The 144,179-nt window shown below is 39.4% G+C and overlaps 4 protein-coding genes across 6 annotated transcripts; 2 read left to right on the top strand and 2 right to left on the bottom strand.

Moving 5' to 3' along the window:
* Window positions 1–17,090: 17,090 nt before the first annotated feature.
* On the top strand, window positions 17,091–21,363 carry CFAP161 (cilia and flagella associated protein 161). The gene is made up of 7 exons (XM_062501629.1): window positions 17,091–17,153; window positions 17,280–17,369; window positions 17,535–17,788; window positions 18,423–18,507; window positions 19,357–19,515; window positions 20,169–20,242; window positions 21,186–21,363. Exons 1-7 carry the CDS (start codon window positions 17,091–17,093, stop codon window positions 21,361–21,363), a joined length of 903 nt encoding a protein of 300 aa, XP_062357613.1.
* Window positions 21,364–44,102: 22,739 nt separating this feature from the next.
* Window positions 44,103–75,494, top strand: IL16 (interleukin 16). 3 transcript variants are annotated; one of them, XM_062501201.1, is made up of 21 exons: window positions 44,103–44,152; window positions 48,254–48,659; window positions 56,236–56,372; window positions 57,030–57,132; window positions 58,671–58,764; window positions 59,220–59,356; window positions 62,123–62,233; window positions 62,613–62,727; window positions 62,932–63,005; window positions 63,099–63,312; window positions 64,424–64,541; window positions 65,688–65,820; window positions 66,577–66,664; window positions 67,411–67,886; window positions 69,428–69,566; window positions 70,806–71,892; window positions 72,439–72,622; window positions 72,829–72,930; window positions 73,605–73,857; window positions 74,777–74,902; window positions 75,143–75,494. In XM_062501201.1, the coding sequence occupies exons 1-21, from the start codon at window positions 44,103–44,105 to the stop codon at window positions 75,334–75,336; spliced, it is 4,341 nt and encodes a 1,446-aa protein (XP_062357185.1). In that variant the 3' UTR covers window positions 75,337–75,494. The 3 variants fall into 3 exon arrangements, with proteins under 3 accessions (XP_062357185.1, XP_062357183.1, XP_062357182.1); XM_062501199.1 differs by having other exon boundaries at window positions 57,030–57,156; window positions 69,425–69,566; XM_062501198.1 differs by having other exon boundaries at window positions 57,030–57,156; window positions 63,096–63,312; window positions 69,425–69,566.
* Window positions 75,495–78,778: 3,284 nt separating this feature from the next.
* STARD5 (StAR related lipid transfer domain containing 5) lies at window positions 78,779–82,473 on the bottom strand. The gene is made up of 6 exons (XM_062501547.1): window positions 82,384–82,473; window positions 82,232–82,281; window positions 82,006–82,138; window positions 80,527–80,644; window positions 79,451–79,544; window positions 78,779–78,926 (listed from the first exon to the last, which is right to left on the bottom strand). The coding sequence occupies exons 1-6, from the start codon at window positions 82,471–82,473 to the stop codon at window positions 78,779–78,781; spliced, it is 633 nt and encodes a 210-aa protein (XP_062357531.1).
* A 1,072-nt stretch (window positions 82,474–83,545) lies between these two features.
* On the bottom strand, window positions 83,546–104,541 carry TMC3 (transmembrane channel like 3). The gene is made up of 22 exons (XM_062501417.1): window positions 104,432–104,541; window positions 102,839–102,982; window positions 101,463–101,538; window positions 98,849–98,930; window positions 98,369–98,475; window positions 96,989–97,087; window positions 96,754–96,896; window positions 95,317–95,464; window positions 93,990–94,033; window positions 93,686–93,833; window positions 92,807–92,916; window positions 92,578–92,656; window positions 91,849–92,082; window positions 90,181–90,309; window positions 89,441–89,508; window positions 89,052–89,180; window positions 88,113–88,223; window positions 87,692–87,817; window positions 86,204–86,282; window positions 85,964–86,006; window positions 85,071–85,365; window positions 83,546–84,386 (listed from the first exon to the last, which is right to left on the bottom strand). The coding sequence occupies exons 1-22, from the start codon at window positions 104,539–104,541 to the stop codon at window positions 83,546–83,548; spliced, it is 3,345 nt and encodes a 1,114-aa protein (XP_062357401.1).
* Window positions 104,542–144,179: the final 39,638 nt, after the last annotated feature.

Below are 144,179 nucleotides of genomic sequence, written 5' to 3'. Positions count from 1 at the left end.
AGGATGTTTTGCCCGTTTTAGCAGAGGTGGGGCTCATTTCCTTAACAGACACAGAACAGAGCTGCAGTCTGCTCTGTATCCTGCTTGACAGAGCATGCTCAGATCCTTAGGTATTCATAAAATGTAAAAGTAGCTTCTCCCTCACTCTACTAAATAGTGAGCTCACATAAAAGGATCGGGATGTCCCCTCACATTCAATATTTACATTTTCTTACTTGTATATTTCAGAAACATTCATGGTCAAGTTCAAATCAGTGCTTGTCCCAGTTAATCCTTGCTGTCAGACTTGGTTTAAATGCAGCATTCTCAGTATTCCATTTTGGTCATTAGGGCATGAGAACAATATAGGAAACTGAATGCACTGTCCCTGCCTTGAATTTGTTCAGTAACTCCTCACAATTACCAGCAACACATGAGGTTGTTGACATGAGCAAACCTAAGTCCTGACTGCAGTCAGAGGAAAGCCAAAATTTATTTAGTACCAAAACTTGCTGTGGGTTACAAGCTCAATGGTGGATATTAGTGCATTCATATAAGTGATTTACCTCAAATAACAGCTGCTAGCTGCAAAACCACAGCATATAAGAGCACTAGCATTTTTGTAAATGAGTTCTTGTCTCCTTCATCGTAAAATTAACCCAAGGCTGAATCAAATAAAGAAGTTTTTTAAATAACTTAAAACTTAAAGCATGTTGTATCTGATTGAAGGAATGGTTTTAGAACACTCAGAATTCTCTGCCAAGCATTCAGAAACTATAGCCACAACACTTCTGTAAATCACTGCCAGGTCAGAGGATTATAATTATAATTTACTATGATTATTCCTCTCATGCCACATTACACTGGTAATTGCAACTACAATTGCAGTTAGTGCACCCATTTGTACTGTCTTATCTTGTAAACACCACATTCTTAGAAATGTTTCAGATGTTGTGAGGTATTCATATAGTTCCATACTAAATCAGACACACTTGAACAAGTATCCTGAGCCTGTTACATGGAACTGGGTAGGTGCTGGATGGCCCCCATAGCTGCATTACATGTAATGGTGCTGGAGTTAATTATGTCTGCAACAGCAGCCTTAACTCTGGATTCCTCACCCTTAGCCAAGTTATATCTAGAACATGGAAAATGTTGTATGCTTCTGTTTGTTTAATAGAAGTATGATCCACATACCTCACCCTTATAAACAAGGAGAAAAGAGTTGGGTGCATGAGTCTTTCACTTTTAACAATGACACGCCACTAGAGAAGGCAGCAGATACCAAATAAAGCAATTCCTTGCACCCTGTCCCAAATCTGAGTCATAGCCCTTGGGACCTCAAGACTTCTGAATAGTATTTCCTTTGCCTGTTGTCTTTAGCTTATTAGCACACCCATCTGACTGAAGGAGACTGCTACTGATTGTATACCACCTCCAACAGTAATTCAGGGTGGGTCCTGGGGGGAAGGATGTTTGAAGTGCCTTGGAACAGAAACCCTGCAACCAAAACTTTAAGTAGTACTGTTCCCCAGGGTTTAAACTCACTGAACTGCATGTCAGTGCTTGAGAATGCAGCGCACCTGCTGAACAAAGAGGACACCCAAATAGGAAAAATTTGTAGAAAATCAGAAAAATATCTCCTACCCTCCAGGAAAAGTTGTATTCTCTGAATTGATGTTCACGTCCTTCAGCGTAGCCCTGGAAAGTTCTATTTACAAAAGGTGGCATGTTTTGTGTTTCGGCCAGGGTCACTGCACATATTAATATTACACTTTTATTTCCATTATTTTCTATTTCTGCATCTTACAGTCCCACAATTCTCTACAGCACAGCTTGGCTGCCATACTTTGCAAGATTTCATGGACAGTGAAAACTACATGCTTATTATAAAATACTTCAGTGCTTCTGGTTCATGTTGGAATTATCAAGACTACTCATATTAGCTCCACAGGAGGCTTCTATGCTACTGTCCAAAAAACATCTGACTTATTGCAAATGCACTCGGTGTCTGTTCTGAAAATGTAACATAAACATATCTGGAATCTCCGAACTACACAGTGTCTCTGCCTAAACTACTGAACATCGAGAAATCCTGGACAAACTTAGAAATGGCTCCATTTCTTAGAATTCCTCCAACAAATTTCCAGATGGAAAGAGAAGACATGCATAAGGAAATCAGACCAATCATACCTTAATTCAGAGATGCCTTTGCTTTCCCTTGTCAAGAAGGATGTGGGCACACAGCCTCCTTTTTTCTATTCCAGTCTTCTGATCCTTCAGCGCAGAAGTTAGTGCTTCAAAGGTATCATGTGACACACAAAAATACCATTTAGTTGAAAGGATCTTGCCTAATTAACTCGACATGTATTTAAAAAGAATGTTTGCTATAAATTGGACAAACAAGAAGCAAACAAGGCCTTGCCTTCAACAATGAAGTATTTTCCAGTTACCTGAATAAACGCTTCTATTTACATCTCAGATAAATCAAAGCTGTATCTCATGGTGTAGTTTCACAGGAATCTGAGAAAAACAAAAAACCAAAAAGGGTAAGATTCTGTTTCCATTCTCTTTTATGCCATTCCTCCCTTCTTTGCTGTGGTCCCACCCTTGCTACTTGCCCAAACCATGGCACTAATCACCTATTTTCACGAATCCTTTCAGTTTATTAACTCAAGAAAATCATGCCCTTTTCCTGCAGGGTGAGCAGGTTAAAAGTGGATCCTTTCAAGGGCTAGATAACAGAGAAAGTGCTGGGTGTGTTAGCTGGGAGCAAAGGAACAAGATTATCCTTTCAGCAGTGGTAAACTACTAGATCAGCTCACCTTGCCTCATGAAACCACAGGCTTAGAGGTTTACCTCAACACCTGGAACCACACAGATAATCCACTTAACCCGGCATCTTTGCAGGGACCCTGGGGAAAGAATGGGCTCAGCCAACAGGATGTGCTGCTCTCTGGACCCAGAGAACTCACCAGCAATCCAGAGCTCCTTGTTCTGCCACTGAAGGAGAAGAACTACTTCTTTGTAGCACCTATTGTCCAGAGCTCCAGCTACAGCTGCATTTACATCACAAACATCAGTGGGGACTGCTCTTTTGGTAGATATATAAAGGGAAAAGAAAGAGAAAGAGAGAAGGAACTGAATGACAAACCAAGTACATTTACTATGCTTTGCTTGCTTTCTTTTTTGTTCACACACTTTCCCAGACCAGAGGTTAATTCCTTTGCATGCTAACAAAAATTGGTTTAATTGTTCAAGGTATTTTGGTTTTTTTATTTTTAACATGGACTCACATTTGCTGAGGTAAGTCCTTTCAGATGTCAGAATCTCATCTGTTTTAGTTAAATGGAAAGCAAAACTGTCTCACAAAACTTCGTTGAAATTAAAATATATGGAAATACAGGATTATCTTGCAGCAGAATTTAGGGGGAAAATCTGCTTTTGGCCACAGCCATGTAATATATTGGTACAAAGTAAGATCTAGTTTTATTATGAAATGTTGGAGCAAGTTTTAATTCCTCTAATGTCACTTCAGAAGTATCACAGTATAAACATGTGGTACGTGCAGAATAACATCATCTATAGACTAGTACACATTGCTGACTGCCTTATTTCTAAAGCTTATAATTTCTAAAATTATGTTCCATAATTAAACCAAACAATACTATAATATAAGAGCATTAGTTTAATGAAAACCAGTTATGTATCAGTCTTCAGCTGAACTTGCTCTTCACAGACTTCAGAAATAAAAGGATTAACTATTGCAAATCCTCCTGGTACTTTGCATTTAATCACAAGCAGTTTAAGATAATTTATTCCACATGTCTGATGCAACTGAAAAAAATTTGCAAATAAAGCTTGCTGATGGCTCCAGGAAGTAAGCTTTCATTCTGTTCTAATATTAGCAGCAGCCTGCACCAGTGCAACATGGAACACTCACTCCATACCCCCTGTGCTGTCAGCCATCATTTTATGCATGTACTAAACCACGAGTGTTTGACAGGGATGGGGCTGAGGAACATCTGCCACATGAGCACTGAAAGGCTATCGAGAACTGAAAAAGAAACTTTACTGATGTTTCAATCCAATGGTAGATAAGTGTCAGAATCAATTTGCTGCTTTTTTCATTATTGAAATAAGGTCTCAAAGTGAGAAAATACATTTAACTATGGCATATGTTTTCCTGTCTTGATATTGCACATCCCCATAGTGATGGTTTGTTTTTCCATTTTATTTAAATCTGCTAGATTCTTGAAAATCATAACATTCTTCTTATACCAAGATGCTGCTTTAGAGGAATTGCCTTCTAGGGTACTGTCACTGCTCACTGGCCAAAATACCCCTTGTATGGCAAGCAGGGGCTCACAGCTCCTGCTGGATTTCATGGCAGTGAGATCCTCTGGACTCACTGGTTAGCTCTATCCTGACTCTGGATGAGGCCAGGGCACCTGGCTTTCCCTCAATTTACAGTTCAGAATGAACCAGGAAATCTACTATTGGCACACACAACTTCTAATTTGGGAAAAGAAAATATTGTCTGGCAAGCTTGCAAGGCTGCTGACCCTGGGTTGCTGGAACAAGGCAAATCACTGCTGCTCTGTGCTGCATCCTGAGTGAATCAGTCTTTCTTTGGCTTGAACAAATCCATTGAAACTGGTCTGTGTGAAGAGGAATCTGTCTAAAAGATCCACCAGTTCTCTCATTGTTTTATATCCAGGTTTAGGTGTATAAATTTGCCATTTGATCTGATTTTTTCTGAGCTTTTTAACTCCCACATGAAAGCATAACATGGAAGCAGACTTTTTTTGGACCTTTAGCGTTCTGTTAGGCAAACTAGCACTGCCTAGGAAACAGTGGCATGAAAATGCTTGTCTAGAAGCTGCCTCCACAGCCTTCGGTCTTAGTTACAGAAAATAATACAGTAAAATAAGTATTTAGACTGCAGAGAAAGGCGCAGTTGGCATTTAGATTTAAAATTCATTTAGTTGACATACTAATGATGATTTTAATTTTTCCATATTTTGAAAAGAGTTTCAAGGCTGACTTCCCCTGACCCCCACCCCAAAACATTTGTTCTCTATCTTCCTAACCATAGCTCTTCCCTAAAGACTGTAAACCTAATTGTGAGAGGAGTAAAGGAATTGATTAATTTCCCAGTAGCACTATGTGTGTGTCATTAGGCAATAGTTTGGTTTCCTAGCTTGCTGTCTTGTTAAAACCACTTTCTGGCCTGCAGAGACCAGCAGAGCCAAGCAACAACAGCCATCTTGGCACAAAAAATACCACTGACCTTGAAATTCAGATTATTAATGCACTTCAAGCATTTATTGCAAAGCATTATTTCTTCTTATTATATAACGTCTTGCTACATAAGGTGATAGGATCCAAGCTAGAAAAATTCATAGAAATCCTGCATTATTACATGTCTTCAATCATTAATAAGTAAATCACTTTTTTATACTAATTTAGAAACACAAAGCAGGTTGAAAAGGCTAGAAGTGCTTGTGCCACTAGGTAACAAAACATCAATTTTGAAAAATTTAAAACATCGGGTCCCTTTTCTTATTACAAATATGGCAAGCAGAAGACCAGAGAATTAAGGTATAACAAACAGAACTTTGCTCAGGATACTGGTTTTGTAATCTGACAGATTACACACCCAGAAAATTTGGAAATCAGGTTTAAAATAATAACTATTTTCATTAGAAGTAAGGAAAAATAAAACCTGGTTGGTGTTGCATCTCTGTATGATTCATCAGTCTTTGAAAACAAGAAGCATTCTTACACATCTGATTTGGAATACTACAGTTTGTGGGTAGAAATAGAAGCTTCTGTGCCCCCTGCAATCAGATTAGGCAACATTTTATTTAAGTTTTAAAAATAAAAGCCCTGCTATTTTTGTCACCAGGGAAAGTTCTCAGACATGTAAATCACTAAAACTGCCCCACATGTTTCAGCAGAATTCATGCCATGTTTACAAGCAAGTATAAAACAAGGAAATCCTTCCCAGATACAAAGGCTCTTACTGCCTATTGTTTTCCCCAGATTTAAGCCCTGCTTCCTGTTGTATACCAGAGTTATTAATGTTAATCCACTACTGACGTGTCAGTTTTTATGGTCATTTTCAAGAGTTCAAATGGTAGCATGTTTATCATTTTAGCAATTCTTTGCTCTCAAGCAGCTCCTGTTTTCTCCAAAATCCAAAATATCAAACAGAAATTACATGAGCAAACACACAATTCTGTCATATGAATGATGATCTTTGAACACATTTCAGGAAAAAGTGTGTGCTGTTCTAAACAGCATTAAAAATAGCTTCTGTGCAGACATTGATTTCTGCCCAGTGGTATTTGTTCTGTCTGTGTAAATGAATCACCTTTACAGCATAAAATGTGAGGGAAAATGATGAGTAGGGGAATGAGTGATGTGCATGGGAATCTCAAGGATGACACAGTTCCATTGTGTCTTTGCAGTGTAAATCTTTCCAGCTGTAGGGTTACAAAACAGTTCTGTTCAGGATTTTAGAGCAGGTTTGGTGTGTCCTTCCCTGAATCTATGGTGGGGTGAGGATTCAGAAATCTTTCTGCTGGAGACTTTCTGCTGAAGAATTAACCCAGTTTGCAAAAACAAAAGCAGCCATTTCTTTTCAACTAGAAAGTATTTAAGCACAGCTTTGGAGTAATTCTCAGAATAAAAGGTAAAATAGATTTGAATAATTGTCAGTTTGTCAACATATGTTAGGTCTGCATTAGTAATTTGGGCACAATAGGAATGTATCAGTACATCCAAATAATTTATTCTCAGGCCTTTATGCTTACACAATGTACTTTTCTAGGGTTTCTCTTCAGACTAGATTTAGTCCTGCCCCCAGATTGTCTCCCACATGCACCGTTTTATATCAGCCAAAGGATCAGTCAGTGGTACAGACTCCAAGAATACTGAAGAGAGGCATTAAGCTGATGTCCTCAGTAAAAAAATTAGTCTAATTAGGGTGAAATAGTATTTTATTCACTAAGAAAATGGGCATCCATCCTAACTTCTTTTCAGACTAAGGCATGATGACACATTTAGCATTAATTACATTGTGGTGCCACAACACCTATTTGCAGGACTGACTGCCACTGAAAAAAATTTTCCTATTCCTACCTTCAGCAAATTTCTAGAAATAGTCAGTGTAACAAACATAACAAATCAATTTCCAAGGGTCAGAGTACTTTGGAATATCTACAGCTAAGAACAAAAAAAGCACCGAGGCATTATTTGCTGTTGACCACATTGAGAAAAATCATTCTGTCTCACTGCCTCCTTTTCCTTCCTGAAGTTCCAGCCTTGTACTCCATTGTATCCACAAGGTTGCTGGAATTATCATTTGCTTTGCCTGGCATTCATCATCTTTCATTCCCTCCTTGAATCTCTTTTACAGGTTTCAACTTCCACCTCCAAACTTCCCGTCTTTACCCTCCATGTCTACACAACATCACCTCCAGTGCCTGTTCTGCCTCTGGATCCTTGTGCTGCCCAGACAGCTGAGGCAAAAACTGCACCTCAGTACTTTTTAAAAAAAAAAATGTACCAATACATTATTCAGGATACTACTGTGGCAAAGCCTGAGGATTAGGACAACACAGAAATACATGAGAATAACTTGCTGCTGCAAAGAATGGTAAGGCCACCAAAAGATTCCATCTGCTACCAAGAAGCTGCTTCTAGTGACAAGCATGAAAACACCACAGATAAGTCTGGACAACAAGAATTACCATAAGGATGTTTTTAATTCCAGTGCTTTGAATTGCCTTTTTTCCTTTTTGCAATAATGACTGGCCATATAATGACTGCACATAAGCAATCTTACTCCATTTAAACAGAAAATATCTGGACAGCTCTGGACCTATCCATACTGCACTGAAATGCCCGTCTTAAATCATTCACTGATTATGAATTCTACTCGAAGAAAACTGTCCTTAAAATCTCTTTGTTTTTCTCAGAAGTTCATTTCTCTTTCCAAGCCTGCAAATAATCATAGTGCTGAAAATGGTAACACAGAAGAAGTTAATTTAAGTTATGATACCTGGCAAAAAAAATTGAAAATTTTACCAGCCTGTCTCAACAAACATTGTAGTAATTGCCAACAAAAATCAGTAAAGTGAATCTTTTCAAATGTCTTCCAGGGATATCAGTGTACCCATCACCCTGGTTTTGTCTAAGAGGTGAGGAACTCTGAAGCATGAACTGGAAGTTTTTACAGCTCTAAGGGCTGACATTATGATGTACAAATGACAATCCAGAATTGGTCCTCTATGCTGCCCAACCTCAGCTTGAAAACAGCACAGTCACAGAATCGTAGAATGGTTTGGGTTGGAATGGGACCCTGAAAGGCTTCTCTTTTCCAGGCTGAAAAATCCCAATTCTCTCAGCCTTTCCTCATAGGACATTCATCCTCTCCTGGATGAAAGATAAGAGAACACTCATTAGAGTTTGGTAGAGATGCATACTGGACCACAGAAATAGTGATAAGGATGATTTTCTAATTCAGTTATTTTCTAATTTCAGTTATTTGAAGTAAACACAGCTATGCACTTTAAGCAGATTATGATTGCATTTGTCTGCCATTAGAGTGAGAAGGATATCATAATGAAATACCTCCTTTAGTACTTCCTGAAAAAAAATCTAGTTCATTTTTTGTTACATTTGATAACCTTTGCTAGGATTAGCAGTTCACCAGCTGGGCACAGGCTAACAAAGGAATTAAATTAAATGAGTTCATCCCAGGATATGTGAAACAATGAAAACAGTGAACCTTAGTAGCAAATTAAGCATGCTAAGTTGGCATGCAAATAGAAACCTCTTACAGGAGCAGCAGAAGTTGTTAAAGCCACAATGCTGTCCTCCAGCTTTCCAAATTCAACTAGAATTGTGCAGGATTCATAATAGCACAAAAGATGTCATACAATAAAAATTAACAAGCACCAGATATTGCCAGGCTTCCATCATATTTTTCTGCTGTAGGAAATAGAATCAACCCTCATGATTTTAGAGACTGAAGCTCATTACTTTGATCAGCTTAGGCTATGAGTTTGCAATAGCCAGGGCTATTTCTAACAGTTCTGCAGGACTATTTCAACAGTTTTGCTGAACTTGGTTTGGCATTTCCCAGAAATAGACAGAGAGGAGAACCAGCCATTCTCAGCTGCAACCATTTCTTCTTTCATATACATGTTTATTCAGTTTGTTTGCTTTTTTTTTTTTTTTTTTTAATCCCTTGGCAAGACTTCACAAACATTTCTGGGGAAGAAAAACAAATTTTAAAATCATATTATAAGTCAATGCAGACTGTATAATAGAAAGAATTTTACTGAAAGTAGGAAAGCATTTAATCTTGTTCTGAATAAAACTAGCCAAACTTCACACAACCATGATGTGTACCTGCAACTTGGGAAAGGCCACATCTAATTTCCACAAATCGTTGTTTTTAGTCTCTTTCATACACCATAATATGGAAGATGTAACCAATAGAAGATGCTTGCTGCAGAAATAGTTATAAAAGCACACCCAAATAAGATATAGTTATAAAAATATGTAAGAAGCCATAGGATTTTCAATATAACTTTCAGAACAGATCAAGGCACTGCCCTTCAATTATACTGTGGTGTATATTTTACTCAAGATTTAACAAACAAGCACAAGAGAATAAGAGAGAAAGGTGGTTATAAAAAATAATGGATAAATTAACACATAATTTAACACATAACTTTCTGATACTCAGAAAGTACCTACAGGAATTCATTTCAGCAAAAAATACCTGTAACAGTTGCATGTCATCAGAAGAGCCTATGAATTCCCAAAGGACCAAAAAGCCCTGATAGATTCTGTGGACTTAAGGACTGGAAAAGAAAACCCCAGGATGAATGAAGAAAACAACTTGAGAGGTAGCAAAAGTAAACAGATTTTGAGAAGTGCAGGACCATGAAGGCTAAGAGAGCAGGAGGTGGAAAAAAATGTGTTCATTGTAAAGCTTCCTTTAGAATGTAGCTGTCTACAGCTTCCTCACAAAGGCCAGAGGAGGGGCAAGCACTGTTCTCTCTGGTGACAAGTGACAGGACCTGAGGGAACAGCGTGAGGCTGAGTCAGGGGAGGCTCAGGTTGAATACAAAGGAAAAGGTTGGGCAGCCCACCAGAGGGTGGCTGGGCACTGGAACAGCCTGCCCAGAGAAATGGTCACAGCACCGAGCCTGACAAAGCTCAAGACACCACCCTTGGGCACTTGGTGTGATTTAGGAGTGGTCCTGTGTGGAGCCAGGAGCTGGACTCAATGATACCAGTGGAATCCTTCCCACGCAGGATATTCTGATTTTATGATTCCTTCTCTGCCATGATGTCACTACTGCATTCCGTATCAACCAGAACCTGAAGGTCAGCTTTGATTCTTTGTGCTCTAAATTGGAAAGAATCAGGAGAATGCCACTTATTCCTCCATCCAGCCCCTCAGACAAACGTTTCTCTCTCCTTATGGCTCAGATCTAGCTGATCTAACCCAAGGGTTAATTCACCTTTCTCCTTTCTGAATTTATTCTCGGTTTTCCTAAGTCATATGATATGCAAGCGGCCTAAATTTCCACATGAAACTTCTTTGCTAATGTAACCAGTTTCCTGATGTTTCTTATTTTGCATTTTCACTAATATTTTGACATAAAAGCCTGCATTGTCACATTAATTGCACATTTGTATTCTGAAGCCTTGGAACTTGCATCCCTACATGACCATCTCCATTCAGCATTTTTTTTATCTCAAAGTTGACTCTACTGAATCATTTACATACCCTGTTACATCATGGGAAATCAAGCAAGTCTTCTGTAAGACACCATTGTTGTTTTAAGTTTTGCCAAAGACTGCTGCCAGGATCAACAGAGATTAAAAAGTTCTTTGTGGATTTAGTGATTGTTCTCCACAGAGAACTCTATTACAACATTAATTTTTTAAGAGAATGGTTTTTGATGCCAGAAGACTACATAAAATGGAGATATAAATGCAAATGCATTTCCTCTTTGATAATCATCTTATGCAAATATCAGTCTAGTTACATCAGTGGTGTGCCCGGGAACAAAAAGAAACTCTATTAGCTTTTCTCCTATTGAATAGAACCCATTAGTTTTTAAATCACTAATTTTTAGATTTCTCATTTGCTGCAGCTACTACTACTTAAGATTGCTCAAATGTATTTGGGGTTTCTCTTTCCATGTAAAAGCACTAGTTAAAAAAATAATTAATCTTGACATTTATTTGATATTCCTTGCTCCTCAGTAACTCCTATCAAGATGAAACAATTTTTTTTTTTCAGGGGGTAAGAACAAATCATATGGATTATGATGACTCCATGCATACTTTTGTGTATCTGCTTCCTCCCTCCAAGATTGATTCTCAAAAGTCTAAATAATGGCAATGTTTATAGTCTGGTGATCTTCATAATTAGTTCTGATATATTAATAAAAATATTTTCTGCTGTCAGAAGCAGGGAAAAGGGAAAGCTGGCTCTTTGAATACCTCAATCAACATCAATAACATATTTTAAACACATTTTATTTAACCTAGAGTTCCCTATATCTATGAGATGCCAGTGTCATTCCAAGCTGCTTCCAGGAGCTCCCCTGACTAAGAGGGGATCATAGACCCCCAGTGCTCTGTGTGATCCTAGAGACCTCAGAGGAGCAGCACAAAAATACTGTTCCTGAAGATAGACCAAATACTCTGCCTCCTTTGTAAAGAGCTCAGCCCTTTTTTATACACTAATCCATTTTACTTGCTTGGTTTTAGCAGGCCTTGGTTAAAACTCAGATTTAAAATGGCCTATTCTGTATAATTCCAGTCCACTGAAAAGTACATACAGGAGGACTCCTTCTAATACTTAAGTTATTTCAGCAAGAGAGCTATTTCTCTGCAGAAGAGGTGTTTATGGAATGAATGGTCTCACTTTTCAGTTTGGGCTAGCAAATATACTTTGTATATTCTACATTACAATAACCATTTTAACAATTTTCTTATTTATTGCATGATCTGTGCTCTGTCCATTTGTTCCATCCTCAGCGTGACATTGCAACACCATTGCTCTCCCACAGCTCAAAGAAAAGCCACCAACTAAGCAGTGCTAACTTACAAACCCATTGTGACATAGAAATTCTGAGCCTCAAATCAGAACAGTTGCCAGGGTCTTCAGACATATAAAATATTTTCTGTAGGCCGTGATGTCTGACATAAATATACTGCCAGAGTAGGGTCAGCCAATTCAAAACCATAAATAGCAGAATGGTGGCAGAAAATGTTAAAAACAATTACAATACACAAGTTCTTTCCCCCTTAGGACAAAAGATTCTCATCACGTTCCTTTTTGCTCTGCCAGAAATATTTAACTGATTCATGTTTTGTGGTATAAATATACAAATTACATAAATCAGTTTCTGTTCCTGTTTCTAGACAGTTCATTTTATGTAACACAGATTCATGTGAACCAAAGTATTCTGATCTCTATAATTTCCTTATATCTAAACTTTAACTACCACAAACAAGTTTCTAATGGGGGCCAGTGGGATACAGCTTCTAACAAACAAATTTAGGAAAGGTTTGAAGATAGACGGACCCGTATCACCAGTATTATTTGTGTACATCATTATTTTGCTTCAAGACTGGAGCATATATTTGCACCACGGAAAATGAAGGGAACAGACTGGTTTCTATCTTAACACTATCCTCACAGGGAAGTAAAATCCAAAAGGAGGAAAGTGACATCACAGGGCAATGATTGATCCAATAGGCAATTCACAATAAAGGAGAGGAATCATGCTGAAGGCAAGGCTAAAAAGGGAAGCAAAGACAACCCTGAGCACTATCTATAGATAGCCCTAAAGTGGGAACAAACAGAATGATCTGGGTCACAAGAGGCCATGCAGAAATCCTTCCAGTTTCAGGAGCAGTATGTTCACATTGGCAGGACTTCGTGCCTGAACAACGCACACAATGAAAGTCAGCTTAAGTCATGGAGTTCAGGGATTTTTTTTTCTCTGCGGACAATCATGCTATTTCTTTTTACATACAAAAATTGCTAACAAAAAGCAAATTTCAAAATCTCAAGCATGAGTATTCATGGAAACTAAAGTAAACAGATCAGTAACCACGAGAGACAGTGACCTGATTTCCACCCATTATAAATAGGACCACGCCTCAGGCACAGTGATTTTGTGTCAGTGCCTGTGGCTGATGACAGAACTCTGCAGTTCAGCACATGCAATGCACTCCACACCTTGGAAGTGGGTGAACACCACAAGTCTCTTCAAGTAGGTTCCTGGCAAGTAGTTCTTAAAAGAAGTCAGCTGAGACCTTTTCTTAGCCAGTGTCATGGCCACTCTCATTGCTCTGGTCAGATACCTTGGAGAAATACTCCACAGCTTGAAAAATAAGCATTTTTAAATTGCCTAAGGATACATAATGCACAGTGCTGTGGAGAGATAAATGTAAGAAGCAATAGAGCTTTGTTAATGGTGTTTCTGCTCCCACTAAACTATTTATTGCTGATGAAAGTATTTTAGCTTATTTAGAGTTAATACAGATCTCTGAAAAATACAGTGTTATTTCTTGGAAATGTACTTTAAAATGTCTATATTTTTTTCATAAATTACTGGTTTTGGAATGACAATATTTTTATGAGAGATACAGAACTCTAGTGAGAGTTTTTCAAGTCCATCTGCTGAATGAAATTCAGCCAGGCAGAGGAGAAAAATCTTCAAATAGCTGGCACAATCAGTCATGATGGAACAGCTCAATTTGAAGAGAAAATATTCATTATACAATTTCTCTAAAGGGAATTCTCTGTAAAAGTCTAAATTAGAAACTAGTAGAAAACACCATGGTGATGTGGATAACTCAATCCAAACTAACTGGCAAGTATTTGGTGGTCTTAGATACATTGCAAATTATTCCATTCCCCTTCCCTCCTTCTCCATCAGAATCTTTTGGTTATAAAACACCAAATGAACAATAATATCCATTTTGATGTCTTTAACCATATCCCATATAGGGTAAATTTCCACTCAGGTACCTGTATCAGCAAACTTAGAGCCAATATGGCACACAATAATCCTGCTCCTCTTTCTTGTAAAAGGTAGACTGGAAGATCTGTTTAATGGATTGCTATATTTCAGAAAATAATGTTCTCTGAACAGATTCACTGCTTGCCAGCAAAAAGCATTACAGGAAAACTCCACACTGAATTCACAGCCAAAATGGGAGGCATTCCCATAAGTGGCAAAACAACAATCCTTAAATCATATCACATAAACTACTTCATTCCTTTTGTTCTGTGAACACAGGAGTGTTTGGGACATAGGTTAGAATGAGAAACTGTAGTTATATTATTAACAAGTAGATTAATCATTTTAATAACTAGAAACCAAATAACAGCAAAGAAAACTGATTCATAGCATGTGTCAGAATAAAACTAGTGTAAAATAATAACGTGAAAGGAGACAGATTGTTCCAGAGAACATTTTACTCCTGTGCAGTATTATTTAGTCTGTATTGTTAATCAAATTTGGCATACTCACAGTTTTCAAAAGGAAAATGAAAACGGGGAAAAAAACCCTAGACATACTCCCAAGGCAGAAAAGGCAGGTATTAAAAACATTCTCATCCAACATGCATGTGATTTGATGACTTTTTTTTTAGTGTTTTTTTTTCCTGCCACTTTCTCTGAAGATCACATTCATATTTCACGGATTTAATATATGTTCACACCCATTCAGACCCCGTCCTTCTAATCAGATTTAACCATGATAATGTACACTACTGATATACACCAATACATTTAGAATTTAAAGCATGTTCTATCTCATATTTCTGACAAGTTTAAGGCAATAAGAAGTCTAACCAGCCCAGCCTTTTATGTAAACTAATGGCTTAGACAGCTCTATGTGCTATTTGAGGTCTTCTGAACCATCTAATTATCTTTCATTAAAAAAAAGCAATAATAAAAAAAAAAAGATAAAAAAATCTGTAACTCCAGACAGTAGGAGAAGAATCTCTGAAAGTAGCTGGCTATAATTGTACTTAACAATAACTTTAAAAAATAAAAAAAGGCAATACTATTGTTTTCAGAAAATCACACAGACCTTAAATTCTGGTAAATTTATATTCTGGCATAACTTGACACACAAAACATAGATCAGTTCTTTCATAAGCACAGCTCTTCTTCACACCATTTAATAAAGCAAACAACTGTTAGGAGTAAACACAGATTTTATCTGCACAAAAGGAAACTGAGCTGAGTTGAGTAGGCCTGCAACCCTTCCTGCAGGGAAGATGTTAAATTTTCAAACATCTTTATAGGGAGCCCTTTCTGTTTGTTTACAGGAAATACTATGTAATCAGAAATTAAATCCTTCCAGGTGACAAAGATACTCACAGCATAATCCTGCTAAGAGACACTTGTAGGTATTTCTGTACACAGTTACCTTTTAGTACAAATGCTTCTCTCTACATCAGAATGTATAAGTAACTAAGTAAAGACAGCGCATAAGGCTACAAAACTATGGAAGCTTGCTGTGAATTCTATTAGCTACGTATTATATAGCTACAATTCTATATATTAGCTACATGCTACAGCAAGACAGTGCACCTGCTCTAAACGACATGGCTAAGTATAATAGATGATTTTATAACAATGATTTATTACTGAATATGGATTTAAGTGGCTTAATTCTGAAACAAGATAAAGGTGTTTGGCTTTTGGCATTCGGCTACGATGAACAAAGTTTTTCCCCTATTTTAATTACACAGTTTCAGCACTGCTGCCAACAGAGCCGGGTGTAGGGAAGTGTCACTTACCAGAACTGAACACTGAGCGGTGCTATTTGAACAAAAATAGATACTATTTGGTCCTTAAGAGGTTTGGGATGTGCTAAATGTTTGAGTAATAACTTTTGGGTTAAAAAACAAACAGGAAAGAGCCAAGTTTCACGTCAAAACTTTCTGATGACAACATCTAGTCCAGCTGTCCAAGCAAAAAACCATTTTCTTTTTATCTTTGTAAGTTGGCCAGCATTGAAATCTTACGACAGCAAGCTTGCAAGAAAACCATGACAGTTGTAAAGGGATTAAATGTGTTGTGCAAGAATCGACATCATCTCTGAAGATCATTGCCTTAGCCTATCTGGAAAATAAACACATGGCATAGTCACGTAGCTTAACTTGCATGCACATTTCAAACCGAAACAATAACAAAGCAAAACCTGTACAAACAAAATATTGACCTGATGCATTCACTCACACTAAACACTGAGAAGTTTTTCAGAAGGAGGGTGGTAAAACATCGGCACAGGTTGCTCAGAGGGGTTGTGGCTGCCCCAACCCCAGAAATGATCAGTGGATGGGGGTCGGAGCAACCTGGTCTGGTGCAGGTGTCCCTGTGGTGGTTTTAGGGGTCCCTTTCAACCCAAACTATTCTATGGCTGACAGTATTTACCAACAGAGCAGTGACAATGGAATGAACTAATTTGTTGTGTTAAACTGATGCACCTCTTTGTCTAATATGGAATGTAAAAGGCAAGTGCCCGAGGAGGGGCACTCGACTGACCTGAGCTGTTCTTACTGCTCAGAACAGACCGAAATGTTAAGCGGCACAACAAGAGCAAACAGCCTGAGGTTGCTCTGGTGAAGTTCAGACTGGAAACTGAAAGGATTGTCAAGCACTGAAACAAGCTGCCTTGGGCAGTGCTGGAGTCACTACCCCCGGAGGTATTTACAAGACGTGTGGATCTATGGACACGTTTTCGCGTGCAGCTGGCAGTGCCGGATTTACAGTGGGACGGGAGGATCTGGACGCGAGAGCCCCCACGCAAGCGTTCCATGACACCCTCACGGTCACGCCCCGCCCTCAGCGCCGCTCAGACCCCGCGCCCGGCCCTTCCCTCCCCATGCCGACCAATCGCTGCCCTATTCGCCCCAGGCTGACCAATCGCTGCCCTGCCCTCCCCGGGATGGCCAATCGCTGCCCTGCCCTCCCCGGATTGGCCAATCGCGGCGCGGCGCGGTCGCTATGGCGACGCGGGACGCGGTCCGGCCCGGCCATGGCCTCCTACCGCCTCGGGGTCCGCATCGGGAACTGGCTGGAGGACGAGTACGCGCATCAGGTACCGCCATCCCGGGCATGGCCGCCTCCCTCTCTCCGGGCTGCCCCCCCGGCTCTCTAAATCCACTTTAGACACGAGATTGTGGGTGCTGGATAACATATCTGCTCCTCTCTCCTTTGCCAACAGGATCTCCTGAGGGATTTCATCCGTAAGAGAGAGCAAGGACAGCTTTTAGTACAGAGATTAGCCAGACTTCAAGAGAATATTTTCAAGAGGGTAATTTTTAAAGAGGGTTGTGTTCACCTCCCCATAACTCCCCACCGAGTGACATAACTTTTATTATTTTCTGCATGCACTAAGAATGATATGGACTTTATACTAAAATACTTCTGACGTTAGGTTCAGATAATTCTGTAAAATACTATGTAAATTCTAATTTAGGTAGAGCTGTCAGTATCTTCTGATGGATTTGTTCACTTTGGAGACACCGTGTTACTTATGAATCCAGACAACAAATCCTCGGATTTGGAAGGGACCTTGGAGGAGAGGGACCCCGAAATGTGTGGTGATGTGACTCTGGCTGTTGACATGGAAGAAGTATCCCTGTACTCGGATGAACCCCTGCAGATCTCACATGGGCTTAGTGCAGTCAAGAGAGTGGACCCCATAGGTCGCAATGCTTTCTGTATTGTAAGGTCTGCTACTTTATTCTGAGTTGTTTTCAATTATTATTTTAGTTTTAGGTAACTTGTTTTGAGAACTATGCAACGAAGTTTGCCAATATACAAAGGAATATGAGTAAATTTAATGTATTTAAGAAAGAGTCTTCAGTTATGCATTAAGCTTGATTCTATGCTGAATATTGCTCTGATTAATTCCAAGGACCTCTAAATCAGCCTAAGTGTGATGACAGAATCAAGTTCACTATCATTTGGTAAATTCTGCAGCTGTTTTTATTCCAGTTGCAGACCAAACATGTCCAAATATCACCAGTATAAATATTCACTCTCCTACAAGCAGAAATATGTGTCATTGCTTTTGCTTTCCATGAAGTGGACATGGTTCTGTTCAAAAAGCCCAGCCTATTTTCTCTCTCAAATATATGTTTAATTGTTGCTGTTTGTTGGAGAAGAAACAGAAGAACAGGGTCCTGCTCAATAGTCAAAGGCTCTGCCTTAGGTTAAGATATCTTACCTATTTTAAAAGGTAAACAGTACAAAATGTTGTCACAAAGCAACATCTAAGTGTAGACCAAAAGAGACAAAAACCCTAAACAATGGTAAAACTGATGATTTGAATGTACCTTTTTCCCCTTTACAATTTTAACAGTGTTGATGGAAGTGCAGTAGGTGAACCACTTCGATATGGGCAGAACTTTCTTCTTGGGACAAAAGGAGGGGTTTCTGACAAACTGGTAAGGCAATAAAGTTGCAGATGGCAGTGGTAGCATATACTGATAATGTGCATTGAATCCCTCTCTAAGAATAGATATATAAAGCTGTACACTGGTGCAACATCTTAGTTTTACAGAACAGGCTCGGAATAACGCATAGATCACGATAAGTAATACCTAATTAGAAAGTTTATGCTACTTGCCTGAGGTCAGGTGTGCAGACCAAGGGGGCTATTAGCCAGAATGACTGAATAAAGGAAATCTAAAAATGGAAAGAAAAAGAAATCACAATTAGATTGTGAGTCATGAAAGAATTCTTCAAGAAGGTTTTCTGGGTTTTTTTCACTTTGAACAACTCACTTAAATGCTGGACTTGATGATCTTCATGGGTCCAACTCAAAATATTCTGTGAAACTCCAAGATGAGAAGACTTTATGAAGATAATCCATAGTAGAAACATAAAGTCTATTGCACTATTCTGTCATTCTGAGGAAGGAGATTGCTATTAAATGGTAACATTTCTCTCTGCAAATTGAAAGCAAATAAGGCATTACACATACGTATGCACTCAAACCACCACAACTTTAAAAAAGTTTTCCTTCTCAACAAATATTTTGGTGAGATAAAACTATTTGGAATGTAAATTCAATTTAATTAGTATTCACAAATTTGCACATAATAAAACTACTTAATGAGTTTATCAACAGTACAGAATCTATCCTATGGGTTTTGCCCACATACTTTCAGCTGGGAAAACTGATCAGTTGGGATCCAAGAGAAAAGTTTTTCTGGTTTAAAAAAATGGTTTAAAATTACATATCTTCTTTCTTTTACATTAATACTGTCCTTAATATGTATTTTTATTTACAGTTTTATCTGGCAAGTGACCACAAAACATTTAAAGATTTTGCTAAAAAATCTCACCTTCAGAAAGTATTTTTGACAGCTGAGGTTTCCTGTTTGGCTCTCTGGCAAGCTAAGTCCTTGGATCCACAACTGCGTCTTGAACATGAAGGATTTCCAGTTCCTGTAAGAAATTAAAACTGTAGGAAATGTTATGAAAATTTAATTGAAATGGGTGGACTACTGAGAAAAAAGTGTTATGTCGATTTTATTAATATATTTCTCTTGTGCCAGTTCTGACCTCTGCTTTTAGGAAGGGGGAGAGGGAGGGAACAATCCCTAATTAGGGAACCATACAAGTATTTGTTTCTACTGTTCATTTTGAGGTTGACTTGTTCAGTTTTCCTCATCAGAAATTTCCAAAGGTTGACATTATGATGCTGTGAGGGTGCATTACTTACCTGGTTTTCAGGCCTTTTGACAGTAAATTCCATTTCCAATCTTTGGAGATGTGATTAAATAAGGGGTCCTGTACATTAAATGTCTAATAAAATTCTAAAGGCATCTGAATAAGTGGATGATTTCCCAAATGTTTTCAACCTTCTGTAAACACAGTGTTTTCCTGTACAAGACAGCTGCTAGGCTTTCTGAAGTGCTGGTGTACAACAGAGTATCACAAATACAACTGTTCCTTTACAGCCTTATACTAAGACTCATTTACATGAATGAGCTCACTAATAAACACACTCAAAATAAACTAGTTATTAAAGACAGTCTTTTTTCACAGTAGTGGTTTAAAAATGTTTGTCAAGTGTCTTCACTTGTTCTTTTTTCCCCAGGCAGACACTAAAATTATTATTACTCATTGCTACACCAATCGCAACTTAGCTGTTCCAAGGACCTTCTGTGTGTGGTAAGAATAACTTAACAACTGGCAGGGGTGTGCACAGTGATGTGCCAACATCAAGAATTACTGTGAGGAGCAAGAGAGCTGCTTTAGGAATGCACTGAGGAAATTGAAAATAATCCAGAATGCCATTCTCCTTTCCCTTATTTTAACTGTCTGCAACATGTGCTGCTGTTTTGTTGCAGACAGTTGGATCATGCTGAGTTGTTTGGATTTTTTTTTTATTTTTCATTACCATATCATGCTTTTAGTTTTCTCTAGTTTCTTGGTGGTTCTCCCTTTGAATAACTTGAGCAATGTCAGTTGTTTGGGTTACTTTTGAAGGAAAAAAAACATTATTAAGAAGTGTAAGGAAGAAAGAATCTAAATAAAACCACACTGCATAAAACTCTGCATGCTTATGTCCATCTGGATCTATGTCTCAACAAATTGAAGTTAATACCTCCATTCAGTTAATACACATGCATTAAATTAATATTGATTAGGCCTTCCTAGGGAGTATTCCAATGTTTCCCATTAACTTCTTGGCAAGACCTGACCCAGGATTTGTGTAAGGTTTTTGAGGATGAAAAGTCTGAAAGTTTGAGGCTGAAGAAGAATTAAGTAGCCAGAGTCCTCCTCAGTCACAGAGAAGTGGGGATGAGGGCCTAACCAGCTTTTACAAGTCGAGTTGGTTTATCAGGGCCTTGTTCTGCTGGGGCTCCTTTTAGCTCTGAGGCTAGAAAGGTGGCATTGATTTTAGATTTCAAATTCCTAAATTATTCATAGGAAACAAAGTGGGATATTGTGTTTCTTTTAAGGGTCTGGTATTTGAAAGTGTATAGTGATATTTCTAAATAAACCAAGAGAAATACGAGAAAATCTTGTACAATTCACAAGTAATGAAGATTTGCTGAATTTGTATATATGTTAATTCTCCCTGCCTATGCCATCTCTTTTGACTTTGCAGGTCTTATTTTGGAAGAGAATTTGAAGTCATTTGTCACAATTATCTGGACTCCCACAGAGTTGAAGAAGATAAGAATCACTGGGAGATAATTACAGCAAATCCTGGCCCTGAAGATGGTACAATGCTTGACAGACCTCAAGCTTTCCCAGAAGGGTATAAGAATGAATTCGTTTCATGAAAAGACAGAGAATATAAAAGCCCAAGACTACAGCCAGAAGAGGTTGATGAGACTCTGATTCTTGCTTTTTCCTGTTTATATTTTAGAGATGTTCATTTTAAAAATGGAAATGAAAGTCTGCCATTAGTAATATTGCATAATCTCATTAACTAATCAAGGTTATAACAGGCAAAAATCTCTTAAAATTTGATGAGCAACACATCAAAAATTCTAAATCAGGAAAGGCTTCTTTTCCCATTTTCACCTACATTGATGACAAAAGATGACAGAACCCAGGAAACCTAATAGATTTTCATTAAATTACTGGCTCTCGGGAATATATTTAACTAATTCTTCCAAAGCCAAACCAGTGTGACAATTTCTAAAAGGATGAGTGGACAGTTTCCAAAACACTGAAAACCAAACACACACAAAGTTATCATGAGATGTTTTGACATTTAAAGTTCATCTGAAAGAAAGTTGGTTGTTGAGCTTGATCCACACCCTCCATCTAGCACAATATTGCCAATTATTAAAACACAAGTGAGATTTTTTTTATATTATCTTCTAATTAATGGATATAAATTGAGTTTATGTTTTTCCATGTATTCTAAACACTTTAATATCAAGTAATCAAGAATTTGAGCACAGTGATACAGACTAGAGACTTACAACTGCCTTTTCCATGCATCACCATGTTCCATTTACTTCTCACCCACAGCATTTTCCAATCCATAGTAATTTCTAACAAGTTTGAGAGTAAGGTAAAATTGTCAAAGAAAATTGGACATCCACAAGTTTCATGAAAGTAAATGGCAAAGCAGAAAACAAATATGACATGCTCTAAGTTGATCCAATAAGAAAAAGATTGTAGTCTATGTTCCTACCTAATTAGACAACAGAGTAACTACATGAAAAAAATAAGGCTTTTGAGGGCAGAAATTTCAGCTGAAACTCACACTTAAAAAAAAATCAACCAAGTACAAAATGCAATGACTTGGAAAATAGATGTCATTACTGCATAGATTTACCTGTCTTTATATAGAAGCTGAAAAAGCATCACAGAGAATCTTCTATGGCATTGCATTCCATTATATCCATTTAATTAAATATGTATTTATTTCATCTCTTACTGTACCACAAGTGCAGGCTCTTTCTGCTCAAAGTAAGTGACTACCTGTGTAAAATGCTATCCCAATCTCCATAAAAGACTCTGAAGATCTGCAGTGATTGTAACAGTGATTTCTGTTTTCAAAAACAAACTTTCACAAAGGAAGGGATTCATTCAAACATATCTTGAAGACCTATTCCCAAATAATCTGTTTGAAACGCACAGGCAAGGCTTACAAAGTTTTACCTTTATTCAATATAAATGAAGTCAGCAGACTGCAGCATCAGCTAGCTAGCATTTGGCATACAGGATCTCAGAGCAGCAGGCAGATCATGCTGCTATGACATGCAGGTTTGCTTTGAGAGACTGTACTGCAGGGGACAGCTTTAGAATCACACTCCTTTGTGTGCAAGCCTTGACAGACCTATTATAGGTGGGCTGTTGTACAGGAAATGATCTTTAGCAACTTCTTTCACTTTTTCCTTTCATTTTCTATCTAAGGAGAATTAACATGATGTGTGATGTTTTTGTAGAGGCTCTGTTAATAGTCCAACATTCAGAGGTTAAAATTTGCACATTTTCGCAACAGACTGACATGAATCTGCTTACAATTTCTGGATATTAAAGTTTAGTAGATATTTAAGTTTAGTAAGACTTAAACTGCATTAATGCACTGCAGTGTTTCTAACTTGGCCATTGTGGACTTTTACTGGTATTAGATAGATACAGTTTTTTCAACTCTAAGTCTCTTGACTTGATCAAATACAAGAAACAAGAAGAGGCCTTAAACCAAAACCATTTCTGAAACAAAGCTTCATGTGAACTCATGCAGGAATGAGGACTGTGTGGGCAGGGTGCCTGGGCTGGCTGATGTTTGGGGTAGGAGTGTTTGTGTGTGTGTTTGAGTGGAAGGAAAGCAATGCACACTGTACAAAAATAAGTTTTGCAAAGACTTAGAGGAAAAAGAATGAGATTAACAGATACAGAAATGGGTACAAAAGCAAGTAATGTTGGAATTGGGTGCTAATTAAAAGTGGCTTGGAGACTTGTGTGTTTTCATCACTTTTTGCTCATTGGAAAGGATTTCTTGAGCTGAAAATAAACAGGATTGAATCAATATTCCTGATTCCATTAGCAGTGTTGAACCCACAGATTTGTGAATAGCTCATATCTTACCATATCATATATATTTATAATTAATCTAATTCATGGTAACAAATACAGATACTTGAACTGTTCCCCAATTTTTCTGAAAAGCTGTTTTTTGCACTTCTTAATATTGTCCACACGATGGAAGCACATGTTTCTAAGCAGCAAAAATCCTGCTGTGTCTGTAAAACAGCCTGAGATGTTTAAATCAAAATGAGACCCTGATACAATGCCATAGAAGAAACCAAGGTAAAACAGACTTGAATTCTAGGCTAGGATAGGTCACTAATGTTATATCATGTTTTTGTAAAATAAAGATAGATAAAGATAGATAGAACAATGCAGGACACTGTGTATTACATACAATCAACTTCTTTATATTAATTAGAACATTAAGACATTTGTAACCAAAGCATAATTAGAGTAAATGAGGAGCTTTTTCTTTCTATATAAAGATATGAAACTTAATGTGTGAGAAGCAATGTATATTTTTATAAGGGTACTGTTATTGCTTTTGCCAATTTACAGAAATTAAAATTATGCCCATTTTCACAACAGATTGACATAATTCTGTTTTGCTTCTGTAGGTATGAAACTAGGAAACAATCAGTCTGTGTAGAGTGCACTGTAGGGTTTGTAATTAATCCATTTGTTGATAAACATGGAATTTAGTATAAAGAACTATGGGTTCGAATATTAGTGGAGAATATGAACAATCCTGCTATTGCCAGTTAGAGTCACAATATTTCTGCTGGATAAGGCAATGGAGACCTGAACCACACCCCAGCTCTGACCACTGTGTTTCTTTTTCTTGTCCTAATACTGCGTATCATGAAATATGGGCAGTGATGCTTCCCTCCTTTGCAATGCACTTGCTTTTTGTTGGTGTATGGCACGATCAGGTATTAGAAAAGCTTTCAATGCTTCTTCCAAATTCGACCCAATATGGATAGCTCCACAAAGTACATTGTGGGAAGATAAAACTCACTTCGCCTCCATTCCAGACAGCTCAAAAGCAGTTAGCATGAAGATGCTCCTGAGCTATTAGTCCTTGCTGAGGGACAGGGTGCATTAGTCCAAATTTAGTAGTGTGTTACAATGGCTTTTCACAGGCCTGAGGCACAGAGAGTGCTCACATCTGCACCTTTTGCTGAGCAGATGTGCAATATGCACAATATTGAAGTAAGGAAGAGAATTCAGAGTCAGCAAAGAGAAGCTGACTGGTTAACTCACACTATGGTGACACTAAAAAATGAAAATCTGGTTTAAATATGCCCTTTCACTTCCCTCTCTTTTGAATTCTTCCCCAACTCATATTTCACATCACATCACTTCTCCTCTGCCATGTTGTCTGGCCCAAACTGATTTACTGTGGTTATAAAGTGCTCTTCTAGCACTCAGCACAAGTTCTTGGCCTCACATCTAATCACATCAGTATCTTCAGAGCTGCTTTTCTGTTCAGTGATTGTCATGAAGTATTGTTTTAGCTCAGACAGCTGATAGAGAAGGAAGACATATGCAGGTTTAATAACTGAATCAAACATCTGAAGGTGGGAAAAAAAGGCACAGGGAACATGACAATAAAATTCCACACATCAGTGGAAGAAAATATCCAAGCACTGGAAAATTTGGTGGAGTTGGCAGGTAAGAGGGTGATTTTGATAACATCTGTGCCCACTCACCCTAAGTTAATATCGCACATCTGTTGTAATTTGACTGAGGTGGGTGTGACATATTTTAAAACTATAGTTGTTGTTTTAGAAGCACTTAAGGCTTGAATGTATTCAAATTAAACCAAGGAGGCCACAAAATAAAAAAAAAAATAAAAGTACAGATGTGATATGCAAAATACATTAAATACAGGTAGAAATTAGAAAATCTCTGTGTCAGTTTGTCAGCTACACTTCCCTTCTAATCCTGTTCTGTTTTAGGCTTTGTCCCAGGTCTTGTATCCATTCTCTGCCTGACCTCCTCATTTCCTTGTTTGTACACAGCACAGAGAGGCAAGCCTTGCTTTGTCAGCCATAAGGTTATCAGCTACAGGGTTTACATGATAAATTAGCATTACTGACAATACACTGACAACTTGGCATAAAGACACTGGGAGACCCCTCCACTTCGGGGTTTTGAGGGATTTTTTTGGTCAAAACTGTGTGTAGAGGGTATGGAATGAAACAACTGCCACTTTTCTTCCCTTTGTTTCCCCCCACTGCTGGGCTTGTACAAGGCAACATCTTTCACTCAACGGAAGAGAATTGTCAGTATGGTGCTAGAAAGTGTTGCTACAACTGAGGCACTTTCACTTGACAAGTTTCTATATTTTCTGGCAAGAAGACTCAAATTACAGCAGAATAGGCACAAACATTTAAAAATGGCAGATAACATCAATATGCACATTCAGTGATAAAATTAATTCATACACATGAATCTCTGCTCTAAGTTTATATGAGAAGCTCAGAGAGCTATTTCCCAACATCTGTTAAATGCTGCTTCATACAATATGTCAAAACAAAACTAAACAGACCATCCAGTTAGAGGCCAGCTAGAATATATGTTTCTATAATGCTGGTCTTGTTTTAATTATAGCCTTGGGGCAGTGATCATATCTTCATCTTTATATTTTTTTTCCAAATACGAAGAACTACAGCAGAGAAGCTCAGTAAGTAATAGCATAATGCTGTTATTAAAAGTGTTTGTAAGATAACAAGAAACTGAAATAAACTTGGTGCAAATAACCAGAGATATGGACATATGAAATCTGCACATAAAGCAGTGCCAAGTAGCGAACTCTTAGTGTGGGGTATGAAGATGCAGCTGCCCAAGTAGTTCTGATAGTTGGGGCTGCTAGGAGAACCCACAAACCACACTGCTGTCCCTGTGGGTCTGACAAACCCACAGAGTGGAATAAGAATTATCCATGGTAGTATTTATTTTTATGTATATATTTAGTTTTTTAATTATATGGCATACTAGTAAAAAATACCTAACTAACTCCCATTTGCAACCAAGTCCCATTTGCAAAAGAGAAACTAGTCCTGAGAAACTGAAGAGCTTTTTCTTCAGCTTGTTCACATTAAAAGTGTCAGGAATTATGTTGTACCTACCTTTGGAGATCTTAGTCTAAGAAGGTAATTTTCAAAAATTGTGTTTAGATGTTCCTGAAAACATTACCAGTACAATTTATAAAGATATTAAATTCCTAAGCAAAATGAAAGCAATAAACTAGTGAGTAAGTGGAGCACGGAACTGAAGTTTGAACTACCTTTCCTTTACAATAAACTCTTTAACCCCTAAAATGCTAATAACTGTGGATAATTGTTTCAGAGTCTCGAAAAGATCAAACACAGAGGTTTGTGAAATCCATGTCAGACAGAAATTCCTATCCTTCCTCCCTGGTTTCCTATCACTCCTCTTGCTTGGACTTGCTGCCTCTTCCATATCCTGAAGAAACAACTGAGCAGTTGTTTGGGTAAAAGTTTAAGGTTCATCAACTTTTCCGGTCTTTTTGCTGACAATTTTGGCAACATCAGTTTAGCCAGAACACCCAAGATGTATTATAGTCTCAAAAATAACCAGTGAATGTAACTATGCCATGAAAATAAACACATATAGAGAAAGAAATGAATTGCTGCTATATACACATACACTCTTGGAACTTGTATGCTAACTCAGAAATCACATCCACTACAGTATATGCAGGAGAATAATTTTTCCTCATGTAAGAGAATTCGCTAGTTTCTTTTGAAACTACCTGAAGTAATTATTTTTTCATAATGTATAGTGGTCAGGGAAGTATTCAGGTCTGATTATGAATGGCTCCATGGCACCACATGGCGATCCAGAATAACACTCTAGCTATACTTACTGCTTCACCATGCACCCTTTTTTCTTAACTGTCTTCATTCCCCTTTCTGCTTTCTGCACATGTCCTCAAATCCAGCTGTCCTTGGATTTATTCACAGTCTTACAGAGAAACTAAAATTTTGCCTAAAAATGGCCCAGCAAATTGAGCTGTGCTCTTTGTTCACCCCAAGCCAGTCAGAGTGATAATTCTCTCCAGAGCATATTGAGCAGAGGACCTAGATCATTTTGTGGTCAAAAATTCATAATTACAACAAAATCAACTTTTAAACTTGTTGGCATAATTTCTGTGATAAGCTTCCAATTTATTTTACTGTGTTTTGTGAATTTGTTGCCAAAATGGCAGTTGAAATTTAGTTTTAAGACTTATTGGAACACCAGCTTTGGATCAAATTGGGAATTCTGCCAGAAGTCACCATATTGTAAGAAATATTTATGACAAATAAAACATTTTTAGTTCTTGAATCAAACTAACTTACATTAATAATTTAAGCAGGTTGCTCTGGTATTAATTGAATGCATTTCAGGAGTTCCAAGCAGGCGTAGTTGAAACCATCAGCATTCAAGTTCTTGGATAGAATGGGCAGCTTGAAAGGAAACTAAAGAATGCCTCTTGCTTTGTTGCCTTAGAAGGGGAAGCCAATCAGGATAAAAGGAAAGGGCTGAGTATGAACCTGCAAACCTCAGAGTCTTAGTGCAGTTAGCTCTGGCCTGAAAAGCCCTTGAAGAAAGTTGTTAGCCATGGTAATCAGCTAGACAAGTATCAGAGGATGAGACAGCCATCCACAGCTGCATGGCATTGCAAATTCATGTTTATCCCTGCTGTGAAGTAGAATGTCTAATGGATCATAATTACAAATATGGGAACTGGGCTAATTTCTTATGCAGATGGTAAATTGCTGTAGCTCAGGTAAGGAGCAGTAGTTAACTTTGTTATCTGTTTTTATGGCAACACTGGAACGCAGTGATCATGGTAGAGGTGAAAAATAGAGACCAGCCAAGCCAAAAATCCTCTCTGCTTGAGCTTTGTGTCACCAGCTACTGTTTCAAAGGAAGACAACCCTCTTTCCACTTCCCTGTCTTAACACAGGTAATGGTGGTCTGCTCTGCACTTCCTCATGTGTGCGTCATGTGCCCACTCTTCCCTCATTTATTATATCTGTGCATGAGTGTGCCCTACTGGGCACAGCTATTTCATAGAGGTAGTCAGAAGTAGATTGTGGGTGTTAATTAAGTGCTAATAAGAACAAAGAAATATTACAAAGAAATCTTTTTCGTTGTTCTTAAGTATGTTGGCATTCCAAAGTTTTCCATAAAATTTGTCTACACATACTTGCTCTCAAATGGCATCAAATTCCACAGGCTGAATTAATGAAATTAATAATTTTTATTAAGTTATAAATTTGCCCAGACACAAGCTCCCTAGATCTCGTGTCTTTTCCCCACATTTGTTTTTCCGAAACAAATTACAAATTGTTTAGAAGGAATGCATTAGCTATCTCAATAATTTCATGACCCCTGTATAGCATCACATGCATGACCTTTGATACAACATCGCTTATTGTTCTCATTGCTTGTTGAAAATTTTGGTGCTTCCAGAAGTACTTGAAATTCAACAATTTTATCTGCCCCTTGCTAATTAAAATCTAACCGTGTATCAGCTGGTTGTGGAATTTTGTCTGTAAGTGCTAACTGATTTCAAACAGTGCCACACTTCGGGACTACTGAACGGTTTCTTCTGAACACTGGGCTTTATACAGCATTCAGAAACACCAACACAAATTCCTGCTTCTTGTGAAATTAGATTAACAAGGATTTGGGGAGTAACCATGCACTCCATGGTTGATGTGTGCAACCTTTCCATCCAAGTAATTATGTCTGAGAACAGAATGTTCATTCATCACGGAAAGAATTGAGGCAAAGTCAATTTGTACCACACATTTGGCCTGTTACATGACACAACCATTTGCTGTTTGGTTTTAGAAGTTAAGCACTACATATTATCCAACAAGTGGTGAAGGTTTTTTGGTCAGCCCATGTAACCCATAACAATCTTAGGTTTTCTGCAATAGCATCAGGTTATCATTATAACAAAATATGTCAGAATTTGTACAAATGCCCAATAATAATTTTTCAAATATATTTGAAGGTATTCTAGAAAGAAGAACTGTTTATCATGCCAGGGCAGGTCACCAATTTTTGCAAATGAACAGTGTAATTATGTGAGAGCAATCCTCCTGTGTAACTGTCATGAAGATAGTATTCATCATCTGGAATTCTATGTGCTTCAACATAACAGCATGCTTGGCTATGGTAAGTTTCCTGAGGGTGGGACAATGAAGTTGAAACTGAAATGATAAGCAATAAAGGAGTTCTTAAAGAGTTCAGAAAACACAGCCATGAAACCAAATTTACAGAGAAACAGAAGAACACAAACTAAAGCTCTTCAAAATATGTTTAAACTTGCAGAACTACCACTCCCTGGGGTGAATCCAATATTATATTAAGTTTCTGCAGGTGAACCTAGGTTACTTTCCCCACAGAAATAAAAATTGATTAAAATTCAGTAGAAGAATATAGCCACTGTTATATTCTTCAATAACAGTCTACAAAGTTTTGTGTTGATAAGTTTCTCCCTTGTTCATTGAAGCTAAAAAGTTTGCTTGAAAGAGTTTTTTAGAGATCAAAGAGGATGTGAATCCTCTTTTCCACATTTAAAAACAGTTTGTCTCATACAGTTCCTGTTACTGCAAAAAATATACTAGTATGATAAAGCCACTGGTTATGGAATAAAAGTGTATTGGGTTTAAGTCTCACATTTGATTAAGCTATGTATGCAACATTTGCATGCTGTGTACAACACATAGTACGTTACAATTAATAGCTTCACTTAGGTAAAGAAAACAAACCATTAGTGTGGTGGATTCATTTCACCTGATCTTGCCAATTACTACATTGCATTCTTCCAGTCCAGGACATTAATGCAAAATATGAATGACTGAGCAGGCTTTGGAAAAAACAGAAATGTGCTCCCAAAATTGATTAGGAGGGTATTAAATGTTGACATGAAATTAGCCACTTTGCCAAAACCAGTATATCATTGCTGACATAGTGATAAATTGCATAGAGCAGAATAAACATCCCAAAAGTTGTAATTGCCTTAATGATGAACTTTTATGTAACCTTATTTGTGATTCAAATGCATCTGCCTTCACATTCCAGTGCTCTGACTTCTGCCTCATGCCAGTATGTACACAGACTGCAAAGACATCACAATGCAACAATCTGCTGGAAGAAAATGAAACAACTTCTTTAGTCTCTTACTGCAAAACACACTCCCCAGACTTATAATGGCTTTCTGAACTCTTCCCACCTTGTTGCCATCTGTGCTAAAATGAGAGGATGCCAGAATTGGACATGGAGTGCTCATTTAATGCTTTATTCAGTAGTAAGGAGCCTGTTCTTCCTTGAAGCTTTTTGGCAAGTGCATCCATTTTCAAGGCTGCATCCAAGACCTCAATGAGGGTGGGTGGCCCGGGGATAGCTGGTGCAAAGAGTTACATCCTCAAACCCCACTCCTGTTCTCATTTCTCTCTGCTTGAGCAGTTTGAGAGCAGAACAAGCTGTTCCACTGTGGCCAAGGAGGCAGGGAGGGGAAGATGGAGAAGTGACATTTGGTGCAGAGAAGAACAGGCTTGGGCTCACTAGTTAGACAAAGAGCACCTGGGAGCTGCTTCTGCAAATTCAGCTGAGAGAGGATTATTCCACACTGCTCTGGAGAGACTGAAAAAGACTCTTCTTGCAAACTCAGATTTCGATTTTCTCTGTCCTGCCATTCTGCTCCTCTAGGTAAACTCTAGCTTTCACTTTAGCTACTCTGGCTGTACTTGTCCCTGTAGAGTTTTAACAGCCAATTGCCATGACATTCTTTAATAAAGACATTAGAATAATGGATAAAAGCATAATTTTAGGGTTATAATCTAGGTGTTTATTTTAAATGTCATAAAATGTCTAAGGGTAAAGAATAGCAGAGGACTAAGAAATTTATTTTGATTCAGAAAGTTGTGAAGACTAAATAAAAAAATACAAGTCAATGGTTTTTTTGAGCTGGCAAGGACATTAACAAGAGGGGATCCTAAGAACCTACACCAAAACTGGGGTTGATTTAGTCTATTTGCAACTCATCTGGAAAGCAAGCATGCAGAAGCAGAGACAACATAATTGGAAATTATGTGATCTTTTAGAAAAGCCACAACTTAAAAAAAACCCCAACAGCAAACAAAACAAAACAAAAGCCTAAAAGAAGGGACCAAAAAAAGATGGTAGCTGTAATTTAGTATAGGCAAGCATGAGGTAATGTGTACTAAAAGGAACAATTTGAACTACTCATATACACTTGATGGTTTGCAAAATCACTCAAGGAAAAGATCTAGGCTTTACTGCAGACAGTTTAATGGAAACTTCTACTCAGGGCACAGTAGTAGTCAAAAAAAGCAAACAAAATGTCAGGCTATATTAAAGATGGATTGAAAAATAATACTGGAAAGAACAACAATGCCACCAAATACATCAACAAAGTATTCTTCATCTTAAGATCAGGGTATTTTGCTTTCTTTATATGAAAAGAAGTGGGAATCACCTGAAAAAAGAAATTAAATAGCATTTAGGGGCATCGATGAACTACAAAGTGAAAGATATTTAAAAGGTATCAGAATTATGATGTCCTTCAAATTAAGGGTTTTTTTTTCTAAACAACTTCTCTACTTCTCAGTCCTTGAGTTTGCAAGAAACGTTAGCAGGAGCATATCTGTCCCTGTGTCAGGTCTGTTGAGATGAGTGATGTACACACTGTGGATGAGCTTCTTTTGGGCACAAGGTCTGGTAGTAATGTTCGTGTTGCTCTAGAGAAGAATGGAAAAAGTCCTTTCCTCACAGAACCTTCCTGCTGTGCTGAGCCCAGTCTGCAGAGCCTAGTCCAGTGCTGGGTTTTATCCATCTTAGGCTCAGTTGATGCCTATGCCCAGCACCCTGTGTTCAGTCTTCACCCACTTGCTTAAATCCAGCCTAGCACCCTAATCTGAATTCTTTCCTCCTTTAATCCCTTCCTGCCTCTCAACCCCTGCACTTACATCCCCAAATTTCCCTCTGCTGCTTCCACAGTCTCACACCACCCCCTGCTCCCCCCGTGGCTTTTTAGCCCTCTTTCCCCTCCTGCAGGCACATTGCCAGTTTAGTTCTCTCAGAGTGGGCTGTCAGGATTATCAGCGCTCTCAGACCCCCAGCAATTCCCTCCCCTGCAGCACCTACAAGAGTTTCCCAGGCTTTGCTTTTCTGTCTGACCCTGACAGAAGCCCGTGGTGTTGTTAATGTTATCAGTTACTATTCACTGTAAAATGAAAACCTAAAATCAGGGGTTAATTCACAACAGATGAACACCCCCCTCCACGCCCATGCACACCGCCCACCTTGAGGCTGTATCATGCCTCAGTGCCTAAAGTGCTTAGATATTAATTAAGGTGGGAGATCTCTCTCCTAATTAGGTGACTTGCCAGGTTGAAAGCTGGCCTGTGGATTAAGGACGATGATATACGCCAGCCTCTGTGGCTCTTAGGGTAGAGGGCCTGCTATAAATAGATGTAAGAATTGTAAATTTAACATTGTTTAGTCTGAGGATAAGTGAGGAAAATGGGAAACTCATTTGCTCAGCAGTAGCAGGGTGTGGAGTGTTGTTTTCTGCCGAGGATTATTTTTATTTTTATTACTAAACTCTTGAGAGCCTAGAGATGTCACAAGGTCCTTTTGCTGTTCTGGGCTGTGAAACCAGGAGAGGAAAATATGAACTTACGCAGTTTTATATAACTTACAAATGTGTTTAGCATTTTCTGTGACAGTGAAGGCAGTCAGAAAATTTAACTGTTTCCTTTGTGAACTTTATTTTGTTTGTCTGGAAGTTTGATCTTTTTCAGAGCAGGGGCAGGACATCTTCCTACTTAAGTAAAATACTGTCTAATTACAATAAAAAAGGGGAGGAAGAAAGAAAAACTGAAGTTATGCTGTGAAATGGCATTATTACCTCTAACAGGAAGCATATGGAATAGTAGCATGCACATAGGTCTGAGAGCCAGGAATAAATCAGTACTAGTCTAGACTTGCTGATTCCAGCTGTGGTGCTGAAACAGGCTATTAGGGCTAGAACCTGATTAATTCTTATGTCCATCTGGAGAGGATGATGAATGAAGGCAGAGAAACTGTCCCATCAGAGCTGTTGGGAGAACAATGTTTACCCAGTGTAATCCCTCCTGTCTAACAGTGACTGGATCCACAGGCAGCATCACAAATCAGGGTGGTACATCCTATGGAAGAGTGCCTTATCACATAGCCCCATTCTCTGCATTCTAGAAAAAGAAGCAGAGGAAATGTCTTCATTTAATCCTGTTTTCCACTTCTTATGGCACTCATTCATTGTTCTGCTTGTGCTTTCCCCATTGTGGTTATAATGAATGTGGTTAACTAATATTTATAGGCACCCAGAAGATGGAAAACCTATGTATTATCTATTTAGGGTAATTACCTCACTAAAGGACCTAAATAAATATTGATATAATTCCAGAGAGCAAGGCACTACCCTCACAAAAATACCTCCTCTCATCCTGCCTCCACTCAAAAATGACTCCATCTCAATTGATCTCATATGAATAAATAACATTTGCACCTCCTTTATTTTATTTTGACACAGCAAAGGGATCCTAGTTTGTCTATTTGCTGTAGCCTAAATTCTGCCATCCTCAGACAAAACTCTTCCCTCCACTACACAGACTTTATTCACCAAAGAAAAACCTCCCAAAGCCCTTGCAGACCTTATGAAAGACGTTTTCACTCACTTGGGTTAAATAAGCACTGTGTGTTTTCTTTCTTCCTATTTTTTTTTCCTGGGGGTGGCGCAAAAAGTAATAAATGAAGCATTTCAACTTTGGGTGAGAAGTTTAGGTGTTGTATTTGTACCATGCAACTACATAAACACAGAAGGAGCCAGTTAACCAAAGAATTGCAGGAATGAGAAGCAATGAGATGATCTAAAACGTTTTAACACATTTTCCATATATTAGCACTCGGACTAGTTGTGTTTTGCTTTCTTACAACAGACACAAGTCAGTAAAAGTCCAAAAGGAAAGTCTGAGGTTTTATATTTCTGTTTGTGGTACAGGAAAAGGGTTACGATCTCAGTGGTTGATTCAGTGAAATAACATCTCTTTTATACACATCTGCCCAGCAAGCAGGGCGGTAGTTGGAAATACCCAATCTAAAGCATTAAAGATTTGCTGGCAAATAGCAAGGCATTTTCTGCAGAGGAAAAGTTGTTATATTGAGTAGTCACTTTGAATGCTTAGGAGTTACAGTCAAATATCCAAACACTGTGGAGTTATACTGCATTTATTATTTTCTCAAGTATTTAACACGCTGGGAACGGACTCTGCTGCATATTTCATATCCAAGAAGGCATGATAATAGCAGATTTAAACAAGAAGATACTTGGCAAAGTCAATGGTAAGTGATATTTTTATAGCAAATTATTTAGGCATCATGCAGTCAGCTCTCTTTACATGTCAGTATGTATTATTTTCAACTGCTTTAATTTCAGAATTTGAATGAGAAGAGTAAGCAGATGTATGTCACAAATTACGTTTTTGTCTGTCTATTCACTGTTATCACTGCTTTGTCTTTAAATTGCCCGAGAAATTTGAAGCAAATTATTACTGTTCAGTGATCAGCATTATGAATTAAACAGAGATCCTCTTAATGGAACTACCTTAATCTAGGACACTTCTGGTTTGCTGTAAAATATTTCTCCTCTTTCTCTTGATGTATATAAAAGCCTGCAGAGTGGACCAGAGACCTTTGTGAGTTCACAGCTTTCTTCAGTTTTGAAGGCCTTTGTATACCTGCAATAAGAGGCAGAAGAGAAACAAAATCACAGATCAAAGTATTCATTACTCAGAAACACTTTTAAAATCACAAAACATCTTATTGGCAATTAAATTTCATAAATAAGATTAATTAATTCCAAAACCAGATTGAAAGGAGAGGATATGGGGTTTTAATTTTTTTTAAACTTCTGGTAAGTTCATTTTTTCCCTAACCTTTTTTTCTCTAACCTTTCTGCTCATTTTCACTGTGCTCTGTAACTGAAGGCTATAGTCTTTGAATATTTTATTTTTCTTTAAAGAAGCAATGCAGAAAAATGTATTCCTCCACGAGAACTAGATAATATCTGATAATCTGAAAACAAATTTTCAAGCTGTTTTGAAATTAAACATTAATGTGATTGTCTATTACTAGTTCCAGAGCACAGGTCCAAGCAAGACGTTCAAATGCAGTATTTACTCAAATCTCTGTATGAACCAGCCTATACAGGAAATCAGTAAATTGCTCCTGAGTCTGAGTCTCTAAGGGGATATGTATTTGTTTAGTCATGTATTATAAATAACATCTGTAGGCTTGAAACCTTGCCAGCACTATTAATGCAGGGTTCACTTAATAGTATCCTTTATTTTGCACCTCATTAGTAACTGATTCAAACAGCGTGAGCCACAGAAAGAGGTGCAGGCTGGTGTGGCACAGGGTATGGGTCCTGTGCTGTCCATACTGCCTTGGTGGAGCTGGGGTGCCCAGTTTGGGCACTCAGCTCCTGGCCAGCAGAGCCCGGGGACACGCAGTCACTGCAAGGGCTTTGGAGCAGCCCCTGCTGCTCGTCTGCAGGGGGATTTCTCCCAGGGTGGAGGTGGGGACAAAACACTCCCCTGTTCCCCCGCTGTCCCTGGGAACAGAGGACATAAAGCTGTGGGGCTGTCAGATTGCCTCAATTTATGCTGATGGGCTGACCTGACAGGCGGTGGCCTCTGTCGCTTTTACAGCTCCTTGCTCTTGGAGAGCACCAGGGATGTGATCTGCTGCTTTATTTGCCTCCTGCTGTTATAATATTTCTGCTCTCTGTATCACAGCGTGGCACATACTGCATCCTGGGAGATAGCTTGCATGCCTTATCATATCAAATAAGTTTTGTATGCAATAGATGCTGCTTAATAGGAGGTTCCAAAGATATCATTATTAACAAAAACAAATTCTTATTGTTTTCTAAGAGTAGTTGTTAATTATTTTGTCTTTTGTCCTATAAAAACAAACAAACAAACAAAAAAACACCAAAAAACCCAAACATTTAATTTCTTCCAGTACTTTTCATCAGAGAAATTCTCACCCCCACAAGCACAGGAAAGAAGGTGACCACAACCCGTAACCTTCTTTCTTTAATGAGGACAAGGATTCATAAGTGAAGGAAAGCAAACCTTGGGTCAAACCAACAGGTCACTATCAGAGCTGGAAGGAGAGCTCCAGACTCAATTAGAGTGTTCGGTCACAAATGAGATGGGGCAGATTTTTACTGCTTTATAGTGCATTAGATGTGGTTGGTAAGAATCAGTTATGGGTAGTTTACTTCTTTGCCCAAGATTAATGCTGAGCCTCAACTGATACTTAACAGTAGTCAAAGTCTAAACATTTTTCTGATACCAATTTTATGTATTTAGGGCCCTTTCTTTAAGCCAGGAGAAAACCCAAAAGAACAAAAAAAAAAAATCCCCAAACAAACAAACAAACAAAAAACAAACAAACAAACAACAAAAAAAAAACCAAAAAAAACCCTCAACTTGTGCAACCCTCAAAGGTCTGGGTTATTCTTGAGTGTTTGAGTCGAGTGTTTAAAGATTCAGTCAATGAATAAAAAGACAAAATTTATAATCAGTTTAAAATATGTTGAAATAAAAAAGAAAGAACCAGATAAAGAAAATCCTGGGTAATATTGCTGGTCATATATTTTTGTCTTGGAACACAATTTTGGACAATTACTTGGGAGTTAAATCCCAGAAGAGGCTGCTTCTTTTGGGAAATCCAGCTGAGACAAAGAATGTAGCATCAATTCTTATGGAAATCATTATTAGGTATTCTCTGGATCAAAAATGGACATACATAAGAAAATTTGACTGGACAATTTGACTTCCCTGAGCACATGTCTGCTGCAGGGTCAGGGTCATTCAGAGGCCAGGTGCACCAAGCCTGCTCCAGTAGATGTCATGGTGTTGAGCCTCAGCACACTGTTTCACAGCAGATCTTTGTGTGTATCCAGCCTTTCCAGAGAGCCAAGCTCACAAGTCAGCCCCGGGTCTGGAGGCAGAAAATCTGTTCCACAATCCACGTTATAGCTGCTCTTCCATGACACCTCTTACTCCACAGTCCTCCTACTAATGTTCATAAAAAATTCTGGGGAAGTGATCATAAGTATTTACTGTGCAGTAACAGCAATAGTCAAGCTCTTTTGGGCCAGCACAGAATTAAAGGCAAATGAGGACACAGTGATGTTTAAAAGAAATAATAACTAAGTAGCATAACAATCTGAGTGTATAGCAAGTTTTCAAGACTGGTGTAATAATGTCTTTACACTCAAATTTGGTGGTTATTTTAAAAGACAAGTTTTCGCTGGAGTAGGAATTATTTTCATCAGTACAGGAATTACAGGTTAACATTTCCAACAGGCTAATCGTACTAGCTAATTAGAACAACTTCTGGGCTTGAAAACTGATTCTGTAGAAAAATCAAAACCCAAGATCAGGAATCCTCAGCTGAGATCTCTCAGCCACAAGCTCTAAACTACTTAACATTAGATACTGCTCTGGATGAGCAGGCTGATTTCAGAATGTGGAAGAAAAGTAATCTCCCACAGACACTAAATCCTAGACTGGTTGGGATGCTGCAGATAACCCCAGCACCATTAATCACACCTCTGACCAAGGTTTCATCAGATCTAATGAAGCACCAGAAGAATTATGTTTTGTGCCTTACCAGGGACCTATTTATGTGACAGATTATAATGTTTCTCTCATAGGAAACCTGTAAAATAGCCTCATTTTTCTGTCAACACCACAAACAAAACCTGTCTGCTCAGCTTCATTCTGATTGTCACAGCCTCGGAGATAAGGTGCAGCAGCAGAAATGTGAAGGGTCCTCAAGACTTTCCTAATGCAGACTTAAGAAGCAGCCTGTGTTAAGTAGCTTTGCCTCTGCCAAGCTCCAGGGATGACAAATACTCAGAAATAGCTACTGCTTAAACCTTGTGCTTGAAATGACAACTACAAATGTGGTAAAGTCATTTTATTGAGACGCAAATATCCAAGAGAAGAGGTTGAGTAATTCATCACCAATCCCCGACAAAACTAATTGAGAAAAAAATGAAGACACAAACAAACAAAAGAGCCCAAACCAAACCATAACAACACCCCAAACACTCTGCAATACCTTCTCCCCCTTGAAAAAAGGCCACAAACAACCCAACCCAAACCAACAAACCCAGTCTCCCAGAGAGGACCATGCATGTCATCTGTGAAATGCTGAAGGGCAACAAGCCCCTGACAACGGTGAGCCTGAGATCAGGCTGCTGGAACAAGTGGTGCCTGGAGCAGAGTGTGAAATATGGAGCAAATTCTGCCACTGGTTCTCAGGTGGACTAAGTATAGTCACCTTTTCAGTACTTGTGTTCATTCACATGTGGCTGTTCAAGGAGTAAAGAAGGCAGCAGCAAAAAATATGACAAAATCCAACATGGATTCACAATAGAAGGTTAAAAAGGGCAGGTCTAAACACCTTTTAACTGGACTCATGAAAAATACAGAGAAAATTTTCATATCATTTTTGCAGGTAGAGTCAATTCAGTTGTCTTTTGCAGTTTATATTTTCTTTTCTTATAAATCATAGTTTGGCTATTGATAATTCTCCTTTCATTCAGCTTAAAGGACCCTTTATGTCTGTCTACAGTTTAGGGAACTATAAATTAAAGAAAATACTAAGTCAGATGAAAAAGGAGCATTATGTGGAAAGAAGAGGCAAAGTCATAACTTTTTAAAATATTTGTTTAAATTTGGGTAACACCATACAGGAGACATCACAAAATGCTTTTACTACTCATTAAGTTATATATATATTACTGCATTAAGTTATAAACTGTGTATTGCTTAATGGTTAAAAAAAAAAAAAAGACAGACCTTTCCTTCAGTACCAGATACTTAGCAACTTCATAGCTGAAACATAAATATCTAGTGCTTCTCAAAGCCCAACATAATGTCACAAGTAGTCTTATACACATATAAAAATATCGAAATAACAATACAGCCCACAACACTTAGCTGAAAGGGTACCATTCTTGCCTCATGCAGCCCTCCATGGCTGCAGCCAACAGACTTTACACTGATAATGCTGTACTTTTTCAAACACACTGTTAACACAATCACTTATGTAAATCACGTGGCCTACTTTGTCTGTAAACAAAGCCTTGTATGCATAAAGTCACATATTCTTCATGGAGTTATAGGATATGTTCTCAAGATGAGGTAAAAATACTTTTTATGGGTGTACACTTAGTATTAGGCCCTCTTGCATGGAACTGTATAAGCAGTATTTTACTTTTCATCTCTGGGGCACTGCAGCAAGAGAGGTTAGTAATCACAGAGTGGAGTGCAAGTCATGAAACACAAATGTTTCTGGCAAGACAAGGTCTAGGAACTTTTATTAATTCACAGGAAAGCAATTAATTTGAAAATAGTCTAGGAGGTTGCAGAGCTGGATACCATCATCAAATAGTCAGATAATAAAGTTCACAAAAGGAAGTGAATTTTTTAAAAAAGGATCTGAAGCAAAAGGAGGAGTTCCAAACATATGAAAGCAGCGTGAAGCTGGAAGGAGGGGAAGAAGAATAAAAGATAAAAGTATGCAGAAGATAGAGGATGACATCAGTACAGAGATCAATGAGAAAAGAGATGTGAAGATCAGAATATTTTTCCTAGTACAAGAACTGAACAAATCTTAGAGGCAACAAATTTCAAACAATTACAAGGAAGTACATTTATATGTAACACATGAAACTCATTGCCTGTGGATACTCTTGAAATCAAAAGCTTAATGGGAGCCAGAAATGGATATTACAGTTCTGTTATACAGGATTCATTCCATGTGTAGAAGGGAAAAAATATCTCTGTGCTTCCTGGCAAAAGTTAGGTACTAAATAATAAAAGGAATTAAAAAGAGATTTACCTAATTTGATATTATGCAATACTTATCCAACATAGGACAGCTGTAACTTCTGCTAAAACAAGACTATCGTACTATATTATCATATCATATTATATCATGATATGTCCAAGCATTTTGGAATAATATACAAAACCTCATAGTGCCAGTCTACTCTACCAACAAGGTACTCAGAAACTCTTCCTGAAAGCAAGCTCTATCTTGATTTTTTTTTTTAATAGTTAATCCCTTTAAAACAATTGCTATCAGTTATTGCTGGAGAAGGATACTGGAATAGCTGGGCTAATGTGGTGACTCAACATGCCATGTAGCTGTGTTTTCATGGATGGAAGGGCAGTGTGAAAGTCATGAAACCAAAGACAGAGATGACTAATCCTGCCTGTTTTAGCAGCAGTGAGAAGGTGGATTGTCCTGTGCAACATATGTGTAGTCTGGAGTATGGAATATGTGAAAATTGTGGCTCTGTGTAAGGCAAAAGTAAATTATCAGTTTGCTGAACAATGTAAGGATGGGACAAAAATTTGAACATTTCAAACTACTGGCTTTCTTTCATATTAACACAAGCAGTATTTGGGGTTGGGTGGAGATCAGGACTGAGGATGTTCCATCATTATTTAGATCTGCTTTGCCCAGTACTAATGTCCTGTTTAAATTTATACATTCGTTTTTGGAAAAGGTTATCACCAGTAGCAACAGGCAAAATATTTAGTACTGAATAGTCTGCATAGCTGTCCTCTAAAATCCAAACCTATGTATATGGAAAATAATTTGGAGAAAAGAGGCATCATCTCACGTATCTGCTATGGTTCCAGGCACATCCTGATTTTAGTAATGCAAAAGAGAAGAATTGCCATAACTATTAAATTCAGTGGCTCTTCTCTTTCCTTTACCCACAGGCAATAGACACTAACTCCAGACATCAGAAGAGTTACTCCATTTCACAGTAACTATCCCATGGCAGGATTATCATTCTATCTATGAACTGCATTGTTTGACTTCCATTCTGGAGCAGGAGTTGCTGCCCCTTCTGCATTCTATTCCCCTCATCTAAAGATATATATTTTCATCAACTCACCTCTTGGGGTGGAATCTCTGTCTGATTGAAATCAAAGACATAACACCTTACTTCAAAGTGCTTATGATTTCTGCTGCCTTCTTGTTCAATATGTTCATTATGTTTTAGATTTTAGGTATTTCCTTTTATTTGTTTGAACACTCTTAATTTTACCACAATCTTTTCCTGTCCCTCACATGAGGAGGAAGTAAAGAAACCACACTGATTTGCCTTATATTTCCTATTATCTCATAAACTTTTATCAATGCAGTTCCTTTCTCCATAGGACACTCCACATAATTTCAACATTTTAATACAAAATTCCAGCCTCTGATCAGTGCTTATTACCCTTTTCCTGCTACAAAAACTTTGAGCTAAGTAATGAAGATTGACCACAGTATCCAATATCAAAACATAGCATTAATGCAACAAGGCAGGCACAGTAGAGGTTCTCTCTCTCTCTCTCTCTGTTTTACTTCATGGCTTTTACAAAACCTGTTTTTCTGTTCACTGCTGGGCACTGAACAATTACTGTACAGAGAAGATGGAAAAAACTGCAAAAGGTTAGAGTAAAGCAACATGAAAAAACAGCCACTCCTTGTGATATTTATGTTTCTGCTTCTGGCCCTGGCAAAAGTCCAGACTTGGAATGAACAAAACTCCCAGTGGCTTTGGGACTACATTATTCAGGCCATAGTCAGGAAATGCAAAAGCATGTGACAATGGGAAGAAATAAAGCAAGCTTTCCAATGCTTTTGAGCTTCCAGCTCAATCAGCTTGGATCAGAACTCAGGGACTGTTGAGATTTTGTGTGAATGAGTCCACTATTGCTAAACAAAAGCATGTGTGTGTTGTAGTGAAAGACAGTAAAGTGGTAAACAGTCTGTGGCTTTGCTTCCTTGTTGATATTTCTTTTTTACAGTACTAGCACTACATATAAAACCCATTTTATGTACAAGGCTGCTGTCCTCCCTCTTCAAACACAATTACAAACTCTTTCCCAAAGTACCAAGTCAGCTCCCTACTTCTTCTCCTTTCCAGGAAAGCTACCTCATAATTGTTGATCACTGCTCAGTGCCAAAGCTTGGCTCTTCAGAAAGAGTTGGGTTATGTTCCATGTCATTTGTTAAACAGTGAGTCAGGTAAAAACTGTCCTTTAGAGATTTCCTTTGAAATTAGTCCCTTTGGGAACTAATATCCCAAAAAATTAGATGTTAGGAAAACAATGTTAAATTCTCTTGGTAAACATTTAAAATACAGATTGCCTACAATTCTATTATCAAGGACAGAGTTTTCCAGGACTTCTGTAGACACTGTAAATACCAAGATTTCATTTTCCCTTTTTCTCCCAGTATGGGAACCATTCTCATGGGATAGATGTTTGTCCTGACAGCCATATTTTACCTAGAAGCCATAGGATCACAAAACATGAGCCCCTATCTGTGCAATATTTTAAACCTCTTCTATAATTCCTTTCCCTCTTTTGCAAGGTTAGTGACAGAGCAATAAAACCAGAACCTTCAAGACACAGAAAACAGAGGGCAGCAGGTGTCTAAGCACTCTCATGTTGATCATTTCCATGACCAGACAGGGCATACATTTTATGCACACATTTTCCTGAAAAGCATGAGATTTATGGTTTATGAGAACACTCTAAAGAGGCCTGATTCTTTCAATAAATGAACATTAACTTTTTCAGATACAATCTTTTCTTTTATGGATTTTTTTATTTCAGATTAACAAACACCTTATGAATCTAATCACACAAATTCATTGAAAGCAAGCAGGTTTCTGCAGCAAGATTGTTATCTGTCTGTCTGAGCACAACTGAGAAGAAACATGTGGGGACCGATACGATCTGTGTGATAAACAACAATTTTCTGAGTACTTGATCAGGTGGGATCACAATGTTGCAGTCTAGCCCATAAAGGGGAAAGTAAGAACTGGTAGGTTAAAGAGATTGTGTTCATGGTGAACAATACAGGGATCTGGCATTCAAAAGTAGCACCTATTATGTTTTGCTCCTGAAACAGAATTTGTCTATGAAACTCTTACTAGCTTAATGTTAAAATATCAGCTGAAAAATAAGAGAAATTCAGCCTCCAACAGAAAATCTTCACTGGATTAGCACAGATTTTTCTGTTGCCCCAGCTCTCCTCAGGTGGGTTTAACATACCTGAACCCCATCAATCCTTGGACCAGAGCGCGACAGAGGAAAACAAATGACATGAACTCCTTAAATGGTCCTGCCATCTCCGGGTAGCTGGGAGCCTGCTGGAAAAAGTTACCCCAATACTGCATCCCATTGCTTTTGTTTATCTAGCCTTGCTGACATTTTCTTCAATTAGGAAACAATAGCTCCGTTCCAATGTACTGAGCACAATTACTGAAACTGAGTCACGTGGCACCAGGAGAGTGTGTTTTCAATTATTCACTCTGTCTTTTTTTGCCAGGCCCATGAAGAGGAACAGCCTTCTGCAGGAGTCAGGTTTGTCTGCCTCACTGTTGTAAGTTCCTCCTTTTGAATTTTTATTTTACCATAAGGGCTTTTAATAATTATCATTTTTTAATTCAATTCTCTGAATGTTTCATAGTCTTTATTAGAAAACTTCTAAATCTTTAGCTCTTCCTACTGTGGCGAAACCCTGGATGTCTGCAATAGCTCTGTGCTGATAGTACTGTGCAATAATGAATCTGAGTAAGATCACAAGATCTAGATTAAATTAGGATGCAAGATCTAGATTAAAAGAGGATGCTGCTAGCACTTGGTAATGTAAAATTCATCTTGTTCTTGCTAGTAAAGTCCTGTCCTACTGTCTGGTTAACAGCAGAGCATTTGCATTCAATCTGGGAGCTACACCAAATTATTTGTATCTTGTAAATGCTTGGTTTAATATCCAACCAAAAATTTGAACCAAATGGCCACAGCTCAGATCATGTATTTTGTTTGCAGAAGACAGTCTAAGTTTGTGCTTTTAAGATTTAAAGCAGGAAAAATAAAGCTTGGGGGAAAAAAATGAAACAGAGAAGGAACATTTGGTTTGCATTACAAACCACAGACAGCTTCCATCAGGCAAGCTGGAGGTATAAGAATGGCAAAAGAAAATGACAAGCAGTGAGTGCACTGGAGAAAAAGATGAATGATTTGGAGAATTGACTTTGAAGTAATTGTCCATGCCATCAATATCTCAAATTAAATTTGGTGGAAGATGGCAATGAATCATAAAGCTTCTCTGGCACTTATGATATTGTATGCTGCATAAAATAACATTTCTGGATATTTTTATTGGAAAACTTATAGACTATGTTTTTGGTACCTCCTATATTTTTGTCACTTATGCAGCCCTGAATCAGCAGCTCTGGAAAGAATGTTGCCTTAGTTAGAACTTGTGATCTAACACTTATAGCAAGAGCAAGTATTTAACTGGAAATCTTCAGGTCTGGTGGGTTTATTTTCACATCAGCCCCTGTCTCACTGTGAGATCAGGTAAGTCATTCAGGGTTAAACTTGATCTTTGAGTGGATGGAGCTCTCATGGGGGCAGGGGAAGAGGAAACAGCTGATGGAGCAGGGCAAAGAGTTCTCTCTGCATAAAATGCAATTCCTCAGGAGCATCACAGGGGGATGGGAAAGCAGAATGCACTTAGACCCCTGTTTCCTTCACTGTTTCAACAGGTGCTTCTATGAGTACCTGCATCCCAGATGTTTAGCAGAGCCAGAGAGGCACCTCTTGGATATTTAGTATTTATGGCAGTTCTCCCTTCTTAAGCCCAGCAGCTTCAGGCAGAGCAAGAAAGGACTCCATTCTAGCATGCCAGTCTCCAGAGAGCTTCATTCTGACCAATAAGTTACCAAGTCCTCTGCTTATCCAAATGCTTAATAGCTCTTTTAAAATTCTTCCTCTTTGAGAAAAGTAAGAGTGTGTTTAGTGTTTGTACAAAATTGAAATACTTGAATGAAAAGTGTTCTTTTCGTTTCCCCACACAGGCAGGATTGTTCAGGTCTGGATGTGCAGCAGGGTACATTTGTGATGGTGTCACCAGTGTTTACTAGCAATTGCCAGTGTGACAGGAGCACTGATCCCTATGGCAGATTTTCAAGTGATGCACATTCCACTCACCTCCAGCTTTGTTGCTTCCTACCCAGGGGCTGAGAGAAATTCAGAGAAATAGAGACTTACAGAAATTCGCTTCACCCCAGCCATCCTGTCTTTTTCAACTCCACATTCTGGTCTAATGGGCCAGATTGCATTTTTTACCTTCATTTAGACGTACAGGAAAGGCAATATCATAGGCTTTAACAAGATTAATTTCCTAATACAGTGGAGATGCTAGTAGGGATTTCCAAGTTCAAAAATTTAGTTCATGTATATGATGGTAGACTAAAACTTTAGGCTTATCAAAACACTAAAAAGTGCATTCTTTAAAAGTCAGAAACAAGATCTCTGAACCTTATATCTGTGTGCACTGTGTCACAGTGGGGGAGCGTGGCTGTACTGCTGGGTAGTTCTCAGTCACAACAAACTCATCATTCATAAGAGAGGCTACTCTGAAAAAAAAAAAGTAGAATGTTCTGTGAATTGAAAGGAATGGAGAATATGCAAGTCCAGTTTCACCCTGAAATCTTCCCTCATGCCAGTGTCAGGGAGGCTGGGAGCCCAGGGACTTCCATGCCCCTGTTCCAGTGCAGTGGGGTCAGACTCCCACAGGAGCAGAGAGGATCTCACAGCCACAGAGAGGGGCAGGAAGCACACCAGCTTTGGGGAACTTTGACATATACTCTGGCTACTTGACATATACTTTGGCTACTTTCAAACTTTGTCCTGAGACAGAGTCTTGTTAGGAAATCCCAGGAGTTCCAATAATCAAGGCGTGAGTTTCTGAAGTGTAAGGGATTTTGTTTAGGAAAAAGACACACATGGAAGCAGAGCAATAATAGGACTAGGGTGATGGAAAACAAGTAATGATGGAAAGCTGTAGAAGCATTACCTATCAAAAACAACAGAAAAGACTGCACAAATAAACATCCTTCTCCCTGGGATATCTCTGCTGCACCTGAAAATTGTTTCATTTTTACAAATTCAAGCAAATTCAGATTCATGCTGAACTGTGGATTTCTCCAGCAATGTCATACAGTTCCTTTAGACATGTGCTCAGTGGTATAGTGTCTATCACCTGCTTTTGTTTTTCCTGTTTAATTATATAAGAAAAAAAGCCCAAGAAAATAATCCTGCAACTGTATTACAATGCCAACTTGGATTTGTTATCCGAATCTGGCTTGGTCTGACTTTGTAGGCCTGTGTTTACTGTCATGGCTGCAAAGAGCCTTGAGAAAATCTGCATTCTTCCTTTCTGTATCACCAGGGGAACTGCAGGTACGAAGTGCATATATATCTACCTAATTCTGCATAGAACTGGGGGGGGGGAACCCGAAACAAACACAACAACTCAGTTTAGAGCACAATGGACAAAGTTTTACTCTCATTAGGATGCCTCAGAAGGGCTTTTCAAATTACATTGATTTTCAGTTTTGTATATATCACCTACAGCATATTTGATTTATGCAAATACTTCAGCTTCAGTTGGTATTTTCTCTAGAATAGGAACATTGGTATCAATTAGGTTCTGTGAGAACAGAAAAGTTTATGTAGTAAATATGATGACTAAACTTGGGTGAGAGAGTCAAAGTAATTAATTTAGACATCCTCTTGTGGAATTTTCAGCACTGACATATATGCATCAAAGCACTTCTAGAAAACTTTTTCTGAGTTTTAATGGCTCCCTTTTGCTATGTCCCCCCTTTGCTATGCTTATTACATTACTAATTTTACAAAAGCTCCAATTCTTGCTCTATTTCTATTGTATATATTTTTTCCAATTTATCTTAATTTTGTATGTTGAATCATGTGCTGAAACAAACCATTTCTGTAATAGGACACTTTTTGATTGATGTACTGGAGCTGCATTAGAATTAGAATTCAATCCCTAATCAGATATTCACATCTTAAGTGCTTCACTGGATCTCTCCATTACTCTTAAATGCACAGTCTTAAGTGAGTTCTGGTTTGCAAAGCTGGAAATTTTATGGCAGCCTGACATTCCTTACTCTCTCAAGGCTAAGATCTACTTTTGCTAAACCACTTACAACTCGGATGTGCCAGGCAGAGAACTGAGAGTTGACAATTTGATTAATCTTCTTTGAATTATAGAGGTTTCATGAATCAAACTTCAGAAGGAGCTTCTTCTTTCCAAATAATATTAGGAGGATAAAATAATGCTTTTAAAGTATCTTCCCTTTCAATTTGGGATTTCAACATGCAAATTCAGCGGATGCCCAAAGCAAGCAGACAACGGCAGCATCACAAACATTTATTAAAAGAACTCCACTCTGCTTGGATAACATAGCAAGAGAATGAAAAGGTGGAGGAGGATCTAGGAGAGCTCTGCATAGAAGCAGAATTAGCAAGTCATGAGATATCACGTGGCTGTTCTCAGACTGAAAGGCTCTGTTGATTCGATTTATTCATTAGGGCTTTCCAGTAGCGTAGGTTATTAAGTGGGAGAAAGTGGGGTATATTACAATTTACTTTTATATTTCCTTTCCTGGAGGATATTTAGCACCAAAGAAGCAGAGAAAATTATTGAAAGTATCATGCCGCATAAATGGGAGAATGATAGGAAAAAGAGCAGCAGCTCTCTGAAGATGGATCAAAAGAACAACGCTGGGAACAGGAAGTCAAGAAAGTTTCGCTCCATTTCAAGATCACTTATACTCTGCAATGCCAAAACCAGTGATGATGGGTCGAGTCCCGACGAGAAATGCCCTGATCCCTTTGAGATCTCTGCCAGCTGGGGTCAAGAGGATTTTGACTGCTGTCCCAGAACACAGCTGCCAGGCACACCAGAGGCAGAGGACAACCCACCTGATCCTCCACACGTGGTCACCAGCCTTCTCCAGTCCAAAGCTGCAGCACATGAGAACTGCAACCACACGAGAAGAAAGTTCCTCACCAAGGTAAGCAACTTGCGCTGTCTGTTGTAATGTTTCCCATTTCCCATTGAGTAGTTCCTCAATAGATTAATTAATATTTCTCAGGAACTTAGGGCTCTTCTTGGCTTTTTCGGAGCCTGCAGTGTTGCACTCTGTGTAAAAGGCACAAAAATATACTGGCTTCTCTGCTGTGCTGTTGCACTCTGCTGATGCACAGTCTGCTGAAATCAGTGCCTCTAGGCCGCTATCAGTGTTCAGACAAGTAAGCTGGCATGTTCTACCTGCAAGAGACTCTTCAGCTCAAAATATAAACCTGTCACTGTAGCAAAGTGCACTTGCAGTGTGATACCATGACATCTCACAAGCCATGCACACATGAATTATATTAATACTGTGTCAGACACAGGAGGTTCAGTGGGCAGATGCTCTTTCCTTCTGATTCAGGAAGAAGGTAGTGATGGCTCTAAAATCACTAGAGATGTCACATTTCCTAGAGATGTGAGAAGTCTAAGAACCTCATATTACAATATTATTCTTTAATCAGCTATGTGAAACCTATCAGTCTGAAAAATGTTTCAGTCTAAGCAATATATTTTAGATGGCTTTAGAAAGTTATTTCACTAGGATAGCCTATTTTTTCCACTTTCTCTCCACCTGTTGCAGTGATGTGTAAAAGGGACCTCACTGCAAGTGTCATCCTGGCACCTCCTTTGTTATATGCCTTTTATCTGTGCAGATATGTGCTAATGTGAAAGAGCTGATTCTTTCACCTAAATTGTCTTGTATATTCTATTTTATATGAAATGTAAAAATATACATTAGCTAAAATTAGACATTTATGTCTTAACACACAGTGACACAAGTGCTACTGAAAATCAGAATCTCCCCTTACCCCGTTAATGACTACAGCATGCCCTGCATTGCAACAACTGCAGCAGGATGGATGCAAGGTCCTTGGCAAAGTCCCAGCAGGAAGACAAAACCAAAACAGCTTGCTCTTGCATTCTGACAGAAAACAAGACCCAAGACCCAAAACCCACACAGTTCCCTGCAAAACCATGCAAACTCCTCCTTTTTGGAAAGAGTCTATATGCACCCTGCTGATACCTCTGTGAGTGAAGAAGGAGGTGGCCTCTGTGCACTCCCCCATCTTCTCTTTTCAAAAGCTGAAACACTTAGGTGTGTGTCAGCTGCCAGAGTCTATTTCCTTGCACATCTCCTAACTGTGCAGGGCTCCAAAAACTGCTGTGATCCATATCCATATGCAACTACTCAGCATCTTATTGCAGACTGTAAGTTTAGATTGTTTGCTTTTACAGCTGGCAAGCAGCTAAAATAGGGATCTGGGGAACAGAGCCCCACAAAGCCTTTGCACATATAAAACAGAACTGCAAAGGGTATAAATCTGCTCTTAGGCTGAAGCATCAGTGTCACTGAAGGACATGTGTCAGATGCTGACATAGTCAGCAGCTCAGTCCCTCACAGCAGCATTTGAGTTGCTTAGTGCTGCTGTAGACTATGAGTACCATTAAATTCCCACTCCAGAGCTCTCATAGTAATCCAAACCTCTTCAAATGCTACTTGCTAATCTTCCATACCTTGCAGAGTCATGGATCAATGAGTGATTCTAAAGTTATCTTGGCTTGCTAAGTAGGATGAACAGTGGTAACAGCCACACTAACCCTGTCCTGTGCTGCTGCTGAGGCTTTCCCCCTAGAGTATGAAAGCAGTGTTCTCTACCTTCCCTATGGCACAAACCTGTCAGAACAATCTTCCTGTACCACGTCTTACAAATCTTAAGCCTTCTCTCATTAAGAAGTCAAACAAGCATTTTTTCATGTCCCAGTGTAATTCTCTCTCCATCTAAATGTGACGCTTCAGAAATTCATGATGTGTGACTCAGAGCTGAAGAATCCTTGTCTTTGTTCAAGAAAATTGATTCCATTCTTACTGTGGTGTTCTTGAGGACATTCCACTATTCTGCTTTCCAGCACCTCCAGCCCTAAGCGTGACTCTGCAGGTGTTAATAACTCCCACAGAACTGAACAACTTAATATTGCTGTCACAAGGAAGGAGAGAAGAATGCTTAAAAGTGTTGCATGATTTAATGCTCCCTGTGCATTTCTTCTCCAGAGTAAGGGGGAACCTGTAACATCAGTATTCAAAATACAAATTCTTTTTTACTGTTGAAAACCTTAAATGCCTCTCTGAGCCACACTCTGATGACTGCATGGGATTCACCATAAGCAGTAAACCATTAGCACATCAGTGTTTCAGGACTAAATAACAGAGGGGTTTTTTTTTCCTCCTCTAATATTCTGTCAGCAATGAGAACAGATTAACAGTCTTTTAATTCATTTGGCTTCCATGACCCACTATTCACTTTTACTGACTATTGCTTGCTGTGTCTAGAGGCTCAGAGTTACCCTGGTGTCATTTATTCAGACACTTTCTGAGATGAGGTGTGCTTGGTCTGGTATGGTGGACTGCCAAGCAAGCAGATCTCCTTTACTGTTTGCTTTTCATAAAACCAGCAATTTTCACATAGCCTGAAAGAAAAGAAACCAAAGAAATTGTAAGCAGTATCTGAGACCATGAGCACGGACATAGCAAACATTGTGGAAGATGTCTTTGCCTGCCCAGACTGATCACTCCAGTTGTTGGAGACCTGGGCAGGAATAGATGATATCAGCTCCTTCAGAGAACAGCAGGCTCTGCCGAGTGTGAGAGCTGCTGCAAGAAGCACTTCTACTAGTCCAAGAAGCATTCTATTACATCTTCCCAACACCCCCACAACCCTGGGAAGCACTGAGAGCTACCAGTGGGGCTGGTAGTAGGGTTAAAATAGCCTCTAGAATAAACTAGAATAGAAAAGGGCTGACTTTTGATGAAATAAATATGGGAGCTAAGCTGACCTGACTGCATGGCTCTACTTTGTTCTAGAAACTTCTGCGCCATTTCTTGCTTTTGTCTCTGACCCTCTGCTTGAAGAAGGGAAAAGGCAAAAGGTAGTTTTTCTCCTTTGGTCACTGACAGAATATAATTTTATTAACTTGCCTTGATGCAAACACCAGTTAGCTGCCGTTTGGTACCAGGACAAATGCTATGGCAACAGACTGTAATGTCTCAAACACAAGCCCACGGGCAGGATGGAAAACCAAAGCCAAAAGAGGAGACTGCATTTATTTAGATATTTAAGTCTTCTCCTCAGTTTCCATACTTCTTTCTTTCTGTCTTCCTAGCTTTTGCTGCACATCATCCAGGTCATCCCCAGAGCAAGCTGAGAAAGGGGCTTTAATATACACCATTAATATAGTGTGTGCTGCAAAATGCAGGCCAGCAAAGGTTCCCAGGAAAACACACCAAAGGGCAGATGATGAGTGGAAAGTTCCTTCTGTAACATCTGATGTGCTGAATTGTCAGTCTAGAGCAAAGCTTGGTCTCATGCCCTGCTCCTTGCATCATCCTTGCTTTGCAGCTTCTGCCATTTTACTGGTTTCAAAGGGAATATGCTGCTGGGAAAATGAATTACATCTACTATAAATGTTTTTTAAAGACCAAGGCATTGAGCTAGGGCACGTGAGAGCCAGTGGAGTGACTTTATGCCAGAGAGACTTTGGCCCTTTCTCTGTTAGAACTGCTGCAGAAAAAAATTCCTCCTTGAAGAAAATCCCCGAAGACCATATTCTCTCAGAAATCCCAGCCATTTCATTTTCATATGACCAGAAAAGCTAAATATTTTAATACATTATTGTACTGCTGTTAGATATATTTATTTTCCTTTTATTTTTTCCCTTTTCTTTAAACCAGCAGTAAATTAGCTCATTGTCATGCACTTGGTTAACTGAGTCCAAGACCTTACTTGAACTAGCCTTGTATAACATTTCAGTTCAGACAATATAACTACTGTGTCTTACTTTAAGAGTGCACAAAAGTTTTTTAGTTTTCTACAGATGCCATGGTTACCCTTATTTCTAAACAACATCTGGAATTAGATGTTTTGAGATGGGACTCTGGGCTAGAAATGTCTAATGAAAGCACGAAGGAAAAAGGAGCCTTTTAAATGACAGATGAAAAACACCCTCAGAAGCTTTGCATTTGGGATGACAAAAAATGGGAACAGGAAGAGAGAGTTGGTCTGGATGTACAAATTACTTTTCCAGAACTAAACACAAGAAAATTTAATCTATTCTCACCTGTGAAAAATTCAAGAACGATCTTAAACTCCTTCAGTTTTTATCTTTCAGCCAAGCAGTCTCAGTTTAAATATAAATTTTGCTTTGAGGGGAACTTACAAGGTAGATAAAAGTTTACCCAGAGTCTTGAAGTTCTGAGAGACAAAGCAGAGCAAATATAGTCACTGGCAGCAAATATATGTTTAAATATATGTTCTAACAATGAAGAGACAAGGTAAACCTAGGATTCACCTGCCCCCACATCAAACCTGACAACCTTCTTCTAGCAAATTTTCAGTATTCACTGTATTCAGACCTATAAATCACCTTTCAAAACAAACAGGAGACTTTAAAAAGGAGAAGGATGCAAAAATAAATACTGTCTTTATTTTTCTTTTCCTGTCTCTCTGATTATATTATGCACAGAAATGCTGTTGATGGTTCCAAGAGTAAAGAACTAAACCCAAAGCAAATTGACTGCGGGCACAAGAATTGGTCAAACATTTAGTTTTCTGAAGCACAGCTTTTATTAATTTTTCTATCATGTTGCAATAACTTAAATGTGAATATAATGATCTATATCCAGGACCCAAAAAATATTGACAGCATACTGATATTTGACACATGTTCATAGACCAATAAAAACAATTTTTTTTTAAAGTAATTCAGCTAAATGAATTGCAGCAATGATTGAGACACAGAGCTAATTTGAAATGTAGCCCAACTGGGTAAGATGACTACATATCTAAACAAAACTTTTTCCCAAGATTTTTCTGCAGTGTAAAGGGACTTAACCTCTACTTTCCTAGTGACTAAGTGCATGCAACTTACTGTTCCTGGAAAAATCTTCATATCAGTTTTGATCTGGATGTCCCAATACAACCCAGAATTTCCAGCCTGGCACGTGTCCCATTGTAGAAAATACAATTCCTTTCCCGAAGGACTTACATGGTGCTGCAATGAAAAACCTCAGAACCAAACCCACTGTAATGTCCTGTGAAACTGGGTAGAGACACAACACTTTTGGACAATTAATTAGGAGGATATCTATAAACGTGATGGACACAGTAGCTACATACTGTGAACAAGCTATAGGAAAGGCATGACAGCTTTTAACAGAGATGAGCTGGGGACAGTCTAGAAAGGCCTGTGAAAATCAATAAGAAAATCAAGTGGAGAACAGCTGAGCAAAGGTGTGTGCGTGTATCTGATAGGTGTCTGTGAGAAGTTACCTGTATCTTTCCAGGGAGCATTTCACAAGAGTAGGAACCCCTCTTGAGGAGAAGTTGGCAGGTCCAAACTTGAATTCTGAGAACAGGAAAAAGAAAGGATATGACTTTTTCATACAGAGTTTTTAATACCATTATTCTTTCACCAATCCAAGCAGCTGACATCTCATAAATGCTCAGCCAAATGGCAGAATAGCTTCCTACCTTTAATATCTATCTTATATTTCTTGTATTTCATAACAAGAACACCACCTGATTGAAAACCTTGTGAGTTTTAAAGGATGTATGCAGAATCTGACCTGTAATGTCATAATCACATCTGAAATAAAGGACAGTGCAAACAAACAGAAAAGGGAACTCATAATTTTTGCTACTCAAGATCTCAAATTTTAAGGCATCAGAATGTTAATCTTTATTTTGTTACCATGCTGAAGACTTCAAAGAACTGCCATAAGATTAAAAAAGAAAAAAAAAATAAAATGGAAGAACATAATGTAATCCTGATTTCAAGTAAGTATTTCCCAAGATATTTATCTTGGGTGAAAAGTAAATATAAAAGCTCCAAAACTAATATTAGAGTTCAAGCCAACTGGTATAAGACAGAATTCTGTCCACGCTTATATCCTTACCAACATATTACTCACTAGAAGAATTCTTCTTGAACAAGAAAGGCTTCGTAAAATTCAGACACTCCTCATTAAAGGCAGACAATATGGAATGTAAGCAAACCCACAGAGTTAACGAGTCAGTCAATACAAGTATTGCCCTTATCCATTGCCTACTGAATTCAGCCTGCAGTGAGCAGGGCCTCAAGTTAAATATTTCATTCATTCACAGCCTTAGATTTACTCTGGCAGGTTTCAGAATGGGAGCCAGGCTTCGGCAGTCAGCCTGAAAGATAATGACCTTTATTGACATTGCTGTAAATTTGTATTTTGTGTTTGGTGTCAGTCAGGTATGATGTGATCCTTATTGATTTGTGGTGAAGGAGCAAATGAACAATGATTCACATCCTCAGGGCTGGATGAACTCTTTCTAGGGCAGAAATGAAGCCCTACCGATGGTGAAAGTGGCTAATGGTGAAAGTGGCTACACAGCTTTCTTTGTGCTCTCAAGAGGATTACAGATTATTGGAATTAGTTTATGCCACTTTGACCAGGGGCTCTGGGAGCAACACAGACAGTTGACCACTGTTATGTTTTGTGGCCTGTCCTAACATATGAAATTTGCCTCCCCTTCAGAAATCTATACCTCAGTCATACAAATCTCTTGGGAACAAGCCTGGATCCAGGATACACTGAGAGCCCTCTTCACTTTGTGGAGTATGGAGAGGCTGGCGAGGGCAGAGGAGGTGGGTTCAGTTGGGAGTAGAATAAGGGAATACTTGAATCAGGAGGAACAATAAACAAATGGAAAATAATCTCTGTGCTAACTTTCCAGGTTTCCTCGTCGCTTTAGAATTTTCAGGTGTTCGCATCTGTGCCACAGGAGTGTATTTCTTAGTCAAATGTGTTCTGCTTCATGTGCTTAGCTGCTCCATTCTTTGCTTTCCATATATGTCTCAAAGCACTGCTTCTCCTTCTGAATGGCCCTGTGTTAGTGATTCATGGCTGCATTTAAGATATGCTTACAATTAGTCCTCCAGATGAAATGCAGACTACAGTAAATTCAACCAGTCTGGAGTGGACAAAGAATTTTCCACTACTACAGACCTCGCTGGTCCCCTGCCCCCACTTAACAAGTCAGCAGCAGGGGTGGAGCTTCTTGTGTTTTGTATAAACTTATTTTACTTATTTTCCATTTAGACCTCTTCTGTTTTCCAGAGCATTTAATTTTCTGGCATGTGTTTATTTTCCTCCCTGTCTTTTCTTACAATAATTAGCATAGGCAGAGTTTACACAGCTACTATGAAAAGTCTGTTACCTCTTCTCTTCCCCTCATGCAAAGGGACACTATATTGTAATTCTTCCCTCTTGTAGCCAGAAGCCACTGAAGTCCTAAGGAAAATAACTTCTGTAAAACATTGACTCTATAACACCATTGCTTTTTTCTCAAATGGACAGTGTTAAAGGCTCCTGTTCTCCTGGGAGGCGACCTGGTCCTAAGCCTTTCTTAAAAAGGCTCAGAATAAGTGCAAGTAACTTTTAACAGCTTTAGTACTCCTTTGCTCATGCAACCTTTCATCTTCTGGATCAGGACAGCTGCATCTGCAGGCTGTGTTCAGCATCAGGGAACAGCAGCTCAGGAATCAAGCTCTCTAGGAGTCCGAGATGTGCATCTTTCTGGAAAGGGTTAACAGGCAGCCATGTGCCTGCTGAAGTCCCAGCAAACAGGTACAGTACATGTGGATTTAGCAAGTTATTACAGAAATATTTGTTTGCATGGATTTTGCACAATCAGCTTTTTGTAACAAGCTGTGCCTTGCAAGCTCAGTTCCAGAGAAAAATGATGTCTGGGAATCATTCCTTACAGGTCAAGATTCTAGAAAAATAAAACTGCAACCACTCAGGGATCTAATGCTGCTCAATTACACCAAGAAATAAAACCTGGAAGAACCAGAGAGGGTACATAACATCAGGTTTTCAAACGGTGATGCCTTGTTAAAAGGCAGTGTAGGGAGGCATCAGTCCTGCAAGGCCACTGGAAAGCAATGTGAGCCAACTGACAGGGAGTACTCCTGACAGGGAGTAGTCTTTGATCAATTCTCGAGTGCAAGATGGTGAGAAGGGAGGAATATCTTACCTGAATGTTAGCTGTGTGATCACCAGGCAGCCAGGGATCACCAGGATTAAGCAGAAGAGAGCAGCAATGGGAAAAAATCCTAGCAGGGGTTGGGGAGTATCACACATCCAGGTACCTCGTGGCAGCCCATGTCAAGGCAAAGGGAGAATTGCAGCTGACTCCTCAGACAGTGAGACAGGTAGCACATGGAACAGGGCCATATTATTCTGTGTGAAATAATATACAAATGTTTCTTTATTTACCTTAAGGGATGGTTGCCTGAGCTCAAGGGATGACCTGTTAACACTACAATCACTGAAAGACCTGTCCAGAAAGGAGGCTGAGTCTCTAATTCCCCCGACGACACGGCTGGTGAACATCATGATGTCTCACAAAGTAAGCTTGAGCAACTGTGGGGAGATTGGACATTTACTTTAGAGAGGAGGGGAATTTGTTCATCAGACGTTTGCAGAACATGGTTTTGCCTTTCCAGACAAAACCCAAAACCTCTTGTGGTCAGACTCTGGTGACTTTCAGCATAGCTTTTCCCCAGATAAACAGAGGCTATGGGGAGGCCAAGGACCTGGGAAAATGCAGCAAGGGCTGTTCAAACCCTTGTTTTAGAAACACACAGCTTGCCAATGTCAATTTTCCATTCAGAAGTTGAAGAGAGGCAGAAATGGATTTAAAGGAAGATCCATGAATCCCAGAGAAGACAGAGAGCAGGCCTTGTAACAAAGTAGTTTTGTGGATCTGGAGGTATAGTTAATAGCAAAGACTTTTCAAGGTAGTTAGCTTGGTAAGAGAAACACTGCAAAATCCTTTTAAAAATTCATCTTTGAGGATCTTCCCTGCATTTCTTATTCTGAAGAGTTCCCTAAGGGAATGAGACTGGAAAGCCCTAGTAGGATTTTGCGATTTGGCAATACCCCCACCTGCTGTCCAAGAGGAAAATTAGCATTCCTTAGGTCTTGTATCTCCAAACACAACTCCTGAAATCAGGATTCTGGAACAAATGTTTATCTTGGTTGGCTCGAGTAAGATTAGAACATACAGATCGTGCTCTGATGCTGCTCTTGTGGCTGTCTCACTTCCTGCTGAATATCACAGAGCAAAAATTTGGCGTTTTGTTTTATTGATATCAGTTTCCATATGGTGTCTGTATCTAGTAATGTTCTTCCTTTAACTGGGATTCCCTCAGGATCAAAATAATTGTGCCACAGAAACAGAATCAGATTGCAGGAACCATCCAGCAATTATTCCTAACATCGACTACTTTTCAGATGTGATGTTTTATCTAAAAGTTTTAAATGCTAGAATTAGGGACTATATTTTCAAAAGCAACCGGAGATTCCAACTGGAAAGTACTGATTTTTTGAAAACTCTAAAACTTAGTCCTCAGAGGTTTTTAAGTGCTTAGATTGTATTTTGACTTAAAAACATTCCTCTGAATCAGAAGTTAGACATTTATCCACCATTGCATAGATGGACGTAAAAATCTTCCTCTTGAATTTAACACCTCCCTAAGGTGCTCGAGTACCTGAAAATTATGAGCTACCTCCAGAAATTAGATAAGCATGGCTATATATTACCCATCCATCCAACTATTAATCTGTCTGGACCAGCTGGGGGTGTCCAATTAATTTTCTGTTCATTTTGTCTAAGGACCTGAATCCATTTTTATCTTATTACTTTGTTATAATCATTATTAAAGCAAACTTTTGAGCTTCATTCCCCTTATCCTCCTGTTTATTTTAGATAATGAATTTGCCTCCATGGTTTTTTGATTCAGGCTAAAATCTGTACAAGTCAAATTAGAAGAAATTTGTTTTTTAAGAATTGATCACATTGGAAATTTCTTGCGTAGCAAGGGGTTTTGTTTGTTGAGGATTTTGTTTGCTTTGTTTTAGGAAACACCAACGTGTAAGGAGAGGCCTCTGGAAATACAGAATGATTTTCTGCACGGTAAGGCTGCATGTCAGCGGACTCGCAGTAACTCCACCAGTAAGTTGGAGACAATAATATGTTTTCTTGTAATATCCAGGGAGCACAGATCACAGACCCCCATTGTGTGAGGGTACTATGGTGCTAAAAGAAATGTTGTCCAAATTTATTCTGGGATCCTTAGCTAAGAATTGCTGATGCATAAAATCATCAGCTTCTGTATTCACAATGTCCTGCAGCAAGGTTTGGAGCACAAGGTTTGCATTTTTTGGTTTGGGGCTTTTTTAATGGTGTATTCTAAATAGGCCAACACTTTTTTGGTAGGGAATGCTTGCTTTTTACTATATTTAACATTAATGGGTGTCCCCAAAATGACAACTGAAAACATCAATCCCTTCACAAAGAAATTTACAAAGGGAGAACCATTTCTGAGCAACATTTACCTGAAACGCCTGTGAATTTGTCCGAGCCTTGTGAAGTAAGGTGAAGTAACACTCCTCTGTGCACCCCGGCAGGTGTGAGCCCGTTCTGGGCCGGGGACATGGAGGGCCCAGCGCTCCGCAGAGCTGCGGCCCTCAGGGACCGACAGCCCCTCCACGGCAGCCGAAAATCGCTCTCCCAGCAGCTGGACTGCCCTGCAGGGAGAGCCCTGGTAAGTGCTGCACAACCCCCTGAGAAACAGCCAGCGCTGTGCCCAGCAGGACCCTGTGCAGGGCTCGGTGCAGTGCCTGGTGCAGGGCCCGGTGCAGGGCTTGGTGCCAGGCCTGGTGCAGGGCTCGGTGCCAGGCCTGGTGCAGGGCCCGGTGCAGGGCTCGGTGCCAGGCCTGGTGCAGGGCTCGGTGCCAGGCCTGGTGCAGGGCCCGGTGCAGGGCTCGGTGCCAGGCCTGGTGCAGGGCTCGGTGCAGTGCCCGGTGCAGGGCTCGGTGCAGTGCCTGGTGCAGGGCTCGGTGCCAGGCCTGGTGCAGTGCCTGGTGCAGGGCTCGGTGCAGTGCCTGGTGCAGGGCTCAGTGCAGTGCCCGGTGCAGGGCTCGGTGCAGTGCCTGGTGCAGGGCTTGGTGCCAGGCCTGGTGCAGTGCCCGGTGCAGTGCCTGGTGCAGGGCTCGGTGCAGGGCCCGGTGCAGGGCTCGGTGCAGTGCCTGGTGCAGTGCCTGGTGCAGGGCTCGGTGCAGTGCCTGGTGCAGGGCCCGGTGCAGGGCTCGGTGCAGTGCCTGGTGCAGGGCTCGGTGCAGTGCCTGGTGCAGTGCCTGGTGCAGGGCTCGGTGCAGTGCCTGGTGCAGGGCCCGGTGCAGGGCTCGGTGCAGTGCCTGGTGCAGGGCTCGGTGCAGTGCCTGGTGCAGTGCCTGGTGCAGGGCTCGGTGCAGGGCTCGGTGCAGTGCCTGGTGCAGGGCTCGGTGCAGTGCCTGGTGCAGGGCCCGGTGCAGGGCTCGGTGCAGTGCCTTGTGCAGTGCCTGGTGCAGGGCTCGGTGCAGTGCCTGGTGCAGGGCTTGGTGCCAGGCCTGGTGCAGTGCCTGGTGCAGGGCTCGGTGCAGTGCCTTGTGCAGTGCCTGGTGCAGGGCTCGGTGCAGTGCCTGGTGCAGGGCTTGGTGCCAGGCCTGGTGCAGTGCCTGGTGCAGGGCTCGGTGCAGGGCTCGGTGCAGTGCCTGGTGCAGTGCCCGGTGCAGTGCCTGGTGCAGTGCCTGGTGCAGGGCCCGGTGCAGGGCTTGAAGCAGGGCTTGGTGCCGGCCTCGGAACCAGGCCCCACCTGCCCCACAGGCCCTGTCAGGGGCGATAGGCACTCTGCCCCCTCCTCTTTCTGCCCCCAACATCGCCTCTGAGGACTGGGAGAGCAGGAAAGGCTCCATGCCAGCAAACCCCCATTTCTCCAGCTTCTCCCACTGCCCAGCAGGTTCTGCGGGGAGTTTAAATTCCTAAGGGTGGTTTACACCACCCCAGCTCTGAGCCCCAGAGCCACCAGCTCCCCAGTCCCCTGCGCTGGGCCACAAGAAGGCATGGACTCAGCAAGGCCAGACAGATTTGGGAGACTGGCTCCTGGGCTCTCCAGATGGATGCCAAGGGACTCCTCAGAGGCTGGGAGAGGGTTGGGGTATTTATGGCCAAAGGCCCTCAGGCTCAGACCTGGAGGAGGAAGAGGCAAGCTCCTCACACTCAGCTCCCACCTCCCTCCCTGCTGCTCCCTGCCTTTTCCTGGCCCATCACTCCCCCTGAGGGACCCAAGGCTTTAGCAGGAATGAGGAGACTGCAAAGCAGAGCACAAGCCCCAGCCAAACCACACCTGAGCACTTAGACATCCTCAGGGATTCACTGCGTTTCCTGCTCATCAGAGCTCCTGCGTGGCACGTTCTGTGAGTCTGAAGAGGCTCTTTGGAAGCATCCTGGCTCTGGGTATTGCTACCCACCACAAACAGAAATAAAATATATACCTCCTCACACAGAAGCAAAAGAAATTTGAAAATTTCCTGTTTCAGATTCAGAAGACCCATACCAAAATAAACAGACACCCTGGTCTGACAGAGGAATGCATTTTGAACAGTGTGGTTTTGGTGTTGCACACCTGTTTACCTCTTAATTCTGTTCCCAATCCCAAATTGAATAGATAATCTGGTTTTCATGTAAAATTGAGACTCTCACATATGCAGAAACCAAAATTTTGGCTGATTTTTCACACTCTTCAACACCTGTTAGTCTCACTTCGCTGCATTAAAAAAAAAAAAAAAGTGTTGAACTCTCTCAGATGTGTAATGAGTGCAATTAACTCTGACCCTGTTGAACTTCATGCATAGTTTGCTTTGGGTAATGACTTCTGTCACTCCTTAAATTATCTTGTAATACCCAATTCCATGTTGAAAAGGGAGGTCTTCATTAAATATTTCACTTAATATTTCATTAAAAGTTAATTAAAATGGGGCAAATCTCAGAGGCTGAATTTAGGAAATCCAGCACAAATTCATATTTTGGGGGAAATGCTGAAAACAGCTTTGGTATGTGCCAAGATAAAGTTTTTAGTTACAAGATAAAGCAAAGATTTTGAATCTTTGTCTTGATTCTAGTTCAGTTCTTGAAGGCAAAAATGATAATACTTGTTTATGTCCCCTAATGACCACAAATTTGGGTTTTGGCATGGGGACTCAAACCAGAGCACAAATATATCTTTCTGTACCATTGCACCACTTCAAGAACCAACATGCTAATTTTTCTCCCATTTAATCTCTACAGGACAAATTCAGCGAGCAGTGATTTTGCGAATAATAAATGGCTTATGAAAATTAATTTTTTTTTTTTAAAAAAGAATTTTTAGTACCATCAGTTATAAGGAATAAAATTTAAAAAAAATGTTGCTGCAATACATGCTTAAGAATTTCTGCTTATCCATAAAAGAAAATTGTGGGGTTTGTTTTTTTTTTTCTTTTAATATTCACAGGCAATTTCAAGGCCATCTAGATCCCTAAGTACAGCACAACTAGTGCACACATCCTGTGCCTCACAGGCTTCAGTAATTTCAAACATTGTATTGATGAAAGGACAAGGGAAGGTAAGATTGGCTCTGTTGATTTACCATGAGTTTTACTTCATCTCACAAATGTGATCTGCAAAGTGCAGGGAAATGACTGCAGGTATTAACATGGCTGCTTTTGGGCTGCCAAGCAATGAATTTAAAAAATAATTTAGACACCTTCTTATGTGCATATAATAGTGAATTAATTGATTGGAACAAGCAAAAAGCAAAACATGAGGGGATTCTACTGAAATTCCCATTTACTCTTACTCCAGGAATGTGACTGACTATTTTTTCATGTATTACACTACTCCACTGACAATACTGCCCATGTAGGTAATGTGGAAGAAACTGCAAATGAGCTGTTATGAGGACTGAACATGGGTTCTCACACACCTTTTCTTTCAAAAATTAGGGTTTGGGCTTCAGTATTGTTGGTGGTAAAGACAGCATTTATGGACCAATAGGCATCTATGTCAAAACCATCTTTCCTGGTGGAGCTGCTGCTGCTGATGGAAGGCTACAAGAAGGTGGGAAATACTACTTCCCTCCATTTTCCCACTTCCTAAAAAAATGACACTGAAAGACAGATTGAAGCTGAAATGAGCCATAAGTGACTTTTACACCTGCATCCATTTTTGTATTTCAAGAGTCCTTTTGAGTGCATGTATGTTATCATGTAACTTGCTGCACAAGATACTAATAGTAATATACTTTTTTCTCTTTCAAAACAGGCGATGAAATCCTGGAACTGAATGGAGAATCCATGCATGGATTAACACATTATGATGCTTTACAGAAATTCAAGGTTATGTACTCTCCTTCCAGAACAACCTACAGTTTTAGACACGATGTGCATGTGAGCTCAACCCATTCACTCATTGTCTGTTCTTTCCAGCAGGCCAAAAAGGGTCTTCTGACACTTACAGTCAGGACAAGCTTCAGCACACCTCATTCTGCTTCCAGCTGTCAGTCACCCCTCTTGTGTCAGTCACTGAGCTCCAGTACATGCATAACCAAGGAAAATAGCTCTTTCAGTTCAGAAAATGCAGCATTCTCCTTAAATCCTACAAAGCCCAATGACAGGGTGATAATGGAAGTTACCCTAAACAAAGGTGAGTGTTGACATTAGCTGAGCACTGCCAACAAAGCACTGACTGACAAACCACTGTTCATTTACTCTCTGAATGTCTTTCCTCACTAACCTGATTCTTTTCCTGAACTATTTTTTTAAAATACACTAAATTAGATCTTGGTGCTTGTCAGTGCTAACCAGTATCTATCAACAGCAGGATTTTGAACACCATCTGTCCTCAAGAACCAATCATTGAGGTTTTTTTTTTCCTCAAGCATTAGTCACATTCTTATCCTTCATGTGAAAAAGTAAAGCTCTTGTCAACAAATGCCTCTTATGAAGCAGACTGTGCAATTCTTACTCATAATTATGCAAGCAGCTAATTTCACTCTTGAAAAGGCTTAAAACCAAATGAAGTAAGTATCTATATCTTCTTGTAGTTCTTTCACCTCCTCTCCAACTGTCATCACCTTCCATTTATAAACAACCACTGGCACAATGAAATAAACTTTTAAATATGAGAACATCAGAGCAACAAACAAAGCAAAGCCTCTATGAGGTACCAGTGACTTACCAAACACACATTATGGGATCTGACATTGGTGACTGTTCAGAGCAAAGAGGGTAAACTCACAGAAGTCTTAAGCTGTATTATATAAAACAGAGGGAGGACTGAAATGATATGATTAACAGTAGCCTTAACATATCCTTAATTTTAGCTTGTTTTTCCTCTTAATTTTAGCTCCTTAATTTTTTTCTATTTTGTCTCCTTTTAAAGTAATTTGAATTCTTCTGTAATGACAGATAATTTGCAAAATAAACCTGCATTCCATTGTGTCTGTTACACTTCAATCATGAGGGAGACAAAACCCCCCCATAACAACTTCACAATAAAACAATAAAAAGGTATAGAAAAATGCAATGGAAGCAGTAACAAATACTGAATGTGCAACATTCATGAACACAAGATTTTGGTTCTGGTTTGTGTAGAAAAAAAGAATTAAATGTAATTAGTTTTTAAAAAGGTTATTCAATGGTTTACTTTGACTGTTTCTTATGTTTTTTTAATTTAATTAGTTTTTAAAAAGGTTATTCAATGGTTTACTTTGACTGTTTCTTATGTTTTTTTAAACTATTATTGATTCTTTCAGAGCCGGGTGTTGGCCTTGGAATTGGGTTATGTAGCATCCCTTACTTCCAGTGTATTTCAGGGATCTTTATTCACACCCTCTCACCGGGCTCAGTGGCACATATGGATGGGAGACTCAGGTAGGATGAGAAAGGCTGGCTGTCTTCTGCCACAAGTTTCTCATTGACCTGTTTTATGGGTTTGTTTTTGACCTATCTGGGCAGGATGAAATACTGATTTCTGGGTGTTTGGGGTTTAAAGCATGTGTGCTATTCTCAGGGTTGGAGCATGTGTCTTCAGGACATGTGGGATTTCCAGAAACACAGCAGCCCAGTGGAATCACTGCCTCTTGCCCAAGCTGGGCTAACTTTGAAGGTCTTAGACAGGCTTGTAACATTGCTACTGGAGGAGATTTCCAAATGAGAAAGTATTTGGAAAAACCTAAACATATGGCATAACTTGGCTTGTTTGAGCACTAGATTTTTTCTGATACTAGCTCCTCAAATTCTATCACTTCTTAACCAATAGAAAAACAGATTTGCTGAAATGAGCTGTAGTGAGAGTGTAGAAATTCCAATTTCGGAGATTTTTGACGAACTAGTAGTGTTGAACATATTGAGAATTGAACAGAACACAGCAGCTTCAGTGAAATCTTTTTGATTTAAATTCTGTAATACTCCTCTCTAATACTGTAGTGGAAAAACTATAGTCTTAAATTATTTGATTATTCGCATTATACAAATCAGTGCCTTCAGTCAGGTTCTTAATGTATGTGAGAACTAGAGCAAAGCAAGGCAGCCTCAACTTCCATGAGAGCCAAATTTGGATTTCCTCTAGAAAGATCCAGTTTAGTGGATTTTGATAGTTTGTCATTAGAATTTTTCTTTTAATGAGTTATTCACATATGTACCAGAAACACAACATCCTTTCTGACATTAAATAGCACTAACACAATATAAAAACATAGAAAGTGAAATGTTAACTGGAAAGGAAGGAGGGAAGGTGTAGGTGGAAGCAGCAGCTGAGCTGCAGACTGCAGAAAGAACACCAAGTGTGCACAGCTGAACATGCAGAAAATTGCACGCAACATGGCAGATCAAAACTCCTTGACTCATTCCCCATTCCATTTTCTGTAACAGGACAGAAAGATTTAATCTGTAAGCAAATTAGAGTTTGTCCTTATGAATTTGCTTTTTGTATGTTTTCACATGAGTGAGACAAGGTCAGGAGAAAATCTCTTTTGTTTACATCCTTTTTTTAATACATATATATATATATCTCTCTAGGTGTGGAGATGAAATTCTTGAAATTAATGAAACTTCAGTACAAAATACAACCCTTAATGAAGTTTATGCTGTGCTAAGCCATTGTGATCCTGGTGCAGTACAAATCATTATTAGCAGACACCCTGAACCACAGGTATCACAGTCTGTATTCTTTCTGCCTTTCAATATAGAACATATTGAGAAATAAGAGGGAGAAAGTGCTGATCTAATACAGGTGGGGGAAAATGTTGACTACAAAGATGCTGATCTCTTTATGATCATCACTGCACGGAAAAAAAATCTGAGATATGCACTCTCTTTAGTAGAATCATTTAAGATTTGAAGACCACTGCTGACAGTCTTACATGAGGTTCTATGCAGTGAATAAGAAAACTACAGAAAAAACATTTAAGGAATAACTCAAAATATACTCCTTATGTAAGAAATAATTGAAAATAATAAGTAAATAATTTGAAACAGAGAACATACCTCCCCCAAAAGAAATAAATGTTTATACATTTGTCTTTCAGTAATTAAAATTTAGGTCTTGCCCTGCCAATATTTATAATTAAATTAACATTGAAGTACAATGTTTTATTCTTGCAAGGTTTTTCTACAAAATGCTTTCTAACACCAAATACTGTATAGATTATTATCAAGTTTAAATTGTTACATAAATTATGCTGTATTGAGTTACCTTATACTGGTAAATCCAGGACTCCATTTCTAGTGAAATCTACAAAAGGATTTTTATCTTCAAAAGGTCTCATTTTAACCTAAACAGCCACTAAACACTAAACAGCCACTAAACACAACATATCCATAGATATACTTCATATATACTGGGATATATACAAATATAAAGGAGTGAAATTAACTCATGAGAGTAAAATGGCATGATATTTCCTAGGTGTCTGAGCAACAGCTAAAAGAAGCTGTTGCACAAGCTGTGGAAAGCAACAGATCTGGAAAGGAGAGACACCAATGGAGTACTGAAGGTAAAAGAATAAATGCATTCACCGAGACATGGTAATTTTGACTTAGATGTCAAGAATGAGTACATGCTGTATAAGAATCCTTGAGAACAGTCAAGTAACCCAGAGCAGAAAGAAAGAAAGAGGAGGAAACCTCCTGTTAGGAAAACCCTCCTAACATGTCTCCAATGATACATTACCAGTGATGAGAACAGACGGAGTCTGATTACCAGCAACAATTTTTTGTGCAAACTTCCTCTCACAGTTGCTCATCCTCTTCAATTCACAAGCTCTGCTGAGAGCTTTTCAAACAACTGTCTGTAGGTGACAGGACTGTGACAGCAAGGAACTGCACAATAAAGGTGATGTCCTAGGGGCAAACCTTGTTAATCCCTTATTTGTGAGGAAAGGCACATGCACTCGGGGCTGGAGCTATTTGCCCAGCTCAGGTATGACATCCTCTCCCAGTAATGGGTGGAATGATACTCCTTTGAGTGTCCTCTAAAGGACCAGCAGGTAACAGTCATCATCAGTAAAACTATAGTGCTGACATACCTATACATAGGGAAAATGTTATTTGGGTGTTCAGGAACTTTGGGTGTTCCTGAACTTGTCAAGTTCAGGAACTTGACCCTACAAGCCTTCGATGCACAAATCATACCTTTGCATCCACCAAGGATGATACTTAGCTGCAGATTTCACCAGCTGAATCTTAGAAGCGAGCACTTTGCACGTACTGAGCAGACATTTTGACCATGTTCCTGATTCAGGTGTTAAGAGGCTGGAAATGAGCTGGCATGGAAGACACCCCTGTGAGAAGCACATGGACAGGAGCGCGGGTTGCTGCAGCCGCAGGGCACAGCGCCTCATGACCCGCTCCAGCAGCGACAGCAGCTACAACCCCCGGGCCTCGTGTGCCACTGCTGCTGTGCACCAGCTCACAGACTTGAAAGCAAGAGTACACAGTGTGGATGTACCCATCACCCAGCAACCTGGGCTGCTGGACTCATTCTCTGCCAATAATTCAGGAAAAAATTACCCTCTGGCCTGTAGTGAAGGTGGTCGAGCCTTGCAAAACATTAAGAAGTCATCAGAGATCCTCGTTAGAAAACCTAAAACATCAAAGCCCAAACCTCCACCAAGGAAATACTTCAAGCAGGACTGCACATGTGATGACCAGGGTAATGCAGAGAGAAAAGAAAAGCTTGTATCAGAAGTGGTTGCATCACCTTCTGCAAGTGTTCCGGTAAAGTAAAATGTACACTTTTCTTGTGTCTGCATATTTGTGAGGCAGGGGAAGGAGCAAGCCAAAGTGGCTTTGCATGGCAGCAGGAAGAAAGGTAGGAAAGAAAGAGAAAATGTACGTACATGTGACAATTGGGGGAAGAAGATGAGGCTCTTCTGTTTTGAAAATAAAGTGTGTATCTTAGTGAAGCCAGTTTACTACAAAATGTTATGTTCTACATAAGGTCAGAAGGCAGAGAATTGTCTGAATATCTTCCATATTGAGGTATCCGAGTTAAAATCCCAGTGAGAGCAGCTGCAAGAATCAATCTGAGTCCCTTCCTCTCCTCATGAGCTTGTGCCACTGTGGTATTGAACATACTCTGGTTCCAGGGTTATGCCCTAGGCTGGGACTGGAGGGGTTGACACAGCCTCTGATGCCAGCTCAGTGTGGCTGACCCCAAACACCTGTGCCACTGAACCATAGAATTTAAGAAGTAGTCATGAAACAATAGTTTCTTTGTTTCAGTAGCGGATTTTTACTGGAAGAAAGCACTTACATTATGTACAGCAAGGAATCTTGGGCTCAGATACATTTCTTGAGACCAGGAGGTATTAAATAAACCCATTTAAATTGTGGTGCACACACATATTTGTTGATGACCTACAGTATTTGAAAACAGTGTACATTTGTACATTACTAAATTTCAGTTCCCTATCTTATTGAAGACAACAGAGTGTTTCACTTTTGCATGAGTGTGAAGGATTGTGAGATCTGCATGCTGAAACAAAACTGTGGTTTGTTCAAAACTGAAACCTCTTTTCCCCAGGTTTAGTAATATGCCAGTAGAAGTGAACTGTTCTCAATGCAATGGGAAAAAACAAAAACAAAAAACAAACAAACATCCCCCCCCCCAAAAAAAAGCCAAAAAACCCCACCACAAAGGCCCCCCAAAGAGATTCCAAGCTGCAAAGATAAATACAAAATTATGTAGAGAAAACTGAAGTCCACATATAATGTTAATATGCAAGAAAATTTCAGTTAAGCATCTCAAGTAAGGTCACTTTAACCATCCTCTGAGTAGAAACCACTGCTAGAAAATCAACTTTCAGAGGTAAAATTAAGGAGAATAAGTATTTGTTGAACTTACCACTCCCTGCAACTTCTTATTCTTCATACTTACTCATTCTAAATGACAGTGTGAAGAAACGAAATCTTAAGATCAATCAAATCCATGCAAAATCAAGGTCTGTTTAGGAAGACAACTTCTTCTGTTAGGACAGTCTATATATCTCTATGTTCCCAAGAGAGAAAGTTTCTTGTCAGAATGTATTTTAGATGATTAAGAGAAGGTTTTATTAGTGCTTTTGGTTTTTTTTTAACCTTTATTCCCCACAAATTTCATACTAGTCAGTCTGAGGCCTGCATACCACAATGTTAAACAGGGTTTCTGGTTTTTTTTCCAGATTCATATATTTCTTCAGACTTGTTTTCAGACTCATATATAGTGTGGTTTGCATAATTGCATTCTGACACACTTCTCTTTCCTGTTTGTTCAGCAGGAAGTTGGAGAACCAATGCTAGAGGGCCATCAAACTGATGTAACCTACAGTGTCTTCACCACTTCTCCTACAGCATATGATAAGGAGCACACAGCTGCTGCTCCAGTGGGCAGAGATCAAGAAAGAAAAGAAAAATTAGGTATGTTTAATTCCATGAACTTTTTTCTCCCCAGCTAAACATATAGTATTTAGTCTGGATTTCAAAATGGGTATTGAGCTGACTTTACTTGTTCTTTAAATGTAGTCTTCAAACCATATCTGTAAATTTTGGGGTGAACAGATGAAATTTCAAATTATTGATTAATCTCTGCAAGGAAAGGGAAAATAGATCAAAATCAGCATAAGAGATAATTTATTGCAATTTTTAAAAAATTATTGATTAATCTTTGTAAAAGAGAGAGACTAGATCAAAAGCAGCATAATTTTTTGTAAAAATTGTTAATGGACAGGTACAATATTGCTGCATTACTTCAGATGAAACTGCTTCGTTATACTGAATAGCTAAGATTAAAGCTTAGTTTTAGCATTTCTAGAAGATATTTTTATGCACAATTTCAAGGCTCTAGTGTTGCAATGGTACAAACCACTGATCAGTTACTTTTTTGCTGTGCTAGTTAAAATTAAGGAAACTTACTGTTAAGGGAACAAGACAATTTCAAGAGATCTCTTACAGAATTACATACACCTTTATGTTGTAAGTTATGGCTCATATAATTAAAAAAAATTAAAATGTTGCCTTAAAAAAAGTTCACACTGAAGCAGAAAACAGTACCTGCACAAACAGAAGTTTGCTGCCATGCAGCTCCACCATGTCTAACATTAAAATGCTAAATTGCTCTGTGAAGTAAAAAATATTCCCATATTAGAGTCTAGTTTTTATTTATCTGAAAAATCAACTGGAAATGCCTAAGGAAATTTGAGGAAGCATAAACATTGAAGATCTTCCTATGATAGTCTTTTTAGAGCAAGATGTATTTATAAATGTAGAAAATAAAAAATGTTTTTAAAAATAATTTACTGTAACACCAGCTTTTTCTCTAGGCTGCAAACAACAGCAACTTTAAATTTCTATTTTAGCTATTACAGCTTGTATCAAGATTTCTCCACCCCAGATTTTCAGTATTTGTTAACTCTTTTAAAAAGCAATCTCATATTTAAGTGTGCAAGAGCCTTGTTTATTCAGTTAATTTCAGTGCCTGGATTCAGAACTTCTAGATCAAGAGTTATGAATTTTTAAAATTTTAAACATTTTAGAAACATCAAAAAAAATCGATCAGAGGCTTGAATGAAATTCAAGCTTGATGAATTAATAATGATGCAATGAGAAAGGGTGGAGAAGCAGACAGATGGTTGTTTATAATCAATGTCGCTATTACAGGGACTCCACTTTCATCGATACAAAGGCCTGTACTTAAAAGACAAGCACGGGTAGATTATAGTCTTGATACAACAGAAGACCCCTGGGTGAAAATTTCTGACTGCATAAAAAGCTTATTTAATCCTACCATGAGTGAAAACAACGTCCACTTAGATTTGCAACCTGGCATAGACAACAAAAAAGAGACTCAAAATCGAAGCAGCTCAGAGACAGTTCTGAAGAAATCAGAATCAGAATTTGTCAGTTCCAAAGTGCTAAAACCAGATGAAAATGATGGTGTGAAAAAGGGTCCTCCTGTTGCACCTAAGCCCACCTGGTTCCGCCAAAGTCTGAAAGGATTGAGGAAAGCAAATTCAGATCTAAAACCACAGGCAGATCAAAGCCCTCCCAACCATGACAGTATTTCCAGCAAAAAACTGCAATCCAGCTTATCACGTGTATCTCCTGGAGGATCATCAATAAAACAAAGAATAAGCTCATTTGAATCCTTGAGTGCTCCACAGTCACCTGAAAAAAGCCCCCGAAGGTTGAGCCTAAAACCATCGGTGCAGAAAGAACCTTCTCCCACTGCAACAGGGGCAGAGACAGCTGCAGGCTGTTCAAACCAAACCTTCCTCCAACATCATGAAATCAGCCACCAACAGCCACCCGTGGCTATGGCTACAAAGAGCCTGGATAGAACTGCCTCTCACAGGGAGAGCACTGCAACCAGCTCAGAGAAAAGCAGCAATGCCAGCGCTGAAAATTCATCGAGTCTCTCGACTCCAGGAGCCATTGCAAACTCCCATCTTGTGTCAGTAGCAAAAGCACACAGCCTAAGGTCACGAAGCTTCCCTCTTACTGCTGCCCAGGCTTGTGAGATAATGAAGCCATATGATGAGAAGTATAGCAAAATCTATTCCATCAGCAGCCAGGTGTCATCTGCTTTAATGAAATCATTGCTTTGCCTTCCTCAGTCCCCAGCCTCTTCTGGAAACAGTGCATGGGAAACTCTGGACAGAATATCTAAGTCCTCCATGGAGGAGGATGGGGCTTCCACCTTGCCTGCAAATGAGAATCATCACCTGGACACTGGGTTTTCCCTCAAGTAAGAGACCATATTTAAAACTCAGATTTACAGATCAGCATTGGTGAGCATCTGCACTGGTTTGCTGACAGATTAAAATTCTAAGGTAGCAGCACACAGAAGTAAAGTGCAGACTAAGTTAAGGGCTTTTTAGAGCACAAGGGTTAAATGACTCATGACTGTTAGTTTTGTTTTTAATGTGTATTATTTTTTGAATTTGTATTAATTAAATATGTATATATGTAATATGTATTACATACATACATATTTCAAACATCCTCCTATTTAAGAAGCATTATTTCTAGTATCTCTGTGATAAAGCAGATTTAAGTGTCTTTGTCTGAGGCCATGAGATTATTTTTATTCTTTTATGCAATGGATTCTACTTCCTTTAAGTTAACATGATTAATTTCCATTTGCCCATATTTATACTATTTCTAGGAGTTACCATATGAATTACATGCTAGTAAGATGAAAATATGACTGCTCCAAAAGTGCCTTTTGCTTTAGTGGGTATGTTCTCTCATAGCTCAATGTTTCTTTTTTGTCCTTGTCACAATGGGACAGCCTCTCAGAGCTGAGAGAATACACAGTGAGCCTGGCAGACAAAGGGAAGGAGGAAGACAAACAGGAACAGGGCTCACCTCAAGCATCCGGTGTATTGGGGCAGTCAGTCATCTCTCTGCTTTCCCCTGAGGAGCTGGCAAAGCTTATAGAAGAAGTCAAAGCCCTAGATGAAGAAACCTTAAAGGTAAATCTGCTGCCTTTTTTTTTTTTTTCTTTTTTTTTTTTTTTTTTTTGCACGATTTTCAGAAAGCTGTAGCGTGAGCGTGTCTGGTTAATCTTTGCAATTTAGTGCTTATACCACTAAGTCTCATTGTAAAATGTACAACAGATTTCCCAATCATTGTGACATATCTTTTGGAAGTTTTTGACTTTATTCCTTTCTCTGCCCAGGAATTTGATGATATTCATGTTACCGTTTTACATAAAGAAGAAAATACTGGGCTTGGATTCAGCCTGGCAGGGGGCATTGATCTAGAAAACAAAGTGGTAACAGTAAGTAGCATCTTAAAAAATACTCCCAAATCTATGCTCTATCTAAAAATACATACCTTACTAGGTTTTGGTTTTTAGATAATCAAAGTAGGCAGCTGTATTGATAGGGTTGGAAGGACCATAGTGGGTGAAAACAGGTTCCTTCTGCACAGAGCTGCCTTTCCAGGTGTCTGGCAGTGTCCTGCTTCCTGGGGCACCTCCTCCCCAACACTACTGAAAGCTGAGGCAGAACACACAGCCCGCAGCAGGGAATAACCAACATCTTACTCAAATGCTTACAGAAGACCATGCAGGATGGTCTGGAGGAGTGGGGTAGGTGAACACATGTCAGGGGTCTGGAAGTTGGACATAAGTCTCACACCTCGTTCCTCTCATGATCAGAGCAGCAGGAGGGTCAGGAACTAGAATGTGCAAGGTACATAGCACGGGCAGCAGGGCTTTAGCCAGCTGGTACCAGGGCCAAACTGCTCCCCTGGCTGCTTGAGGAGGGATGTGCACAGGAAAACTCCATGCAAATTTATTCAGTCCTCCATCCAGAAAAGTGATAGAAGCAACTTGTTCCTGGCAAAGAATGAAAAATGCACATGGTGTAAGGTGTTAATAAATGGATTTAGTGACTTGTCCTTTTTTCCTCTTCCCTTGTTTGTGTGTGTGGTGACTGGGCTCTCTGATAGGTTCACAAAGTATTTCCCAATGGACTGGCCTGTCAGGAAGGAACTATTCAGAAAGGAGATGAAGTGCTCTCCATTAACGGGAAGTCTCTGAAAGGTGCCACTCACAGTGATGCCTCAGCAATCATGCGACAGGCCCGGCAACCCAGACAAGCTGTTGTTGTCACCAGAAAATCCAAAGATGGAGGAAAAGATCTCAGTGTTTCAATCAGCTCTAGTACATCATCAGTGGCAAGTGATGCCTCACAAGAGTCTGGTAAGTTTAGTGGCTTTATCTTGCAGCCCCCACCTGGTAAGTGTTTACTCATCACCTGAAATCCAAGTGTTCATAAAACCGGCAGTGGCTGCATAAATCTGTGAACCCTGATTAAAGACAGCACAGCTACTAAAACATTCCTGGAACAGACATTGAAATATTTGAAATAACTTCAATGAAAAGGGAAAGAATTAATGGGTTTCTAAAATAAAAGAACTCCTTAAAAAATCCAAGTGTGATCCCCTACATGAATTTTGGTAGATGTACAAAGGTGGTTATTGTAGCAACACATCTAATTGAAGGTATAATGACAACTCAGTGATTCTTTATTCTAATACTGTTAGAAGACTTGTACTCCATGAAAGAGAATTTCAGTTTGAACAAACAATATGCTATTGTTTGATATAGCAGGTGGCTACATCTGAAACACAGCAAGGTCAGAGTTTTGCAGATTATTTCACTTTCAGAATACTTTTGTGTTTTTGGTTTGGTTTTTGTTTTTTGTTTTTGTTTTTTTTTTTTTCCTAAAGCATGATCTGGAGATCTGTAGCTTTATTTCCATACTGCACATTGTGTAGTCATATTTGCATAAATATTTATTAAAATACTGTAGTCAATAACAACTTCATAACTAATATGAAGTCAAATATTTTCCTTAAATTTTCTTCATCTAACAGATTTTTATAATTCCAGTAAATCTTACATTTCCGTTCTCCCATTAATTCAAACATAACTTTCCTTCCCCAGCTTTTCAGAGGACCTTAAGATGACAAAATGAGAAATTTAAAGCTTTAGTTTTCTCTTTCATTTGGCAGGTTATAGGACCTTTGAAAACAATCCAAAAGTCAATTTTTTTAACAGATGTTTGAGCTTTTTAGACTGTGTGCTGTCCATTTGGTAACTTTCCATTTGTTTCCAGCCACTGGAGATACAATCTGCACTGTAACTCTAGAAAAAACACCTGCTGGTTTAGGATTCAGTCTGGAAGGAGGGAAAGGCTCTATTCAGGGAGATAAACCCATCATCATCAACAGGATATTTAAAGGTAAACACACTTAATGTGTTCCCAACTCAGGCAGACTCGTGGGGCTCATAACTAACTGCTGATTTGTAACTATGGGAATATTATTTTTTCAAATGCAACATTATATTGTTTGGTACCAGTAATTCATTGCCTGCTGGGACCAGGTGGTTTATACATGCTGGTGATCCATTCACTATAAGTGAAAGATCCATTAAAGTTTCCTCCACAGAAAGAATTAAAAAATTCATTTTCTGTCCCCAGGGACTGCACTGGAACAGGATAGCCCTGTTCAGCCTGGTGATGAGATCCTACAAGTGCACACAACTGCCATGCAAGGACTCACTCGTTTTGAGGCATGGAATGTAATCAAGGCATTACCTGATGGACCCATCACAGCCATCATCAAGAGGAAGAATCACAGCTCTGTTACCAGCAAGTCATCTGAAACTTTGTAATAGGAGGGATTCGACTACTGCCAATATTCAAACAAAGGATTTTATTACTTGCAGGCACTTGGCTGGCACAGCAAGATACTCAAAAAGCACCCATGAGGAGTACACTGGACCTTACTACCAGTTACAGAGAAAGATGTCTGGGATTAACTAAAACATGCAGGAAACAGCATGATTCTTATTTCAACCTTCAGAAACAGATGTTGCAAAGCATATAATTATAAAATAATGACTTTGTTAATATATACTGGTTGTAATAAAACATATGACAGCTGCAGTACTCTTCTATTTTCATCTATTAACTTAGCAAGTATCAGAAGCAGATCCTGTGCTAAATTTTCAGTGTTACTCTCCAAGTCCTGTGCTCCACCTTACCTTCCCAGTAACAAGAAATATGTCTACAAGCCTACAACTAAGCACTGCCTTAGAGGATGGGTGGGGCAGAGAAAGGAGTTTTGTATGTCAAAACATTCCCTGAAAAATTCCAGGTTTCCTATTAAAAACAGAACATTCAGGACAGCCAAACCCTGTAAAAGTGACTTTCTACTAGCAGCTGACAGAGCCATCTCAACTGCAGCAGGCAGACACAGGGTGGAAAGAGGTTCTCATGGAATTCCAGGGGGAGACAGGAAACTGAGGGTAATGTAGTAGAAGTTTTCCTAACCTTCTTCTGGCCAGAGGTCTCAACAGGACTACAGAAGGAACATAACAAGGCCGTTCAGAGCAAAGTCTTACCTCCTAACACATTTTTAAATGTCTGTGTTAATATTGCAAAGGAAAGTACCAGTGGGAATAATTGTGAATCCAAGTACTTCTGAACTGTTTATTCTGGAAAGGCCAAATAACTTGGAGACAAATCTATGCTTCAAACACTGCTTCCTATATGCACTGTATGGAATTCTACCAGCAGCACAGGTACCTATGGCAAGGTGGTCTCTTGCTTGGTCTTCTCTGACCTGCTTCACTGAAGGGAGAGAGAGATGCAAGGGCAGGATAGAAGTAGTGACTCCCCAGCTGAGAGCCAGATGGCTGACCTGGTTATCGTCCTTGGCTGTTCACCTTCCCAGATATGGGAATTTTCTGTACCCTTCTTCAGTTACCTAATTTCACCAGGAAAAAAGGAGCTCAGGAGCTACTTTCCATACACTTAGCACAATGCCTCAAAAACAGAAATTAAGAGAAAAAGAAGGAGGATAGGCAGGAGAGGGTATTAATTAAATCCAGGCATTGAACTTCTGTGGCTTTTTCTCATAACACAACTATAAATTAATCCTTGAAAGAACATTCTTGACAAGCCATCTGTCTCCACACTTCTAAATACTTAGTCAGCTGAGCTCTTTCCCAAAAAATAACCTCTATCTCAAAACCAAAAATTTATTAGCCGGGTAGCAACAAAAGTAAGAAAAAATGTGATAGCAAGTGTTTTTATACTTTTTTGAACTGGTACCTACATAAAAGTCTTTGCAAAAACATTTCCAACTCCAGTTTGGCAGGGCAGAACGCTGAATGGCTCATAATTCCTGGATAGAAGCTGTTCAGCATTCAGAAAAGGGGCTCTTAAGTTATTCCATGATGCTTCTCACCACCTTTATTGCTCAAAGCAATAAAAAAATTATGAATCACTAATAAGCCATGTTATCAACAAAAATAGTTTGGATTACTTGAAGAAAGGAGTGGCAACCTCAGCTGCGCTTCTAGAACTTTCTGTTAACTAAATTTATGATAATCCTAGCAAGACGTGCCAAGATGTTATAATTCATGCCTAACAACTTCAGTACACTCACAAAAATATGTATAAGCTGTTGTAGTATCAAGGCCCACATCTCTTCTCAGTGATCTTGTTGTTCTTCCTAAGTATAGAAGGCAGCAATTGGAAATAAAAACCAATCGAGGGCAAAGAACCTTGAGAGCGAGTGTGCTCACCAAAACACCTCTTCCCTAGATAGTGGGCCTCATCAGGGAAGGCTTTTTCCTCTCTCTTTGCCTTAAATTCTGAGAGATACTGGAACTCCAAGCAGCTCTTCTGCTTCCCTGATGGCAGAATAGGTATATAAGGAACCATTTCAAAGAACGATTCAGGAAAAACAGTAAGATGTAGCACAAAAAAAATATTTATTTCACCACAGTCACACAAGATTTTACATCTTTGTATACAAAGGAGACTGGACTAAAAACTGTTTCCTTGAAAAATTAGTCCATAGGGTGAGGTTTGCATTGGGAAACTTATTGTGCAAGTCCATGCCCTACACCAAAGATAAAAAAAATACAGGGACAGAAAGCTGACAATATTAACCTTGTTAAATAACTGAGTCACCACAGTAAAATCACAACCTGCATTTAACTTCCTCACTCAATTATTTTTACATTTTTAATTATGTGTAATCCATAGTAACATCTGACATTCCTGCAGCAACCAGCACCATAGATACCTCTTAAAATGGACATACCTTGGCACACAAAATCAGGTGCTGATTTCCCAATGTAATGTAGGGAGGCAAACCAGTCTTAGAAAAAAAACGTCTTTATGGCGTGTCAAGGCAAAGTCAATGAAAATATTATTTACCCGTTAAAACCTCTCACCACAGGAAACCAAAAAACATTCAAATACGGTTCAAAATGGTAATTTTGTGTGCCTTTTGAAAATGGCAAGTAAAGTGCTTCATCTTCTTTATTTATTGCCTCTATGTTGGTTGAGTTTGTGTCATGACACAGTGACACCACTGGTTTTGGTAGCAGAGAGGGGAAAGGGGAAAGGGAGAGTGTCTATTCACCAGCCCACACACTTGTGCATTGAATAGCACTACTGGTCCTTGACTTAAAAAATAAAAGCACTTAAGGCATATTTACCATCAGTATTGATGTCTCCTGGAACAAACAAGTGAAATTCTCTACATAATCCCACTTGTTCTGGCTGTCACAATTTGCAGGCGGGACCCACTGAGGCATTTTAGCAGCTCTGGGAGCACTGGCAGCAGGAAGGATACATCATCTTTTGGGAGTGAAACATTTTTCCACAGGAATCTACAGGCAGCTTCAGAGACCAAACAGAGCTGACCTGCAGCTGGCTGTGACAGTAAGTGGATTTTAACAATGCTTCATCTCACAGACACTGACAGAGTGGGCAACAACAGATCCAGTATGTCTGCCCTCTCCCTGCAGACACTCACCACTGCAGCCTCCAGGATTCTTCCAGCCTCAAGTGTGGTGTTTTTCTAATCATTAAAGTGAAGAATTTCGTATTACATAAGAATGCATTGTTCTGCATGGAGTCAGATAGAAAATGCTGTTTTAAAAATGTATTGTACTCAGTTCCTTGTTTCATGTAATCTTTTTTTTTTTTCCTATCTTAGCAGATAGAAAAGCCCTGAGGCCAACTTTGGATTTTTACCCACAGGCTGACAGGTTGTTTCCTACCCTCAGCTGGCGACGTCAGCAACTCATCTTGTCATGCTTTTAATGCCTTAACAGCTTTGGTCAGGTTGCTGTAAAATCCAGATATGCTAGATGGAAAAAAGGAATCCACCACTGTCTGGGGAAGATAGCCACCAAGATCCGTCTGAAAGAAAGTGAGGAGCTCAGTCCTGTCTGGCTCCCTGCAAAAACAATGAAAGTGATTTTATAGCCCGTGGTTTAAGAGCATTAAGAACTTTTCAGTGACTCTTACTTGTATTAGAATAGATACTTCCAAGAGCTTTTTTTTTAAAAAACAGACAAATTCCAGTGAATGTAGCTACAAAATTAAAGTTTATCTACCCTAATAAGCTACATTACTCTGTTTATAAATTACGGCAAATCAACCAGATACTCATTTACCAGAGATTATGATCATACTTGTATGTTTTGCTGAATTTCCAAATTTCAAGAGATCAGGGAGAATTGCACCATGATAACAGTTTCTGTAATATTAAAGACTTCCCTCTAGGAAATTAAGATAAACTAATTCATTGCACAAAAATGAGACCAAGAAGGGCACTCGGTCATTATGATTACTGGGAAGGCAGAAATGTATCATTGCCAAGAGGTTACAGGTCACATGTGGCCACATGCAAGTGAACACACCACACAATGGATAAAGAGGGCTTTAGAATCTGTAACATTCAAACAGATTGTTCCTTACCCTGGAACAGGTATGCAGAAGCAGCCACATGGATAATTAAAACCTCTCACGAAATTTGGTTGAGGAGGACACAGTGGGTGTTCCACATTGTTGGCTGAAAGGAAAAGCATTGAAGGAAAGTGTCATTCTTCCAGACGACAGCAAAGAGTCCTTCGTACAAAAAACTCCAGATGGGAAGCAAACTCACTACTCAAAATGTATTTAAAAATAACTGCAGTACAACCTTTTCAGTGTGGGGCTGACAAATGGTCAGGAAGAAGAAGAAGAACCATTCTTGCCTTAGAATGGGAAAATCAAAGAAGTGTTGAATTTAGAAGCAATTGTTACAGAGCTCTGAAAGAGGAAGCATTGACACTTGGACACAGTTTCACTGGCCCATGTTGTGTGAGGGCATTGCTTTTCTTGAGAGGTCATTTGGGTTACTTCCAACAAATCCACCTCACACAGATACATCACTTGGCTGCTGACAAGCTGCACTCTAGCAAGTATATAAATTCCTGACAAGGCTTTTCTGAATGGGATGGGAAAATGGGACACCTGAACAGTCAGGCAACAAAAGCTCAAACTTGTAACAGCCAAACAACAGAATGAAAGTGAAGAAACAAATAAACATACACTGGCAGCCCCTTAAAATCAGCCATATTTGTTTTCATAAAACCAATTATTTTGGTATATTTATTCAGTGGCTTCACTGAAACCTGTGCAGAAAATGTTAAAACAGGATTTAGCCTAAATGGGACTCCTTTTAGAAAGTTCTTTAAACTCTTAGAACAACAAAAAAACACACTCAAAATAATCCAGAATTTAACAGTAAATTAAATAGTTATTCAATCTCAAAACCATAGGCCAGTCTTATCATTATCTGAATGTTAAGATAATTTATATACTCTGGGAACGACAATGTAGAGAGATTACTATTTTGTCTTCTGATCAAGATCAGGTTATCAACTACTGAACAGCTTGCTACTTAGTTTTGATTTTGTTATTTCTGCTAGCTTTTATTTTATGGTTGCTTCCAGCAGCTGCTGATTATCTCCAAATGTAACATGAACCTGTTCAGAACACAAGTGCCTTACCAGCAGACAGCATGGTCCCATCTTCGTATTGCTTCATTACTACTACATCCACAAATTCCCTTGGTGAAATAATCCTCATGCAAGCTGAAGGGGTTGTGGTTCTGCATACAGAGACAGTCTGGAAATCACAGAACAGAGTGATGAGTCAGTTGATGTTTTCCAAAGTACAGCAGAAAAATCCCTGTACTTTCTGGCACTCTTTTAGTTATACTTTGTAAACCCATCAAGGAATTGTCCTACATCCTTTGTTGAACGAAAAGTAAATCAGCACAGTCAAAAGGTGCTATCATGATCAATCAAGGACAGGAAAAAATCAAAGTGACAAGGTGTTGCTTCCATGTTCTGAGGGGACAGATACCACAAGGGATGCCGAAATGCAAATCTGGCACATCTGTGCTCACAGGACAGTTAAAACCCTTATCCTCCCCAGGGCAAAGAGAACTTCTTTGTGCAGTACACACAGGATACAACTTGATAACCCAGTTTGTTACACTGCACAAACATTAACGATACCATCTGCTTCCCTGATTGGCTCCCAAAACAGAAGCTCCTACCACGCTGGTAGGAGCTGGCAAGTCTGTGAATTTCAAGTGGCAGGCTGCAGCACACCTGAAGTTGTCTATAATGAATACCAAATACCTATAGGATTCTCCCAAGAAAAATAAACTTCTTGGAACTTCCACAAACATTTCTGGGACTGGTTGTGCTTGCACCTGGCTGCCTCGAGCACATACAACCACTTCAGATAAAGGACATAAATCCAATGACCTTTTAATTTTCCGGGATATTAAAAAAAACCACAAACAACTGAATTAGACCGTACAAGCATGGCAGCATTAGCTGCTGCTCATACACAGTCCTGCACATCTGTCTTCTCCAAGTGCAGCATCTTTATTTTAATGACAGATGCAAACCACTGGGTGCTGAGGCCAGCTGAAGGCAGGGTGTGATGTGCAGGGCAGAGCGTCACTGCTGCCATGGTGAAAGATGAGCCTGAACTGATGGCTCGATTACGTGAATGCTTCACTGCTTAGCTAAGTCTCTGTACCCTCTAAACCTCCTCTTCTCTCACACTGAGCTTGTTTAAAACAATCGTGCTTAGCTTGATTTGCAGCATTAACGACAATGTTGTGCAGGAATCTTTAATGCTATGGATTTAATGTTATACATATATATATGTTATACATTTGCATATTTTAAGTACACAGTATTTAGCCAAGAATGATTTTCCTTTCCTTTCCAAAAGATAAACTATTGCCTATACATACATACGTTAATAAAATGTGTAAAATTTATGGAGAAAAGAAAAAAAAACAAAACCAAAGGAAAAAAGGCTTCTTATCCCTGCATCGTTCAGCTGATCCAGAGCCAGAATGACAGTACAACTTAGGACTTGCTATCTCCCTGCACATGACATCGGCTGTCTCGTAAGGCCCAACATTACATAAATCTCGCCGGAGCAGTTTCAAAGGCACTTACATCACTGATGGCTTCGATAACCTCAAAGTCCTTCACGTTTTGGTCCCACTTGGTCCTGAGCCCGCCGGCCACCGGCTTTATGCACTCCCAGACATTCTGCGGGCTGGCGGGCAGGATGCCCTGTCCCTTGTACCTGCGGGGGACGAAACGAAACCGAACGGCGCTGTTCTACCGTGCCGCAGCACCGCGGGCAGGGCCCCGCACCCCGGGAACGAGCCGTACTCACAGATTGCCAGCGAACTCCGCCGAGGGTCTCCAGGACACCGCGACCTCACCCTGCGGGGCAGGAAGCGTTCAGTCCCCGGGCTGTGCTGGGCCGGCTCCCGGCCCGCGTTCACCATCCCCCGACCCACCGTGCTGCGGCAGCCCCCGACCCACCGTGCTGCGGCAGCCCCGCCAGCCCTCGGGGTCCCTTCGGTAGAGCTGCAGCTGCTCGGCCGCCGCCTCAGCTCGCCCCGCGCAGTCCATGGCGGGCGGGCGGGGCCCCGCCGGAGCCGCTTTGAGCGCCCGCGCCGCGCCGCCCCTGGGCCGATGGCGGCACCGCCCCTCACCTGAGGGTGACGCCGGCCCGGCCCGGCCCGGTCGCACCTCACGGCCCGGCGAGCGCGGGGCTGGGGACGAGCAGAGGGCGGACTGCGGGGATGGCACGGCCGGAATGTGGTAACGCGTGTGCGATGGGAGGCGGGGCCGTGCTTCCTCTGAGATGGGGCCGCCCCGCGCTCCTCTCTGCTGTAATGGCAGTCCCAGTGACACGGAGAGAAACAAGCGAAGAAACAACCAACACATCTTCAGTATCTAAAGGAAGTGCGAAATTGCGGTGGTGTGTGAGAAACGGGATTGAATCTAGAAACTACGAGTAATGAAGTGAGTCTTTTAAAGGCCACGGGTCGAAAGTTTATCACTGAGAACCTTACCGGGCTGGTCTGAGGCTCACCAGAAAGTTAATACAGGATCTAGGATTTCATCTAGAAGTCTGACTCACGTTGTCAGATAACTCCCTGCTCATGTGATAAACTCTAAGGAAACTCACTATTCTCTTTAGTTAACATTTTTTTTCTGATTTGTTTGGGCCACAGCATATTCAAACACGGCACATCAAGATGAATTCGAAGTAGCAGCTCCGTTTGCAGGAAGCTGATTCCCTGCTGAATTTACTCAGGGAGTGTCTTCAGCTCTGGCTGCGCCAGATAAAAAGAGCCTCATCTGATGTATTTTTGTACTGGTTTAATTAAGTGCCCCAAGTACACGGCTTTTGATTTTCCAGTAAGCAGAGACTTTGGGTTTTGACAGCATAGGAGTAAGGAATAAATTGGAATATCAATAAATTGGAATATAAGATTTTGTAAAATTTGCAGCACGTCAGTTGGGTTATTAAAGCAAGGTACAATAAAGAGTGAAACACAAGACTTTTCTCCACCTCGAGTGGCTGCATACACAATTCTTAGAAAAACCACATCTCAGTTACTCTGACAGACCCCAAACAGCAAGTAAAGTACAACTGCATGTACACCGGCTTAAAACAACGAGGTTGGGGCATTCCTCAGACATTTGAGCACACCAGTTCACTAGGCTCAGACATACTTGGATCAACACTGTTTTTAGATTTCTTTTTGGTGAGTTTTGCCCCAGATTTTGGATACTTGTCCTTGGTATGAATGACCTGGATGTACTGGTCATTGCTGCTGTTCTGCGGATCACTGCTGGATTCAATGGAAATGGAATCAGACTCTGTTAGAGATTGCTCCAGCTTTTGCTTTGATTTTGGCTTCACACGTGGCTCAGGATAGTTCAGGTGTACTTTCTTGTAAGCATATGGAGGCCTGTCCAGGTCCAGCTCAAAACCATCATCCCAGGATTTGTAATGCACTCTGGCTAGATCTTTTCTCATTAGAATATGGCCATCAGCACGATCCCCAATGTAAAACCGTGGTGCTGGGCGAAGGTCAGACAGTGAGCGAGGGCGATGGGATCTGTTCATGAATTCTCTCTCAAGTTCCTCTTCATCCTCTTCATCTTCACTGGGGTGAGGGGAATACGTCTGGTGTGGTGTTTGAACCACGTATCTTCTGATGTGGCGTGGATACAACTCAATGATGTCTCCTGATTCCTCCTTTCTGAAATGCCTTTGGAGTCGGGAGGTAGAACGGAGCGATTTTTTGCGGGACTCATTTTCATTAACCAGAAAATACCTGGTAGCATATGGTCTACATCCCAAAAATACAGGAGCTCCAGCCCCGAGGGCATCCGAATTTACCTGCCGAATGGCTTTTCTGAAAAGAGGGTCAGAATGAACATCTTCAGTGGGCTTTTTGAAAGTCACTGGTGTGTAGGGCTTTGTTTTGCACAGCTCACTTGTGCTCCTATGAACAACACTTGGATATCTTTAGGAAGGAAGAAAAAGAAGAAATATTGATATACACACTTATCAATTAATGGAATTGAAACATATAAAAGAATTCACTGCTCTGGAAATCAAAGATTAGGTTGAAAACATGGAGATTATCATATCTCCACTGTCCCAATTTTTTAGGAACACTTTGAGAAACATACCCTAGAAATTAGGAGATATATTTGTTCTTCTCTAGGAAAATGTAACAATTGTTCTGAGAATTGTTCTTTATCCACTTGGAAAAAAAGCAACAGGTAATTTAAAGCATCCATCTACTGATACGACAGAACTGGTTGTCCAACAACTAAAGCTGCACAGACATTCTGCTGAGAGTGCCTTCACTCTATATTTGGTTTGGTTTTTTTGTGGAGATGGTATCCTGCATTTTAGTTATGTGCCTGAGGGCAAATCTAGTATTTACCTTTGCTTGAGCTGTGTGTAAACTCCATCAGCTACATAATTTCAAAATGTTTGCAATCCCATTTCTGTTAAGGGAGAGTTAAGGATGTGGTGTCACCAGCAATATCAATATCAAACCCATTAATTAATTACTTTTCAAAAATTCCTCTGCTGTTGTACAGTCCAGACAGTCTGAATGCACAGCTGTTTTGTAAATAAGCAGGTATGGCATGGAGCTGCTGGAATAAACACCATTTCAAAACCAAAGCAGTCTTACCTGTTTGTGATATGATCATTTCTTGGTTTCTGTACACTTGACACAGAGGGAGCTGGTGTTAAAGAGGTTGAAGTTGTGGGAGTTGCGTTGGCAGGTCTCACATCAGTTGATGGCACAGCTTGGGGCACAGACTGGGAAATGGTTTGTATTCTGGTGCCTTTGCTCACAGGAGATTCAAAGTTCAAGACACTGCCATTCTTTCGGGGTGTTGAGGACCGAACAGAGGACTCCTGGCTCATAATATCAGTTTCTTGCTCTGGTCTTTTGTCACTAGCATCCAGATTTTGGATTCTGGCTAGAAAACAGAAATTATTATAGGATCTTTCCAGTTCTCTACATTTAGAAACTGCTGTAAGTTCTGTGGTCCAAATTCCCCCTTCAGTCAGGGATCTGAGGCCAACAGAACCCCCCGTGCTCAGAAAAGAGAAACTGGTTTCACACTGGGAGACTTGGTGATCAAGGGGTAGATCTTCATACTACAGTAGATTGCACATGGAGTACTGGGGATACAGAAACAACACTGAATGTTGCACACTAGGATTCCAAAATGGGCAACAAGCCAATTTTTCTTCTGCCTACCAGCCTCTGAATTGTATACAAAGCCTGAGATTATTTGAATCATCAGAGGCACTCTAGGTTCTCCCCTGTTGGTGATAAAAGCAGGAAAATACCCAGTTCAAAGATCACAGGTGAATTGAGGTTTAAACTATGTACAATGTCTTTCAGTGTTCCAAGATTAAGTCAAATTGAGCTTAGAAACCATCTAAAAGGAGGATTCTACAGGAAACAGTTTCAAAAATTTAGTTGTACTTCCTTATATGTATGAGAAATCAAAATGGGTTTATGTCCAAATGCTTTATTAATTGTGGCATTTCTAAAGGTCACCAACTTACCTACTGCCATCTGAACCACCTTTTTCTTATCTTCAGTTCTTTCCTAAAATACATTCAGAAGAATCAGAATCTGTAAATTATTATGGATTAGAGAGTAAATCCCCTGTTGTGTAAGGATGAAAAATACAGGATTTGTTTTATGTTGTGAAACACTAGAAGTCACTTTAGACATTTAATTAGGCTCATACTTTACTGAAGATCCCCCAAATTACATGTAAAAGTGCTTTTCATTGTACTTACTGTTTGTATCTTCATTCTCAGTTGATTGTTGGTGAATTTTAATGATCTTGCAATACTCTGTAGGTAGTAGATTAGCATGCTAGAAGTGAAAGCGGTGATATGAGTCACTTCAGACATTCTTGACATTTCTTTTTCAGGGTTTAGAGGTCAAAATGATGCACAAGTTCAGCTGCTGCTCTATAGCATTTCCTTATACTGTAGTAATGGATTACAGCCTTCTTTCAAGCAAACATAGATGAATGAAAGAAACAACACTGAAAACAGATTTAGCAACAGTTCTAATTATTTCACCAATGTTTTTTGCAGGTGTTTTCATTGTGTGTGTAACCTGGGATGCATTTCTAGTTTTGTTTCATTTGGTGGGGTTTTTTTCTTGTTTTTTTTTTTTTTTTTTTTTTTTTTTTTTTGTTTTGTTTTTTAATTCTAGACAAATCATTTTGACAAATATTATTTTTTCTTTTTTTTTTTTTCCCAGTCCAAGGTTACAGAACAGAGACACCAGAGTTACAGCTGAGTTTACACAACCATCCCAATGCAATTTTGTTGGCTGCCTGAAATAACACCTTGTTTACCCTGGCACACATGAGATCAGATGCTGGCAGATTATGGCCTGACTTAATAGATGGCACTGGCTTTCAGACAAAGTCTTGTAGCTAGACTTCATACCACAAACAGTTACATATGTGCTGAGCTGTCAGTTTGAAGCAGTCAATAGGAATACTTATATTTGTAAATATTACATGGCTTGGACCTTAGAGGAAAATGTTACAAATAGGAAGTGTTGCTTTGGTCTTTGGGATTTGAAAAGCCATCGGTGGGACAAACTGCCTTTGTCTGCAGTTTACCCTGGGAAAAAATGGTACAAAGGTACAAGCAAAACAAAATAGAACTTTTCAGAGAAGCAAAGTGAATTAAAAAAAAACAAACTCAAAATCAATATTATTTCCCAACTTCGAACAATTATTTATAACCCAAGTAAGAATAGACTTCAACTGGAGAGTCTGCAGCAAGTTATATTAGATTAACACCTAAGAGCAGACCGTAATAATTCATTTATCTTGTAATAAATCAGGATCACTGAGTAGCTTCTTTAAATGACAGACTGAGCCCTGTTCACTGTCATAAACTGAACTAATGACCATGAAGAAATGGAAAATTTATTTCTGAGGAACTCTTTAGAAGGAAGAAGGTTCTTAAACTTCCTGGAACCATCAGCACTGCAAGCCTTGACACAACACAGTGGACTTGCTCTAACAAAGTATCCCAGAAGGAGAAATTCCTTTTGACAATCTTTTTAATGTACCTTCATTCCTGTCTGGTCCATATACCACACATTCAGGGAGGTGCTGGAATTGTCTTTTCAGTTACCCATAATGAAACTACAACAATGCAGTGTTTGTGCCTCAGTATCTTGATTTGACTGTTCCAGAGATAAGGCCAGTATTAGTACAATCAGTTTAATCTGCCTACAAAAACCAAAATACTTACAATAACAGTAGTAGTGCAGGGAGGACAACCACAGGACTGCTGATGTAAGTAATCACTGTGTTGAACCATGTGGGAAAATCATTTTGAATTGTTTCGGAAACAATATCATATATTTTTTCTTGACCACTACAGGAGGTGTGGGAGGGGAAAAAAGGAAAAATTAACTTGTAAGGAATCCTGACTATATTTGTTAAGCAGTGTTGCATTTAACTAAATTATGTATATAAAGCAAATCAATGTAGAACTTTGACCTATTCACCTTATTAAACTTTAAACTGCAAAATATTGGTGCAGAAAAGCATTGTCCTATCAACTTGTTTTGAATTTACATCTGTAATTGGTGCATTATGAAACATGACAAGTTTATTGTAAGGGGGGGAAATAAAATCTTTGCAATTTTCATTGCTCCATTATACCTTACCTGAATGGGCCACAGCTTAAGGATGGCTTGTATCGGGCAATAGCAAAAATTGTTGGTAACATACACAAGAACAACATAAACAGCAGCATGGCCAAGTAGAAATTATTGGATCTGCAAGAAAGTGTAACATGTTTCAGATTATACTAATTATCAGAGAGAAAACCAGAGGCAACATAAAAGGTCTGAGTCTGAGTCTACCTATCCAGTTCAAGATCAACATGTCTGAAAGATGAAAATCGTTCTGCTATAATTAAAAGGTCTAAACAGAAATGGTTTAAACAGACTCTCAGTGATCAAAATTCTATTTGCACTGCTTTCCAGATACCATAGCTGCAGCCAGAGAACTGGTTACTGCAGTCTTTGACAAAAGCTGTCCTTACTGCTCAGTTGTGCAGGAGGAGAAAAAGAACAGAAGCAGAAGTCAATTATCTTAAAAAAAATGTTAGAAATAACTGATTATTAAGAATTAAAGATGCCCAAAATTATTTCCATGTTGAATAAACAATTAAGATATCATGATAGAAGGAAAATGAAGAAATCTGTTGTGCAGTGCAGCAGACAAAAGCAGATATTGCATAGCTTTTAAAGAGAGAAGCATCAAGAAATGTGACTTGCAACAGTGAACACATACAGGTTATTGTGCTCTGTCAGATTTGTATGGAGATAAAGCATTTATGTTTGGCCATAATAGCTGTCTAGGAATATTCCTGGACATATTTGTTAGTTCTTGCACATCTTCAACTACCCTGCTTCACAAACCCTCCAGTTTCTCAGTAACTGTCTTTTTCCCTCAGGCCTTTGCTATCAGTGTTAGTGTGAAATTTGACTGCAACTTTTAGAGCTAAAATCTCCTATAATTTTTTCATATTGATGAAAGATATTTCCATTGCCTGCATTTGATTTTTTTTTTCCATATCTTTCATTCTCATTTTGACTCACCGAGATGCTCTGAAAACCTGCTGGTGTGGTACATTGCACGTCAGCACAGCCCAGCTCCTCAGGTACATGAGTCCAATCAACTTGAGTACATTGAATGCTGGTAAGCAAGGTGAAAAGAAAGCACCCATCCTGGAAAAATCATATCATGCCACTGCTCAATGTTGCCAGAAGCCATTTTGATAGTAATAAAATGAGCAAAAAAAAAACCAAAAAAACAAACCCAAACCACACACCAGGTAAACAGATTAATAGCTCACTATTAACAGATGGTCTCTTAATATAAAAGACTACACTGTCAATATCCTACTTAAATAGGTTTCATTTAAATCATCAGATCGACCTAGGGTTAACCAACTCAGGACAAGAACAAACACGTAAGGACTACATACCAGATCATTCCTTGGTTGTAGACCAAATGTAATACATTCTCTGCAATTTTGAATTCTCCATATTCTGGCTACAAAAAACACAGTGTAAGATGAATACCTTTGCCTTAATCTTATTTTCAAACCATTTATTAGATGCATTTGACTGAATCAGTTTGCAGACAGTACCTAGTCTGAAACATCCAGATCAAATACCAACTGCTGGCAGGCAGTGGGAACACAGCAAAACCTACTCTGCAGGCAGGGATTAAATGAATTTATTCCTCTCTGCTTTACTTTACATCTTTAAGGACAAAGAACAATTCGCAGCTCTTTCATGCCAACAGCTTCTTTCTAACCAAATATTAACCACTGTAATTTCCTTCAAGGGCTGTGTGCTGTTGGTTACTGTTCCTTGGACCACTGTCTACGTTAGGTAAAGATGTCACAGCTGCAAAAAAGAGGATGTGGGGTAGAACTGCGTGACCTCTGTGTTACCTTAGACTGTGGGAACGGCACTATGGGGGTATTTTGTGCAAGCAAAAAAATTTTTTACCAGAGCCATGTGAGTAGGCTTGAGAAAAACATTAATCACATTTATCCTGTACCCTGCAATTTAAACTCAGTGTGAGCTGTGCCTTTATAGATATGTGCTACCAAGAAATTATTCATCTGTAGAAAGACTTTAAGGCCATTTAGTACTGAGAGGAGGACCCTAACCATCTTCAGCATCTCTACCTTGGTAAAATAAGGGTTGTACTTACAAACTTGCTTTCCAGATCCCAGCACCAGCAATCACTCAAGTATCGGACACACAGTCCACGGAAAAAATCAATTAGGAGGATGCTTGCAACTGTGAAAATCATGTCGATAATTGAAAGCTTGAGCATCTCCTGAAATAACACATTGTTCACACATACTGAGTCATTCTGAAAGCAAATAGACTGCATATGGCTCTTTTGCATTTATACTTGTATTTTTGGCTCAAGCTTAGTATTCTGATAAAATATAAATTTAATAAATAAATAATTTCCTTTTAAAATTTTCCTCTGACTTTTCCCTTACTTGTCTTTGTTCTGTTAAAGAGAATAAATATAATCAAGCTTCCAGGGTGCCTTTTATGTCTTGCAGAAGTAAAATTCTGGTCATGATGATATCAAAATTTCTTTTTAATTACTTTCTTTTTTAATAGTCTAAAAATGTATCTAACTAAATTGATGGTTTTTTTTCCTATTGCACACATTCTTTTATTAAGCTGACTCTTTTAATACCCATTTGGAAAGTGTTTCACAGTGAGAAAAATCTTATTATTCAGGCAAACCCACAACCCAATGGCATAGGATCATCAAGCCATAAAAAACAGTTTAGTGCTTACAGAAGAATGTGGTTATCCTATATTTGAGCTTTTAAAATATACAATTAAAATAGGAAAAAATCTGTTCTCTACATCTCTATGCCATTCTGGGGAAAAAAGCAAATATTCAAACCCTTTATGAGATTGTGCAAAAGGGATATATGAGAATAGAAATCAGACAAATAAACCTCGGAGGGGTCTTTTCCTCCTGATGTTCAAACAAGACCTTTAATAGTCCTCATTCTGGAACAAGATACTCAGAAAATCAGAAGCACACTAACATGGTTCTAAAGCCAATGGCCCAGACATGAGTGTGACACAGTCAGAGACCACAGTCTCAAATGGATTGGTGACATCTTCTGCATTTTTGTGGTTTAAATTTCTCCCTGAATGTATTAGCGCCCCTGGAAGTCACAAGTACTGTACCCTTCATATGTAGGGAAGCAAAAGGTGTCATATTAAATCTGCAGATTTTCTGCTCCCCAAGTGTGGGAACATGGCACTGCCATCCAAATGTCCCCATTCCTTCAAACTGATGGGATCTTGAAACGTTTTGTTGTTGCTCTCTCCCTCTGGAAAAGTGAAGATCACTTGATTGTCTAGAGATTTACTGAGGCAGAATGAATAGAGACTTCTAATATTGTACAAATGACCAAGAGCACAATCTTGTGCTTGTTTCAGGTCTGCATCTCCATCTCTTGAGGCAGCAATCTGAATCTGCACTGAGTGCATGTTTCTGCTCATATGTCTTTATTGTCTTGTTTCTCTGTAGGGGTTAGAAGGATGTACCCCATTAAAATAAAATCCATATCACAGATCTGTAAAAGAGATCAAAGCCTGGCAAAAGAACATTTAAAAAGCACTAAACATACTGTAGATACTGAACAAACCCTAAAGCTTGTATCTCTGGCCATAGCACTTTGCAGAGTCTTTACTCTTCCTACAGCATCCTTAGCTACATTCTGGAATTTATGCAAAGAAAAGTTCTAAAATTAAACACAGCACAACATGATTTTAATTTTTTTTGTCAAATGAGGATTAAGTGGAGTAAATTGATGACAATAAAACAATTACGTACTTGACCAACATATGTCTCCCAGCACTGATCCTGTGGGTTCTGGGTATTAAAGGAAATTGTTTGGTTTATCAGTGAGTCTGAGACTGTCAGGCCTTGGGTGCGATGCTCTTCCAATGTGACAAAGCCATTTCTCTTAATTTGTACACTAGGAATGGTTAAATTGTCATCCTTAGAAAGAGTGTTGGTTGCTAAGGAGGTGGTAGAATTATTTGCACTGTTGTTCACATCAGAGTCCTGAAATAATAAATGTCCCAAAAGCTACTTTTTAACTGTACATAGGTGCAGATGTCTGTACCTTCTACAACATAAACACACACAGACATATCTTCATATATTTCCAAGCAGCAGTTAGGCAACTGTTAAAGAGCTGTCAATGGACAGAGTCAGATGGAACACCAAAAGGCAGCATTTAAAGCTAATTTAGGGAAGTAGAAATATGTGACCTACAGTGATGAGATTTTTTTTTTTAATAGTTCAGCAACGCACAGAAATCTATTTATCTTGTTACATCAGCAATCAAACAGATCCAGTTATCCTTAAGGACTAATTAAAAAGACCGTATAAGTAGTTGTAAATAAACATTACTGTCTAAACTTTACAATCCTATCAAACCATAATATTTTAATCAATTTCAAACAAATTTTCATCTGACTTCATATACTTCACAATAAACAGAATTCTGTCTATTCTACTAGCTTTAAACATCAGAAAACATCAAGTCAAACTTACAGTGACACTCATACTGTCCACTTTATCCAGGAGAGCAATGATTAAACTGTAGAGATTTCCCAGGTATAGGACAAGAACCCTGAAAAAATAAAATACAGATTACCAGCATTTGTAACCATTGACTTCTCATACGTTCTCTGACTTGGCTGTACTAAAACATGAACCAGAACACATCTCTCCTTTTCTTGTTTTCTTTCCACATATTTTTTACACTGAATAATGGCCATACCTGGCAAGCTGGAAGCGAAGAGTGGTCCTTGGATGATACATCTCCAGGGCTGCCACAAGTTCAAAAGCAGAGGGTGCAATCATTGTGATCAGTGACACAACTACGCTGACCTATAGAACAGAAATGTGCAACATTTTTGAAGTATTTGATGAAGGTCTTCTGTGGAATCTTAAGGGCTGATTGAAATACTGCTGAGGCACATGCTTTGGTGATTGCTTTTCTTGGAGGAGAGACTTAAAAAAGTTATTAATGACATTAGCAATAGCAGTAGTTACAATCAAAAATTATAGATCTGGAATACCATTCGAGAGTCCTTACTCCAGATATTTTAGCTCTAAAGTTCTACTTTATTAATTGGAATGACAAGTGAACATCTAGGAAATACGATGCTAGCATCTTCCTCTGAAATGGGTGTGTGGCTTCTTCATGTCTATTCACTTCCTACTCTTGCTCATTCCTCTGGATGGAAATAGTCACAGAACATTTAATATCCCCTGATACTGAATCATTTGCTGTTATCAGAGTCAATCCTTTCTAGTCCATCAGCCCAGTGTTTGTTCAGCTCAGTCCTGGGCATAAAAGTAGATTTATAAGTGACAGGAGAGATTAAACTTTGTTCTCACAAAGTAGGGAGCTGCTAGAACTGCAGTGTCTGTGAAATGAGCACCTGCACCCTGCTCTGCCCAGTTCAGCTGCACTAACGTTTGGCTGCAGAGCTGAGGGAGCAAGTGTGCCAAAGCAGATCCAGGTCTGCCCACTAATTCCTCATTTCTCCTGGCTCATCTCTTACTATTTACACCTCTGTGCACAATATTGCTACAGAAAGCCCCCAGACAGCAATCCTGCTTCTAACAGAGAGGTGGCGTAGAGACAGAGTACCTCATTTTTTTCCCAAAGAGTCAATTCCTTTTTGGTGCGCTCTAACCTTTGGGATCGATCCACAACAAAGTAGATGATGTAAATACTTCCCGCAAGGGAGAGAAGCACGAGGATGTTTGCAATAATTCTTAAGCTTATGGTCACTGCCCTAGGGAATAAAGGAAGATACAACCAATACAGCAGGTTGCTTTATGACACCAGGGGTCATTTCTAACAGGGTTTAGAAGTTCAAGACAAGCAGATTAGCAATGACATCTGCATTAAAACAGTGCTTTTAGAAATATCTCTTATCTTATATACGCACAAGTTTTTGTTTTTCTTCTTCTCCTGCTCTTCCAGTATAGCTTCCTTGAAAGAAACACAGCATTACCATTTTAATAATGTTCAGCAAAAATAATGCACGTATCTTTCACAGAAGTTAAAGTATACTAATAAAAAACACATCACATCCTGGAGGTGCAAGCAGATAAATACCACTCTCCTCACCATTTGTCAAAATATCACTGATATGTGATATTAAAAAGTGACGGAGATTTCTGAGAAACAGAGTGAGCAGATACTTGGGCAATTTCAGTCATGCATGTTCAAGGAGGTAGAAAAAGAGGGTTACTTACACTTGCAGATTTTTTGACAGGATGTGCCTTTAAAATATGGGTGTCACTAATACAGTATGGTACTGTCAGAAGTTATCCTCAGTCATTGAAATAACTAAATATTGTAGCTTATTTATTTATCCTTGGTGCAATTTGAAGTAATTTTTGTTCAATGATAATGAAAATACACCAAATTTGGGAAGTAAATTACTTTTGATAAAACCACACATGCTCTTAAATTCTAGATGCAAAACATCTATATTTTTTAACTGTTTTCTAATATTGAGAGACATGTAAGATGTCCTTCTATTTGTTACAGAGAGATTAAATAAACCATAGAATCATAGAATATATCAAGTTGGAAAGGACCCATAAAGACATTGAGTCCAACTTCCTGGTACTCAAAGGAATACTTAAAACTAAACCATTTGGCTAAAAGCATCATCCAGATGCTTCTTGGACTCCAACAGGCTTGATACCATGACCACTTCCCTGGAGAGCCTGATTAATAGCTGACAAAATAAAGAAGAAAGAACAACAACTTGTGTGCAGGAAATTATAAACCAAAGAGAGAGATATAAAACCTATTATCATGTAAAAAAGCATCTTGTAAAATATGAGCTGTTGTACATGGATTCCCTGAGGCATAAAACACTTCCTTTGCGTAAAAACAATTATACATTCTATAAATTTGTTTATTTTCCTGAAAAATCAATTGTTAACACAAACTTGATTCCAACACTCAATAAAATTTCATCACTAGCACATTTGTTTTTATTTATCTAACTTCTTGTCACACATACAGGCACATGAAATAAAACTCTCCCAAGGAAGGACACAGCAGCCTTGCTGAGATGTCAGCAAATATGATGTGCCTGTAATACACAGATGTGATATTACCCCTCCCCTAGGCAGATAGATCTGTAAATAAATACAAATAAACAATAGGAAGTGCAAGGGGATGAGAAAAAAAAACTTATATGGTTTACAGATTAACAAGTAAATAAACTTGAAATAATTCAAAGGTCAGTTGCTCACCCTGATGCTGTTGACTATGGCAGCAGCTTTGCTCTCTGCAGCCTCAGGGTTTCCTATCAAATAGTCCCAAGCACAGAACAGTCTCCAGCAGAAAGTGTAATTTTCATCAGAGGCACTTGCTAAACTCATTCTTGAGTTCTTTGCCATTCTGTAAAAAAAAACAGGTATTTAACTGCTTCTGGTGTGTGAAGATGGTAATGAAGGAAGTCACTGGTTTGGTTCCTGGTTTTCAGATGTTTATACATTTAGAGCTACCAGAGGTTTGCAGAAATTAGTATCACTGTTGGGAACTTTCTGAAGAACATAAAACAGGGTGAGGTGCAGCTCATGAACTTGACTTTACATCTAGAGAGAATGACTCATTGTAGAAGAGCATTTCAATATTTACAGTCTTTGTAACTGACAAATAAAGCAAATAAATCTCACTAGAACTGTGGGCTTACACCTTATCCAGTACCATTTTACAGACTTTGGGGAAAGAAAAGAAAACTCATGTCAAGTGAGCAAGGTGGCAGAATATTGCAAAACACTGAGAATGAAATGAAGATTAATAGCTTAGGAAAGAAAGGGCATCTGAAAGGACAGCATTAAAGGAAGCTGTACACAGATAAGCAAAGAATCACTGAGCTAAGTCAGAAGGAGAAGAGCTGATCATGTCTAGAAACTGCAGATGTGTAGATCAGTGTCAAATATGTCAGTGACCCCTGCACAAACCAGCAGGTAGATCAAAAATAAATGAACGAAAAGGGAAGGTTTGACCTCAAAACTGAGAGCTATTACAGACAGCACTGAAAACGTCCCTGGACCGCACTGTGCCAGATAAATGGGTATCCAAAAGGGAAGAGAAGGCAAATCAGGAGAGGATAGAGTGACCTTGCCCCTTCTCTGAGCATTGCACATCCCTGGATTTATGGTCAGCACAGGCAGTCTTGCTCTCTCTGCAAAATAACTCCCACTCCTGGCCCTTCCACAGCAAAGAAATTAAGCTTACATTCCAATGGGATGCCACGTACACACTAAAGCAATGCAAACGACGTTACACCTAGGATGGAAGTGTTATATTTACATTTCAATAGAGGGGAATATTAATAATGCTGAAAGCATTAGAGCTCAAATATAAATTTCTGTCATAGCAATATTTATAACAGAAAAGAGTGGAAAGGACTTCCACGGGTGTCAGGCCTTAAATTTCATAAAGAAAGCACACAGATGATCTGTGCTGCCCTCCTTTCATAGGCTGGGAAATGGAACAGAGTGTGAAGATTATAACAAGATAAAGAGCAATCTAGAGTTGAACTCAGTTTGCCTCCATGATACTAGCAGAGGTGAGCATGTTAATAGAACTACACAGAATAAATACAGAGGAAGTGGAGTAAATGCCATTGCTGATTTCCTGAACACACAAGTTTATGGACAACAGTAAATGGGCGGTCTTACTTTTTTAGAAGAATGATGAAACTGTAAGCAAACACAGCCATTCCTACAAGGAAGTAGGCAAGAGGCAGACGGTATCCAGCTTTCCCAATCTTCCTGTCACGACCATAATAGCCATAAAACAAAACAGAGTACTGGAGATAGCCCTGCAAAGATCAGAGCCTGTCAGTAAGAGCAGTAACCAACAATTACAACACAACAGCGACAGCAAAATAACAAGGAGTGGTTTGAATCTTGCCCCCAGTGACCAGATGGTGTCCAGGTCTTGAGCAGATGCAATGTGCTCCTTGGGAATGGTCTTGCTGACTGTGCTGCCAAACGGGGCTCCGGCCAGGAGCTGCGGGAGAGAGAGGAGGTCTCAGGAGAGGGGGAAACAGGGAAGGTCTCAGGAGATGGGGAAACAGGGAAGGTCCCAGGAGAGGGGGAAACAGGGAAGGTCTCAGGAGATGGGGAAAGAGAGGAGGTCTCAGGAGAGGGGGAAACAGGGAAGGTCTCAGGAGATGGGGAAACAGGGAAGGTCTCAGGAGATGGGGAAACAGGGAAGGTCCCAGGAGAGGGGGAAACAGGGAAGGTCCCAGGAGAGGGGGAAACAGGGAAGGTCTCAGGAGATGGGGAAAGAGAGGAGGTCTCAGGAGATGGGGAAACAGGGAAGGTCTCAGGAGATGGGGAAACAGGGAAGGTCTCAGGAGATGGGGAAACAGGGAAGGTCTCAGGAGATGGGGAAACAGGGAAGGTCTCAGGAGAGGGGGAAACAGGGAAGGTCTCAGGAGATGGGGAAACAGGGAAGGTCTCAGGAGCTGCACGAGCCCATCTGAGCCAGGGATGCGCAGTGGGACCCATCTAGAGCTGTGGTACCCTCAGGGTAGCCAGTACTGTGTCAGCACTGTGTCAGCTTTAAAAGCCATGCTTTCAATGTGAGCATTTTAAAATCTAATGGGGCAGTGTTTGATGTCAAAATGATAGTTCAGGATTAAATTTACATTTCCTTAAAAATAAACATGAATACCTTTCTTTTTCCAGTTTACTTTTTATTTGTTCAAAGGGTATTTATTTTTTTTTTAATTTTCCATATTGAGAATAAAATCAGGTATTTTCCTGTTTTCTGATAACATTAGTAAAGCACAGGGTAGGTGAGGCAAAATAATGTTTATGAATAATTTAGCAAATTTAACAAATTGCCTTACTCGTATGCAAGAACTAAATAAAGTTGTGGCTGTTCAGAACTTGTAGGAAATGCTTTCTAATGGTCAATAATCCACAGTATGGAGAGGGATGCTCTGTTTTTCTCCATGTTAATGACACTGACAAGATCTAAGTGTACTCAACACCTACTATGTCTTTTAAGAATGGGTTTTTTATTTTAGCAATCAGATAAGAACATATTCCCTAAAAGCATCAGTACCATGTTGACAAAATATGATCTCTAATACTAATAGAAAAAAAAATCTGTTATCCTTCGGCACTGAAAAACCTCTTAATAGGGGAATTATTTTAAATAATTCATTTCACAGTGTACATTTCAAAGTGATGCATGACTTTAAGTGTGGTGTTTGTTCCACTGAGAAAGGAAAGTGCAACAGTAAGTGTTTCTCTGTAAATATTAACAGTGTGTTCTTACCTCTGGGAGGACTACAAATGCTCCTGTCATTATGGTAAGGACAATATTGATTCCAAACAGCCATCTCAGGAAGATGAAGTAAGAGGCAACTCCAGACCCAAAATGACCTTAAACCACAAAAAAACAGTTACCTGACCTGCACAGTCTATAAAACCTTGTATCATTTATCCATGAGTATTGGAATAACAGGCCAAAAAGTAAAACCTCTCTTAGGGAGGGCATTCAGCAAACTAAAGGATTTTTTCTTTTTCAGAATCTCAAGGAACTGACTTTTGAAAAAGCTACCCCTCAACTAAGACCATCAATGAGGACAGGGCAGTTTATGAGGCACCAGGAAAAGATGAAAAAGAAAAGTGTTAAATATAGAATTCACTGCTGAAAATATGCATTTAACTCCCTCCCAAATACTATTAATTCAGTAACATAAGACTCAGCATTTTAGCAAGTATTTTACTAATGTAATGAAATCATTATACTTACTCTCAATTTTCTTTATTCTCATTTCCCAAGGAATAAAGATTACCACAAAATTATATGCAAGTCGAATAAACTTCTTCCAAAGCTGAGAAAAAAAAGCAGAGAAATATGACACTTCTCCAATTGAAAAAAATAATTTAAAAATGAAATGGTGAGTATTTTACTCATGTCTTATCTTTTATGACAAAAATTGTTACAAACATTGATGGCTAAGGTCTTATTAGGAGCACAATGCCTCAGAGGAAATTCTCTTAGATGAAAAATAAGCTTTTTTATTCAACAGCAGCAAATTTAACTGCTATATGCTCAGTTCTATGTATTGCAGCCAACACCTGCAGAAATCCTGTGGTTAAATTTTGTAGATTCTTTATTCAAGCTCCATTTTTTGCATGGTCAGGGGATCTTCCTGTACACACACTACACATGTGGGAGAAAAACTAAAATCCTGTGCAAAAGTGAGAGCAGTTTTTGAGTTATTGAGTTAGAGCTATAACTTTACAGTATCAACAGAAAAAAAAATTGTATTCCAGACATTATAAAGTATTTTTAGTACAGATAAATATTAAAATCCTGTCTATATTTTAGGCATTTTAATAGCAGTGTCAATATTCTATCATGTAATCTAACTTCTTAAAATTAAAGAGGAGTAAATAACATTTTAATTACTGAAAATATAATCAGTCTCTTTGGCTAAAGTTAATTAATATTTATGACGATATGGGCATTTAATTGGATGAATGGGAAGTATTTTAATTAAAGAAATTGTAGATGCTGGGAACTGCATGGGAATTGCTGGGATTGCAATTTTAAATACGGGGTTCACAGGGCTGAGAAAGGACTCACCCTTGTGCCAGCTGGACTACAGATTTACAAAAAATACCAATGTGTCCACAGTGAAGAAAAATTTGCTAAAATTATCATTTGATAGCTATTATCTCTTTTTCTCCCTACTGCATACCTGAATGGATAATTTACACTCTTAGAACCCAGAGTATGGGTATCTGGCTTTAATTTGGAAAAAATCCCCAAAAAAACGACTAAAAAGAAAGTGTAAAATAATTGAATTGAAAAAAGAAAATGGCATTCAGTATCAAAATAGTAAAAATGTATTTTAATTTCAATTTTCATAAATAATACCATGAGTAGATTGTCCAGCCATGAACACTATATATATATTTTGCAATTTTTTTTAAAAAAATGTAAATCCATATACTCCTAGTAGCTGCATTTTGCTCTTAGCACATGTTCAACCACTGAGTTCTTCATTTTGATGATGTAGAGCTTGTTGTGCTGTGCTACAATTTTTGTCTCCTTAGTCACCATGCTATTTTCTAAGAAAGTATGTGTGGAAAAAATTTCTTACAGTTAAAACAAACAAACAAAAAAAAACCCACACCAAAAAACGGCAGCTCATTCTGCTATCATTGTTGAATTTAGCCCTAATGTAAAGGCTATACCCCCTAATTTGTGCTAGGATAAAAGAATACAGATCTCCTACATATAATGAGTGGTACTAATTAACTGCTGAATTACATCCCTGTGCTGAATGTCTTCAGGCAAATACAATTGAGGCAATTAGACACAAACTTCTATTCACTGTGAACTATAAGATAAAAGCCTTTGGTTTTGTATAGGAACAATTATATGAACAAGCACTGAGCCCAGTCTCTGATTTACTGACATTCTGATTTAGCACTTCTCTTTCTAGCTAAAGTCCTAGTTTCACTCTTATCAAAGGCAAAAAATAGTGCTAATATTAACAGCATTTTTACTTCCACTGCACTTGCCACATGTGCAAAGGCAGAACAAGGAAAATTTACTCTTTCTACTTCGTGTACATTGCTTCTGGGGGCCAGCATCTCAGAGCACCAGATACAAGTGCAGCTCTTCACTTGCTCACATGTGTGGTGTTCTATTGGCCTAACCCTGCCTTTCTGAATTAAGATAAATTAGTAATTAAAAGTCTACTTGTTATGGCGATAAAAATATTCTTGACTGCTTAGATGACTAAAGAAGTCTTCTCTTGGTTGCTTATTAAATACAATTTCCTGCATATTTTAAATTTCCAGAAACTCAGGCCAGTGTCTTATTTTCAGCAGTGTAAGTAGATTTTCTAAGATCTGATTCAAATTCTCTGAGTATTATGCAAGCAAAACCCCTTCCTTAATAATGTACTTAACATAAGCTATTGTAGGACTGTCTTCCAAACTAAAAGCTAGACACATTTTTCATGCTAAGTTATTGAACTGTGGCTCCAGTTTGTTGAAATAGCTCTTCAGAGGATACTGCATCGTGTTTGTTGTTATCCCATTTGCATCACCCCCTCTAATAGGCATCAATATTTGTAGGCTGTCTGAAAAGAAAGCTTATATTGCAATAACAGAAGGATATTCATCCCTCAACACACGAAATTAGTCTGCAAAAATGTAATTACTAAAATTACAATTTTAAAAGAGGAAAAAAAATAAAGAAGTTTTTAATTGCTTTTTTCTCCCTCTACAGTCCCGAGCTGAAGTATCAGGAGTGTGCAGCAAACACACAGTTGCCTGAATGAGAGCTGCAAATGGCTATTGGTGGGAAGAAGAAATGGAAGAGATTTAAGGCAAAGCAGCCCTACCTCTGCCCCAGCAGCCTGGTAACCTCTCGTTCTCGTGAGCCTCCCTTCGTACTTGAGCACGATCTCCTTCGCCTGCCTGCGCGAGAGGGGCAGGTTCAGTCCACGCTGATCCCACTGCTCACATCTCCTATTCTGCACAAGCACCAACTTCCAAAGGGCTCAGATGCTCTCAAGTACAGCCATGGGCTGTCCCACCATCAGCCCCCAGTCTAGGCAATGCTGTTTTTCTCTGACTATTGAGCTTTTAACTGATACTTTTAAACCACTCTGCCTGAGAGAGCTCTGTATTCAAGAGTTTGGCTGCAGGGAGAGTTTTCTGGTCCTCTGATTTATTTCTCTGTCCTTTTGTTTCAAAGTCTTTCTTTTAAAATGGTAGAAGCCAAATGAGTAAAATAGCAAGATCCACTTTACAGTCTGGTAATGTCCTGTGGATACTGACACTTCTTCTACAGGTGTGGAGTAGCAGTTTTGTGAGATGCAAAGAGGTGCATGTTCATCTGGTCATACACAGTCTTTGACCTCAGCAGAAGGTGGATTGGGACCACCAATATCTGATCAAAAAGGAATGGGAAAGCAGGAAGTCACAGACTCTGCCTGAGAGAGAAAAACCTCTCTTTGCTTCCCAGATTACACAAAGGCTCTTGGTAGGGTAGGGATTCTTCACAGCTACGTTGCCATCTGAGCACCATACAGGGTTTTGGAGAAAATGCCTAGATGAAAAGGGAAAAAAACCCCAAGTATCACACAGGTCATGAGGTGAAAGACCTGACACAGTTAAGACAGGTGGCCCAAGGAGTTATTAGTCACATGCTCTTTCATTGGAAATCTGGAATTACAATAATTGAAATCCTAAATTGTGAAACATGTTTTTACTACACTGAACATACTTTTTAACCTTACAAGTGCCTGGTGTTTAGTGTATTTACAATATGTTGCCTGAAGATATGGCCAGCTTCTGTTTTCATACCGTGTTATTACCTTAAAAAGGCAGGCCAGTTCTCCTTTTTGGGACACAGTGAAACAATTTAACTTAAAAACATATTATGGAGCATTACCATCAGCCTTCCTTTAGATGCTGACAGTCTCTTTCAGTAGTTAACAGCCAAAACATGATTTGTTGCTCTCTTTTGTGCTGTGACCCTTTAAAGGGAATCACAGGCACCCACTGGAGACAACTCCACTTTACAGACTGTGCACCCAGAGGCTGCTGCCTTCAGCCAGCCCTCAGATCTTCCCAGAGCATCCTCATGCAACACTTCCTAGCAGCTCTAAATAGTTCCTGTTCTCTGACCCTTCCATCTAACACTGAAAAACTCCTGAAGCACTGTCACATTCACAGTCAGTGAGCCTGAAAACCTCAGCACAAGCATTTTTACCTGAGTGCCCTCAGCTTCTGCCTCATCGGCCACGGCCGGCAGCGGATATTGGACATAATCTCCTTCTGGTACTGGATGTTCTGAAAGATCTGCTCTGGGTCGTGGCTCTCAGCCTTCTCTTCACCAGTGTCATCATCCGAGTTGCTGGCAGCCCAGCACACCCCCCACGAGAGAGAAAAGGAGACAAGTTATTCCTGTTCAGATTCCCAGCAAAGCTCTGATTTGCGCAGGATCCAACCTATTAGAGGTTTGTAAGAACAGGGAGCTAGGGAACTCACACAACCTTATTGCTTTAAAGCTGATTAATAATTTGGATGGTTTCTCCATCTCCAGGACATACCTCTTTCCCTCCCCACCACTTGCTGGTCAGTCATGATTATCCCCTCTCCTGACCATGAATCCCAGTCTTTCTTCTCCAGGCATTTCCAGCCATTCACCTTGTATATCATGCTAAGACTCTCTTCATGTTCTACTGGAACAATGTGCTGTCTGAATGTTTCCAGAAAGAGCAGATAACATTCATTTATCAATCATATCTATTATTTTTATTTCAATAATGATAAAATATTTTACTGTTAGCATGAGAGGAACCAGTGATTCAGTCGTGGTCACTGTTTAATCCTATTCCCTGCTGAAGGGCACAGGGGTGTGGGACCCCACATAACAAGAATTACTTGTCCCTGTGAAAAGATTCATGTGCTTTGATGCAGATTTCTGTGGATGATTATTAAATCATCTTTCCTGATGCTGTCACCACATTTGCTAGGCTGCAGCTCTTGAAATTCCCTGTTGTCTATGAAACAGCAGGAATATTCATTCTTGCAGAGGCTAAAAACCTGTAGTGACTGTTTCTCCCTGAATGACACAAAGGGATCTGAAGTACTGTAACCACCAGCTAGGAAGTTTCAAATTGTGTTGCCATGCACTTGTTGGGAAAGTTCCCTGCAATTTTGCTGAAAAGGCAGCTTTTTAATCACTTAGAAATAAATTATATTCTAAACCATGCCATGGAATAATATTTGGGGGACATACTTCACGAGACCAGTAGTCCATTGGTCTGCAGTCCTGTCCCTTCAGTCACAGAGCACATTCAAGGGAAATTTATAATTACACAGGAAAAGAATAAAAGACTTCTTACCATGCTATACCCTGAACTCTTTGGAGTTACTTTGCTTTATGTACAGTGTTTATGTTTCGGTATGAAATGTGACTTTGACAAAATAAAAACAAAAAACAAAGAGGTTTGAAATACATCTTAAAATACAAAGAAGGGTTTTTCTCATGCTCATTTCCATGCTACCATGCTGTTACTCAAAGCAGATTACCTTCTCCAGTCTGACACACACTGTGTATAAAAGTGAACAGACAAGATCCCACTGCTGTGCTGGATAAAGCAGACTCTCCCTTCAGGAGAGGGGAGATCCCTTACCTGTGGGGCGGCTCCTGGTAGGTAGAGGGGAGATCCCTTACCTGTGGGGTGGCTCCTGGTAGGTAGAGGGGAGATCCCTTACCTGTGGGGCGGCTCCTGGTAGGTAGAGGGGAGATCCCTTACCTGTGGGGCGGCTCCTGGTAGGTAGAGGGGAGATCCCTTACCTGTGGGGCGGCTCCTGGTAGGTGTAGATGCCGGTTTGCCTCTTGACCGTGCGCTGCTTCTTGCAGGACTTGGCAGCTCTGAGCGCAGGGGAGCCGGGCGCTGCTGCCATGGTGGCAGGTGGGACTCTGCCGTGCTGGCAGGCAGCTTGGAGCTCGCTGGGCTGGCGTCTCAGCAGCAGCCAAATGTTATTAAACAGAGAGCAGCGAGTGCTGCGAGCCCTGCGGAGCAGAGATCGCTGCCTGGTGCTCCAGCCTGGAGAAACCTCTGCTGCCTGGCAGTGCCTTAAAGCTGCAGCACAAGGCAGCCCCACCACTGCCCCTCGAAGCACAGATCAAGGCGGGAAGCAGAGTTAAGGGTTGCACTTGGCCACCTTTGAACTCGCAGCCAAATTTCCCTTGCTGTGGATGAGGGGCATCCCTCTGAGTGCCATCCCGTACACCGCACTGGCCCACTCTGGGTGGTGTTTCCAACAAACGCTCTGTAGGTGCTGTTGATGTTTCTGCTTCCTGTGCTTGAGATTATATTCTTGCTTAGGAAAAGCGAGATGCTTTGTGCTTTAGCCTTTAGTAACAGAGAAACAAGCAATGTCATTCTCCCACAGGGCTTCTGATTTTAATGGTGGAGACACCCTTTCCATGGTCAGCACCAGCACAACCTCTGTGATACTGGGCTTGGTTGCCAGGAGAGAATAAACTGCTCCAGGTTCTGCTGGGGCCAGGGAAGTGAATCTTCAGTACTTTTCTCCATCATAAAAGTTACAGGTATTCTGGTCCCATTATTAAAACACAGCAAAATAGATCAAAAATACTAGATATAAGGAGTTCCTGCAGTCATAATTTGATGCTCAGAAAGTGTGAGTAAAAGGAAGAGTTTGCAGAGAGTTTTTACTTGTTCCTAACTTGGTATTTTCTCTCCTTAATAGCTCTGCACACAGTGCAGCAACAATTTTAATTGCATAAATCAATGGTCTGTTGTAGTGAACTTCTGTTTGCAGTGTCTGACAAAAAGAACATTTAGTTCTCTCTTCTAAATTTCCTGTAGAGAAAAGCACAGGCTGCCTTTTCTCTCTGTCCTGAATTAACCTAAAATATTGCCACCTGCTGGGGTGTTTTGCTTTTTTTACTGTCTAATAAGTCCTAGACTGATTTGCTTAAATAACTAAAAGGCTAAGCAGTCACAAGCCTTATCTTTCGTTACAGTATTGAAAGAGTAAGTCCATTTGGTGTAATTCACTTAATTTCTGAGATGACTAGTAAGGGCCAGATAATTATGATTCTACATTTCCAAAATGTATCTCACAATAAAGCCCAGAGTCTTCTTTCTGGGTGAAGCTTCCCCAGAAAACTGAGTTCCACTAGCACGAAGCAGAATGGTAAAGAAATGGCCCTATTCAGAGTTCAGCTGTAATCTGCACCACAGAACGTGTCATACACATGACTATTAAAGCCTGCTAAAGCCCACTTACTATGTGGGCTTTTTCTGTCTGTCAACTGAACTCTCTAGTCCAAACTGCACTCTGAGCATCTCTTGCCCCCACCTCCTTTAGCCACAACAGAGACTGAAGACTCTGGAGTCTAGTTTTCAGCTTACCATGGATGAATCACAGAAAAATGTACTTTTTTCTGTACCGTGTTCTATTATTTTTCGTTTGAAGTCTCTAAAACAAAGGCCATTAGAGGTTTGACATCTCAGTCTTTCGGTACCATTCCTAAATCCACAAAACTCTGAATGGCTTTCCTACTTGGCTTCCAGCTCACAGGATGAAGGAAACATGCCACAACCTTCTCTCTGTCAGACCATTCATCAAGTGAAAGCAAACAGCCAAAAGGAATAGATATCAGCCCAGAAGCAGATCTCCATTAAAAGTCTTATCACCCCTTCCCAGCTGGAAAAACAAAAGAACTATTCTGGATGCCAGGAGCGCCCTTTAGAGCTTTGATGCTCAGAGAACTGCAAACACACCCACATCTCCACTTTCTTTGACACACCTCAAGATACATTTTCAATTATATAATTTAAAAGCAGGAATATGTTAGTTCAAATGTCCTTCCTTGGCTGTGGCTATTTTCCTTTGCATCTCAGCCAGTGGCACAGCACTGGGGGCCAGGTTCTGCTGCCTCAGCTCACGAGGATAAGGGCCCCTCCAGTCAGGCCACTCTGCCACAGCCTGTTAGCTCTTTGCTCATTCCACCTTTGTGCACAAACATTAATCTCATTGCAGATAAACACTCACTAAGGAAATGCCCCAAAAGGCAGGCTTTGACACAGTAATGGCCTGAATTCTCCAAGAGACATAAGCTAGATCTCCAAATTCTGCAGGAGAGAAACACAGATATCTCTCCTTCTGTACTACCATTCCTGCCTCATAGTTTCCCTCGAGATTTTAGATGTCCTACTTTGCATCTGAAGGAACCACAGTGGAAAGACTGAAGTCTAACATCATCTACAGTTCCTAGAGATGACTCTATTTCACAAATAAAGCAGTATCTTTTAATGTCATGGTGTTACAGCACTACCAAACCCATTAAAACACTAACTTTACTGATTTACATGGATTTAATTGGGTAGTGCATCTTAACGTGTCAACAAGACAGATAAATTTTGTTCCCCTTTGTTAGAAGAAAGCTGAGAGTCTAAAAAAAACCAAAGGGACAATTTAAGCCTGACATTTATACAGCTCTAAAAGAGCTTGAGGCACATACATCATATGAAGTTACTACCAAGCACTAAAAGCGCAGCGAGCAGCAAGAGAGTTATGAATTCTGAGCCCATCTGACAGAAGGATGCAGGGAAAACAGGAAACAGGCTTCAAGAGCTTAGCCCTGAAGTTGGCAACCTCTGTCGTCCATGATCTCTGTAACAGCCTCTTTAAAGAATTCAAGTGTTAAGTCAGACCACAAGGAGGATTTTGGTTTTGTTTTTCAAATGAACCAGCAGTTGAGCAACCAGAACACCCAGCTGCCCATTTCAATATGCTCTATTGAATCCAGAAACCTACTTGGGTTTGTTTTAGTCTGAGTGAATGCTACAGGGGTTATAGATTTGATTTCAATTGCCATTAACAGGATGTAGAACAGGACATTAACCTTTTACTGCAAAACTTTCAGCTGCGTGTAATAGGAAGACTCACATTTGATCCATAGGATCATTTTGCATTTTCAAACACTTACCCAGGAAAGACCTGGGCTGGTGAACTCTGCTCACTGAAAATTCAAGGAAACAGTAGGCTTTATTCTTTCTCATATACTCTATTCCCTTAGAGATAGAGTTTAAATTTTACCTATCATTACAGCACTGCAGTTCAACTGGAAACCTTTTCAAAATCTCCCTGCTTGGGAGATTAAGGACATGGCTGACCTCAATTTCAAGGTAAACATTTAAGAAAGGAACAAGTTTTCAGTCATCTTTGTAAGAAAAAGAGAATATTATCCCTCCAGATCCTCAAGTACATAAAACAAAGGGGGGGGGGGGGGGGGGGAAGCATTTGGAAAGAGTGACCAAGACAACTTGTGTATCTTTAAGTGAACTAATTATCAGTAGTGCTGAAAAAATTCATAGACCCCAGTGATAGGTAATGATGCTGAAGAGCATCCAAGCTGAAGCTCCTTGTAGCTAGAGGACTTTGACTTGCAGAGCTGAAAGAACTAAGATCAAAAGACTCCTCAGACTTCAAAGACAGATATTTCATTCTCAAATTGCAATCTCAGCTCACCTGTTTAGTCCCCAGAGGTAACATAGATATGCAGCTGGACATAAGAGCAGTTAAGAGATTTCCAAGGTAGCAGTGCCAAAGCCATCATTTTCGCTTACTGAGAGTAAAATGGATCTACTGAGCTCAGGTAAATCATTCTTGCCCCCTAGGATTGTTTGGACAGTCTCATTTCATACAGTAGGTTCTGCTCTTCAATTTCAGCATGTTCATAACTCTTGCTGACATTTATCACACTTGGATCAAGGGGAATGCTCCCATTGTAGTTCAATGTTCTTTGTGAATTCACGTCCCACACAAAAAAAATTCCATTTAAAAAGCTCCTCCTGTGCAGTTAGCTGATCTTACAGCATCATGAGATGACTATTTTTATTCTTGGATGGGTATCGTGACTATTAAAATATACATTTCTGTGATAGTACAACTCACAAGAGAATATATTGACATCAGAAAATTTTCAGGAGTATTTTAAAGACGAGAGCTGAGACGGGGGCTAAGGAAGAAAATCAAAGGAAGCGAAGGGACAAACACAAACAGCCCCACACCAAGCCAAGCAGCCAGGGAGGGGCAGACCAGGCATTTACAGCTTTACTGCCAGTTCAGCTGATGCCCTGGTTTGCAGCCCTGCCCTGGCCTGCCTGGCTCACTGTTCATTGCAGCTCTCTACTTTCAGGTGGCAAAAAAGTATTTAGACACCATCAGAAAACTGATTTTTCAAGAATAATACATAAGCTGCAGCTTCTTCTGCTATGAGGAAATCAGCTTTTTGTGCAGCTTTGCCTACCCAGCAGTATGACGTGCATCCCACAGACCATGTGCATTTCACCAGAGACCTTTTTGAAAGCACTGTAACCAAATTATTTTCCAGACTTACGTGAGTCTTAGCCAGACCGTTACAAGCCAGACCTAGGAGTCAGTGGAAATGAAGAAGATAATTTCAGACTATTTAATAAATTAATTAAAAAAAAGAGAAAAAGAAATTTCTCATTTTTGAAGATGAGAGGAAGAGTTCCAGGAACTGACAATGGCAGAAAGTAACTGAATAACCAGGACTTTGCAGAGTGATGATATTTAGGACCACCTTGCCAGTCAAAAGCCTGGAAGAGGTGGGATGTATCTGGAGCAGACATGCAAAAAAAAAAAAAATCTATTTCTAGTTTCCTTGGGTTTTGTAACATCCACTCAATTTCCCAGGCTGAAATCACACCCTAATTTTAGAGGGTTTGGCATTGGAATAGTAAGATTAGTTCACTTACATTTACTGACTAACATCTTCACAAAGGAGACGTTCATAAAAAATGGGTGAGGAAATTCAGATGAGCTTAATTCACTGCATAAGGAATGTTAGTAATTCTATTACAACCTAGGAGATTGTTTAGGTACACAGTACTTAACTCATTAGCAAACAGTCACCATCATTTTGTCCAAGAAAAAAACCACAAATGCAGCTAGTCAAATTACTGTCTGCAAAGAGATGAGCTTATTCCTCTTGCTCTCCAGGATATTGCATCAACACTGTACTTGAGGAAGCTGGGAGTACCAGGCTGTGATTACATGATCACCTGAATTCAGCACCTAACACATTAGTTTAAAAATTAGATCTAGAAATAGATCAAGAAACTATGAAGGAGAAACTCTGAAAGTGTAACAAAACGAAAAAGGAAAGGTTTGGAGATTTCAAAATATTACACTCTTGCAGAAAACTATTTTTAATATTCTTCACACAAAGACAGTGCTAGTGGCTAAATGCTGCAATAACTCAATGCAATAAAATTTCTTCTTGCCCTACCCCAAAGATACACCTCTACATGAAAATAATGATGTTCAGGCTGATGTTTATTAAAAGAAGGCAAAATGTTTTTAATTTTATGCAGTCTCAGAAGCACTGTGCTGCCTGAGCTTACTAAATATCAAATGACCTTGAAAGCGTCTGAGTCATGGGCAGTTCGAGCTGCAACCTAAACAACCATCCTAAATCTTATACATTGTCACGTACTCATTATCTGGACTTTGTACTTTCCTTCCACTGAGGGATTTTCACATAAATTATACAGGAAATGAAGCAAAATGCAATTATGGTCTCCAACAGCTCCAAGGCAGATGGATAGCAAAGGCATGCAGCACAGTTCAAGAGTCAGCTTTCAACAAATGCCATCTATTAGGAATAATCTAAATGAAACATATATCACTAAGCCTCCCACTTTTAAATTATATCATTATCTCATCACTAGGAAAAGCAGCTATAAGGTTACAGCGATTTCAAATAATCAGCTTTCAGACAGATTTCTCAAAGGGACTTTTCATCTTTGCTTTTACAAATCACCATTTGGACTTTCACATATACTAGAAAATTCTATGATACTACATTAAATAGAGTTATCCCAATGAAAACATCTCTAGTGATGTTAACCCAGACACTTAATAATCCATTAGCACCCTTGCTTTTTCAACATAACAATTTTTCTCATAATAGCTTTTTGGTCTCAAAAGGAAAAGACACAGCTATAGAACTTCTGAGTGTTCTGAATTGATAGGATTCAGCTGAACAGTGGGAACACTGCAATGATGAATAAAAATCATATATTTTCCCCTGCCTTCAGTGGTTGGTAAGTCAGCCCCACAGCCTTTTATTAAATGCTCATAGCCCAGGTCCTAGGAGACCACATGGAACACTCACATCTTCAAGGCAGAATCCTTTCTTAAATTGTTTTTTAAAGTGAGGATCTTGGACTTTTTTGTTGCTTGCATTTGGAGGGCTTTTATGTGTGCTACCCTCAGTGCAAAAGGATTAAAAAAACAATACAAAATTCAGTTTACCAACATTAGGTAAACACTGACAAAATCTTAATACATGTATTTCAAATAGTCCTTTCTTACCAGGATCTCACCATGCAAATACCTTTATCTGCTACTGAATTAATTATCACTGCAGTTATGGACATCAAGTGTTTGAGGCCAAAAGTTACAAGAAAAGCCTCAAATCACAAAGCAGTGAAGAGACTTTCTTAGTTACTGTGGTAATGATCTCCTTCCTGGCAGCACACATTAAACACACGCTGGTTTTTGTAAGTTCATCTATTGTGTTCACTGGTCTCATGGTATGTTTTATTTCCTCTGTAGGTGGAATGTTTTGAGAAAGCTCTTTAATAGCCAGCATGGGCTTTGCTAAATTAACCCATTTAAGATTTGAGATGTGCTGTGAAGATGCATATGGGGAGCCTCCAAGGTTTTGCCTCAAGCAAAACAATTTAAATCTTAATAAGAAAATTATGACTCACAACCTATCATTAATATTTAGCTTTTTATTATTATTACACAACAAACTAAGTCTGATGTATTTTTTCACTCCCTTTTTTTGTATTTCCTGCTTATGGTATAATCATTAAGTTCTCATTACCGTATTTAATTTTTACACTTTTAAACAACACCATATATTCTTCTTAAGGTTTTAAGATGCACAGTTCTTTTCATAATTTAAAAATATTTCTAAAGTGACACCTAAATGCAGAAAAAATATCCACAGAATTAAATATTTTTTTTAGGTTTCATTAAATGAGTGCAATTGCTTCATAACATGTAAATCATCTTAGCTGTAACTAATACTCATTTGTTTAATTGGGTAACTGATTACCCAATTAAAGGATTAAACTAAAACAACTCCAAGGTAGGAAGGTATTTAATTCGGCCTGTGCAGATCTTTAGATTTGTATTGTATTTCAAAGTATGTAAAGGTGAACAAGAAAACAGAACTACTGAAAACATTAGTTTATGGTTTAATTATTCCATTCAGGATGTGTACTTGTTTTTAAATAGATAACACATCTATCAATAGGAAAGAAAAAGTTATGAAAGTGGTCACATCTGGGGGAAAAAAAAACCACAAAAAGAACATGAGTGAAAGTTCTTATAAGAAGTCTTACTTTTTATGAGTAAAAGGATTTTCCTTTGAGGCTCCATTTCCATTATGACACAATGAATCTTCTGCCATCACAAACACAGACGTTCCCTTAAGTCTACACAAATGCCAAAAGCTCTTTGTCTTAATATCTACTCTGGAAGGGCTCCTTTGTTAATGAGGATGTATTAGCAATTTGTTAAGCAATGTTCCTGCATCTGCTGCTGGTCCTTAGCCTTTCCCTTCCGCACGGTCCAAGTCAAGCATTGCACAAGATGAGCTGGAGCCCACAGGGAGCCTTGCAGGGAGCAGGGTGAGGACAGCACCCTGCTCCTGTCTGTAAATAAATGTGTACGTGGGGACAGCTTGCTGCGTCCTGGGCTGATCAGCAGGATGACAACCCCTTCACCCGAGTGTGACGGGGGGCGAAGAGTGCAATCCTAGTGCTGAAGGTAAACTGCGTTTGCTGGCCTGAATGAAACGCCCTGGTAATTAATTCCACCATTAGATGCTGTTTCTACACCTGGGTGGGGGCAAAAGCCATTCCCACCTCTTGTTGCACGTATAAACATAAATCACTGTAAAGATCCAGGAGAACTCAGAGGACTTGCAATATCCCTCTCTGCTGGAGCATCCTCAGCATGGGAGTTTGGGGATTTTTCCCTGCAGAGAGCCGAACGCTCCACCGTGTGGCCAAGCTGCTCAGAGTCCCTTTGGGAAAGGCGTTTTACCTCCAACAAGATTTAGATTAACTCTGGGGAAAGAAGCAAAACATCGAAAAGAAGGTGCTTTCAGATAAAAATAAATGTCAAATGAATGCTCCAGATACGGTCTCATGTATCCGTTTTAACTGCAGGGCATAGGATGGCGTGGGAAGCTGAGATAAACCCAAGAGCACTAAAGTCACAGGAAAATGATGTAAAAGTTCAGAAACAGTGAAACACTTGAAGTCCATATCAGAGTTTAAAAATCAAAGACCATTCTTTTTAATTTTTAATAAGGTGTAAGCAATTAATTAGGAAAAAACCCCTATATATTATGCACAATGCTTCTATTACCCTTCCTCTCTGAGAGATATAAACTGCACCACTCTTTCACTTAAGGTCGGGGTTTTTTTTAATCTTTTAATATCAGAAACATTAAGAATGGACTATTTTTTACTTTAACCTTTTTGCTTAATTCTTCAGTGAACTTTTAAAGCACTGCTTCTTCAGTATAGCGTAAATATTCAGTGCCACATTTAGTGCTTGATATCTGCAGGTGACTAGAAAAATAAATATTATTTCTATTAACATTTATCAACAAAAAAAAGGGGATTTTTAGGCTCCCATTTTGACAAATGACATCTTCCGCTGAAAGGTGAAATTCTCATAATTAGATGTTTTTGAGACTAAAGAGAGGCATCCGATTCTAATGAGTAATGTTTCCTAGAAACATGACTCCATTGTCTAATTTTCATAAAACTAATTTCTTTCTTCTTGTAATGATGAATAATAAAATCAATACATTGGAAGTGCCGGAACATAAAACAAGTTTGGAGTGCAGAACATGTGATCTTTCACATTCACAGTCCTTTCTGAAGAAAGTAAATGAAACTTACAGTTGAAGCAGCACTGATATTTCAACTGCCAGAGCATACTTTTGAAAATTACTTTCTCAGACTATTAGTATAAGTCACTGTTTACTTTTTGTGAAAAATCTTCTTGAAATAAAATTAAGGGGTGATGTATCCAATACTGAGTACTCTGCTCCTCCTGCACACCCAAAGCAGACAAATTCTGTGAAATGTAAGTTTTTAAGTACAAAGGCCAGATATTTAAGTGTTCTGTTTAAGCACAAGAAACTAATCTGATTTTCTTGTAAACTGATTTGAAATTCCATGTAACATGACCTAAAATGAAGAAACCAGATCAATGAGATTAGGAACCTGTAGTTCTCTGAAGAAAAAAAAAAACAAACAACAGAATAAATCCACAGAGACAAAACAACTGGAATCTGAGATGAATGTAGCTAAACGAGATTCTATAATCTGAAATTACATACACTTATTTCCTGGAACATTTAACATCAATGTGATTTGCTGCAGATCAGTTAGAAACCAAGAATACCTGAAAAGGAAAGGTTCAAGTCCCTGAATCATAAATCTCCATTTTAGAAGGTAAAAAATTCTCAAGCACCCATTCCTGAAGGTCATATCCTCCCTGTGGCCAGTGCAGCACCTCGCAGGAAATTCTGTAGTGGAAAGAAAAGTCAAGGCATGAAAGCAATGCCTAAAACGTTTGCCCCCTGATTAGGGGAAGTGCCTGCAAAGTACAATTTGCTAAAACTGGGAAATGTAGCACTGCAGCAACCAGACAGCAGCGGGAAGGACTGGAGGGGAACCATCAGACATGATGCTGGAGCCCAGGATGTTCTGCCTCTCACCATATCCAAACCAGTCTGAAAGGGATTCCTCTGAGACACTGCTGGGACAAACACATGTTGTCTAAATGTCCAGACCTCAGAATATGTTGAAGATCATTTAGCATTGAGTTTCACTGGTTGTTTATGGACCATGTGTGTTTCAACAAATAACACGAGTGACACATAAAGAGAAATTATCAGGTTAGGAAAATTCTTGAGAGATTCCTAGAAACAAAAGTTATAGGGGAAACGCTAAGATGTCTGAAGATTTTCTTTTAGCAAAAAAAAAAAAAAAAAATTCAAAAACCTGGGCAGCCACATCAATAATTATTACGCCCCCAATAATTACACTTCGATTTAGTTCTCATATCTCATCCCACACCTCAGATTCAGTTAACACTGCTTAATCAATTTATGGTGCTTTGTACACAAACATGGATGGTTTGACTGTCTAATCCTTTTCATTGTGAGTTCATCTGCTGGTGATAATAGTCTCTGAGCATTTAAATGAGAGCTACAATAAACTGCAATTCCCTGACCAAACTGCAAGAAAAGTTGTTTTGTTTTTTAAATCCTTTTCTGTGTACACATTTCTGAAGCACAGTTGAGAGAAAAACTTCAGTGGGGGACCAAAGCCAGAGAACTTGAGAAGGCAAGGGCTACAGCTTCTGCAGCTACTCAGCTCTTCACAAAGCCTTTTGCCATGACCTCCCATACATTTAGGACAGAGGTGCTTATCTTCACCAAGAAATCATTTCCCCTCTGCCCACCATGTCAAAGAAACAAGGTCATTAAGAACCACACCTGAGGACTGGAATCCTTCCATTGTCAAGTGGATGTTTAAACACCTGGAATGTGTTTAAACATTCCCAGCTCACCTGGAAGTGGTGGTGGGCCAGCTTGCTAGGGATCTGCAGAAACTTCTCCTATGACATTCAAAGAAATTGTATTCAGTATGGTGAAAATATTTCTATTTGAACAGCCTGTAACACCTTTGTGTCCCAAACTGTTGGTGAATCACTGGAAGAAAAAGGGGAAGTTTAACAGCCCTGCTGGGGCAAAAGGCTGACTGCTGGCAGTGGGATAAGCATAATCAAAAGGCATTAATCGTCCTTAGAGAAGAATCCATGAAGTGAATGGCCAGTATCTCCATCACTTGATCCTGTCAGGACAAATCAGCTTGCTTGGTCTCTGCCTTTCTGTAAGCTGAATAAACAAAACCCTCAGGAAAACGATTGCTATTTCCAGTGAAACGAACAGCCTTTCTTTCACTGATTTGCAGAGTAAAAAACTGCCAAGAAGACATAGAAAGGAAGACAGTCAAACAGCTATGAAAAAGGAAGTACTGTCCCCAAGTTGAATTTGGCTGGTTGAGCTGGCAGGGTGGGATCAGTAAGGGTGTAATCAGAGAGAACACAAAAACACAAGGCATCCGAGTCGACAGGAGGAGGAAACAGAAATAGATTGTTCAGCCTTGCAGCCTATTGGTGCTGCTGTCAAACACAGCCAGCCCTTCCAAGGCTCCTTTGGGAAGTCGTGTGCTCTGCCAGGACACGATAGATGGAACTTCTGCATGACAGGGGCCTTCAGCTGCTTTGCCGCAGTGGCCCAGGCTGTGCACACTTACTCCTAGAGTAAGTCTATGATGGTTAGGGAGGGGGAAATGCCCAGGATTTGTCTGTGAGTGAGAAATCCCCAAGCAGTACTTGCAGTCACTACTTGCTGGCATGTGCTGTAAGACTCTGCCTACTGTGCTCCAGAAAAAAATTCACTGTGACAAGGAAGCAAACCTAGAGACGAGCCTCTCCCAGCCAGGCTGTGCTGCTGAGCAGCTCAGTGTCCCAGCCTGGCTCTCCTTGGTGACCAGGCTCAGTGTCCCCACGACATGAGGGGACAGCAGAGGCTGTGGCATTTGTCAAAACATCATTATTTTTTTTTTTTTTAGTGGAGTTTAATAATTCTCCTGGTTTTTAGATATTCCCCCCTTCCTGTTTGGCATTTTGTTCTGCTCATTTTTTGGTTACATGCTTCACATAATTCAAATCATCAGCATTATTGTATTTTTTCTTCCTGCTTTTTTGAAATCAGTCTTTCTTTTTTTTTTTTTTTTTTTTTTGGAAGTTCTTTTCAAGTCTCTGCATCTCTGTTTTTGGGCAATCAAGCTTTTTGTGTTAATTACACTGATTGTCAAACTTTCCATCTTTCCCATGCTTGGCTGCCATTCCCTGCTCACCGTGCCTGTTCATTGCACCACCCATTCCTTTTCATTTAGGAGATTTTGGTAGCTGCCCATGCCATTTCCTTGCTCGACACCAGCTGTGGGTCTTAAGCTCCAATTCAGCCAAGGAACACACTCATAATTCTAAACACAAGCTGGAGCAGGAGAAGCTTGGCTGGTCACCTAGCCCTGGAAACGTTGCCCTTACAAGGAAGATCAACAGCAGCAATCTCAGCCAAGGACTCCCCTCCCCTGAGTGAGAACAGCTGAAATCCAAGTTGTACCTCATCTGTCTGAAACAGTTTTAGCGTGGGTAACACAAACACTTCAGTCCAGGGGGATATACATGCCCTTATGATAATAGTAATTTTCTGACGTCTGAAGGACAAAGTGTTGATTTTAGCCTGGAAACCTCTTCTGTGACAGATATTAAATGTCAAACAATCCAGAATCCCTTTTTTAGCCTGTATCTAATAACAGCCTTAGTTTGGAAAGTCCCAAAGAGAAAACCTACATATGATTTCTCCAAAATCCATCTCCATCCCACCCTTGGTTGAACCCTGGCTCATTGTCAGGTTTCCCTGCCATTCAGAATTGCTACACTTGTTCAAAGCCATTAATTACGCCAATATTGGAGCAAACTTTGGCTAAACAGTAAACCAAAGCCTACCTATTTTACCCAGCCTGGCTTTAGGCATGTTTACTTACAGATTTACATCCCCTTCTTACCATGAACCCCTTTTTCAGACTGGTTCTTCTAAAGGTTAAACAAACAATTGACGCCAGCCTTAGCCACAACCTCAGAATAAAAGCCAGCAACTTTTGCTATTGTCAGTTTTAATTTTCATCTAGGTCCAACATAAAAATCCTATTTTATCCTTTAAATGTGCCCAACCATTTAACCAATTGTAAAAAAAAGATCTACCATCACACATATATTTAGTACATTGGGGGTTTTTACATCTTTTTTTTTCCTGCCCCAAGAGGGAACAAAATTATTCTGTGTCAGACTTCCACGGATCTTTTTCATCAGGGGAAAAAAAGCTCTGGTCTAAATTTCAACCATAAAAAAACCTTCATGGTCTCAACTAAACCCCATCCCTTAATTTTCATTATTACAGTGTATGCAAAGTATGTGAGTCACACAGATATCCCTTTTGGGTAAGGCCACAAAGACTTTGTTCTAAGCCCTGAATGTGCACATTTAACCTTCTGAAATCAATTCACATAGCCATTACTAGCTGATGTTTCATGCTTGTGGATTTGAGGCTTGGCTCTTATTGGAGAGTTGATTGATTAATTTCAACATTTCAAAAGCCTCATTTAGCCAGGGGGACATTTCTGGAGTTCAATTTTCTATCTGAAAACCAACCATAAGAGTAACATTAAAATGATCTAATTTTGAATCTCTGAATCTTTTCATAAGAACTTGCACATGGACATCTTTCACATTTATTTTTTAAAAATACTTTCAGTCATTGTGTCACTGCAATTAGACATGTATATGATTTCCCCCCCATTATTTATTATAGAATCTAAAAGGGATTATCTTGTAGCTTGCTCGCAATTTACAACCTCTAAAAAGTGACAATTATACAGAGAATTAAGAGACCCTAAAACAAAGTCCAGAACATGCCATGTATAGGTTGAGGTTCTAGAACTCGACAAAAATGCATGACAAAAATGCTAAACCAGGCAAAACTGTTTATTTTAGAAAGATCTCATTACTGAAGCAGAAAAGACAGTTAATCACTTTGCTTCTGTTTCCCTGGGAAACTGTTCCATTAATGGCATTTCCCACCAAGAAAAGTTAGCACTTTACTGATATTTTTTTTTTTGAAATTAAATCAAATTATGATTATTTGCAGAAAGTAATATATTTAAAATTTAATCTTTTCCATTTTCCCTTCTAATTTAATTCAATACACGATAAATGTGAAGATCAGAGGGGGTGGATTTTATATCTATACTTCTTAGTTGTGAGAAAATAGTGGGTAGCTGTAAATATTTGTGGAAACTTTAAATCTTGAAAAACTAATCTGAAAACACGGAACACTTTCATGTGCTATTCAAAAATCAGCCCTTGAGGTGAAACTAAGTGCACTGCAACATTCTAAGGTTCTTAAAAGTAGCTATAATTTTTATCTAAGCTTGGGGACAAAGGAAGCTGCAAAAGAAAGATTTCTCAATAAATGCACAGATATGAAGAAATTGTAACAGCAGATGATGTATGGGAAGATAATGTATTTCCCCTTCTCAAAAAATTACTTTTCTCCCTTTCACTGAAGTTCTAGAATGGTTGATTTTTCGAGTTACACACATATATATATATACATATTTCTATAACAAGCATTTTCAAATCAGCAATAAACCCTATAATTTTTGGAATATTTTACATTCTGAAGTAGGATTTCTTTACCAAATGATGACACATGAATTTTAAGTATTAGTAGTAAATTATTATTTAAATATGTTATGAATATAAACATTACTTTTATATCCATTTATTTTAAACCATAAACTATCCTACATGTATTTAATTTTTCTAAGTGTGACATTAATATTACTATATCTGTATATGGTATAAAATTATTGAAATAATTGGAATATTAAGATTACTATGAAATTGTATGCATTCATACCACTTACATCTGCTGTCTGAATGGGCTCTGTCAGATATTCTGAGCAGACTAATCAAGTGCTGTAGGCTTCTCTAGTTATCTCTTTTTCCAGATATTACTTTAGTCATTACAAGTGACACAACAACTAAGACCTGAACAAAAGACAACTCTTGGACTGAAAATAAATCTTGTCTAGTTGGAAAAAATCATGCATTGAGAGTAATTCCTTCTCAGGACAGAAATGTAAAGTGATTTCCAGACAACAGCAGTCTCAGAAATTCAGTCTTGGGGGAATCCTGGGAGGGCAGCAGTGTTATGGGTATGAGGAGTATGGGATGTCCTCTACTTAATCTCCTGTTATTAATGTTGTCTATTCCTCTGACATGAGCAGCAGTGCCCTTGAGGTGGTTAACTCACAGGATCCAAAAAATATCTGCAGATGAAAAAGAAATGCACTCCATCCCTTATTTGGCTAATTAAGGAGAGAACCAGTCTTAGCAGTTTTGAGAAAATCCAAGACAAATTTAAGCATCTGGTATTTTCCACTCATCTCTTCATTTGGGCTGTCTTGGCATATGAGCTGTATTTTTGGCTGATTTCCACTACAAGCAGAGTAGAGAAGAAGTCAAGAAGTGTCCTCACTTTCCCACCATTCATCCTCACTCTTTTCCAAAAAAACAGTGATAAGGCCATAGTAATCTCTGTGGGCATCCCAGGGACATCTGACCTTCTTCTAAAAAATTTATATTATATGCAGTTGCAAGGATTTTGACATATTTTCTCCACACATACAATTGCTTGGGGAGTCTTGACAGCTCTTTTAGCAATTCCTTTTCTTTCTGCCTCCTCAGCTACAAAAGGCTGTTTTTCTTGTCAACCCAGCTGCATTTGCAAAAAAAAAAAAAAAAAAAAAAAAAGGGGGGCAAAAAAAGGTAAAAAAAAAAGCCAGGAAGAGATTGCCAACAAGAAAGAATAAAAAGAAAAAAAATATAAAAATCTTCCCCCTTCCTCTACGAATGCTTTAATGTATCTCCATTCTGTACAAGTAAGTGTATGTTCCTGTGTTCCTGAGTTTAACCAGGAGCTTCACTCATTACCAAAAAAAGAAAAATTTCGTGCTATTCATCTCCAAAATGATGGTGTATGAGAAACATTCACCCTTTTAACGGAGCTTATTTGACTTCACTTTATCAGGAACTAAGTTTACAACAGCTGATGGCCAAAATAAATAAACCTGTTTCTTGGGCGTGAGGAATACAGGTCTTGCACACATTGCCATCAAACAGTTCAGCTTCAGTCAGGCAAGACCATAGTGAAATGTAGTTTGGGGTCTCATGTTTAACACCAGAAGAAGAAATCACAGCAATATAAATTACAGTTTGATCTCCAGCACAGACAGTTTAATAGGCCATGATTTAGCAAAGCATTTAAGCAAATGTTTAAATCCCATTGATTTAAGTGGGATTTAAGTACATATTAAGTACTTAGTTGAATTGAGGCCATACTGTGAAGGGACTCTTAGAACAAGGAAAGCACAGTAGGCTTTAGGGATCTTTATTTACAGCTCAGATGTTTAACTTTGCAAATTTGGCTTAGGAACCTGTATAATGCAAAGAGAAGCCAAGGACAGACTGCAAGAACATTTGGCTGCCCAGGGTCACTTCAGGATAATGCAACATACCAATATGAGATTTAGTTTCTAAAATGCTTTTATCCTGAAATTTACCACATATAATTTATAATTTAGCTGACTTGCCTTAATGTGCCATTCAGCACTTCATTGTACATACAGATTTCGGAAGCTGCCAAATTTATTTTGGTCTCATTTATTCTTTTCCCATTTTTCCCTCTCACTTTTAACCCCAACCTTCTGGTTGCAGAGTGAGGAGGAGGCATGTGGCATTTGCTGTTTGTCAATCAAATCTCACTGCAGAACCAGAAACATAAAAAGCTAAAAGCAACATGTGTTTCATCCTGGAACATGAAAACGTGTTTCCCCAAGAGGGGATTAAAACAGAGATTTCACTTAAAGGAGCTCTGTTAAAATGATATAATTTCTCTGATAGGTGTATCAAAACTGTGTTGTGTCTATATGGATTTGCTAAATACTGTAGCTGTAACAAAATATTATACTGACTATGGAGTGACTTTTAGTTATCTTTTCTTCTTGACCCCAGATCTTATCTGACTTTTATTTAACTTATCTAACTCTACTGACACTATTGCAGAAGACTGAACTATTTCTATTTATCTTGCAGAGTAGGAGTTTGCTTTGGGGGACATTAATAATTCTTGTCAGTTTTTTTTTTTGTTTGTTTGTTTTTTCTTTTTTTTTTTGTTTTTTGAGAGTCAGCCTATTTCCGGAGAGATCTGGGAAGCTTGGCTTTCTTGGTCTGATTACAACCAACAGGAAACAGAACATTATATCATGTCCAAACACTGCATTTTGTAGGGAAACAAAGACTCAAGGTTTCATGGAATCACCTAATCATATATTTAAAAAGATTACTTTTGAGAGAAGTTCTTATGTAGCAGTATTCCCTGCAATTTACAAGAAACCTTCTTGGTGCTGTTTCTATGGCAGGCCCAAATAACAACACGATCAAATTTTAGACATAAAACAAAAAAAAATCTCTTTAATTTCACTGCTCAGGCTTGGCTTATTTCTAATAAACATGTAGTTACATAGAGAACACTGCAGGAATCAGTAATATTCATAATTCCATAAATAAATAATAAAGAGTATTTTCTGTTAGTTAAGACGGATGAGCAATGTTTTCAAGGCATTTCATTTGCTGTGGGTAAAGTATCCTAGCAAAATTAATCCTGATTTGTAAATTCAATATTCAGATTTGTGCTGAACAAGCTGTGATAATACCGCAAGTAAACCTCACCCTTTCCTGACTCCTACTAGATGGTAAATTTTCAGGAAAACATTTTTTATTCCAGAGAAGACACAGAGATCTATTTACAATACAACCACTACAGTCTAAGTACTTACAAGTACTCACCCAGCTCAAAAACCTGCAAGGGCAAGGCCAGTTTAACTACACGGCAAACTGACTTTTCTGTCACTGTATGCACTTGGCCTGGTAATTAAACCCTGCTAAGGAAGTTGTACCAGAGAAAATCCTGACCTTTGTGGGTGCCTGTGGAGATGAGCACACACAAACCAGCAGCCCCAGCTGCTCTCACCTGAGTGTGTGCAAAGTACTCTAATTCCATTACAGACTTGCTCTGCATTTCTTAGAACTGTGCTAATCCCAGCTTGAAACCCAGGACACAGCAGTCTCTGAGCTGAGGCCAAATGCATTTCTGATGATTAGCAGATAAATTAGGGAAATACTGAGCCTATTAAAATGAACACACTCAGGAATGTAATTGGATAGTGAATTAAATCATTCCTTTCACACTGATTAAACCAATAAAACAGAATGATGGTTCGTGCTCTGAAAGTGTATTACCTGACATTTCATCATACAATCTGTCAGAAAACAAAGAAGAGTAACTAAGCTCTAGCAACAACATTCAGAACACTATGGCTATTTGAACAGCACTCAGTGTTTCCACTGAAAATGCCTCAACGTAAATTTTTACACTACCCAACATGTAAATATTTACAGTGGAAAGAAGCTTAATTTTTCTTCATTCTTACTCATGACAAAACACATTGGTCTCATTTACCTCCTCAGCTGAATCAAATCTTTTTGATAGAAGTATAATGTGGCTACAAAAATCTGCTTTGGGAAAAGATTTAAGTAAACAACTAAAGAGGATTACTATTTCAGGAAATACACTAGAGATTTCCAATACTTTTTGTTTTCACTTGCACTCTCTCCAAACAGTCTAAACTCCCAAGCAGTAGGAAGCAAATAGCTTGTGTAGCCCAATAAAACAGTGGTTCTGTGCTGGAGGGGGGGAAAATTATCAATTTTTCAGTAAACTTTCTGTTCAGCTACATTGAGCCAGTGTCAGTTTTATTCCAAATTTGTGTTGAAAGTTGTGTATCTTAACAAAATTAATGCTAGAGGGATTGTTCTCAATCAGAAAACACAAATTAATATCCAATTTCAGTATCTTGGGAATTACAGTAAGTGTGAGAATCTCGAGTCTGCAGAGTTAAAATACTCTCAGCAGTCACACCCCAGATGTCTTTGGGTTTTGTTTGTTTAAATTACCATGTAAGAGCTTAGTGCTTTAGGACAACTGCCGGTGTCTCTGTTCTAGAGGGGGAAACGTGGGACTGATGAGCTCTAACCAGGGCAGCTGCACTTGGGCTGAGTCCTATGGAGAGGCTCAGTAAAAACCATCTCAGCTGCTGAGGTCTGCCCCTGCATCCTGTGCGCTGCTCTCCACGGGGCTGCCAGCGCTGGGAGTGCAGAACTGCAGCAGCATTTCTAGGATGTGCCTTTTTTGGGACCACAGGAGCCCTGAAATACTCGAGCTAATGCTCCACGGGCCTGCTCAGACCTTGGAAACCACCCAGCATTCCCAGTGGAGAGATCAGGAGAGATTAATTTCATCTGCTGCTTGAGTCAAGTATTCTGCTGCAGGGTAAAGCAGCACTTTTTGACCTCAGCCTGGTAAGATTAGACTGTTGCTGGTACCAGAGTGATTCTAACAGAGAAAGGCTTCACTGCAGGTTTCCGAGCTGGCTGGCTGCCCTTTGGCTCTCCTTGGGTTTGTGACTACCAGTTTGTCACCAGTTTGTGGCACCGAGGGCTGCTGGCAGGTCCCTGGCAGGAGCAGGGCACAAGGGACAGACAGCTCTGTGTCACCACCCCACCCTGTGCTACTCCGAGACATGGACTGGGACTCATCCAGCAAGGAAACTTCTGAAGGGATGTGCTGAAAACCCAGTTTGGACTGGGAGATTGGTCAAGGGACCATCCCGGATGAGGAGGGAATTTACTGAAGGAATTATCCAAATAACATTGCCGAGAGCCTTCCAGTCTCATATGTTGTTTATTTCCAGCATCAAGGGGATATATTATCCCTCAGATAAAAACTAAACTCATGAGAGGGGAAAGTTATTTGGTAAAATCACAATACACCAGGATGAGTCAATGTATATTCAAAAGCAAAGATATTTTCAGGCCAACAAAGAGAAGGCTTTTGAATTGTCAGCTATAAATATTCAAAATATTCCATGAAGCATTTTGAGAAACCCTTAGATGTAGCCAAAAGCCCAGGCCTTACAGCTATTCCTGTTTCTGTGACATTGGCATCGGGTGTTTTTCTACAATTTTCCATAGAAACCTTTGCCTTGTCCTCCACAGCTCATGACCTGTGTAAGGTTTCTGAGAAACAATGCCACAGACAACAGTTTTCCCTGTAGCGTTCCTCCATTTTTATAGGTTATGCTTTATGGTCTGAATGTATGAAGTAGACTTAAAAGACAGTTATTTGTTTCAATATCCTGCAAGTTTTATACCAGAGCTATGATTCTATTACAGACATTTCTGCTCATCTCAGTTGTAGCTTACTTACAGATGACAGTGTGTCCATCTGAATTCCTGCTGATAGTTACTTAAGAATGTAAAGCAACTAAATTAAACAAGAATACTTATAATCCAATCCAAAACAATCCCTATAATTAGCTCTTTTTATCTTTCTTTTTTTTTCCCCCCAATAATAGAAGAGCAAAAGACCAGGACTTCTCAGAGAGTAAGAAGAATCAAGAACAGAAAATGAGATCAAATATCTTTGTTTTACCAACAACTTTTAGGCTCAGAGACCAGCAAGTCTGTGGAAAAGTCAATACCCAGACTTGTGGGCACCATTATATAATTTCCTGTTGCTTTTCCAAGAATCCCATGATCATTTAATGTGGCACTTGCAGGAAATACATAAAAAAAGTATTGAAGACAGAACTGCTGCAGTGTGATGACATCAATACAAATGCAAATATACACCATGCAGAGATTATTCCAAGAATGTTATTAAAAATAATCAGCTCTGTGAATTCTGGGAGCCCAGGATGAGTGTGCCAAAGTACCTCTTTGGAAGGCCATTGCCAGCAGAGTGCAAAAGGCACCATCCAATAAATGGGGCAAATTCTTTTGAAGAAATGCTAAGGTTGATGCATAACCAATACCTGAAAAACCACCCAGAACAGGAGGGCAAAGCAAGTACTGAGCTGAGTACAAATCCACATTACCTGAGGTTCCCAGAGGCTTGGGGAGACACCCATTTGTTCAAATACAGCCAGCACAAAATATTCACAAAGCATACCATTTCCCTTTGTGCCAATTACTCCACGGAGTAACAGCCTAGAGGACTGACACCTTCAGAGTTTTACTTGCATTTGGGCATTGAGGAATGGCCTCTTGATCTCAGCCTAGGCCAGGCAGGGGGGTGGAGGAGCCCTTTGTACCAGCCTGGCCCTGCAGCAATGCCCAGACCAACAAACCAAGAGGGAGGGAGGACCAATTTTTACTGCAGTACAGCAGGGTGGGAAATCCAGCCCAGGCTGTTTTCATCGGAGTTTAATCTAACTCTGTGCCAGCACAGTTCAAACTGTGTTACTGTCAGCTGCTACTCTGAGATTTATTAAAAAGGAGTTTTAATGGCACCTTAAAACAATATCCTTTGTTTGGAAGAGGAAAGTACTTGGGATTGCTAATATTACGCCCAAATACACTTAAGACTCAAAAACAAGCTATGGGCAGTAGATTTTATTAGAATCAAGTTTTAGCAACTTATTTTTAGTCTATGTCAAGCACTCAATGGAGGGGAAGAGATTCCCCCACCAAGTATTCAATTAGTAAAAATGGTCTCACAATGTATTCCTGCTGCCTGGGACACTCATTACTCATAAAATACTGAGCTGAAAACACTGCTACCAAGTGTGAAATTAGGCAGTGGGAGAGAATAGGGAATAATAATATTAAAAAGGAAGACTTGTTGTGTACCAATAAAAAGGAGTCTGAACATTACAAGGTAGAAAGCAGGGGGTGTTAGAGAAATGCCCACATAGGAAAGGCCTCAGGCTTCTTTTCATGCCACCTATCCCAAAGAACTTGGGAATCCATAGGTTTTCTTTAGTATGCAATAATTGCATACTAAAATATCATAGGATGGCTCAAGTACTTCGGTTCCCACCTTAGTGATTTTCAGAGGAAGGTGAGAAATTTTTGAAGGACACTTATAGGACAAAGAGAATGGCATCAAAACATTTGCACGGGAGGAAGAATAGTCTTCCAGAATTTTACAATCCACCTGCAAATATACTCCAAAACTCTTACCAGCTGTTCTGACAGCCAGAGGTGCCTGCAGGATGCACATATCCGAGAAATCCCCATGGGACCTAAGCTCAGCTGCTTCCCAAAACCTCATTCTGCAGCCCCTTAGAACAAATTTGCACTAACACCACGCTGCCCTGGCATTTCCCTTCAGCTCTCCCTGTAGTGTGTCACAGCGTGCATAACCTCCTTTAAAGTAAATAATGTTGTTTCTCTTATACTGGATGACTTTTACCTGATAACTGGAGCAGTTCTGGTCATCAGGACTGGAAATGTATTTTCCCTTTGTCTCTGTCAGTGTTGTGCCCCAGTTTGTTTTTTCTGTTGAAGGCAGCCAGGGACTCAAGATGGCAATAGAGAGCTGGAAAACACATATTCCAGCAAAGTGCTATAAATATCCCTTTTGTTGCTTAATGTGTTGTTAAAACGCTTGCTAGAGAGGCCTTTAGTGTTAATCTGCCCATCAGTCTCTCAAAAATTCCCATCTAAAATTATCAACAAGTAGTTTGGTCAGTAGAGAATGTTTATTTGCAGTTGCACAACTCTCAGTTTGCAGAATATTTTCTGCTAAAAACATAAGCAAACAGCCACAGTCTAGGAAAGCCAGGCCGGTGAAAATTAATTCATAACTTTATTTTGCAGTTAGAAGATTTAGCAACATTTAACATACTGTGGATATATCACGTGCCTTATGGGCAAACACTGTATTTTTTTTCCCAATGGGTATCAGTAAAAAAATATGATTTTAGAAAGCAAATGTGTGTTTTTGTAAAGAAGAGGTTCCTAGCTCCCCATGTGTGGAACCACCCTACACTACAAACTGGATGCAGGGTTTCTGGCTTGGCTTTGGGGCTGCTGTGCAGAGCTGCTGTGTGCTCCATGCCAGCTCCATTCCATCCCAGAGGTGGCAGCCTGGAAACGATGAATGAACGAATTCATACAGTCTGCAGCTGAGTGTCAGAGATATACCTAATATACATTACATATGTCTGGATATAAGGACACAAACTAAATTTGGGTTACTAGCACTGAAAAGCCAAGGAATTGTACAATTATCACTTACCAGTATTTCCCATGTTAAATACATCCAAAAAAAGGAAACATTTTCTACAAGATTATCCTTAATTAGTCTTTTTTCCTTGATGATCTTGCAGCAGTTTACCTCTTTCAGCCTAAGTGTCTCTATGTGCTGTGTGAAGGGCTGGGCCAGAGCTGATGTTTATCCCATCACTTCTGTGGACTTTACATCAAGCCTACAGCTCCTGCTGGGACACAAAAAAAAAAAAACCAAAACCAAAAACAAAAAAAAGACAAAAAACCAAAACCAAAACAAACAAAACAAAACAAACAAACAAACAAACAAAAACCCCCAGTTTTTTAAATAGAAAAGGTTAATTTATGTCTAAGCTCCTGTTTCTGATCAGAGTAAATGTTGAAAGCTTTAAAGCTGATTACAAATTAAAATATCTGTGTCCCCAAATGCTTGCCTAACTTCAAACAATTGGCTGCTGAGCAGGAGCTGCAGGGACAGGAGTGCTGAGAACTGACACCTATTTCAAGATCAGAAGAGGGCACTAGGGCTTAAGTTATATTCAGCATAATCCCAGACAAAGGGTGGGGGGGGAACAGTGAAGAGTGTCAGAATTTTTCTTTTGTTATTCTACTGCTTCTCTCTCATAAAGTGAGAAAACAGGCGGGGCTGGAGGCCCATGGGACCAGGATGTGTGGCAGCTCCAGCACAGCTCAAGGGACAAAGTCCTGTCACAAACATTTACAGCAAACTGTGGGACCTCAGTCCCCCACGCCACCCCACCCTGCTGAGTCAATCTTTGCATGTTGTTCCTCTGCTGGGCTCTGTGCTGGCAGCAAAGGCCAAGCCACCAGGCTGGCAGCTGCTCACAGGGACAAAGAGCTGCCCATCCACCCTGCTGAGCACCAGCAAGGGCCAGGAGATGCTCCTGGTAGGCTTAAGAGACGCAGTGACTCTTACACTGCAGCTTAACGTGATAAAAAATCCACACACCCCCAACAAAAAGCCCCTTTGTGTCTTGCTCTCCTCGCAGCCATGAAACAGAGTAAGTGCATTATGATTGTTACTAGCTGGTAAAGATGATTTGGTATTTTGAAGCAGCACAAAAATGAATTTTCATTACACAGGACTTTGCCAGAGATTGTGCGTGTCCTGTGTTAAAGGGACTGCATTCAGTGGTGGTGTGGAAACCACACGACACCATGCAGTTTATATCAGCCAGCTCAGCTGTTGTATCTCCCTCTGCTATCACTGCAGAGGGGATTACCTGGACAAAGAGAACCCAAGGTTTCTCTGAGACACCTTCTGCGGAAATATTTTTCTCCCCTTTGGCTCTAAAGAGGATATAGGAAGACCTGCACCACGTAGTAGTTAAAATGGACATGTGAATATCCACTATGTATCAATAAATCCATATAAATCTGAGTTGCAAAACATACAGCTGTACTAGTTGAAGCCAAATTATCTTGTGTGATAAAAGACAAACACAGAAGACTGCAATAGGAGAGTAATCAATGCTTTCCCAGGTGCCCTCTCCCAAGTCCCAGCAATTTCTGGCTCAGGGACTTCCAAGTCAGATGTTGTCTTTTTAAAATACCTATTGGTAGATTTTTCACGCAAGGATTCCCCTATCTTCCTTCAGAGGTGTAAGAAAGACCAAGAAGGAAATACAGTGAGTTAATTCCCCCAACATTTGTTTCTGTTGACACCAAAAAGACCAGCTCCAGGATTCATCCTTACCCCACGCAGCCCAAGGTTGCTGAGGAAGAGCCTGTAGGCTATGATTGATTAGAGACATGACTGGTGTGTCCATTCCTTACTGCTGAACATGAAACACACAGGAACCTCCCTCCTGAAAGTCCACATCCACCTGAAACACCCTAATGGGAACACTTGGCTTTAAGCTTCCAGTACTTAGAAAAATCAGAGGCCAGAAAGCCCTTTCAGTGAAGAGAAAAAACCCTTTAAAAATGAGAACCTTGAACACAATCACTGTTTAAAAAGACATTTATATCTTATTGAAATAGAAAAGTCAAGGACAGCACCAATGTTGGGATTGTACAATTTGTAAAAGCAAGAGGACATATGGATGTGTAGCAGCCTGCAGAGCAAAGACAACAGCTGTCCTAAAACCAGTGGAGGGCCACTGCATTTCCTCCATCTACTGCCCTGAACTGTAGCATATATTGAAATACTGAAGGATTCATTTCCTAGGACAGTTGCATCCTTAAATCTTTTTCTGTCAATTCTGTAAAAGAATTACTGGATTCTATACAGTAAAATACCTGAATAATGTACATGACTTTTCAAAATGGCTTGCATTTTTGTTAACTTGCAATATATGTACATGTAAACAATGCAGATATTTAAGAGGCATCTAATGGATATTCCTCGAAGCTGGAGGGGAAAAAATTAGCTTATGCCTAGAAAAAAAGATATTCTGAATACACCTAGAATAATTCAAATTGCATTTTATAAGAAAATATTATGTGTACAAGCGACCATCTGCCTTTGGTTTTTTAAATGGTGCATTTCAAAATGCAAGATCCCTAGCCTGAGTCTATTTTCTATTTAAAAATAATTATTGTGTTTTGCTAAAAACTGAGTGAGGACAAGCTGAATTCTTCATGCTTTTTCTAAGATAGACAGGAACAGAAGGGGACTGGCACATTTGTGCATAAGTCAGGAGCAACTTTATCAAACAGATTATTAATCTGGATAGAATGCAGAAAAAAAATAAGAATCAGAGAACAAAACATTTGGATTTCTGAAGCAGCCCGTGATACAGAACCTCCCCACAGACTGACCTTAACAAAGCTTATCAGTGTGGTTTCCCAACGTGTTTGAGGGCAGCAGGTCTCTAAGCCAGATCTTCTCAAATGACTCAGTATTGCTCTGGCCTCTCCCTTCAACCCAGACTTTTAAATCTGATTTTGCAGCTTTGCATCACTTTGCCAACTCAGACAAGTATCTCTCCTGCTCCAGTGAGAAGGTGCTAACACTTGTCTTCTCAAACCTTAGAACAAGAGACATCTGTAGCACCTGAGGAATCCACGCGGACCTGGGAGGAAAGGGATGGGAAGACTGAATTACAGGGAGGTGAAGCTGCTGTACATGCTGTGCTTTCCCAGGAGAGACCTAGGCAGCCTCTGCTCTTCACCTGGTGTGTGGACACTGAATACCAACTACAAATCAACAACAGAACATGCAGAATTTCTACAATATAAATTTGGTTCGCATGGAAGACCGTGTCAGAATTCTTTTAACTCCTTGTAATTGAATCATGACAGCACTGAGGTTTTCTTGACTGCCATCCCAGACTGGCTATCACTTCTCTCCAAAACAATCTCCTTTTGATTGTCTTTGCTTTTCGAATTCAAACAGTTGAGTGAAGAACCTAAAAATGCAGATTACCAGAGAAATACAAACAATGTTATCTTTCATATAATCCATCCCATGCTTACAGTACACTTGGCATATTTATCTATGGACCAAAGTAAGAGCCCATATCTTGCCAGATTCTCCTTGTTGCCAGTGCTGTCACCTCAGAATTATCAGATCACGTGAACATATCACTGAAATAAATTGTCTAACTGGACAATTGGTTCTTCCCATGCATGCACAGTCTCAGTCACAACAGCAGAGGAAAGTTGAGTGCATGGATTAAAGGTGTGATCTCCCACAGAGATCTAAAAAGGCAGTAGCACCCACCAGAAATTTATTACAGTTGTGATTCAGGACCTCACCACCAACATCTTGGAATGTCTGGATATTTTAGCAGAGACATTCCAGGGAGCACACGCTGTCAAAAATATCCAAAGGATTTCCACTAAGCAAGAAAAGGGAAGAAAACACTTAAGGAGGGTATATTTGAAGATATCTAAATATATAATATATAGATATAATATATAGATAGATGATATAGGTGTATTTGACTACAGTCAAAACTACACTGATGTGGCCCTTAAAATTTTGAAATTTATCTCCCTACTCCACCAGTGTAAGGCTGGCCAGGACAGAAGGATTCTTAATGGTACTTTAGGGGAAATGCAAGTTGAACTTGAAATTAAGTAGCTAATTTGTGGCTAATGGCTGTTAATGATAGCAGAAAAATTGTGTGTTTATTGCAAACATTTAAAATTTCAAGGGCAGACATTTACAAAGGTGAGAGTCAATAGAGCCTTCATAAAGCTGGAAAGTAAAAAGACATAAATGGGTATTAATGGTATGTTTAAAAGGGAAAAAGCCAAAGTTATACTAATGCAGATATACTAATAAGAAAAGCAGCAATTTAAAAAATAATTAGGATAAAAAGTGTGGCAGTTTAGTGGGATTGATTTGCTCTTTGAAAATCAATAATAAAAATTGCTGTTTTGAAAAGGAAGGACAGGTTCACTAAAAGGCAAACACTCATTACTTTTATTTTAAAAAACATACAAAATAATGATGAAAAGTTGAAAGCTAGGGTTGTATTTTGGGGGAATATGTCATACCCTAGACATGAAATAGGAATAAAGACCACATGGTTTCAAAATAGGATTTTTAGAGACATGAGATACATATTATATATCTCTTGGAAAAGGGACAGTGATTTTATAGATCTTCCTTTAAATTTAGGCATTTGGTATTTTCAAGTATTGAATACACCATCAGGAAAGGTTAGGAGCAATGTGCCAGCTTCACTGATATCATCCATTTCTATCAGATCAAGTCAGTAACAGATTGGACACAGATTGATCAGGATAAATTTGTATGGAGTTCAGCTCTCCCTGGAAGAAAGCACAACATGAAGTTAGACAGGGTTTCATGGTATTAGAAAAAAAAAAAATGTATGAAAACAGAACAGAAAAGCAGAGAAATGCTTTGAGACAGGCAGGATTTTTAAATGAAGGAAGTAATAAAAGTGGTGCAGGAATTGCCCTAACATTAGCACTGAACATTTGGGCACACTGTGCTCCCAGGGAGGACACTTCTGTACTGATTGCTGCAGGATAGCTGGACATGCACCTATCATTATTCCCCAGGAAACCATCCCAGCCCTTAATAATGTCAGCAAAGGAGGCACGAGGACATGACATGCTCCTTTGGGTATGAATCTCCTCTCAGAGCACAGTAGGGATTTGGACTGAGGGTTTAATTTAGTGCCAGCTTGCACTCAGCTCTCCCTAATAATCATCCAAGTGACCAGAGCATCCCAGGACAGTGCCTCTTAAATTATAAAAGATGCTTTTCCAAAGACTGAAGAACTACCACCTCCCACCCATTCCAAAATCCAAAACAGACTAGAACCTTGGAGAATTTACAATAAAATAAAACCATAACTCATTTTTAACATATCAGTGGTCTTATCTTTTCAAGCTTTGTGCAGTAGCACATCATTCACCTTAATTTCACAATTATAGTTTGCTCCACTGTAATTGCCTCTTTGAAAAGAGATCCCAAAAAGATTCAGGAAGGCATCTCTTTACCCAGTGTGCTGACTGTGCTTAGTGATGTGAGTGGTAGAATAATTTCCATGACAGCAATCAAGATATTCTACAGCCCATTTATAATCTTCTGTTTTCATGGTAGAGACAGCAAACATTTTCACATTTTCATGAAAGAAGGCCAAGTTATTTGGCTGTATGGATTTTTAACTTGGGGGATGACAACTTTCCTTTCTGAAATGACAAATGCAGATCTCAACAAAAAAAAAAAAAAAAAAAAAAAAAAAAGAAAAAAGAAAAAGAAAAGGGAGAGAAAAACCCTCACAACTTCAGCTTCTCTGTGGAATATGTTGAGAACTATCACATTACACTGCAGTCACAAGCGTGCAGACCTGTTCCTCATGCACAGCGAACACAAAACAGCATTTGAGGTGATTGAATGGAAGAGTGCACAAGCTCACTCAATATTCCTTTAACCACAAAATTTACTGCTTGTAGCAACAGCTAAGAGAAAAATTTGAATTGTGTTTTTTTACTGAAGTGCACTGCTAACCAACAACTCTGCCATAAGAAAAACTGATTACATAAATCACTGCAGCATAACAATATACATAATTAAGAAATTAAAAAGTAGTTAGAAAATCTCACCAAGACCTTGGTGGAATTAAGATAAACTTTTACAAATTGAGGAGCCAGCACTGAGGCTGGAACAGTTTTCAGAAGGAGGGGAGTGTGTAGGACTGGGTTTTCTAAGCCAGTGCTCATCCATAGCTCAGGAAATCTTTTTGGTGAGACTCATGGGGCAGAGACAGCTTCTTCCACCCTCAGGCCACAAGTCTCAAGTTTCACACACTATTCACAATAACCAGAAAGGACACCGTAAAATAAATAAATAAATAAACTAGAAAAAATAAAAGCAGCTCTATTTTCCCATCTCATATATTCCTGCAGCAACTCCCAAAGTTCTGAAGGCATGGGAGAAATGATAGTTTCCACAGGAGAAATGGGGTAAAACAATGAAACACAGATAACAACACCTTACCCCTTAACTAAATACCAACATTTCCCGCAGCCCCATGAGAGGCTGGCAACACCTGTACGAGTTAAACATCAAAACTTGGGTAAAATCACCATGTGTTTGGTCCCTAGAAGCAAAGGTCACCTTTTGAGAAAGGCAACTGCTTTACTCTGGTGGGTCTTTTTGGTGCTGGCAAACAGAACATGAAAAATACTCCAGCAAGGCAAATCTCCTGAAGGTGCAAACCACTGCCAGACTAGACTGGTGGTGTCTGCGTGGCACTCGGGATGATGTTTGCAATGAGATACTGTGAAAACACACGGGAACTTGATCTTGCCCTTATCTTTGGACTTGCAAAAAAGATCTCTGCTGGAAACTTCCTCACATTTCCTTTCATGTGCCAGATCAAGACTGAGACCAATCAGATAAAGCAGCGTGCCTTGAAGGCTCCACTCGCAGCTGTCCAGACAGTGAACCTTAGCCATGGAAGAAAAAAAAGAATCAAACAATCTGTTTTCTTCGCAGCCCTACAACGGCTGCATCACATGATGTGGCACTAATTTCCCTCCAGTGTATACTTTGAAGATGACAAGTGTTAAGTTGTGATTAAAAATTCCAAATGAATGTAAGTGCCTGTCACTCAGATGGGTCCCTCTGTTGCACTGGTGACCGCAGGAAAACATCCAGGAATCCACCTGCCCATTTATGTAGGAGGAAAGTGCTGCAGAGACTTAATTAGAGGTGCATCACACAACTTCCTCAGCAGATATAGATTTGACTCAACAATCAGCCTAAATGAAAAGCAGTTAGTTAATATATTACCTTTAGGATCAACGATTATACAGTAGACAAAAAAAAAAAAACCCCAAACAAACAAAAACAAAAAAAACCACACAACAACAACAAAACAACAAAAACAACAAACAACAACAACAACAACAACAACAACCCTAAACCAAACCAAACAACCAAACCCCCTAAAATCACCATAGGAAATTTTGCACACCTGCTCCCAAAAGTCACAGGTATATTGTGATCAGTTTTGTTACCTGGGTCAGGAAAAGAGCTGTTTTATCAGCTATTTTTCATTTCTCCATGGAAAACCTCTGCCAAAACACACTAATTGTAATAAACAGACATGAATGGAACTGGATAACTTCAGTACCTGCAGGAGAATTGTGACTTTTGAAGTAACCTCCTGTCAGACAAAAATGACAGCTCCTTCTAGACAGTATTTCTTTCAAAGCTACACTACAGCTAATTATAAATGTTTTGAATATGCACTTACAATTAAACAAATATCTGGTGTCTTGTTAGCAGGACACAAGATTGAGCTATTTTAGCTTCTTTGATGAATCACTCATTCCAAAACCTTTTTAAAATAATGAATGTTTTTTAAATAAAATGCTGCTGAACTGTAGAGGTTATTAAAGTGTATTAAACAGACATTCTAAATATTAAATACCAAGTGAACACACTAAGTAGGAACGCTACAGATGATTTAAATCAAGAACCAAAAGCTAGAAAGTGAATAGAAAAATTCAAAACATTTTCAATAACAGTTATAGCAAATATTCAAAACAGTTGTTTAGTCTAGATTAAATCCTTACTTGGGACATATTAGACCAAAAATGCTTTCAGATATTCATGTGCTGGCTTTCTTTCTTGGAAGAACAGGAGGAATGTGGGAGAGGAACAATGACATTTTCCTCTCAAACACTTCCTTGTATGAGTAATTTTCCCACATGAAAACTCCTGTTGAGTTTACCAGGACTATTTGAATGAGTTCCTCATGGCCAAGACTGTTCACAGGTTCTAAGCAGTTAGAGGCTATTAACTCTCCTCCATGGTAATAACATTATTTACATATTTATTCTCAATGAACAGTCCCAGTCATTAAGGGGAAGTACAGAAAATATTTCACGGGACAATATATTTCTCAAAAGTACAGTTATTTAAATTACAGGTTGTCAAAGCTGCTGTCAAGCAAGGATTTGATGAAAAGCAAATCAGAAGTTTGAAATTCACTTCCTACTTTTTCAAACTTTTTTCTTTCTGAAAATTGACCCAAACGAAAGAGGGGGAAAAGTTCCTGACACAGGAAACATCTAAAAATTGTGAACACCCCTCTGATAATGCTGCAGAGGCTTCAAGTGCAAAATAGTTTCTTTTCCCTTTCCCATACCGAAAATGCTACAAAACAGACTTCTTTTCCTTGTTTTGACTTACAAAATTCCACATGGATCTTGATGAAAACAGGAGCTAAATAGTATAGCATTTTTCTCTTAAATTTTTAGGAAAAAAAAACCAAAACAAAACAAACCCAGTGCTTTGTGCTGTCACAGCAATTTTCTTAAGTCATTATAAATATCCACAGTAACATGGGCACAAGTTTGTCTACAGAGGATCTCTGTGTAATCCTGGCTGAGAGATTTTCCCTTCCCCACACCTCTTTTCATTAAACTGGGAGAAGTCAGTGTTCCAGTATCCCTGTACAATCTCTACAGCTGTTTCCAAAACAGGAGTAGGGATGACCTGGCACTCCAGTAGAGAGGACAGGATGGACTCAGAGTTATCCTGTTTGCACATCCACCTGCTGTAACTTCTCTTGCCTTTGCCCACCTTGTTTTTTGCCACTGGAAGTGATAGTTGTCCCACCCAAGAGCAATGGGCTTTAAGACACAGGATTATACCCATTATAGACCACACACAACAAGAAATTAATATCTTTTTAGAAACATGGCACTGAAAAAGGGCATTATAATCACTGAAAGATTTAAGGGGACATGATTATAGTAATTTATCTCTTGATGTGATCACAGTAATTTGTACTTATTAAAATTAACACACATTTTTAAATCTCTTGCCATGTTAACTTTTTTAAGGAAATGATATGCTTCAATTTAATGATATGAAATTCACCCCAAGCATAATACTTATTTCTTTTCAATTTTGTTGCACAGCAACAAAATTTTGTTGCACATAACCACAAAATAAAAGTACCAGATACAGAAGGATTAAGTTACCTCAGTGTGATCAGAATTAAATTGTGGGTATTTCTGGTAGCTTTAGTGAAGATTTTTTTTCTATTGAAGGCTCTTCTGCATAAGTGACATGAGTGTTCTCTCCCCTTGACTTCACCTGTCATAAACACTGCACTGAAGGGTCAAATCAATATACCTTCAGTCCATACCACAATTTCCCCAGTCAGATTTTGCTTGTATTCATTCAGAATGAATTCATCCACATTTCCAAACTACAGGGGTGAGAGGATTTCTGATGAACGAATATATTGAGCAATTAAAATTAATGCCCATGGTGGAATCTTGCTAGGATAATAATATATAAGCAATAACAGATAAGCAATCCTAACACTTTAGGTGTTCAGAGGAGTTTCAAAACAAGAATCACCTCAGCATCAGGTAGCAGATGTGCTACTGCTGTCTTACAGCTGAGGTAGGCAAGGGGCAGCAACAGAGGCTTTTGGAAGGATGAAATAGTTACAGGGGCAAAATAGAGTAAGCACAGCTTTTCAGAAACTAAAGTGAAGCTCTCAAGAGGTTTCTTTTCCTTTTTCTCTCTCCTCTTTCTCCTCCCTGTGGCACGAGGGGTCTTCAAGCTGCCACATAACTATGCTAAAAAACTGGGAAAAGAATGTTGACCAACTCTTCAGTCTGCTAACTTTTACTCACTAGGTGAGGTCCAGCTGTCAACACTGTCCAAGCACTTCCTCCTGGATTTGAATTCTGACTCCTACCTTTGGAGAAGGATCTGCAAGCAGTGGAAAGCACTGGGGTAAGGTGTTGATGGCAATAAAGGAAAATAACTAACAAACCCCAGGAGCAAGTAAGATGAAAAGGTCACAGACCAGACAGTGCCAAAGTAAAGTGAATTTGGCAGATGAGAAAAGAGAAGGGAAGAAAAACAGCACCAAATTGAAATTATCCCATGTTAGCACAACCTAGAGCACTCCACTCCTGCCCAAGTTTCACAATCAAATGCTGTTGATCTTCCCTAGCTTCCAGGAGATTTCAGGCAGAGGAGAATCAGGTTTCAAGAAAACAAATTAAGTGCCAGGACTGCGGTACCCATTTCTGTCTCCTTTCTCTGTTAGGTCTTGGAATTTCCTGGGCAGGATGGAATTCCATCAATTTCACATTAACCATCGTTTTAATGTTTCACATTTACAGTAGCAAGCCAGGGCTAGCAGCACTTTTCCTTGTATCCTAAACTGGCATAGTTTCAAAACGTTGTGCCATAATTTCACAAAACAGGCTGGGGACACACTAAATTTGTATCCACTGTTGGCAGCTGTTTATACCAATGAGGCACTGTGTGAGAATGCTAAAATTGTTCTTAAAAATTCAGGAGAATGTTGTGTACAGCATACCTTTCAGTGGCTGGTTTCAAACAACCCATGTGTAGCACTGTTACAGTGCTGTCTCATAAGAGCCAAACAACTGAGTGTTGTTACAGGCTGACTGAACATCAAAAAAGAGTGTATTTTTAACTTAAATCTGAATCAAAAGGAATATGTGATTCCAGATATGGCATTTAAATAAATGCACGTAACTGCTAAAACCAATTACAGAAATTATGTGAGGACATGCAAAGAGGAAAGGCCAGGAGTGAGTTTATATTAAAATTCATGACAAATTGGCTGTTCTTTTAATTTAGAAAACAAAGTTTTTCATTTGTCAATTTGATAAAATACATGTTTGAAAAACCCCACTCCTACCAGATATTATGTTTTATGGGTCACTTTGTATACAAAAGACATATGTGGTTTATATAATTATTCTTGGAAGCTTTCAAGGAGTTCCTAAAATGCTTTAATAAATTGTTTAAAAATCAGGTTAGCGCCTTTAGAAGAAAGGGCAGATCACCCATGTACTGATGAATTCCCAGGTGTTGGTTCAACAGCCAGCACCTCCAGATTTCTTTGCAAAAAGTGTCCATGTTATTTTCTGTGTTCCCAGCATCCCCTAATTAATCTTAGAATTTTGTGCTACTCTGTTTACATTATGTATGAAGGTAATTCTTCCTCCAAAGAAGAAAATTTGATTTCTTATGATGTATAAAGTAGCAAGAAGATAGTGGATCTAAACTAATAACAGAGGATTAATAACTTTAATCACAGTAAATCATGAAAATATTATGGAACACATTTTGCAAACAGGTAAATTCAACTGAACTGAGCAAGGTGATGGAACGAGGTAACAGCACACTTGGAAATCAAAGCTAGAAATGCTATTTCATTATTTATTTGAACTCAGGCCAATGGATGTAAGCAGCACACATGAGACACTCCCCACTTGATGCCTTCCCCACACAGCAGATGTTTCTGACAGAGACAGAGGCTTGTTGCTGTCCAGAGCCTGACTTCTTGTCTTGGCAGCTGACATTAAGCAAAGTCACCCCCCTGGTGGAAATAACACACAACAGAAAAAGGGCCGTACAAACTATAGATTAGCTCTGCTCCAACCTCCTGAAAGAAGAAAACGTTGCACTACCTTTGAAATTTAGATGAAAGAACATGCCTATATGGTGAGAACTAACCCGCCAAAGAAGCTGCTTTGACTGGTTTTCTATTTTGTCAGCTGTTGAAGGGCCAAACTGTAGCATGTCACAGAATTTTAGTCATCAAAATAAGCACAAGAAGCCTGCAATACTGGGATAAGTATTCTCTTTCCTTTTACTCTTTTAAACAACTGTTCACTTGCTATTTCTCAAAATAGCAACATGCAACATAAGACAAGAAATTGCCTCAAGCTTCATATTTTTAAAGATGTCTTCCCTTCCCAGCTCTCTCAACTCTTCTGTGCAGAATCACAAATTCATCATACAACCCTTTTCCACTCCCACTTAAACCCTGAGACCAGTCAGTGCCAACAGCCTCACCATGCCAATGACTGTAAAAGGTTCAGATTCTGCCTCAAGGAATGGCTGACTAAACAATGACAAAGACAGAAAAAAATCCTATGACGTTGCATTCACTTTTCCCCAAAAAGCCACATCAGAAGGAAGGAAGGAAGGAAGACATCTTGACTTGATACACTAAGGAATGTATTTAAATTTAAATTAAAACCTGATTGTTGTCATAATGCATTTGTATTTAGGAAACCCAATGATTAACTGAAGAGAAAGTCAAAAGAAGTGAAGCGTGTCCTACAACAGTTGTGGAGGCAGAATTCTTTAGTTGACCAGAAATTCAGATATCTCTATGTAAAACTGTTGTAGGTTTTGTTCGAGTGGGATTTTCTTGGTTGTGTTTGTTTTGTGGTTTAATTTTCAAAAGAATTAACCTCATGAATTGTATGTGAAAATAAATTTCAGTGCCAATTATTTTCTGTAGTTCCCAGTTTAGCAAAGTGCAAAGGCCCAGAGTTGTTTGAAGCTGAGACCCCATAGGCAACAAGCTGCTTTCAAGTACCAGCATTAGCCCATCTCCTCCTTCCCTGACTGCCCTTTCTGGGGCTATTTCTATAAATGTAACAAGAGGTTAGATTGCCAACATCACCAGTCAGAATGCTTCAGGTCCTGACATCTACTAAGAGAACCATTTGGCCACAAACTTTCATCATTTTAGCTGTTTTGACCATGAAGTCATGGTCAGCATCATCCTGGGATTCCTATTTATAGTTCTTGTGCTTCAGTGTAAGGTCTTGAATTAAAGGTAAAAGATTACTTCAGTTCTTTTGTACACAGTAGAAAACTTGTTGAAATAAAGTCAGTTCAGTTGAATTTTTAGAGCAAAAGGAAATCAGGCATTCAGAGTGCTGCCTTTTAACAGTGAAAGGAGCTTTTATTCTTTTTATAAACCTCATATTTTATATGAGGTTTATAAATACACTTGGCAAAGTTCCATCCAAATGTTAGCAATTTCATATCTTTCATTTAAAGGATATTGACCCAGTTGATTTGTAATTAATTGCAGGCTTTTTTTCCCATTAGGTTATCGATTGAGGAGTCTGCAGTGCATTCCTGACTGCATTATAAATTACAGCTGTGCTTCTAGGGTACATTTGGTAGCAGTTAATTCCCATTGTCTACATTTTTCACATTGTAAGAGTTACCTGCTCCACATCTTGCCAAACCATTTCCTTACAGTAGAGAACTACAGGCCCTTTGTTTTTGTAGATATGCTTCTAGTATTAATAAATCCAATTTTCTGCTTATTCAGATTAAAGAATGCAACGGTGAAAAACAAAAATGCCTTCATTTTCATGCTCTCAAAAAAGGCCTCAGCCAAAGCTCTTGAAACCTTCTGGAGGTTTTCCATTGATTTCAGAGAACTTTGGATCAGTCCCCCAGCTGTTGCAAAAAGTAGGCTTGAAGACCACACTTTAAAAAGCTCCACACCTTCAAATCATCACTTAAAAAACCAAAAACAAAATCCTTTCAAAAATCCTTTACTGGAAGCTCAATAAATCTCGCAACAGTCTAAAAATTAAAACCTTAGATAAAATAAAAGCAAAACTTCTAGGAAAGGAGTAAATTCCAGTTGTGTTCAAAAAGATGGAGGCATTAGAAAACAGCATTCTTATAAGTTTGTTTTTCAGTAAAGGTAATTTCTCTCACTAAAAACCCCAACCAAACAAAACTTGTGCTTAAATAGCACTTACCTGAATTCACAGTGGTGGAGTTCAGGAATATGCATTGAAGGTCACATGTAATCCACAACCTGGACCATCTTTAGTGCCTATACAAAAGAGAAACCAAACCAAAAAACCAAAACCAGTAAGAAATTAAATTTAAAATAAAAAGTAATTTAGTCTAGATTATGTCTGGATTGTGGCAGCAGAGAACAATATCACACCCTAAATTTTGTTTGAGGACCAAGCCAAGAGCAGCTCTCATTACAAAAAGGAGAGCCATTTCTTTTTCTGTTCCAGAAAAGGTGCAGTTCTGAATGTTGGTTGTAGGCACAGATGTGTGTCCCAAGCAGCACCTCTGTCAAACTAATTCTCAGCAGCCCATAATTCCATTTTAGTCATTTAGAAATAAGCTGCTTTCCCCAAAATGCATTTCCTTGGCACTACCTGAAAATGAAAGAAATTCTTAAGTACCCAAATTACTGACATGTTCAAGTCATTACCAAGAGGAAACATCTCGTAGAACACTGGAATTATGATCCATTCTGGCAAACACTGAAGCACTGCATTTCCACCAAAAATGGGAAGGCTTCTGAGGCCAGTCACATTTAGAGGTCCATCTTCTCTTTCTTGATCTTCACAGCAGGATTTCTACTATGGGATTTCCAACTATGGGGAAAGAACTAATGCCTTGCTTTTGTAGAAAGGTTTTCCAACAAATGAGATAGAATTAAACTAAGAGAGGATTATCCCATTCCAGCTGAAAAAAAGCCTGCCTCAGAGAGGGGTTCCTCTGCCAGCACAGGCTAAACCAAAACACTGCTGAAACAGAACATAGTTCAACACCAGAGAGTTGTTTTACATTTCTTGCAGAGTCTTTGCCAACAGAGCAGTATAAATATAAAGGCTCAGCTGCTTTGCTTCCAGGGCAGCCCAGCTACATCCATGAACACTGTTCAGCCTGGGCACTAGCACATGAGCAGGGACAGGGTCCCCCATGGGCAAATTCCCTTTGAACTCACAAAGTTGCCCTTGCACCACGAGCACAGTCAGGCCCATTCACTGCTCACTCCTGCCAAGCAAGCACACCTGCAGCATAACCAGAAAAATTGCATCTGCTCACACAAATCTGCCTGACAGGGATCAAACTCCCCATCAAACCTGCTTTGACACAGTCCTGCCAGCAAACATCTGTAGCAGAGACATGGCCTAAAAGTCACAGCTTTAAAGGGAAAGGCCACCAGCTGAGCCTTGCTTTCTCTTTGATCTTTTTGAATGTTTATATCAAAGCAATCCAAAGGGCCTCTGCTGAAGAGGTTCTTGCTGCACTGAAAAGGCAAAAACAGCAACACAAGAGGAGGTGAGGGATGAAGTACACACACAGAGAGCACCCCAAAGCCCCCACAGATAAAGGGGGTTTTGGCAGTATTTATTGTGGGTGCCCGTAACTGGCTATCTAAAGAACAGCCATGCTGCTTATGTAAGACCCAAATGTCTGAACGCATCTGGCCAGGGATTACATGTCTGTATGTGCAACCAAACCCTTAATAACTTATTTTTCTTCTGCCACTCATCAAATTTCTTTCAGAATGGTATCAGTTTAAGATGTTTACACAGATGGTGGCTTCCAACAGCAAAGACCAAATACCACATACTTCAGACACACAATGTAAAACTACCGTGACGCTGCGTTATTTCAATCTATGCACATAATTGTTTCAAGCCCTTGAAAAATGTTTCTGTTTAAGCCATAATTTATGAATGGTCTCAGAGTAATCAGTGGCTGCAGCCAGCACGAAGTCATTGATCAGGCTCGATCCATTCACACTGTTTGGACAGAGGCTAACACTTGTGTGATGGGCTGCTGTGCAGGCTCTGTGCTCCCAAGTGGAAATTCCACCTGCTCATGCCTGCTCCTTTTCCAATGCACCAGCTGACATCAGACAAAATATGCTGAGACGTGTTCTCACACAGCCTAAACCAGCCTGAAATAAGAATTCTGGGTATCTGTGAACTCATTATCACACAGCAATTTCTGTTTACCTAGAGACCCCTGTCCCTTTCTCCAAGGCAAGCCAGCCAGCCCCCACAAGAAACGGTGACCTTGACATGCATTAATTTGACAGAGCTACCAAGGCTGCTGTTATTCCCTGGAGAAAACAGATAGTACTGACCAGAGTTCCTCAGGGGATGGGCCGTGTCTCAATAGTCCTTGGAAAGCAAAACATTACCAATGCCAAAACAGTGAAAAAGGGGTCTTTTGGAAAATCTATGACCAGACTAACTGGGTGTGTTCTCTTTCCTTCCAAACACAGAGAAGGATGAGAAAAACTCCAACTGTCTCCCGAGGGACTTAAAAACTCATAATCCTTTAAAGCAAATAGTTAGAAAAACAGAAATCCCCAAAGGAGTTCTCTTGTACACATTTATTTGCAAGACTAAGCTTGGCTTCTTAAGTCCCTGATTATGCTTTCAAAGAATAAGGAAGAGGGTTTTAGTTTTCTTGGAAGTCCCACTAAAAACTGCCAAGATGAAGAACAAGTAACAAAGGCCATTTCAATATCTAAGTAAGTGGCAGAAGAAGCCTA

Source organism: Cinclus cinclus, chromosome 13 (assembly GCF_963662255.1).
Source record: "Cinclus cinclus chromosome 13, bCinCin1.1, whole genome shotgun sequence".
NCBI classification, from domain to species: Eukaryota; Metazoa; Chordata; class Aves; order Passeriformes; family Cinclidae; genus Cinclus; species Cinclus cinclus.
The sequence above is the reverse complement of the archived record's forward strand: the minus strand, read 5'-3'. Positions and strand labels throughout refer to the sequence as shown.

What these genes read in the sequence shown, in the direction of transcription:
- TMC3 (XM_062501417.1), bottom strand. Translation starts at nt 104,541, where the DNA reads ATGGCAGCAGCGCCCGGCTCCCCTGCGCTCAGAGCTGCCAAGTCCTGC. An exon ending in TGGACAGTATGAGTGTCACT is followed by an intron (nt 92,083 to 92,577) that starts GTAAGTTTGACT and finishes TTATTATTTCAG; the next exon opens with GACTCTGATGTGAACAACAG. An exon ending in AATGATCATATCACAAACAG is followed by an intron (nt 84,387 to 85,070) that starts GTAAGACTGCTT and finishes TCCTTCCTAAAG; the next exon opens with ATATCCAAGTGTTGTTCATA.
- CFAP161 (XM_062501629.1), top strand. Translation starts at nt 17,091, where the DNA reads ATGGCCTCCTACCGCCTCGGGGTCCGCATCGGGAACTGGCTGGAGGAC. An exon ending in AATGCTTTCTGTATTGTAAG is followed by an intron (nt 17,789 to 18,422) that starts GTCTGCTACTTT and finishes CAATTTTAACAG; the next exon opens with TGTTGATGGAAGTGCAGTAG. An exon ending in CCAAGGACCTTCTGTGTGTG is followed by an intron (nt 20,243 to 21,185) that starts GTAAGAATAACT and finishes TTGACTTTGCAG; the next exon opens with GTCTTATTTTGGAAGAGAAT.
- STARD5 (XM_062501547.1), bottom strand. Translation starts at nt 82,473, where the DNA reads ATGGACTGCGCGGGGCGAGCTGAGGCGGCGGCCGAGCAGCTGCAGCTC. An exon ending in TTATCGAAGCCATCAGTGAT is followed by an intron (nt 80,645 to 82,005) that starts GTAAGTGCCTTT and finishes TGTGATTTCCAG; the next exon opens with ACTGTCTCTGTATGCAGAAC. An exon ending in TGGGACCATGCTGTCTGCTG is followed by an intron (nt 79,545 to 80,526) that starts GTAAGGCACTTG and finishes TTTTCCTTTCAG; the next exon opens with CCAACAATGTGGAACACCCA.
- IL16 (XM_062501198.1), top strand. Translation starts at nt 44,103, where the DNA reads ATGAAGAGGAACAGCCTTCTGCAGGAGTCAGGTTTGTCTGCCTCACTG. An exon ending in GAAGAAAGTTCCTCACCAAG is followed by an intron (nt 48,660 to 56,235) that starts GTAAGCAACTTG and finishes CTTCTGGATCAG; the next exon opens with GACAGCTGCATCTGCAGGCT. An exon ending in TAGATGAAGAAACCTTAAAG is followed by an intron (nt 72,623 to 72,828) that starts GTAAATCTGCTG and finishes TTCTCTGCCCAG; the next exon opens with GAATTTGATGATATTCATGT.